This window comes from Sus scrofa, chromosome 3 (assembly GCF_054392235.1).
Source record: "Sus scrofa isolate SSC_HxYL_T2T_F1_AM1 chromosome 3, Sscrofa_HxYL_maternal_Yorkshire_Landrace_v2.0, whole genome shotgun sequence".
Lineage (NCBI taxonomy): Eukaryota > Metazoa > Chordata > Mammalia > Artiodactyla > Suidae > Sus > Sus scrofa.
In genome coordinates this window covers 27,594,669-27,716,564 of record NC_139385.1, presented here as the reverse complement: position 1 = coordinate 27,716,564, position 121,896 = coordinate 27,594,669, and the positions used below count along the sequence as shown (strand labels likewise).

Sequence of the window (121,896 nt, the reverse complement as noted above, 5' to 3'; positions counted from 1 at the left end):
GGGAACCAAATTGAGGCAGACTCTACACAGATGTGCCTGTGACAACACTTTTTGCCCGCCCAAGCGAGCCATAGAACCATCGCCCAGAGTCGCCGGCCCCTTTAAGAAGACTCGGTCTTCCCCAATGGGCTCCAGCTGCGCCCGCAGCAAAAGGCAAACTTGCCTGGCTCATTGGTGGGGGGGTGGGGGGGGGGAAATGCCGCGTTGGGTGGGAGCGGAGAGAGCGCCAGAGTGCGCTGCGGGCTCCTTTCCCCTACCCCTTTCCTTAACCCTTCCGAGAGCGGGAGCGGAGGAACAGGGTCGTGCTGCAGCACTAAGGAGCCGGGGCGCTGACTGCCCTGGGCTCCCGAAACTTTGCGCGGAGCGTGGGTTTGACTAGGCAGAGCCCAGACAGCTGCGTGGCCTGGGAAGGGACGGGGGAAGGGCGAGGGACAAGATCGACCCTTCAGCACCCCAGGTCTCTAGCCCCGGCGCCAGAAAGGCGGGGGTGCAGCAGCAGCGGAGGAGCTGTCCCTTCAGCACCACGGACCTACAGCTCGGGCATTGGGAAGGCGGAGGCGGGGCAACAGGCGGGGAGCTGTCCCTTCAGCACCGCGGACCTTTGCCCTCCGCTGAAACCTCCGGTCCCCGCCCCAGGACTGTCTTTTCTCCAGTTTGAGCGGGGGTGTCAGGAGCAGGCGGAGAGCTTTCCTGGGAGGCTGGGGAAGCAATGAACACTCTTCTCAGCGACTCGCCTCCCAGCAGTGCTATTTTTTGCCATCCGCCCTCACCCCCAGCACACGCGCTCGCACACACACGCACGCACGCACACACACACACATAGACCTCACTGGATTTCTTTGCCTTGAGTCTCCCGGGGCTGTGAGGAGCCAGGCGCATCTCCAACCGAGCTGGCAGCTCCAGGCTCCAGAGCCATGCCCTGCACGGACCCTCATCCTTACCAAGCTCCCGAGGAATGAAAGGGACCCAGGGACCTTCAGAAGGCAGCAGTGATGTGGACCAACCCCCTGGAGCCTGCACCCTTTGGAGGGCCATAGGAGACCCAGGGAACTGGCGAGAGCTCCAGACAGGAAACCTCAGCTTTCCCAAAGTCCCTGTGGATGCCGACAAAAGGAGACCTGAATTTTTGGAAGAACCTGTCCTAGGTTATCCAGCTGCAGAGTGATTTTTCCCCTCTGGCATTGCACCTCCCTCTCCAACCCCCAGCCGTCCAGAGTACCATGAAGAATTATGAGGATGTGTGACAGAGGAATCCAGATGTTGATCACCACTGTGGGAGCCTTCGCAGCTTTTAGTCTAATGACCATTGCAGTGGGCACGGACTACTGGTTATATTCCAGAGGTGTGTGCAGGACTAAATCTACAAGTGATAATGAAACCAGCAGGAAGAATGAAGAAGTAATGACCCATTCGGGGCTGTGGAGGACCTGCTGCCTAGAAGGTATTTACAAATTCCTCTCAACGGTCCCAAATAATACAGTTTCTGACATTCTGCTATTCCAGTGTGTGGTTGGGGTGAGGGAGACAGTGATGGGGAAAGAGGTATAGTTCAAATTATTGCTGAGAATGTGCAGATGTCCAGACTGTTCTAAGCAAGAATGAGCTGTATGGGATGAGGGGTCGAGTCTTGTTGGTTGTTTTTGGTTAGGCTTCATGAGATGAAATTTTGTGGCACTCTAGGCAGCTTCTGCAGTTGAGAAAAGTCTTCAAATCTAAAATCCCTAGGCATATTGTGAACTGCTTTGATCTCTGGCTTGAGATGGGGTCTTTGGCTCTGCTTAAATTGCATTTCAGTGGGGGAAGGATAAAGGAAGGGGGGAGGGAGGGAAGGAGGGGGAGGGAGAAAGAGAGAGAGAGAGAAAGAGAGAGAGGTTGATTCTGACCTAGCCTGGTGCACTCTGAGCTATTTCCTTATTTCTCAACATAGTCTTATCAGTTTCTTCTGAGTTTGGTCTAACTAGATATTTTAATGAATATTGCCAACCAGTTTAAGACTAATATACAGGAAACTCTACACACACACACACACACACACACACATATTTTAAAGAAAACTTAATCATGTTTCTCCACTTGGGTTCAAAGCAAAACTGAAGTCTTGGTATTTGATATCCACCTGTCTTCTTTCCTAAACATCTGAAAACCCAACAAATACATTTCTATGACATTTGCATAGGATTGGTTCTCCAAGAACTGCAGCATATCACTTCTAAATAAAAAAATATTAAGGATTCATTTTATTATAATGAAGAGATAGAGAAATTTTAGAATGCCAAGCCCTTGGGTAGCCTGCCTCACTATTCAACTTGCTTTCAGTATACCAGCAGTCACTCTCAACATCATTGGGCCATGCCTCGATGTCAGCAGGAGTGAACAGAAACATCAGATGAGGAAATTAAAGCTCTTCAGAGTCTATGTGCCTGAGGGAAGGCACGGGATTAGAGGGGAAGAAGGGAGTTTTCTCAGGCTTCTGAGGAATCCGTGAAGCTTGTCACATTGATGAGCAAGGAAATCTGGGTTTCCTATGTGCTATCTTGTCCTGCTTGCCATTGGTTCTTCATGCCTGCATTCCCACTGGCTGGCATTTGTCAGGGCTTCTTGAGAACTTGCATTTATGTAAATTGCTTAGGAAATCATGCTATGACATCACTTGCTAGTGTAATATTGCATCATTCCCTGGCCTTCCTCCCATGTCCTGACACTCTGAACAACTGCTCCTCTGACTGTAGCACTACTAGAGTGGATTCTGTTTCCAATGCAAATTTGCAACTAGTGGAAAGCCCGGATAGGAGAGGACTACTTTAAATGCAACAAGGATTACTTACTTGAAGGCTGAAGACCTGGGTAATGCTGCAAACTATTTGTGTGACCTTGGCAAAGACATTTACCCATCCCTCAGTATATTAATCTGGTAAATGATTAATTTGAAATAGGGGGGCCATGAATTAGCACTATACAATGCTCTTAGTGTATCCAATGAACTCATGGACATTCTCTCCTAAATACTGACAAAAATCTAATATCTAGGATTATTTGTGATCAAATGTGAAGTCATTAAGGAAATTCCAGAATTCCCTTTCCTGTGTTGACAAGAAGGAATTGAGTCATCTTTTATAAAGCTGTGATTTGGTGGCTATTTTGATGCCTACAATGGTTCTAGGGATGGCATTAAAAAATCTGAGGCTCCTCCCAAGCCAAAAAATGGTACACATGTAGACCATGTTTCAGTTATTTCCAATTCTTCTGCTTCTTTGATGTAAACCTGGGAATTCGCCATTAAACTCAATTTGGCTTCCCCCATTAGGGCCTGAAATTCCTGAATCCTTGCTCAGAATTTCTCAACTGATGGTTTCTCTTTTCTCCAACATCATGTCCTACACCCACAGTTTGTATAATGCATTGGAACCCCACCCAGGCATTCTGTGTGCTTAGTGGGAGAAGTGAGAATTTGAATCAAGAAGGAACTGGATGACTCTAAGATTTGTTCTTAGTCAGGTGAATTCTTCTGAGAAAATTTCCTGCAGTTTCCATGCAATTTGGCCATGCTATTTTTTTTAAACATTTTGAAGTATTAATACAGTAAGATGCATACATTTTAATGAGCTACAATCAATTTTAGCTATGTGTCCACTCATATAATGAACACCTAGACAGGTCTGGCTGAAATCTGAAACCAAGATTTTCTTTCATGTACTAAACCTATTAAATGCTCAAGGAATTTGCAGGAGCCTCTGATTTCTGCATGGGAAGACACATGCAATAGGCAGCATCTGTCCTTTGCTGGAATAAAAGTGTATAGCCATCTCCTGTTCAGTATCACCTGTCTTCCAAAGCCTCAGCATCCTCATTTTTCTGGTCCTTTAAGTGTCAAAAGATAATAAGGAGGGGGCATCCATACTTTTTAAGAGTCATGAGAGAACGTGGCTATTTCATCCAAAAGAAGAGACTGCTCCAGAGGGACATGACAGCTGTCTGCAAATATCTGATGGGCTGTCATATGGAAAAGAGATTCAAAATGTTCTATGTGGCCTCAAGGGATTAGAAGTAGGAGCTAGAAGAAAACAGGTTTTACCTCCATATAAGTAACTATCCAATATGGCATGGAAAACTTTCGGAGGTTATGAGTTGCTACCACCAAAGATATTCGAGTATAAGAAAACTACATCAGTGGTGTCCCAACTTAACTAGTCATCAGAATCACATGGGGAGCTTTAAAAAATAGATTATTAGGCCCCACAGGTAGGTTCTTTGCCTCCATAGGTCTGTGGTGGACCACTTGGAACCTTAATTTTCTCAAAGTCTTCCAAGTGATACAATATTAAAGCCAACACATATTGACTCTTTACTGGGAATGGCCACATGTGTTAAGGAAGGATCAGGTCTCTCAAGTGATGAGAAGAGATGTTTCCAGCTTTCATTTCTACAAGTCACCAGAATGTCATTTATAGGTAGCCCTCGAGGTGCTAGGATTGTGCTAAGAATTTTAAAAAATTAACTCTTTCATCTTCAAAGGCACTCAATGATGTTGGAAAAGCAGTATCCTCACTCATAGATGAGGAAACTGAGGCTGGGAGAAGTTACGTAACTTGCCCAAGGTCACAAACCTAAATTCAGCAGACACTACTTCACCTAAGCCATGTTGCTTCACCGAGCATTTGCTAGAGGACATTAATTCATGCTCTGCTGGATAGGTTGCTACTGGTACAAACATCAGCTGTGAGAATGCCCAGACACATGGGTTTTTCCATTCAGAAGCCCCAGATCCCAGAATACTCAGCATGCCTGTGCAGTGTCTGCAGGGGTGCAGGAACCACCAGACAGGCAAAAACTCAGAGGCAGAAAAGGACATCCTTTGAATGAAAAAACAATCGACCTATGTAGAGACACCCACACTGAGAAACCCGAACGAATGACTGACTCAATAGCTGGAAAGCAGGCAAGGCATTCACAGAGCAGCACCGCAACCTGCTGCGTGCTTTCAATGGCAGCATGTGAATTTGAATGAGAACATGTTCGATACGTGATTCTCCCATTAAGAAAACTCTTAAAGTCCTAAATATAATTCAAGTGATGTATTTAGATAGTGGAAAGACCACTGGGCTAGTAGTAAGGAACCCCGGGTGCTACTCACATTTCTGTCTCCAACAGCTCTGTGAACTGTGCATGTTAGTTCTTCCTTTGAACCTCAGGTTACCTGGTTCTAAAATGAGAGCTTCAGATAATATTAGGAAATATCAAATCCAAATGTCCATGTGAACTCGGCTGGTAACATGTGAAACATACATTTCACAGTCCTCTTAACTCAGTTGTATTGGTTGGGGGTGGGGGGTGATAGTGCGTTTGAGAAGATGCATGATAACCAAAACTTGGTCTCAATATGGGGGCAACAGGGAGTGGTGGGGACTGTGGCAAGTTGGAAACAATTACTATATGGCTTAATTTTTACTCTGGGGAAATGTGTACTAAGCCCGACCAAATATTCTGATTTTTAAAAAGCCAAATGAAGTGCCCCTGTGGTGCAGTGGGTTAAGGATCTGGCATTGCTGCAGCTGTGGTGCAGGTCCCAACTGCACCACAGGTTTGATCCCTGGGCATGGAACATTCACATGCTACAAGTGCTGCCAAAAATAAAAAAAATTAAAAAAAAAAATTTTTAAGCCAGATGAGTTTAAAAACATATGCAACTAATTTTACTTAAAAAAAAAAAAACCAAAAACACAGTTCCAGCCAAACTTAACTCACCTTATAACTGAATCTGACCCATGGACTTCCAGTTTTGAGCCCTGGAAATTATCTAAAGGGCCCTTCAGATCCAAATTTCTGATATTTTTCATTTTGTATTACTACATTACTCTTTATTAGTTAATAATCACTTTTTCAATTCATTAAAAAAAAATTCCTACTAAGAAAAGAAAGCCCACTTAAGATTTTAGGACCGGGAACTTAAAATTATGGAAAACAGGTTCAATAAACTGCTATTTCTGCTACAGATGGGCCTGGATGACATCAAACATCTGGCTAAAAAACCGAAAAAAAAAAAATTAGCCAGTCATTAGAAGTTCTCCCATATTTCCAAATCTCCAGATGGTTGACTTTTTCTGCCAGATGGGGTTCCAGCTTTATTTATGTGCTCAGAAGCCTTCAGGGAAGCTTCAATGATGTGGTTGAGGACAGGGGTGGGAGAAGGACATAAGTATTTCCTAGGGGCCAAGCCAGGGCTAGGTGCTTTTACACATATTAGCACATACTTTTCATATCTCCTATCTGCCCCCAGAAGAACAGAGACTCCATAAGGACAGGAATTTTTTTGTCTGTTGGGGGCACTACTGTATCCCTAGAGAAACAGTACCAAGTAGTCACCTTCTGGTCTTCCTGTTCTAGACTTAGTGCTCCCTCTTCTCTTAGATGCGGGTACAAAATACATTAGAACTCTCCAACTCTCTTCCTACTCCTAACCTTCTCTTTGTTCCTTTCCCACCATTCTTCTTCCTTGATCCTAAAGCCTAAGAGGCAGATAGAAGAGAGAAATGGGCTGGAGTTTTGAGGCAGGATGGGCAAGAGTGGCGATGACGGTGTTTGGGGTGGGGGAGGGTCAGGACTCGGAAGGTGCAGAGGTTGAGGTGTGAGCATGACTAACATTTAGCCAGAACACGCTTGTATAGACATACCCGTTGTTAAAATGAAATACTTCCCTACCTCTTGGTTAACAGCCTCCAGTCCACGTCTCTTGCCAAACCCCTGCATTAGCCCTAGCCCTTCATGGAACCTCCCAAACAGCCACAAGATCCACCAAGTAAAAGGTTGAATCCTGGCTCAGCAGAGCCATCACAATCCTGTTTTAGCCCAAGGGAGGCGTCCGTTCTAATGGGCTGGTCTTTGTCCTATTGGTGGTTAAATATATTTCAGCCGTACTCTTAAGTGTGTTATCCTTGATGGAAAGGACTTACTCGTCTTTTTTTTTTTTCTGCTTCACACGTAGCCTTCCATCCTCCAATTCTAGGATTCTACTCATTTCATCCTTTGAAATTTTATCTCTGGACTGCAATAAGGGCAGCCACGGTTGGCTGACCAATATGGGTTATTAGCATGGATGACTAGTGTGGGTTATCAGCATGCATCAAGAAAAACTAAAACTGGGTGTTCCCTTCATGGCTCAGCAGTTAACAAACCTGACTAGGATCCATGAGGATGTGGGTTCGATCACTGCCCTTGCTTAGTGGGTTAAGAATCCAGCGTTGCCGTGAGCTGTGGTGTAGGTTGCAGTTGTGGCTTGGATCTTGCATTGCTGTGGCTGTGGTGTAGACTGGCAGCATAGCTCTGATTCAACCCCTAACCTGGGAACTACCATATGCTGTGGGTGCTGCCCCTAAAAATCAAAAAGAAAAAAGAAAAAGAAAAACTAAAACAAGAAAAAAGGCAGAAAGATGAACGTGTCCTTTTAATATTTAACGTCATAGAGCAGTGTCTAACGAGCTTACCCAAGTGGTCATCTAATTAGCTGGGGGAACGTAACTTTGTTTGCCTTAGCTTTTATTATAAATCCAGGCCCAGTTGTACAGTTAGATGTTTACTTGTTAAGAAACTTGGGAAGATGCACATATATTTTTTTGTTTGGTAGAAGTACAAACAATTACTGTTCACTAGAGGATTTAAACCCAAATCTTGTGGACTATTGCCCACCCTCTAGAGCATTAATCAGTTTTACATATAACTTAACAATCTTAGTTCAGATTTTTTTTATTGAAAAAAACATACAGCATCTTCCTTGGAATTAGCTTTGTCATTCTGCCGGTTCCCTCACTGATGCATTGACTAAAGTTTAACATGAGCTCACTGTGTATGTTAGAGGAAATTATTATTTTAACAATTTGAACATTATATTCTGACATGTGGAAGTACCCCCAATGAAACCAATGTTTCTGAGACTAAAGAGAAGCCTAAAGGTTGTTTTTCTTTCCCTCCACCCCACAACTCTGCCAGAACCCCCCACACACACTTTTCTTTTTTGCTTTTATTTTTGTTACGGCCGCATATGGAAGTTCCGAGGCTAGGGTCGAATCTGAGCTACAGAGAGACAGCCACGCAGGATCCAAGCGGAGTCTGCAACCTAGACCACAGCTCACGGGCCATGCCGGATCCCTAGCCCCCTGAGCGAAGCCAGGGATTGGACCCCCATCCTCATGGATACTAGTTGGATTTGTTTCCACTGCGCCACAACGAGAACTCCCCAGAGCCCACTTTTTTTAATGGAAGAGCAAATGGGCCTTTCATAATTTATGGGAGACTACAGAGAATATCAGACAAGAGCAGGGGCTTTGAGGTCAGGTGCACCTTACCTTAATCCTGCAATTTACTGGCTATGAGGCTTTGGAAATGGCTAAATTCCAGCACGAGTTTTCTTAACAGTATAAGGAAGGAGCAAAAGTAGCAAGTGCTTTCATTTGTTTCTGTCTTACATCTTAGTTTTTCTTGTGATTCCTTCATACCTCTAAATGACCTATTGACCAGTAGCCCTTGATTCATGCATTTTAGACATTTCACACATGGCTAAGACAAGTAGGTGTGTTTTTTACTTTTTAGCTTTTTAGGGCCACTCCTGTGGCATATGGAAGTTCCCAGGCTAAGGGTTGAACTGGAGCTGCAGCTGCCAGCCTACGCCACAGCCACAGGAATGCCAGATCCAAGCCATGTCTGTGACCTACACCACAGCTCATGGCAACTCTGGATCCTTAACCCATTGAGCAAGGCCAGGGATCAAACCCACGTCCTTATGGATACTAGTCAGGTTCTTAACCCACTGAGCCACAATGGGAACTCCAAGTTTGCTTTTTTTGTCTTTTTGTCTTTTTAGGGCTGCACCTGCAGCATGTGGAGGTTCCCAGGATAGGGGTCTAATCGGAGCTGCAGCCACTGCGGGCCTGGGCCACAGCCACAGCAACGTGGGATCCAAGCAGCATCTGCGACCTACACCACAGCTCATGGCAATGCCAGATCCTTGACCCACTGAGCGAGGCTAGGGATTGAACTTGCAACCTCATGGTTCCTAGTCAGATTCGTTTCTGCTGTGTCACTACGAGAACTCCCCAAGTTTGCTTTTTTATACCACTGCTCTTCCTCCCAATACTTTTAGCTCCTCACTGAGTTACCTGTGATTCCAAGAAGAATCATTCATATAGGTTGAGGGTGGCTGGCATCTCACACCTGGATTGGATACCAGTTTAGGCCATCAGAGCTGCTCATCTGCTCTTGCGTCTATTTCAGCAATGAAGTGGGGAGGTAAGACCAGGACTGAGAGAGGGAATGGCAGCGGGGCAGCCTCTTTGGAAGGAAGGGGTCTATGAGTTGAGTGTATCTGGGGGTGGGTAGCTGAGCCCGAGCCATTTTGTCTGTATCCCACTCAAGAGAGCAGCTGTTAGGTAAGGACACCCTGCCCAGGGCTACATGCTACTCATGAAGATGCTGCCCCTGCGCAAGGCCGCCTGGCCTAGAGGTCAAGCAAGGGCAGGGTGTTTGTTGATCCAGAACTGAGTCCATCTAAAGGGAGGGTGGCCTTTTAAAAATGTGTACAGCATAGGAGTTCCTATTATGGCACAGTGGTTAACGAATTTGACTAGGAACCATGAGATGGCGGGTTCGATCCCTGGCCTTGCTCAGTGGGTTAAGGATCCAGTGTTGCCGTGAGCTGCGGTGTAGGTCACAGACTCTGCTCGGATCCCTCGTTGCTGTGGCTCTGGCGTAGGCCGGTGGCTACAGCTCTGATTAGACCCCTAGCCTGGGAACCTCCATATGCCACGGGAGCGGCCCTAGAAAAGGCAAACAGTCAAAAAAAAAAAAAAAATGTGTACAGGGTATTGTATGGACCAACTGCAGGCCCAGCCACTTGGAGTTGTAAGTTCTCAGTGATGGGAACCAAGGTGGGATGGGAAAAGCTGACCAGATTCAGGTATTTCATATCAGGGAAGGAAGCTGCAGTGGGAAGGCCCCACAGGGCCTTCCAATAACTGGTGCATGTGCCTCCTAGAAAAATCAACATCTCAGAGTTCCTGTTGTGGCTCAGTGGTTAACGCATCTGACTCGCATTCATGAGGATGAAGGTTCAATCCTTGGCCTTGCTCAGTGGGTTAAGGATCCGGCATTGCTGTGAGCTGTGGTGTTAAGTCGCAGACCTGCCTTGGATCTGGCATAGCTGTGGCTGTGGTGTAGGCCAGTAGCTGCAGCTCTGATTTGATCCCTAGTCTGGGAATTTCCATATGCTGCAAGTGCAGCCCTAAAAATCAAAAAAAAAAAAAAAAATCACCATCTCAACTTCTGCATTCAGAAAACCCTGATGACCTGTTAGCTGGAGGAACAGTATCAATGAACAATAAAGGTCTGCACCTTTATTGTAAAAGATGCAGCTGACTGCAGTTACCCAACGAAATGAATCGGATTTGGGCCTTTTTATTCTTCCTGGTCTTGGCCACAGCACACGGCACTTACTCCCCTCTGAAAGAAGGAGGGAGAGGGATACAGGTTTACAATCGGGTATGCATGTGGAAGTTTTATTCACCAAAAGTGACTGCAAAGATGTGAAACCTTCCCAACATATTAATAAGGAAATGAGGGATTGGACGTAACACAGTCGAAAGCCAAAATAAAACAGATGCCTGTTTATAGGCCCCTCAGAGGAGATATTTCAAGAAACAGGGTATTTCTCTAAAATTCTAAAAGTTGAAAAATTCAGTGAGGTGTATGTATGATGATATATAATTATATCTCAGGGGTTAGCCAAGTACTGCCCATGGGCCGAATCTGGTCCATGGCCTATTTTTGTGCAACCCACAAGTAGAGTTTGCACATTTTCAAATGGTAGAAAAAAATAAATACTATCCAAAGATATTTCATTACATGTAAAAATGGTAAGAAATTCAAATTCCAGCATCTGTAATTCTGACTCTTGTCAATTTTAAAATTATGCAAATTTGCTTTTCCCTACTATTGTATTAATACCTTCACGGTATCCTCAATTCTGCTGCTTGGCCTGCAAAGCCTAAAATATTTACTGTCTGGCTGTTTAAATTTTCTGTAGATTTTTCGGTAGATTTTTCTTGCCTATTCCTGCTATATCTCAAAGCAGAGAGGTAGGAATCTACAATTGCATTATTTCTACAAGTCCCTCTGTTTTCCCAAGAGTGTTGAATTGCTTTCTTTTTTTTCTTTTTCTTTTTTTTTTTTTTTTTTTTACCATTTGACTTTATCATAGACTCTTCACCTGATCAGGTACGCTGTTGGGTCTTCTTTTCTTTCCTGAAGCACTCTCACTTAGCTCTTTGCCAGGCCGTCCTTGTCTTCCTCCAGACTCATGAAGAGGTTAAAAGAAAGTCAATGACATATGGATGGCTAGTAGGCACATGCAAAAGAGCTCAACATCACTAATTATTAGATAAATGCAAACCAAAACTACAATGAGGGAGTTCCTGCCATGGCTCAGCAGAAACAATTCTGACTAGTACTCATGAGGACACAGCTTTGATCCCTGGCCTCGATCGGTGGGTTGAGGATCCAGCGTTGCCCTGAACTGTGGTGTAGGTTGCAGATGTGGCTTGGATCTGGCATTGCTATGGCTGTGGCTTAGGCTGGTGACTACAGCTCCAATTAGATGTCTAGCCTGGGAACCTCCACATGCTGTGGGTGTGGCCCTAAAAAGACAAAAAAAAAAAAGACAACAAAAAAAACAAAAAACCAAAAAAACCCAAAACTTCAATGAGGTACCACCTCACACTGGTTAGAATGCCATCATTAATAAGTCTACAAAGGGTATGGAGAAAAGGGAACCCTCCTACACTGTTGGTGGGAATGTAAAGTGGTACAGCCACTATGAACAGTATGGAGGTTCCTTAGAAAATTAAATATAGAACTGCCATATGACCCAGCAATCCCACTCCTGGACATACATCCAGACAAAACAATATTCAAAAAGGTACATGCACCCATTTGCTCATAGTAGCACTATTCACAATAGCCACGACATGGAGGCAACCTCAATGTCTATGAACAGATGAATGGAGCAAGAAGCTGTATATATATATATACAGTGGAGTACTACTCAGCCATAAAAAATAACAAAACAATGCCATTTGCAGCAACATGGATGCAACTAGAGATTATCATACTAAAATAAGTAAGTAGTAGAGATCCCATCATGGCTCAGTGGTTAGCGAATCCGACCAGGAGCCATGAGGTTGCAGGTTCGATCCCTGGCCTTGCTCAGTGGGTGAAGGATCCGGAGTTGCCATGAGCTATGGTGTAGGTTGCAGATGCGACTCAGATCCCACATTGCTGTGGCTCTGGTGTAGGCCGGTGGCTACAGCTCTGATTCAACCCCTATCCTGGGAACCTCCATAGGCCACAAAAGTGGCCCTAGAAATGGCAAAAATACCAATCAATCAATCAATCAATCAATAAAGTAAGTAAGAAAGAAAGAGAAAGACAAATACCATGATACCACTTATATGTGGAATCTAAAATATGGCCCAAATGAACCAATCTATAAAACAGAAACAGACTCTTGGACATAGGGAACAGCTCTGTGGTTCCCAAGGGGGAGGAGGGGAGGGAGAGGGATGGATTGGAAGGGAGTTTGGGGTTAGTAGATGCCCACTATTACACTTAGAATGGATAAGCCGTGAGGTCTTATTGTTTAGCACAGGGAATTATATCTAGTCTCTTGGAATAGACCGTGATGAAAGATAATAGAAGAAAAGGAACATATACATATGACTGGGTCACTTTACTGTGTCGTAGAAATTGGCACAACATTGTAAACCAACTATACTCTAATAAAAAAAGAAAGAAAGTTAATGAGATCTTCCTCTCTCTAAAGGTTTCTAGCCCCTGCCTGTATACATGGGGAACAATATATGTTGGAGCTAGCAAAAGAAGAAAGCTTTGGTAGCCAGTGTTCTGAGGACAATTAAAAAAAAAAAAAAGACCTATAGACAGATTGAAGACAGATTCGATCAGACATGCCTCCTTGTGGGGGTGAGGATGAAAAAATTGAGGTCCATAACAGGGAGTTGGTATTGGGTCTCTAGATAAAGGTACCCATCCATGTAGTTTTATGGATGAGGTTCATATGAAACTTCATGAAAAATACTCTGTGAATGGGCATTTTTTTTTGGGGGGGAAGGGTTATCTGTTAAGAATCACTGATACAGGGGTTAGGACACAGATGAAGCCTGGGTTGACCCTTAGGATCATCCAAGCATAGATGGTAACTAAAAACAGGAAAACACACAAGACGTGCCAGAGAAAACCCAATGACTAGAAAAAAGGAAATTGACAGAACCTTAAGCAATATTAACACTACGGGGCAAGGACCGGAGGAACCTATGAAAACTGAAAAACAACAACAAGAATCCAGAAACAAAAAACGGAAACAAGATGAAGGAGGAGAAAGAATTCAGGATTTAAGGATCATTTTGAGGGTCCCCTGAAGTTGGCTCCAAAGTAGTGCAGATGAACAGAAATGTCTGGCACTAGAATCTCTCTGGCTTAAGAGAGCTCCTGGAAAGGCAGAGACTCACCTGTGGCCTCCTTCCTGGGTCTGCATGAGGGCACTGCTTCTGGGGGAGGTCTGCCCTTCGGTCCTGGGATGGGTGAGCAGGTGAGATGCCCCTGGGGATCCTGGGGGTTTCTTCCGAGGAAGCTGCAGCCGGAGAGACTGGGTCATGAGAACCCCAGAAAGAGGTGCCAAGGAAATAGTAAAAATAATAATTAGCTAACACTTAATGAACACCTTCTGTGTGCCAAGCTATGATTACTGGGGCAGATTGAGCATTCATTTCTGGGCTAAATCCTGAGCATTTATTTATTTAACAGACACCTCCTCTATGCCAAGCGCTATGCTAAGTGAGCACTTGACAAACATTATTTAATCCTCAGGGCTTCTCCAGAAAGTGGACACTATTATTATCCCCATTTTATAAATGAAGGCATGGAGACCCAGAGGGCACATGGTTAGTCAGAGGCAGAGCTAGGATTCCAACCCTACCCTGTACTGCCTTTCATGTCTGTACGACACTTTCTGGGATAAGTACTTAGTATAAACAGATGCAATCAATTCTCATAGTAGCCCTGTGCATAGCTAGCAAGTCTGTTCTACCAATATGGAGACTGAGGCTTGGAGAATTGCAGTAGCTGTACTTCAGCTGAAATAGCATGAGATCCACCTGCTAGGTGGTGGCAGGACTGGACTTGAACCAGAAGCTTCATCCTAATCCCCACACAGCACTGCCTTAATTTAAGAGCCCAGACCTGGTGGGGGCCAGGTCTTCTCCACTTTGCTCACTCTTGTATCCAGGAGTTTGATGTCCGTCCCTGGCTCTGAACCATTCAGCCACAGGAACTGCAGTGAAAAATAATTCACCCAGCCTCTGCCAATTTTTATGCCAAATCCAGAAAGCAAGGTCAAAGAAAAGATAGGGTAAAACCAGCAAGATTTTGGAGCTCCCATTGTGGCGCAGTGGTTAACGAATCGACTAGGAACCATGAGGTTGCAGGTTCGATCCCTGGCTTTGCTCAGTGGGTTAAGGATCTGGCGTTGCTGTGGCTGTGGTGTAGGCTGGTGGCTACAGCTCTGATTCTACCCCTAGCCTGGGAGCCTCCATATGCCACGGGAAGCGGCCCTAGAAAAGGCAAAAAGATTAAAAAAAAAAAAAAAAAAAGCCAGCAAGATTTAGACAATGTAGCAGGAGGCAGCAAAGAAACATCACCTCTGGAGATCAAATGTAAATTAAAAAAAAAAAGACAACAGCAATCATTTGGAAGAGCAGAGTTTCTTTTCCAAAGAAACTGGATGCAGGTGAGCAAACTATTGGAGATCCTTGCATCTTCTACATTGGATTTGGGGTGTTTCCAGACTGGAGGGTGCCATTAGGTTCGTGGCTGTCCCACTTTTTTTTTTTTTTTTTTTTGCTTTTCCTCCGGCCAGATCCACGGCACATGGAAGTTCGCAGGCTAGGGATCAAATTGGAGCTACGGCGGCCAGCCTACACCACAGCCATAGCAACTCAGGATCCGAGCCACGTCTACGACCTGTACCCCAGGTCACAACAACATTGGATCCTTAACCCACTGAGCAAGGCCAGGGATCGAACCCGCATCCTCGTGAATGATAGCTGGGTTCATAACGCACTGAGCCACAACAGGAACTCCTGTCTCACTTCTTGAGGACTAGACTTGGGTTTATCATTTATGTGACTTCTTGGAGCTTCATATTCTGTGTCAGGCAAGAGTCAAGTTTTCTGGCTTGGATAACTCTAGTACTTAGGGATCTGCAGCCTGACTTTCATGCAGCACTTAAAACCAAATACATCTTCAAAGAGCACCCAACCCCCACCTCCTCACCCCCCACCCCCACCCACCAGACTTGCCATAGTCCAATGTACCACCAGGTCTGGTTCTTAGTGACCTTGGGCCTAAGGAGGCTAGTTGGGGAAGGCAAGGTTTAACATCACCTTTCCACCTTTTAACCTGTATGTTCTTTTTTTTTTTTTTTTCCTTTTGTCTTTTTGCCTTTTCTAGGGCTGCTCCCACGGCATATGGAAGTTCCCAGGCTAGGGGGGTAATCAGAGCTGTAGCCACCAGCCTACACCACAGCCACAGCAACATGGGATACGAGCTGCATCTGCAACCTACACCACAGTTCATGGCAACGCCGAATCCTTAACCCACTAAGCGAGGCCTGGGATTGAACCCACAACCTCATGGTTCCTAGTCGGATTCGTTAACCGCTAAGCCACGATGGGAACTCCATAACCTGTATGTTCTAAGAAATATTATCACATATCTTGTGCCACCCAAATACTCTATCCGCCACATTTCCCTGAACAACTAGTCTTGAACCAGAGCCTGGCACATAGTAGATGCTTAGTAAGTATACACTGAATGCTTGAGGGTGGGTAACTTAATTACCTTAAGCTTCTCTTAGCGAATCCACGCTAATCCCTAACAACCATTGTTCTGCTCTTAAGTGCTTACAAACTGCTTTTTAAATAATAGATCCTCTAATTCCTGCCACAATGGATGGTAATGCAGCAGCGCAGCAGCCTGCATTTTGACCGCGTCTGACTGGAAGATCTCAACATTGCTTGTCCATCCCTTATTTTCCATTTTTTTTCCCTCAAAGATTACCCAGAGGCAGTTTAACAGTCTCCTTTAAAAAATTCCCTCAATACCTTGGGTGCAAACTTGGGGAAAGAATAAAGAAAATACATGTTGTAGGGGACATATTGTGGACAGATCCAGCAGGCACTGTTTCTCTTCTCTGTGTTTCAGATGCTGAATGTATTCAGTTACCTGCACGTTTAGGAAATGGAATTTCCACTACTCTGTATTCTGCAGCAGATGCTATCAGCATCATGCATTGCTGCCTTGGAATATAATAATACCTACCTGTTAAATTAAAGTGATTCAAAAACCCAAGGGTAACTGTTGAGGTGTCTTCCATAACCTCGTCTATTACAAAACTCTACTGTCACCTGTGGAAATTGATTTTGGCATTGAGCAGTTAATACAGATGCATATATACCACAAATCATTGTGACCCTTTGCAAATCACAGGACAGCCGAACCAATTAGCTGCGTATCAGTGTACAGTACCTTAAAATATATCTTACCAAGGAAGTCCTGGTTTTACAAAATATTGCTTTTTACCAAAGACGAATCTGGCTTGCATTCAAAATGCCCTAAGTGTTTGGAGAAAAATAAAAAGATCAAATCAAGAGGCAGTGATGTTAATCTGAGTCAAAGGTCTGACGCACAGCATAATAATTGCTCTTTTCTGCAATTTCACTCTGTGGTGAGTGATGGCTTCGCTCTGAGCAGTGGGGACATGGCAGGGGTTGGGTTCTAAGAGATAATAAGGTCTGAACCAAGGCAAATTCAATCTGGGCCACCCCCAAAGATGATTTTGCAGGTGGAGTCCCTGGGGCTAAACCTAGGACATGAAGTGTCCTCACTCTGGACGTCGAACTTTTTCCAAACTCTCCTAAAGCAGGTGGGGAGGGAAGGGGGATGCAGTTGTAGGTAGTGAGGTCAAGGTTAGCTTCCCTGAGAAGGTGACGTGTAACCCCAAAGCTGAAAGACGTATGGAATCAAGCCAGGCGGGAAGAGCCTTCCTTCCAGGCAGAAGGAACAGCCGGGGCAAGGGCTCGGAGGTGGGGCTGTCCCTGGGGTGTTTAAGGAGCAAGGGAGCCAGTATGGCTGAGCAGGATAAGCAAAGGAAGAAAGGAGACCAGGTGAGGGTGTTGGAGGCCAGGCGGAAGCTGTAAGAACTTTGGACTTTGCCTGACCCAGAAGCCTTTGGAAGCGTTTAAGCCCGGGGAGTGACGTGTTCTTGACTTTGCCCTGTCTGAGTCTTCTCCACAACGGCATCATTTGCTGCTTGATAGAAGGGGCACTTTGTCCTGTGAGCTTCCTGCATCCTGCAGGCAAGACCTTCAGCCCTAGCCTCTAAAACTTTCATTTCACCTTGCCTTCCTGCTTCTTTAAGACTGAGCACAGTGGAATAGCGTCTCTTCAGCATGGTCTTCTTTGCTCCCTGAAAACAAGTCATTGGCCCTTACTGTTTTCAGGATTGCGTTTCTCATTGTGGGGAAGTGGGGTTTAAACAACATGACAAGGATGTGGAAGCTTCTAATGCTTTACGGTATCGTACCAAGCTCTTGGAGTCATCATTCCTGTTGGGCAGCCCTTTTTCAAGCTGGCGTCTTCTCCAGTGCTGGCCCCTCTTCTCAGCCTGGAGATGCAATAGGAGCTGGGCAGTAAGCAGTTTGCATTAGAGGGGACTGCCCCTCCACCTCCTGCTCTAGGAGGGCTTACTTAGCACCTATGTGCCAGACCTTGAATTGGGGGCTGAGAATTCAGCACAGAATAAAGTAGACAAGTTCCCATTTTTGGAAAGTTCCAGTTGTATAGGGAAGATGCTGAGTGGACCCTGGTGAACAGTGCAGGATGCTCCTTAGGCAGAGCGCAGGGGGACCTCAATAAGTCAAGGCGAGAGGCCATATGTCACGGAAACATCGTGGGGCTTGTGTGTCTCCAAGGTGCCCAACCTCTGGTAGGTGCCCAAAACACATTTGTCAAATGCACCAAAAGGCTGGTGAAGGGCACACGGAGGAGAAGTGACCTCTCCCAGGTGCTGGGGGCTGGAGTGGAAATGAATTCAGAGCCTCAGGCTTCTTATCCTTAAGCAGAGGGGAAAGACAACAGAAAAACAAACTTCCTCTAGAGGTCCTTGGAGACAAATGGAGTGATGACACATGTCTCTGTCTTTTTAAATTTTTTGAAATTTCCTTCTTTCTTTCTTTCTTCCTTCCTTCCTTCTTTCTTTCTTTCTTTCCAGATAATCCTGGATATTTGACTTCTGTCATGTTGTTTCACATGGCGTGTCTTTTCCTATTGTATTTTTTAATTAAAACACTTTTAATATAAAAGGAATACAAAAAATCCAGTCTCAATATCAATTTTTAAAATAAAATAGATGGGGCAAGGCATTCCCCTGAACTCTTCTTTTCTTTTTTCTTTTTTTTTTAATGGCCGCACACACAGCATATGGAATTTCTAGGACCAGGGCTCGAATCTGAGCCTCTGCAGAGACATGAGCCATTATAGTCAGGTTCTTAACCCACTGTGCCACAGAGGGAACTCCCTCCCCTAGACTCTTACAGCGATCTCATCCCCTCGCCCCCAAAACTACTACAATGCCCAGTTCGGTGAATCTCTAATAAATATCTTTTCCCTGGTTTTTTGCTCTACCGTGTCAAGAGATTAGAAAGGGTATATTTTTCTCTTCCCGTTCCAATTATTCATAATTTACTCAAAAGCTTTTAAAAATATGTTACAATTGATTAAGACATTTAATCATACACCCTATTAAAAAATCAAATCATATTGAAGGGCTTTTACATAAGCATCTGCCTCAAGGGGGTTCACCTCGTCCCATTCCAGCTCCATTTTTTTTTTTTTTACCACACCCAGAGCACGTGGAAGTTCCCGGGCCAGGAAATTGAACCTGTGCCACCGCAGTGACCCAAGTCATAGCAGTGACAATGCCAGATCCTTAACCCTGTGGGCCAGCAGGGAACACAAATGTTGTGGGTTTTTTTTTTTTTTTTTTTTTTCCGAACCATTTCTGACTTGGTTCCCCTGGTAGTTATATCCACATCTCTAAATGATATGTCTATCTTCTATTTCTTAATTTATAATCTATTGACTTCCTGCCTTAATAGGTGAGGATTTAGCCAACACACTCCACCCTCTGAATTGATTACCTTTCTAATTTCTAAAAATAATATTAATCTTGGTTTCTTTTTCCAACTACCTTGGGTAGAATGTCTTCGCTTCCCACTTTGTAGAATGAGGATGTTTGCATAGCCCCCACTCCTACCTACCCATGTCTGTTGGTGGTATTTTTACTTTTTCATGGTCCAAATTCATTCCATTTGCATTCTATTCTATAAATATGCTAATGTCTCCCATGCTGGGGCTATAGATTGATTCTGGAATTTGAAAACCAATGAATAGAGTTCCCATTGTAGCTCAGCAGGTTACAGATCTCACTAGGATCCATGAGGATGCAGGTTTGATCCCTGACCTTGCTCAGTGAGTTAAGGGTCCAGTGGTGCCATGAGCTGTGGTGTAAATTGCAGACACGGCTCAGATCCCGCATTGCTGTGGCTGTGGTGTATGCTGGCAGCTACAGCTCCAATGTGACCCCTAGCCTGGGAACTTCCATATGATGCAGGTGTGACCTTAAAAAAAAAAAAAAAAAAAAAAAAAAAAAAAAAGACTTAAAAAAAAAAGCAACAAAAAAAGAAAGAAAACCAATGAAAAATATAATAATTATGAAGGTAACGTTTGATGCAAAGCTAAGCTGTCTTCTAGGATTATGTGTTTTTCCTTATGATTTCAATGTCATTGCAATCTCCTGAGTCATTCAAAGACAAATGTCCACATGGAGTCTCCATTCTAACACTTACTGACTTGTTCAAAATTACGCCATGTATTTGCTTGGTCCAGTTTTCATTTTTCCTGGAGTTTCTGATTGATTGACAGGGTTTTTTAAACAGGTCACTTCAGAGCCAAATTAGGCTTTTTAGACAGAAGCCCTGTGGTGGGGAAAGGAAAATTTTGGAAAATTCCCCACCCCTTTCTTTTTCCTGCTTCCTCAGTATGGTGTAGTTGTTAAGAACTCAGCCTCGAAGGTCAGATTGCTTGGGCTTGAATCCCACGTCAACCACATACACTCGTAGGACTGTAGGCAGGTTACCTAATCTCTCTGTGTTTCAACTTCCCCATCTATAAAATGGGGATTACTGCATGTACTCATAAAGTTGCTATAGGGATTTAATGAGCTAGTCTTTGTATAGCACTTAGAACGGTGCCTAGCACACACACGTAAAGACTAATTTGGTATTGGTTGTTACCCATCTTCCAGACAGAACCTTCCCATTTGCATTATCCTGCCAACAGCAAGGACTTATCCAGTTCTGCTAGTCCCCAAGAAGTTTTTGCTTCCCTGAACCAATGATTTGATTGATGGAGACCTTACCAGGAAACGAGATTCATGCTCTTTGGTGATACATCTTCGGCCCAATTCCTTTCATACTGGTTGATGAAGGTGGTCAAAACCTTAGGGAATATGGGAGGTCCTGTTGTGGCTCAGCGGTAATAAACCCGACTAGCACCCATGAGGATGTGGGTTCAATCCCTGGCCTTGCTTGGTTGGTTAAGGATCCGGTGTTGCCATGATCTGCAGTGTAGGCTGAAGACATGGCTTGGATCTGGCATTGCTGTGACTGTGGTGTAGGCTGGCAGCTGTAGCTCCTATTCAACCCTCAGCCTGGGTACGTCCATAGTCTGCAGGTGTGGCCCTAAAAAAAAAAAAAAAAAAAAACCTTAAGGAATATGTATTCTAGAATATCCTCCAGCTGAGTTCCATTGAGCCATTAGCACTTGATAAATAACAGTAGCAAGGGCATACTGCTTATCTCACTTAGTCCTCTCAAGAGCCCTATGGGGTATTACACCCATTTTACTGGTGAGCAAATGGAACCTAGAGAGGTAACAGTCCCAAATTCTCACAACTTCATGAGTGATGGTAGAAATAGGGTTTAACCTCGGGGCTTTTAAATTAGAAAACGAATGCCTTTAATGCAGATGTTATAGCCTAAGTTTCTCAAAGTCTGTTCTTTTAAGGGGACCCTCCCAAGACCATTTCACAAGGGTCTGCAAAATCAAAACTATGGCATAGGGGTAATAAGACGTATTTGCCTTTTTCACTGCGCAGATGATGCAAAAGCAATGGTGGGTAACACTGCTGGGAGCCTGATCATGAATAATGTTGACGGCGCCAAATCGTCCAAGGGTCATCGTCTCCATCACCACCACTCACAGCGAAAGAAAGGGCTGATTTCACTCTGAAATAGCCTGTCCCAGTGAAGTAGTGAAAAGGCATTTGATTCTATTACATTGTATTGTCTTGAACTTTGTATGTAACAAAATGGGAAGGACAGGTAAAGCACTTCGGCTATAAACCAAAAGGCACTGCCAGCCTCCAGCAAAAGCATTTGTGCAACTGAGTTGTGAGCTGAACTTTTTTTTTTTTAACCCTGAAACACCATATTGACTTGAAAGAACGACTGACAGGCAAATTATGGTTATTCAGGCTTGGGTGTTTGGCAGATATTTTCTCAAAAATGAGCTAAGTGAGCCTGTCACTTCAAGGAAAGCAACTGACAATGTTTACTGCCAAGAAAAAAAAGTCAAGGTTTCAAGTAAAAATTACAATTTTGCTTCGATCTGCCCTCGTGAGTGAATGGACTTTTTGTTTTCTCTTGTGCAATGAAATGGGCCACATTTGGAAGGTCTGTGTGTAACTCCGTAAGTGGATATTTTCCAAATGACCAGTGCATTGATGTTAAAAATGCTTCTTGGGTAAAAGATTCATGCGAATGCAGGATTAGAAAGAGCAATGGATTTTAAGGTACTGCAACACAAAATTCACAGATATGTTTTCAGATTCCATGTTGCAGCTGGCCATGAGGAAATGATCACTGGTTGAGTTTTGGTGTATTATCAAAGCACAATATCCACCATTATCTTCAAAGTTTATTCAGATGCTTCTATCTTTGCCAACCACCTATTTGCATGAAACTAGGTTTTCTACATAAACTTCAACAAAACTACATTTGGCCGCAGATCAAAAGTAGAAATAGGTATGAGGATCTATCTGCCTTCTTATGAAGCTAGACACCAAAGAGATGTGCAAATATAGAGAACCAAACGCCACTTTTCTCACTCTTTTTGCCTGAGACAAATCGCTACTTTTCTCATAAATACATCACTTAGGTTAGCATGCAATTAGGTCTATCATTATTTTCAAATGAGTTTTTTAATATTTAAAAATTTTTGGTTTTATTTTTCCTTTTTTAATGTTCTTATTTTTAAAAGATTTTTATTTTTTCTGTTATAGTTGATTTACAATGTTCTGTCCATTTCTTCTGTACAGCAAAGTGACCAAGTCATATATATATTATATGTGTATATATATATATGTGTGTGTGTGTATATATATATTCTTTTTCTCACATAATCCTCCATCATGTTCTATCACAAATGGCTAGATATATTTCCCTTGCTATACAAGCAGGATCTCATTGCTTAGCCACTTCAAATGCAATAGTTTGCATCTACTAACCCCAAACTCCCTTCCAATCCATCCCACTCCCTCCCTCTCCACCTTGGCAACCACAAGTCTGTTCTCCAAGTCCATGAGTTTGTTTCTTTTCTATAGTTAGGTTCACTTGTGCCATATATTACATTCCAGATATAAGTGGTATCAGACGGTATTTGTCTTTCTCTTTCTGACTTACTTCACTTGGTATGAGCATCTCTAGGTCCATCCATGTTGCTACAACAACTTGATACTTTCCGCAAGTTTATACAAAGGAGTCCTGAGGCCCCCACATTGGAGAATCTCTCTACAGCTGAATTTTCACTCTGTTGACAAACCTCAAGTGGTTGAGGAGAGCAACTAAAAGAGCCCTTTTCATGCTTTTGTCAGAAGATTTCCTTCTAGTTCTGCCTTTTCTTCTTCCCTGGGAACTGAAACCCAGTCCCTTGGGGGTGATCTCTTTGGTAGCAGCTAAGCTCAGCCATTGTTCTGCCATCACTGGGATGTAAGAGGCTATGTGAGAATCCAGCCGGCATTGAAAGAGGTGTCTTTGATTAAAACGCAACCCTGCTGGTATCAAGTTTGACAGGGCCTGAAGGATTCATTGTGTCTTGTGCCTTTGTCACAGACACCGCTAAAGCGTAACTACGTCTCCTCAAAGGGGCGAAAGCTTGGCATTTGTGGTGAGATTCCTTACATGTCAGACAAAGAACAGGGTAGGAAAACTGAGCTGGGTTTTTGTGGATGGGGCTTTAAATTGATTGTCTACCTTCTACCTCACATTGACAAGAGAATGGGTGTGAAGGTGGAAAGTTTAGGGAATGGAAGGGATGGTTGGGTGATCACCAAACAAGTCTTGTGCCTAGTCCCAGAGCTCGGCACTGGGAAACAGAGAGAAATGGGGGATCCAAGAGAGGCTTGGGGATGCTGCCAGGAAGGTCTGATCCTGTTTGTGTGCTGTGTGGCCAGCCCCGCATCCATCCTCCTTCTTCTGGTAACAGGACTCTGATTTTCTTTTTTGGTGACCATGTCACCCTGCCACTCTATTTTCTCCACATGTGGTTTGGGTGGAAGTGACTCTAGTCTGGCCCATGGGATGAGCATGTGACCCAGGAACAACCTTGAGGATCATCATAAGGCATCAGGAGTGTAGACTAAACCATAGTCCTCCATAGGGGCTAATTTTGCCCCCCTGGGACATTGGGCCATGTCTGCCAACATTTTTGGTTTGTCACGACTTGGTAGGATGTGGAGGAGTGCTCCTGGCATCCAGTGGCATCAGGGATGTTGCTAAATATTCTGCAATGGACAGGACAGCCCCCACAATGGAATTTTCCAGGGCGGCATGTCAACAGTGCCAGGCTTGACAGCCCTGATGGAAAGGGATTGAGAAGCCATGGAAGGGTTTTAAGAAGAGTGATGTGATTTGAACTGATGCTTTTCAAATTAAAGTCAGGTGTCATGTAGAAACAGATTTTAAAGATTTGAATGGAAGGGAGAGATACGCCAAGGGGGCTATTTCCATAGGACTCTGGATGGTTGAAAGGAAGTTTGATCTGGAAATACACATTTGCAAATCATCAGTGGCATATAGGATAAAACTGTGGGTGAAAATAAGAGTATCGAATAAGGGTGTGAAAAGGAAGAGACTAGAACCAAAGAACCACGTATGGTGCTAAAATAATGGTAATATCTAGGAGTTCCCCGTCATGGCTCAGTGGTTAACGAATCCAACTAGGAACCATGAGGTTGCGGGTTCGATCCCTGGCCTTGCTCAGTGGGTGAAGGATCTGGTGTTGCTCTGAACTGTGATGTAGGTCACAGATGCGGCTCAGATCCCGCATTGCTGTGGCTCTGGTGTAGGCCGGTAGCTACAGCTCCGATTGGATCCCTAGCCTGGGAAACTCCATATGCTGCGGGAGCAGCCCAAGAAATGGCAAAGAGACCAAATAATAATAATAATAATAATAATAATAATAATAATAATGGTAATAACTATTATTTGACAGTTTATGTGCCAGCCACTATGCTGAGTGACTTACATGATCACATTTGATCCATTTCACAATGCTGGAGTTCCTGCTCCGTGGTAATGAACCCAACTAGTGTTCGTGAGAACTCGGGTTCCATCCCTGGCCTCGCTCAGTGGGTTAAGGAGTCAGCGTCGCCATGAGCTGTGGTGTAGGTCACAGACACGGCTTGGATCTCATAGCATTGTTGTGGTTGTGGTGTAGGCTGTCAGCTGTAGCTCTGATTGGACCCCTAGCCTGGGAATTTCCATATGCTGAGTGAGCGGCCCTAAAAAGCAAACAAACAAAAAACAAGAAACAATGCTTATCATCACCATTTTACAGATTAAAAAAAACTTTAGGCACAGAGAGGTTAAGTAACTCGCCCAAGGTCACACAGCTAGCTATTGTCAAGATAGAATTTGAACTCAAATTATATTGACTGCATAGCCTTTTCCCTTAACCACCAAACTGCCTCCATGGACTAAGAATTTTCCAAAATAAGAATTACAGTTCTCACATGAACTGAAGGATGAATGAGAGTGAGTGAGATGAAGGGGTGGGGTAGTGCTCCAGGGAAGAGGGAATAGCCCATATGGATGTCTGGAGGCTGGAGAGAGAATGGCATATGAGGGGAACTAAAACATTCAGCATTAGCTGGAGGAAGGTATTCATTCCAAGGTGGGGTGAGTGCAGAAAATGGCAGGGCCCATGTCATGCAGATCCATGATTAGACTTTATCTTGGGGCAGCATGAATCCTTTGGAAAGTTTAAAATGGGAGTTTAAAAATCTGACATGGAGTTCCCATCATTGCGCAGCAGAAACAAATCTGACTAGGAACCATGAGGTTTTGGGTTCGATCCCTGGCCTCGCTCAGAAAGTTAAGGATCCGGTGTTGTCATGAACTGTGGTGTAGGTTGCAGACACAGCTCGGATCTAGTGTTGCTGTGGCTGTGGCATAAGCTGGCGATTGGACCCCTAGCCTGGGAACCCCATATGCCACGGGTGCAGCCCTAAAAAGACAAAAGACAAAAAATAAAAATCTGATATGAGGAGTTCCCACTGTGGTGCAATGGGTTCGGTGGCATCTTGGGACACAGGTTTGATGCCCGACCAGGCACAGTGGGTTGACAGTCCAGAGTTGCTGCAGCTGCAGCTTAGGTGGCAACTATGGCTCTAATCTGATCCCTGGCCAGGCAGCTGCTGGGGGGTGGCCAAAAAAGAAAAAAAAAAAATCTGACCTGGTAAAGTTGTCATTTGTGAGGCTCATTGTAGATGGAGTGTGGACAATGGAGGCGGGGGGGTGGAGGAATATTTGAAGGCCAGTTGAGAAGTTGGTTTCTTTTTTTTTTTTGTCTTTTTGCCATTTCTTGGGCCGATCCCGCGGCATATGGAGGTTCCCAGGCTAGGGGTCGAATCGGAGCTGTAGCCGCTGGCGTATGCCAGAGCCACAGCAACACGGGATCCAAGCTGCATCTGCAATCTACACCATGGCTCATGGTAACGCCGGATCCTTAACCCACTGAGCGAGGCCAGGGATCAAACCCACAACTTCATGGTTCCTAGTCGGATTTGTTAACCACTGAGCCACGATGGGAACTCCGAGAAGTTTTAATGCAATAATCCAGGAGTAATAATGGATTCCCCTAACAGGGAGGTGACCATGATGTTTGGAGAGGTTGACCGTCACTTTGGGAGGCGGGTAAAAGCTGGAATCAACTGAAGTTCCTGTTTGTTGCTTGTCAAGGGTGAGGAAAAATAAAATCAGGGGACTCTGGTATTTCTGGCTTTCGCCTTTGGTTGGGCAGTCATGCCTCTTACTGATGGAACATTTGGAGAGGGAGATGGTGAGTTAGATTTTGAACATGTTGAATTTACGGCTTCCTGTTTAACATTCAAGGAGGGGGTGGTAGTGTTAAGAGGGTCACTGGATACTCTGATCCAGAACTCACATGACAGGAGTTCCCGTTGTGGTTAACGAATCCAACTAGGAACCATGAGGTGGTGGGTTCAATCCCTGGCCTTGCTCAGTGGGTTAAGGATCCAGCGTTGCCTTGAGCTCTGGTGTAGGTTGCAGACACGGTTCGGATCCTGCGTTGCTGTGACTGTGGCGTAGGCCGGCAGCTACGGCTCCAATGAGACCCCTAGCCTGGGAACCTCCATATACCGAGGGATCGGCCCTAGAAAAGGAGAAAAAAAAAAAAAAAAAAAAAAAAGACAGAACTCACACGATATTTCCTGTCGAATTCCTTCCCCACATACGTAGCCGTGCTTTTTGATCAGGAAACAAACATGTCCATTCCAACCTCTGCTGATTCTAGCAGAGGCAACCAGTGACAGGTCTTTAGATGAGGTTCGATGTGTTCAAAGTCTGAAGGCAACATCCGGAGGTCACTGCCAGTCTAACTGGGCACAGACGGAGTTTACTGGGTCACGGGAAGTGTGTGACCATCCTTTCAGCCCCCACTCTCTTTCCGTCTCAGACTTGTCATCGGGTTTGGGGTGAACATTTAAGAATCTTTCCATAAATGGTGACCTTTTGAAATGTGAAATGATGGTTTCTGGTTAATTTCCATTGCAGCCCTGCCTGAAGGTCATGAGCTCGAAGCTCTAAACTTGCCTCTAGCCCCGTGCTCGCAACCAGAATTGGAAAAGGGCAGTGTTGTTTTTATCCTTAAAATGCCCATCATTTGGATAGAGGATTGTCATTCATAATTGTGTGATCACACACTGAGGATGAAAAAGTGCTGAGTTTTTGTTACTAACAAGATCCAGTCTGCTCTTTTCTGGAGAATTGGGGAACGACGTGTTTGAGGTCACACCATAATACTATTGTAACAATCGTATTATAATAATACTGCAGCATCACCTAGAATTCATTCAATTGCAAGTGACAGGAAACCCAATTCTAATTGACTTAAGGAAAGAGAGAGAGAGAGAAGTATCTACTGGCTTATATACCTGGACAGTAAAGGTATGGCTTGACACATCAGATTGACAAATACACTGTTTCTCTTGCCATTCTTTCCCCTGCTTCCTCTCTGTTGATTGCAGAGTGATGGATGAGAGATTCAGAAATAAGAGATACATAACAGCAGCTCTCAGGGCTATATACGTCTATGCTTGGATCGACAGAAGAATATGAGTTTATTTCCCAGCAAGTATGTCTCATTGCATTTCATTGGCTCTGATTAGATCCATGTCTATTATTGAACCAATCACTGTAGACAAGGGATCCCCAGGGGCTCATTGGCTTAGCCCTGAGTCATGTGCTCCATCCTTGGAGTTGGAGAAGCATAGATCCCCAGAGATAATTATGATGATGAACAGCAAGCTCCAGTGACTACTTGTCAGCACTGTTCTAAGCAGTAAGCATGCTTTTTCATTTACTATTTGGAACAACCTTTGGGGTCGTACTACTGATATCACCTTTTTTCTTTTCTTTGTGTGTGTGTGTGTGTGTGTGTGTGTGTGTGTGTGTGTGTTTAGGACTGTACCCACGGCATACAGAGATTCCCAGACTAGGGGTCAAATCAGAGCTGCAGCTGACTGCCTATACCACAGACACAGTAACATGGGATCCAAGGCTCATCTGTGACCTACACCACAGCTCATGGCCACACCAGATCCTTAACCCACTGAGCAAGGCCAGGGATTGAACCTGCATCCTCATGGATACTAGGCAGGTTTGTTAGTCCTGAGCCATGACAGGAACTCCTGATATCATCCTTTAAATGATGAGGGAAGCCCACATACAGTGAAGTTAAGGAACTGGTCCAAGGACCTACAGTTTAAAGGACAAAATCCAGGTACAAAAAAGTGGAGGAACATTCTCCAAATTCCACCGATGGTGGATGATGAAGCCACAGTGCAACAAACTCAGGCAGCTTCTCACCACAGCCTGGCTCCTAAGTCCTGTGATAACACCCTAAATTAGGGTAGGATTGTGAGATGTTCCCTACCATTCAACACTTCACTGTTACAGAGAGCTTTCGTATGGAGTTCATTTTTCCTTACGTATGGAGTTCATTCACAGCGTAATGAATGAATCGGGACCTGCGTGCCTTATCCCCATTTTCTGATGCAGAAATTGAGGATCCCGTTACCTGAGTGATTTGCTCTAGGTCCAACATCAAGTAAATAGTGGAAGGGGGATCTGAATCCCATGCCTGCCCTTTCTGACCCCGCATTAATGTAGCCTGAAGGGTTTAGTAATGTTTAGGGAGCCACATATTGGGCCTGGAGACTCATCTTGGGCTCATTGCAGGCTGATTCTGAGGACTCACCCCTCAGCTGCCACCATGTGAATTTCCTTCTATCAGTTGTTGGCAGATGGAAGAATCCCAAGAACCTGGATGCGAAGTTGCCCTCCATAGTTAAACTGCAGATTAACCTATTGGTGAAATAATTCTTCCACATTGAATTGACTGGTGACCTTTTTCTTTGACTGCATTCACACACACATGTAAATGCATGGGCACGCATGCACGCATGATGGATCTGTTCTGTTTCTGGACTTTTATTATTTATTTATTTATTTGTCTTTTTGCCATTTCTTGGGCCACTCCCGCGGCATATGGAGGTTCCCAGGCCAGGGGTCTAATCCGAGCTGTTGCTGCTAGTCTACGCCACAGCCACAGCAACTCAGGATCCGAGCCGAGTCTGCGACCTATACCACGGCTCACGGCAACGCCGGATTCTTAACCCACTGAGCAAGGGCATGGATCAAACCCGCAACCTCATGGTTCCTAGTCGGATTCGTCAACCACTGTGCCACGACAGGAACTCCTGTTTCTGGGCTTTTAAATTTTATTTTATTTTTGTCTTTTTAGGGTGGCACTCACAGCCTATGGAGGTTCCCAGGCTAGGGATCGAATAGGAGCTATAGCTGCTGGCCTATGCCACAGCTATAGCCATAGCCATGCCACATTTGAGCACCATTTGCCACCTATACCACAGCTCAGGGCAATGGCAGATCCTTAACCCACTGAAAGAGGCCAGGGATCGAACCTGCGTCCTCATGGATCCTTGTCAGATTTGTTTCCGCTGAACCAAGATAGGAACTCCTCTGTTTCTGAACTTTTTATTCTTTACTTTTCATCCATACTTCTGTTTCTGAGGCTCTATCATACATTTGTTTAAATTAATACCATAGGTTTTTAAGACTCTTAATACCAGAGGGGCATGTGCTTCTTTACCAATATGATCTTAGTTCTTTTGCTTTTCCTAGTGAATTTCCTGACCCTTCTGTCAAGTTGCCAGATAAATGGAATATTAATAAAAATGTAATTAATAGACTTTCTTGGGCACAATCAACCTCTTTGGAATAGCGAATCCTCCTCCTTTAAAAAACATAAAAATCTCCTGTGTATTGACATTTCTTTTTATGTCTTTTAAAGAAGTTTTGCCATTTTCCTCATTCAAGACTGTATATTGATTGGGTATATTATTTTTATTATTTTTGTTTTTTATTTTTATTATTTTTGTTTTTTTAGCGGGGCACTTGCAGCATATGGGAGTTCCCAAGCTAGGGATCCATTCTGTGTCTCTGTCTCCCTCTGTCTCTCTTTCTCTATCACACACACACACACACACACACACACACACACACACACACACACACACACTCTAAGGCTTTGGAATCAGACTTACTGGGTTTAAATTTCTGTATTTCTGTTCCACCGCTTCCTAGCTGTGTACCCTTGGGCCAATTACTTTGCCTTTCTGTGCTTTCTTTCCCCATTTGAAAGTAATAGCGGTAATTGAGTCGTAGGGTGGTTGTGACATTAAGTTAATTAATATAAGTGAAGTGCCCAGGGTCTGGTGAATAGTAAGCACTCAGTAAGTGTTAGTCATTATTGTTAATTAATTAATAGGAACATAGAAATAAGAAAACAGAAAATACTATCAGAATCTCATTGCCCAGAGATAATCATTCTAGAAAAATATGTTTGGAGATTTTCCTTTCTTTTTTTAAATTTTTGCAGCTTTATTTATTTATTTATTTTTCACTTTTTAGGGTCACACCTGCGGCATATGGACATTTCCAGGCTAGGGGTCAAATCAGAGCTACAGTTGCCGGCCTACACCACAGCCAAAACAACGCAGGATCTGAGGTGCATCTGCGACCTACACCACAGCCCATGGTAATGCCGGATCCTTAACCCACTGAGTGAGGCCAGGGATCCAAACCCACATCCTCTTGGACACTAGTCAGGTCCGTTAACTGCTGAGCCAGGAAGGGAACTCCAGGATATACTATTTTTAGGTAGTTTTTATATTCCTGATTGTTAATGGGTAGTGTTTTCCAGGATATTTTCTCAATGGTTAGTAAGTATTACTGATATGTGAGGAAGTTATTGATCTGTAATTACCAATTTTTTTTTTTTTTGGTCTTTTTTGTCTTTTCTAGGGCCGCACCCGAAGCATATGGAGGTTCCCAGGCTAGGGGTCCAATCGGAGCTGTAGCCGCCGGCCTACACCAGAGCCACAGCAACATGGGATCTGAGTCACGTCTGCAATCTACACCACAGCTCATGGCAACGCTGGATCCTTCACCCACTGACCAAGGCCAGGGATCGAACCTGCAACCCCATGGTTCCTAGTCGGATTCATTAACCACTGCGCCACGACGGGAACTCTCCCGGTCACATTATTTTATTTGCTGTTTGGCTAGGGGTCCAATCGGAGCTGTAGCCACCGGCCTACGCCACAGCCACAGCAACGTGGGACTGAGCCAACAGAGCCACGAAGGGAACTCCCTTTGATTATCAGTTTGTCAGCAGCTTGAACTTCCTTATTGGTGCCAATTGCGTTGTCATTAATTTCACTTGGTTCCCAAGTAACAGTCATATCGTCTGCAGATAATATAGAACTTATTTTCTTCCTGCTGTCTTTCCTTTGAGCCTTAGAGAATCGTGGTCCAAAACGGTGGTGCTTAAAGATCACTTTGCCTTTCTCCTCACTGTAGTTGTGATAACTATGGACTGTGTTTCTCAAAGTGTGGTTACAGATCTAGGTTTCAACCCTAGAATTTAGGCAAACCTAGTCATCGGCATTTTAGCAACCCCCAGGGGGATTCCTGCTTCCCTGAAGTGAACAGCTGTTTCAGGGTTTCAGCAAGAAGCATGGTACTGGCTATTGGTTTAGAAAGGTTTGCATCCTCATGCTAAGGGAGGCATCTATTGGATGTCTAACTAAAATTTTTAATTGGGTATGGAAGCTTATATTTTTGGATCACGAGTTTTTTCTTTGGTTCGTTAATAAGATGTGTTCATCCCTTTCATAATGGTCACTTTTGTAACAAGTGCTTTTGAACTAGATTTTATTCTTGATAGTACAATGCTGAAAGAGATCCGCTACTATGTAACTTAGAACTTTTCTCTATATCTGTCAATAACATTTTTCTATAGTTTGCCTTTTGTATGCTATTTGTGTTAAGTTTTGATATCAGAGATGCAGGAGCTTGTTAAAATGATTTTGTGTGCTCTGAAATAGATTCAACAGCATGGCAACTTTCATGTAAAACCCTCTGGTCCTGGAGCCTTTTTAAAAGTCATTTCTTTGACAACTTCTTTTGTATCCTATTTGTCTGTATCAGGCTTTTTTCTGGAGTCATTTTTGTTTCCTAGAAAATCATTCCCTTCATAGAAAAGAGTAAATGTTTTAGTATAGAGTTGAAGAGTGTCATTGCTCATAGATTATGTTCTTCCAAGTCTATCTGTTTTCTTTATTTTCTCATTTTGTCTCCAACTGCATTTACAGTTGGTGTTGTGGCTTCCAAGATTGTGCCATTGAGTTGTCTTTCAGCCTTCAATTTTTAAGCTTGGAGTTTTCATCTCTTTCTGGGTTTTTATGTATTTTTTAAGAAGCTGGGAAAAGCTGTTTGAAGGCATCTAGCCAAATGCATTTTGAGCAACATGCTTTTGCCCTTGGGACTTTTTAACCCAGATTTAAAGTTTTATCTTGTTCGGGTTGGCAAGTTTTAATGCGAAGATGTCCTTTTGGGGATCCCAGCTCTCATCCAGCCAAGGCACTGGAGTTCCCAGCTAAGTGTCATCGGCCAGTGTGATTGACTGGAGGCCACTCCAATTCGCACAGAGGCATTGATAAAAGGATTGAAAAGAAAAAGTTCAAGAACATAGCTCTGCGGTAATAATAATAATAAAAAAACCATGCTAGTTTAAGCATGATCATCATCAGAAGACTCATCTGCATATAAACTCACTTCAAGTTCAATGAGCTCACTGAACAGCCAGAGCCCCGAATGCTAAGTAATAGCTGAGTAAATGTTATTCACTCATATTTCACACTCACTGAGTAATCTCTCTGGGCAAGGAAAGCACCTTGCTGGTCTTAGACATACAAAGTGGAAAAGATGTGACCCCTTTCCTTAGGCACTTAGGCTGTGAAGAAAATCCTTCCTCAGTTCTGGGATCTCCCAAGGTTACTTCGCACCACTATTTTTTGCCTTACATCTACAAACGCAAATTAAGGCCCCTCTTCAGAATGCCAAGATTAATGTGTTTACTGGCACCAGTGAAATTATCCAAAAATGGAAAGAGAAGAAGTAATAATATACCCTGTTCTGTTCCTACCCTGCCCCCACCCCACCCACTCCAAAGTAACCAATGTTCACAGCTCAATATGTTTCTTCTACATTTTCTGCACCCTCAAAACACACACATACAGGTACACGGAGTGGGCATGGTCTGATTTTTAAACTGGAATCACACTGGAGATATTATCTGTCTCTTGCTTTTCTCCTTCAAGACATCACGGATATCATGCCAGGTCAACAGACACAAATTTAACTCAATCTTTTTAATAACTACATAAAATTCCATAGAATGGAATCACTTCAATGTATTCAACCATTTCCCCATCAATGGACATTCACCTTATTCCTGGTTTTGCTTTGTTTTGGTTTGGTTTGGGGCATTCTTCTGCAGGAGTGCTTATATCTTTTATAATAAAAGCACGTGTTTTATTTTTATAGGCTAGATTACCAAAAGTGAGATGGCCGGATCAGTAGAGATATGGGCTTATAATCTTAGGTGATACTGACAGATTATTATCTTGAAAGAGGAGTTCCCACCATGCAGCAGAAGGTTAAGAATCTAACTTCAGGAGCTTGGGTTGCTGCAGAGGCACGGGTTTGACCCCAGGTCTGGTGCAGTTGGCATTGCTCCAGCTCTGGTGTAGGTCACAGCTGCAGTTCGGATTCAATCCCTGCCTGGGTATCTTCGATATGCCGCAGGTGTGGCCATAAAAACAAACAGCAAACTTGAAAGATTTTAGCAAGTGGGGTGGTTACCAAGCAAATATCTTTGCAGTTTATTTTTTGTTTTGTTTTTTGTTTTGCTTTTGCCACACCTGGTGGCATTCAGAAGTTCCGGGGTCAGGGAAGAAACCCAAGTCCCGCAACAACCAGAGCTACAGCAGGGACAACAGCGGGTCCTTAACCTACGGAGTCACCAAGGAACTCCCCAAAAGTCTTAATTATTAAAATAAAAAGCCAGCCCCCCACACAAATTCAAATACTTTTGCTTTGAAAGGAGACTCGCTAGAGTGGGTTGTGTGCAGAAACAGCCCCGAGGGTTCCCTAGCACCAGCTGTTGCCCCCTCCATGCAGCCCTCCAGGGTGTAATGCTCTGAGAATAATAAAACAATAGCAAAGCCATTTACTGAGCGCTTCCCAGGTAATCAGCCAGTGCCTTAAGTGTACATCTTTCACTTCACTCTCACGGCTATAGAAGAGATTGATGCTATTCACTGCCATCCTCACTTTACAGAGATGGAAACTGAGGCTTAGAAAGTTCAAGTCACTTACTCAAGCTCATACATCTAGGAGGTGGTGTAGCAGGTAAGACTCCCGTTCTGCACGACGCCAAGACCTGTGCTTGCAACCACTGCGTGGGATTTCTTCCAAGGATGTCATGGCCCAGACTATTTTATGAGAGCCCCCAGAGGCCATGAGCTTTGACATTCACCTTGAAGAGGTCAAGGCATGCCTCCTGCTAGGAAGGAGGAACACGGAAGGAAGTCGAACCTCTAGTAAGAGGCCCAATTCAAAAGGAGCTGAGTGAGCTCATGGCCTCCCAGGACAGGAGATGGACACATCTGTTTGCCCCTGAACACAACTCCAAAGCCAGCTTTCTCCTCTTCTCTCTCTTCTCTCCTTGCCTCCCCTTCCCCCCTTTTTCTTTCTCAAAACAGAGAATTGAGGAGTTCCCATTGTGGTTCAGTGGGTTAAGAATTCAACTAGTATCCGGGAGTTCCTGTCGTGGCTCAGTGGTTCACGAATCCAACTAGGAACGATGAGGTTGCGGGTTCGATCCCTGGCCTTGCTCAGTGGGTTAACGATCTGGCATTGCCATGAACTGTGGTGTAGTTCGCAGACGAGGCTTGGATCTGGCGTTGCTGTGGCTGTGGCGTAGGCCAGAGGCTACAGCTCGGATTCGACCCCTAGCCTGGGAACCTCCATGTGCTATGGGGTCGGCCCTCAAAAGACAAAAGACAAAAAAAAAAAAAAAAAAAAAAAAGAACTCAACTAGTATCCATGAGGATGCAGGTTCAATCTCTGGGCTTGTTCAGTGGGTTAAGGATCTGGCATTGCCATGGACTTTGGTATAGGTCACAGATGCGTCTCTGATCTGGCATTGCTGTGGTTGTGGCCGGCAGCTGCAGCTCCGATTTGACCCCTAGCCTGGGAACCTCCATGTGCCACAGGTTCGACCTTGATTAAAACTAACAAACAACAGAGAACTGAAGCAACTAAGAGAACCTGGGGAAACTTTTGGCCTCTCTCCATCTCTCACCATAGCCAACAGATAGTTCTGGTTAAAAGTGTTGACTTTGGAGTCAGGATGATCTGGGTTAGAAACCAACTGGCTACCCTTAAGCATATTTCATGAGACGCTCTAAGTCTCTTGGAATCCCTGGCAGCATCACCATCCCACTCAGTGTCTTGTCTTACCTATTAGAGCATTAGCTCCTTGGGGACCCGTCCATGTCAGTGCATCTCAGTTTACAAGTCCTGAGGGAACCTGCACGATGCTGGGCAAATATTGATTCTCAAGACCTGAATTCAATGATGTTTTAAAGTATGGCTGAGGAGGAGTTCCCCTTGTGGCTCAGCAGAAACGAACCCGACTAGAATCATGAGGATGAGGGTTTAATCTCTGGGCTCGCTCAGTGGATTAAGGATCCGGCATTGCTTTGAGCTGTGGTGTAGGTGTCAGAGGCAGCTCAGATCTGACATTGCTGTGGTTGTGATGTAGGCTGGCAGCTGTAGCTCCGATTCAACTCCCTAGCCTGGGAACCTCCATAGGCTGTGAATGCAGCACAGCCTTGGGATTTAGCAAACATGAACTCAACTCTGTGAAGTGGGCATCATGAGTCCCATGGTAGACAGGAGAAAAATGAAAGTTGGCAGAGCCAGGATAATTTTGCAAGGATTTCAGAGCTAGAAATGATGGTGGTGGTGGTGGTAGCTACTATTTCCTGAGCATCTGGTGTGTGTAGGAACGAGGCTCAGCCCTTTGTTTTTACTGTTATGTAATCAAAACAACCACCCAACAGGCAAATTCTAGTCTTACCCCCTTTTACACATGAGAAAACTGAGGCCCCCAAAGGTTACGTGACATTTCAAGGGCACTCAATTAGTATGTGTGGGAACTGGGATCTGAACTCAGGTCTTTTGGATTCCTTAGGTGTATATCTTGGAATTCCCTGGTGGTCTAGTGGTTAAGGATCCAGGGTCATCGCCGCAGTGTTGTGGGTTGGATCCCTGGCCAGGGAACTTCTGCATGCCTCGGAGGCAGCCAAAAAAGAAAAAAAAGAGAAAAAAGAAGGCATGTCTTGCTCTTGCTTTGTTAGTGAAGGCCTGGGTGGCAGTTATTCAAAGGGAAACATTCAGCTTCTTGGACCATTTCTGAAAGGAGGGTCATGCAGCTGTACCGAAGGCCAAGCCTTTTGGAAGACGCAACAGATTCCATCCCATCCATCATCATTCCTTCATCTTCGGTGGTGTGTGGGCATCCTTTTCATGGCAAGATTCTGCATCCTGTCACGCGGCCACGCGGACCGTCTGCGCTTGGCACAGCCTGCTGCCTCCCTGGAACATCTGTGGCTCCCTACTACTGTGAGTGATTCTATTTTGCACACATCTCCGGCTCGTTCGAAAGCAAGGCTCCTATTTGTTGGTGGATGTTTGCAATCTGAAGCCGAAACACTGCAAAATGATGATTGAGCTGATTCACACCAGGGGAGAGTCTGTGACACATAAACACACACACTCACACACACATACATACACGTGCGTGAGACACTTCATTAGTGAGGACTGAGCTAGCACCTGGTCCAGTGGGTGCAAAAACATTGTCCACTGAGGCCATCTGGCTCCGGGTGACAGTTGCTAAGCTGGAAGCTTCTCAGGTAGCCATGGTGGTTGGTTTTCCGTGGTCAGGGCTGCCGTCCCAATGTCCTCGGGGCCGCCAGACTAGCTGAAGGGTCTGTGTCCTAGAGAAATACCCTAGGACCTGTCACCTAAAGTAATGAAGGAAGCTGAAATAAACAACATCCACCCCCCGCAGACCCAGGGCTCAGCAGAGAAGAAAGAGCTTCCCCTCTGAACGCATCTTAGAACTTCCTCGGTGTTCCTCCCAGATTCTCCACTTCTGGTCTTTGGCCAAATGCAATCTTTTAAAAATACACATTTGGCAAGAATCTGCGAGAAAAAAAAAAAATCCCTTCAGATTGTTATATGATGGTGGTGAAAAGACACATTTTTTTTGAACTCTAAAAAAAGCACCTTAGCATTTGTAGGCTTTTATAATTCTGAAACAGCTGAAATGCTAAAACTTTCAAGTTGGCAGGATTGAAGCTGAAATCTGCAAAGCCGGTTCAATTTGACAAGAGTGGGAGCCTTGCGTTTCAGAGGGATTTGATGAAGGCTGTAGGCCTGAGCCATCAACACAACGGGTGGCCACCCACTCGCAGGGACCCCTTTGTGCCTGGGTCCTCGCCTCGCTTCCGGCTTCCGACAGGGCTCATTCTCAGGGGCTTAGTCCACCAGGGCTGCCTGGCTGCCCTCTCGGAGCGGCTGGGAGCCCAGCACCGCACTTAAAAATTTGGGCTGTGGGAGTTCCCGTTGTGGCTCAGTGACAATGGATCCAACTGGTATCCAAGAGGATGCGGCTTCCATCCCTGGCCTCACTCAGTGGGTTAAGGATTGGCATTGCTGTGAGCTGTGGTGTAGGTCACAGACGAGGTTTGGAGCCTTCATTGCTGTGACTGTGACATAGGCCAGCACCTTGTAGCTCCAATTCAACCCCTAGCCTGGGAACTTCCATATACCACACATGTAGCCCTAAAAAGAAAAAAAAAAAAAAAAGATTCAGGCTGTGAAGCCAGACTGCCTGGATTTGCCATGCTGATTCTGCCACCTACAAACTGTGGGACCTTACTAAGATTCCTTAATTCTTCTGTGCCTCAGTTTCCTCATCTGGAAAATGGGATTGCTGTGAGTTATGTTTTGAAAGTGTCTTAGCACAGAACCAAGTCCACAAGAAATGTTTAATAATGTTGGTTGTTATTTATTAGCAGAGAAAACTCAACCACACAGAAAGATTTGGGATCGTGGCTAAGAATGCTGGGAAGCCCGCTGCTGGGGGATTAGACAGGCTTGGGATCTAGCCAGTCAGGAGCAAAGTTAGGACAAAAGTCATCATAGATTATAATCAGGCCCTACTATGTGTCAGAAGCTCTCCAGGGATTCAAAATGATATTTAATATATTTGTTGACTTCTGGCCTTCTTCCATAAAGAACTTAAGGCAGTTTCTAGGTACACAAAATAAGAAAAGAGAGATCCAATTTTTCATTTGACCCAAGAAAGAAAAAATGGGGACAGGACGGAGCCAAGCCTGAGAGTAAAATGCATCTCATAATGAAATATGTTCTTGCCAAGGGTCGTTTGTAAGGCTGCCTGTCAACCAGGCTTCGTGGAAGACCCTGGACTGGGGGAAGCCAGGTAAAATGCATGGCCACAGAGCTCAGAATGCAGGTCAGCCCTAAGCAGACCTCCAGTCAGGCACCCCTGGGCTCCCAGACAGGCTCCATGGCTTGTCTCTAGGCATATGACTTAATCTCTCAGAGTCTGAGCTCTTTAACCTGTCCTGGGATAACATGTGTAGTCATGGGGTGATTCCGGGGGTCAAATGAAATAATAGATGGAAAGCATTTATCACAGAGCCCGCCACTTAGTGTTTGATACATCACTGTTAAAAGCAAGAAATTTCTGCTACATACCACTCTCTTTGGTGCCAAGAACCGATAGGAACATCTTCCTATCCGTCCCTCAATGCAGGCGGATGGCACATCCCCAAAGCCACGGAGCACAGCTGAGGCGCACAACCGAAGTACAAGTTCACGTTCAAGCTCTACGGCTTCCTGGCAGTGTGACCTCAAGCAGGTCGCTTCACTTTTCCTGGACTCAGGTTACGTGTCTGTAAATGGGCAGAACACGAGTACCTCCCTTTTATACAGTGGTTATGGAAATTAAATGAGATAATCCTTGAGAAGGTCCTGGGCACAGTTTGGGCTTGCAGGTAGCGTGCTATGGCCACGCTGTGGTTTGCTGCTGATGTTGACAGCGGGGGGATTCATCGGCGCTGGTCTGGCTTCATCCAGCGCGACACGTGGCATACCCGGGAGATGGAAGGTCTGTGTATCCTTCCGCCCTTGTTGGATATTCTCCTCTGCGTGAGGACGCCCTTCCTGCCACCACTTTCAGGCGAACGTTGAGCTAGATTATCTTGTCAACGGAGGACAAACTGGATAGGCTTAAATACTCAAGCGAGGGGTAGAAGAATCCTTCAGGAGATGACTCTCTGAGGCCCTGGCCTGAATGAAAGGCCATGTTTGTATCCTCCTTGGACAGAACGATTGGGTTGGTGAAAACTCGCTGCGCCGGGTTGAGGTATTACGGCTTCACGGTTAGGAAGGAGCATTGCAGAGGGGTCAGACTGCTCTGGGTTCAAAACCTGCTTCTGCCACTTACTGGCTGTGTGACCTTTGACATGTGACTTAACCCCTCTGTGCCTCAGGGGCCTCATCTGACCAGTAAAAGGGGAGAGACAATAATAGCACCAACCCCACATGGTCATGATAGGGTTAAGCGCTTGGTACACAGAAGAGGCATCGATCAGGCACACCAGTAAAACCAACCTCCGTGTTAGCTATTATTATCACAGAGGGAATGGCAGGTGAGAACCTGAAGAGGGTACGGCGGTGGAGGAAAGGGTTAAGGAGGTTGCCCTTCCGAAGGGAAGCAGAGTGGTGTTTCAGGGTGAGCCGATGGAGAGAGATTTGGGTAAACGAAGGGAGGTTATTGATGAGGTAAGGACTTGGGGGCGACAGACGAGACGGTCTCCTGGGCACAGGTGGAGCGGATAATCGGGCATGCGGAGGTGGAAGGCATTCAGGATGAGCAAGGTGGCAGCTAAGTTTAGCTCTGGAAGGGAGGGATTTGAATATGCATGAACTGTCCTCCCGCTGAGCCAAAGGAATGGCTGGGTTTCTCAATCATTCCTCAAGGGGACTCATGAATGGGGGAACAGAGTCAGCAGGAATCCCTCACTTGGAGGGTTCTCTGGGTCAGTTTCTTCTGGGGGCTGGCTTCCTGCTTCCCACCCCCCTTTAGGAGACCAGAGTGGGGATGCGCGAGGAGCAGGGCATCCTCTTGGACATTAACCAGCCCTGGTCTTGGGTGGTAGCTTGAGTGCGTCCAGAAATGGGGAAGGGTCCTGGCTCATTTCCCAGCATCTTCCGTGGCGCTCCCATCCCCCTCCTCCCTGTCCTGCCCCCACCTCCTCTTCTCTCCCCCACCCTCCCCCAGCCTCTCTCTTCTCCCCTTCTTCCTCTCTACCCCTCTTCTCTGGCTCCCTCTTTATCTCTCTCCCACAAATCTATATTCAGTTTCTGTCTTCCAAAAAGAAAAAGTGAGTAGGAGGACAAATTGTTTAAAAGCAACGCATCTATTTTAACAAAATGCTTTTTCCTTTGAGTCAGTCCTAAGAAATTTGGGTATAATCTAAGCCAGAAAGAACCAAACAATAATCCTGAAAAATGAAATGGGATAGGGGAAAGAGCCTCAATGCCCCCCAAAGGATGGGGAACAAGGAAGGACCAAGAAGATGTCCCTTTAGGGTGTTGGAGAGGAAACCAAGCCAAGGTGTTTGATTGGAAGACCTGAGTATCAGGGAGAGCGTAAAACATCTATCCAGTCTTTGGGTTGTCAGGTCCATCTGGTGCCAAACATCCAAGCTCTTGGAAACATTTGGATGATTTGCTCGTGTAGACCTGACCTTTCGGATCTTGGCCGCTCTGGACATGGGGCCCCATCCAGGTCAAGAAGTCCTTCTCCCCTGGATTTAGTTTCATTTGTTTCATTTTTTAAAAAAAGTTTTATTGAAGTGTAGTTCATCTACAGGGTTGTGATCATTTCTGCTGTACAGCAAAGCGACCCAGTCATACCTATACACATATCCATTCGCTCTCAGATGCTTTTCCCACATAGATTATCACAGAAGACTGGGGAGAGTTCACTGAGCTAGATACAGTAGGTCCCCGCTGGCCTGGCATTCCATATACCTCAGCGTGCATGTGCCAATCCCAAACCCTGATCTTGGTGCTGTCAGGAAAATATTAAAGTCTTCTCCAAGTTCCCATTGTGGTGCAGTGGAAACAAACCCAACTAGAATCCATGAGGATGAAGGTTCGATCCCTGCGTTAAGGATCTGGCGTTGCCATGAGCTGTGGTGTAGGCTGGCAGCTGTAGCTCTGATTCTACCCTAGCCTGGGGACTTCCATATGCTGTGGGTGTGGCCCTAAAAAGGAAAAAGAAAAGAAAATATTAAACTCTTCTCTATTGGAAAATCCAGAATCTTTGTTCTAGTCTCAGCTCTGCCCCTGCTTTGCTCTGTGCCATGGAATAAACCATGCCCCTTGGGAGCCCTGTTTCCATCTTTACACAATGAGATGCTTAGGCTGGATGACCTCAAGGGTCCTCCAACCATCCCCTTTAGTCTCTGGTTCTCTGTGACCTTGGCACTCCACTTAACAGCCGGTTCAGAGCATGGACTTTGGAGCCACGCCGCCAGCATTTGAATCTTGCCTCTATTCCTGGCAGCCGTGAATCTGTACAAGTTACTTTGAGCTCTCAGCATCCTCGGTTTCCTCATCTGCAAAATGGATAACCGGGGGTTGTTGACTTCACTTGTCTTTCCTGCTCCACTCCGAGAGCATATCAGAAAGCAACTGAGTAAGAACAGGACCTGCCTCAATTTATAAAAATAAAAAGTATATCCCTTGCATATTTGGGGGCTTACACCGCCATTGGTAACAAGATTCTTGGGGTATCCTCTACAGTCGGCAGTGAAATATTCTGCAGCTGAGGTTTGCTGGCTCCCCTGATTGGGTTCCCTTTCAGTTTCAGCTTGAGAAAGGTGGGGACCAGAGAGACAAAACTATTTGCCCAGCATTGGCCAGCAGATGTTTTTGAGTGCTGGCTGAGAGGGCCAAGGGAGAGCTAGAAAGTGGAAGTTCTCATTCCTAGACCCTGCATCTGGTTCTGGGATTCCTATTGGAAACATTACTGGAGGTGGGCAAAAAAAAAAAAAAAAAAAAAAGACCCTTGAATCAAGAGCTTTCCAGTCCTCCCGCCTCTTATCCCCATCCATCTGTTCTGCTGCTGCTGCAGGAATGTGGTCCCATAGAAAACTGCTCTTGCCTTATCTCCCTTCTGAAAAAAATTCATTGCTTCTGAGAAGATATATTCTTCCCACAAGCTCTGTTTTGTGCACCTTGATCAGAGATGTGGGAGCAGGAAGGCAGATCTAGGTAAGTAAAATTGCTTCCTTTTGCTCCTCTGCAAACTCTTAACTTAGAGAGGACATTGGAAGAAGACACCAGAACATCTTTCCTTCAGGCAGCTGGACCAGAATCCCCTTGGCTTGGGAATGAGAAATCCCCTGAATTAGCCAGCATGAAGAGACACAGCACTATCCCTGCTGACAGCAGAGCCACCTGTGCCAAAGCCCCAAGGTTCCCAACCGCTGTTCATTAAGACTGCCCACAGGCTTCAAGAGAAGTCCGTCTGCTCTGATGGGCAGAAGGTCCAGGTTCCAGGGCAATGGAGGAGATAATTGTCTTTATAGCCAGGGGATGCTTGGCAAGGAGGTCAAATGACTTTACACACTCCCAGAAAGTCTAGGCGAATGACAGTGATGAAACCATACTGTCCTTAACTCCTGGCAAAACAAACAAATGAAAGGTATTTTGGAGGCAGCGTGCGATAGCAGAAAGAACAGGGTGGGGTCTGAGACCTGGGATCTTGCCAGTTATGAGTCGGCGCCGGTTTATCTGGCTAAATGAGGTATATAACCCTTGTGCTGCCTATTTCCTAGGGCTGTTAGGAGAATTAAATGAGATACTAGGTATAAAGCATTGCGTGTGCTTCATTGTTCATTTAAGTGATGGATGCTGAGTGTCAACTAGATGCCATGCACTAGAGACAAGGTGGCACTTGGCGATACCTTCTCTCACGTGCAGGTGGGGGAGGCAGGTGTCTCTGCAGGTAGGAGACGAGGCATGGTTTCTCCAGAGCACCCTCCAGAGGCCAAGTTCTTGCCCTTTGCCTGCCAGGGTAGCTAGGAGTCCAATTTCTTTCCTTGGGTCTTTTTCTAAGTCTCCTGGTTTCTTCCTGGCATCCCAGGGGTCACTCAGGTTTCTCCAGACTTGCAGCCAGATATGCTTCCTGGAGGTGTTGCTGTATCCCAGCTGCCACTGGAGATAGCAACTTCAAAAGGGACCTCCATATAACCATGCCACCCAGCCTGCTACTGGATTCTCAACTTGCTACTCCTGGCACAGACGGCAGCCTGATCAGAGTCCCCAGAGACAGTGCAATTTCTACCCAGGCTGCTGTAATCCTTTAAGGTGTGAATAAGGAAAACAATTGACGTTTATTGAGTGATTCAGCAGTTTATGGACTGGGTATGATTCTAAGCGTATTTCATACAATAGCTCATGTAATCCTTAAAACAACTCTAAGGGGGAAATATTAAGATTATCCTCGTTTCACAGGTAAGGAAACTGAGGCTTAGAACTGTTAAATAACCCTCCTAGGGCACAGCTGTGACAGGGCCAGGATTTGAACCAACACCATCACCTCCAAGCTCTACTGGTGGAGCGAAAGAGAGGAAGAATTCTGCACAAGGTGCATCTCACCATACAGATCCATAGATTCAAGTTCAAGTCTGCCCTCAGGATGGCAAGGTCGGGATTGCTCCCAGTGTCCACCAATCCCTGACTGTCGTTCCCCGTCAATGACCTCCATCCTTCTGCCTGGGGTGACTTCCATCTAGGGGTCCACCCTGCCCTCCTGCAGCACCTGCAGGACCAGTTTGCACCGAAGAGGGTTCCCCAACTTCTCACTTTGGTCTCCCCCTGTGAATTGGTCCTCTGAATGTGCAGCTCCTCCAGAAGCATAGATCAACTATTTCTCTTGCAGAAAACAAAATCTAACCTCTTCTTTACCAGACACCCAGCTGTGCACACACACACAAGTTAATCAATTACTTTTGAGATAAGAGCTGCAGAGGAGAAGCTCAGGGGGCCATGGCAATACCGCTGCTATCTCTAAAGACACTCCTCAGCTATTCTCGGAAAAGGGAAGCTGTGTTTGCTGGGGAATGTATGCTCATTCTAGTGGATGTTTCTTTTTCTTTTTTTTTTTTTTTCCTGTTCTTTTCTTTTTTTTTTTCTTTTTGCTGCACCGGTGGCATGTGAAAGTTCCCGGGCCAGGGATTGAACCTATGCCACAGCAGCAACCCAAGCTGCTGCAGTGACAAAGCCAGATCCTTAACCCACTGAGTCACAGGAGAACTCCCTGGTGGATGTCTCGAGATCTACAGGCTCCCCCATAAAGTGTCTCTCTCTCCCTCTCTTTCTCTATCCCCCTTCACTGAAGATATTAAAACATTAACTCTCTTGTTCCCTGATGTATATGACAACTACTGCTGTGTTATAAAACCAGGATCCTCCGGAGTTCCCATTGTGGCTCAGCAGGTTAAGAATCCGACTAGCATCCATGAGGATGCGGATTCGATCCCTGGCCTCACTCAGAAGGTTAAGGATCCAACACTGCCGTGAGCTGCTGTGTAGATCACAGATGCGGCTCAGATCCCACATTGCTGTAGGGTCTACAAATGGCCCTCAAACAGGAGCTGAGAGCACAGCTCGCAGCAGTGTCCTCTGTCCTGGACACACAGATGATGAGACAGGAGGTGCTTAAAGGTACCGATGCCTGCTCCCCCCTCCTGCCGTCCCCAGACCTGATTAAGCTTGAATCTGAGGTACCTGCTTGTTCTGAAGCTGCTCAGGGGATGGAAGGGGGCAGCCGGGCTGGGATGAGGACCGCTGTGCTACGGGAGCAAGTCCTCCAAAAGCCAGAGGCAAGAGCTTCTCAATTAGAGAGAGGGATGCATGCTTCATCATCTACCCAATAAGAGTTTATGGAGATCCTACCAAGAGTTCCCCAGACTCACCTGCCTGAGCAAACCTCTCTGAGGCCCAGGACTCTGAAGGTCATCCCAGACAGGACCCCAGAGAGATGGACAAGGAGGGGCTGTGGGAAGATCTCTGTAAGGTCCTGGAGCTGCTCCACCCTGTATATGCCCTTTTGTCCAGTTTCCCAGATGTGTTCAGCCACAAAACTCTGGCACTGAAAAGACCTCCTTGTGTTTTTCCAGTTGCCTTGAGAAAGGGAAAGACTGGATCTGGCCCCATGGGTGCATGACACCGTGGGCTGAGTGAGAGTCCATACTCTGGGTCTGAAAGCCTGTGGTTTTTCACATATATAATTATACATACATTATAGTATATATTATATTATTGTTATATTAATATATCATGTATATTTTTTATTATACGTCTATATAACTGCTTTTCTTTGTTACTCTAGAAGCAATGTATCATTCACTATAGAAAACGTAGAAAGTAAAAATTTAGTTTGGGAGTTCCCGTCATGGCTCAGTGGTTAACGAACCTGACTAGCATCCATGAGGATTCAGGTTCGATCCCTGGCCTCATTCAGTGGGTTAAGGATCCGGCGTTGCTTTGAGCTGTGGTGTAGGATGCAGACGTGGCTCGGATTGTGCATTGCTGTGGCTGTGCTGTAGGCCGGCAGCTGCAGCTCCCCTTAGACCCCTAGCTGGGGAACCTCCATCTGCCATGGGTGTGGCCTTAAAGAGACAAAAAGACAAATAAATAAATAAATAAGTAAATGAAAATAAATATTTAGTTTGAGGAGTTCCCATTTTGGCTCAGCAGGTTAAGAACACAACTAGTCTCCATAAGGATGTGGGTTCAAGGATCCTTACTCAGTGGGTTAAGGATCTGGCGTTGCCATGAGCTGTGGTGTAGGTCACAGATGCGGCTTGGATCTGGCATGGCTGTGGCTGTGCTGTAGGCGGGCAGCTGCAGCTCCAATTCAATCCCTAGCCTGGGAGCTTCCATATGCTGCAGAAGCAGTCATTTAAAAAAAAAAAAAAAAAAGACAAAAGAAAAAAAAATTAGTTTGAAAGTAATTCGATCCCTGACCCGGGAAAACTTGGTATGCCATGGATGCCGCCAAAACCAAAACAAAACCGTAAGTAATAATAATTATCCTGATCTTCTAGCTCAGATCCAACCTCCACTGAGTATATATATTTACATATTCTACTCTATGTAGTTTGCCCTTATTTTTAACCCAAATGGCATTATCCTCTGCGTTTTTTGTAATGTACTCTCTCATTTGCTAAAGCATCGTAACCATCTTTTCTACATTGACAAATGTTTTCCTGCATCATCTAATGACTGGATAGTATTTCATTGTACGAAGTGCCATAACTTATTTAGTTAATCTCCTATTATTGGATATTTAGTTAGCTTCCAATTAAAAACAGTAATGCACACACCATCGCACACCGTTGTAAATAAATTCTTGCATGCATTCATTATAATTTCCTTATGATAGAATTTCTAGAACAGAAATTACTGAGTCCGAAGATGAGCACATTCATAAATAAATGTTTTACTTAGCATGGTTTTTGATTTACAGAAAAGCTGCAAAGACACACAGCAAGTTCCTGTGTACCCCGCATTCATTTTCCCCTGCGGCTAAGATTTTATATTACTAGGATATATATATTCCAACTAATGAACCAATATTGATACATTATTAACTAAATCCCATACTTTATTCTGATATCTGTAGTTTTTACCTCATGTCCTTTTTCTGTCCCTGGATCCCTTCCAGGATGTCATATTATGTTTAGTCATCACATCTCTCTAGGCTCCTCTAGATGGTGACAGTGTTTCCACATTTTTGATGACCTTGAGAGTTTTGTGAACTACTGACATGGTATTCTAGAGACTGTCCCTCAATGTGGCTTCGTCTGATGTTTTTCTCATGCTGACATCAGGGGTAAGGGGTTTGGAGAGGAAGACCACAAAGAGTGCCATTCTCATCACATGTCAAGGGTACGTGCTGTTCACACGACCTCAGTGTTGATGTTGACCTTGATCGCCAGCCTGAGGTCGTGTTCATCCGATTTCTCCATTGTGGAGCGATTCTTTCACCCCTCCCCATGTTATTTAGAAGGAAGTTACTCTGTATAGCCCACACTCGGGTTGGGGAGCTCTGCCTCCCGCTTCCTTGAGAAAGCAGTATCTACATAAATTATTTGGAACCCTGCTGTACAGGAGAACGGCCCTCCTCCCCCATTCATTCATTCACCCATCCATTCATTCCTTTTCATCAGATGGACTCATGTATGTTATCCTTTGAATTGCAATCCATCCCTCCGTTATTTATTTCCTTTCTTCCACTGGCCACTTGGGCTGTTGACCCATTCACTTGGCTCCTGTGTCCCCTTGATCTTCCTCCGTGGCTTTGGATATGAGCACATCCTTATCTTCTGGCCTACGGGATGCTCTGGGCTCATCCTGTCTACTCTCTGCCTGAAAGAAGTCATTTTCCTCCAGGATTCCTGATTCCTTTCACTGGAGGATGGGATTAGAAACCAAGACTGCGGGCTGGTTATGCTCATTGCTGTTTACTCCTGGGCCACTTGGCAGACGGAGCTTCGAGAGGAATGTGTGTGTGTGCAGTAAGCCATGTTATAGACATATCTGTAATTGTTTCTGTTTTTATCTATCTGTATCTATTTTAAATTCAAAAGAGTTCACATTCATGTCTCCGATTCTAATCCCATATGACATGATTTACTCTAAACTTCTTCCTCCTTGAAATTAGCTATATATATATATATGTATGTATATTGCTTTTTTTTTTTAGGGCCGTACCCATGGCATATAGACGTTCCCAGGTTACGGGTCAAATCGGAGCTGCAGATACGGGCCTATGCCAGAGCCACAGCCATGAGGGTTCCGAGCTGCGTCTGTGACCTATACACCACAGCTCACAGCAACGCTGGACACCCTACCCACTGAGAGGTCAGGGATGGAACCTGCATCCTCACGGATACTAGTCAGATTTGTTTCCACTGTGCCACAACAGGAATTGCCTGTATATGCATTTTTTAATTGAAATGTAATTGATATACAATCTTTTGTTAGCTTCAGGTGTACTACATAATAATTTGACATTTGCATACATTATGAAATAGTCACCATTGTAAGTCTAGTAACCATCTGTCCCTACAACAAAGTTATTACAATATTATTCACCATATTCCTTATGCTGTATATTACATCATTGTAAATTATTTTATTTATTTATTTAATAATTTTCTTTTAACCACTGCACCAGCAGCATAGGGAAGTTCCCAGGCTAGGGGTCGAATTGGAGCTGCAACTGAGCCCTACACCACAGCCACAGCAACCCTGGATCCTAGTCACAACTGCAATCTACATGGCAGCTTGTGACAACCTCAGATCCTTAACCCACTGAGTACAGCCAGGGATCAAACCTACATCCTCATGGACGCTAGGTTGGGTTCTTAACCTGCTAAGCCACTGTAGGAACTCCCCTGCGGCTTATTTTATAACTGGAGATTTGTATCCCCGACATGCATTTTGCCCCCACCCGCACCCCCTCCCTTCGGCAAATATCTTTTTTTTCTCTGTAGCTATGAGTCTATTTTTGTTTCATTTACCTGTTTGCTTGGTTTTTAGATGCTACATATAAGGGAGATCATTTTGTGTTTCTTTCTCTGACTCATTTCACTTAGCACCATACCCTTCAGATGGATCCATGTTGTGCAAATGACAAGATTTCTCTTTTTCACGTCTGAGTAGTATTCCATCGTCTACCAATACCACGTCTTTATCCTTCCATCTATCAAAGCACAGTTAGGTGGCTTTCATATCTGGGCTATGATAAAGAACATTGCTGTGAACCTCGGTGTGCCTATATCTTTTAGAATTTGTGTTTTTGCTTAGAGGATAGCTATATTTGAAAGGCCTTCCATTTTCATGGCCATACTGTTTTCCACAACCTTCTTTTTTGGAGCATGAGAGGAAGACAGGCGTTAAAGCCACCTATTTGCTGCCCATCGGGTTTTAACAAAGTTGATGGCACGCGCACGCGCGCGCAGGACAGCGTGACGCATCCTACGCGCGCGCAGGATAGCGTGACACATCCTAAGATAACCTTTCTCATGCTCTGTAAGGGATGTACCATCCTTCAAGCTTGACGAGATCAAAATCTGAAAGTACTTGTGTGCGCAGCTCTTCCACTTTGAGAACCAGAGACCACTAACATCAGAGAGGTGCTCCAAGTGGAAAGCTATGATTATTCCTACCCGCATTTCTCTCTTTGTAGTGCGCTTTTTTGAGTCATGACTGCGATCTTTGATCTGAGTGGCTTCTAAACTGCTTTTAAGTCCAGATAAAGAGGTGCCTTTTTTGTTCCCAACTTGCGGACCCAAGACCTCATGGGGCAAACAATGGATTCAAAATCTGTCGACAGAGTTGCAAAATGCAGGTGCCTGCAGAGCCAGGGGTTATACATGAGGGAAGTGGCAATGGCCAACTGGAAATCTCACGGCATCTTTCAGAAAGGTGGGCCCGTGTTTGCCAGGTCCTCGGAGTTTTTGGAAGAAGCCAGACATCTAGATTTTTGGGGTGAACCCTGCAGTGTTTAGACATCAGCTATGATTGGCAATCTTTCCAAAACTCTTTAAAAGCCAACCAAAAGGAGTTCCCATGGTGGCTCAGCAGGTTCAGAACCTGACACAGTGTTCAGAACTTGAACCTGTGAAGATGCAGGTTCGATCCCTGACCTTGCTCTTAGTGGGTTAAGGATCTAGCATTGCTGCAAACTGCAACACAGGTCGCAGATATGGCTCAGATCTGGTGTTGCTGTGGCTGTGAAGCCCACAGGCCAGCAGCTGCCACTCTGATTGGACCCCTTGCCTGGGAACCTCCATATGCTGCGGGTGTGGCCGTAAAAAGAAAAAAAAAGAAAAAAAAAGAAAAAGAGCCACCAAATATGTCCTCTGGCAGGAAATCACCTTCAGAACCCCTGTTTGGGACTCTGGAATTTGTGCTCGCATGTTCATAGAAAAACCGTAACAACTCAATTATGTGGGAATCCCTGACCCTCTTTTTGTATTATAAAACCAAGTTTGAGTTACTTTGGGTTACTTTGTCTTGCAAAAACATTCGTTCGCCTTTATTTCTTTCCTGGGTCAATGAGTTTCCAGACAAGTTAGCATCCAGATTCTCTGGAGGATGGGGGATTAATACCAGAACAGAGCACACCATCAGCAGCAGGACAAGCCAAGTCAACTTCTCCAGACTGTGTTGGGGCAAGCACGACGTCCCACTGCCCAGCCTTGTCACAGCGAGTGTGTGAGCAGGGAGGGACCTCTCCCCACCCTGTCAAGGCACCTCTCTTGTCCCCCATGGTCTTCGTTGTTTCTTTTGCTTTTCTGACTCATGACTCTCTCAGGGCTGGGGGACTGGTTTGAAAGCATCCCGAAAGGCAGGGAATGGGGCTAGGGGAACTATTTTCCATCTAGTAAGATTAAGCCTCCAAATGAAAACCATACCTTTTTCGTTCGTCTTGGCACGCAGACTCAGTTCTTTCACCCAAGAGAACGCTATTAGTTGGCAACGAAAGAGGTGAGATGTTCAGAATCATTTTCTTATCGTTTAAAACACTATATGTTCTTCCAGTTTTCTGTGCTTCCCCAGATCTGCGTCTCCTTTCTGTTCTCGGAGATCCCAGGGGTTGGGGCATAGATCTGGGTTTGAAAGTCATGGCTTAGATGAGTTAGTGCTCATGGAAGAGTTCTGAGTGTTGAATGAGATGACACAGGGATTCTAGACTACAGCCTCTATGTTCCTTTTCTTTTCTTTCCTTTCCTTTCCTTTCCTTTCCTTTCCTTTCCTTTCCTTTCCTTTCCTTTCCTTTCCTTTCCTTTCCTTTCCCTTCCCTTCCTTTCCCTTCCCTTCCTTTCCTTTCCTTTTTCTTTCTTTTCTTTCTTTTTTTCTTTTCTTTTCTTTTCTTTCTTTCTTTCTTTCTTTCTTTCTTTCTTTCTTTCTTTCTTTCTTTCTTTCTTTCTTTCTTTCTTTCTTGTCTTTTTATGGCTGCACCTGCAGAACATGGAATTTCCTTCTTTCTTTCCTTCTTTCTTTTCCTTCTTTCTTTTCCTTCTTTTCTTTCTTTCTTTCTTTCTTTCTTTCTTTCTTTCTTTCTTTCTTTCTTTCTTTCTTTCTTGTCTTTTTATGGCTGCACCTGCAGAACATGGAATTTCCTTCTTTCTTTCTTTCTTTCTTTCTTTCTTTCTTTTCTTTCTTTCTTTCTTTCTTTCTTTCTTCCTTTCTTCGTTCCTTTCCTTTCCTTTCCTTTCCTCTTTCTTTCTTTCTCTCTCTCTCTTTCTTTCTCTCTCTCTCTTTCTTTCTTTCTTTCTTTCTTTCTTTCTTTCTTTCTTTCTGTATTTCTTTCTGTCTGTCTTTCTTTCCTTCTTTCTTTCTTCCTTTCTCCCTCCCTTCTTTCCTTCCTTCCTTTCTTGTCTTTTTATGGCTGCACCTGCAGAATATGGAATTTCCCAGGCTAGGAGTTGAATCGTACCCACATCTGCAACCTACACCACAGCACACAGCAATGCCAGATCTATAACCCACTGAGCGAGGCCAGGGATGGAACCCGAATCCTCATGGATCCTAGTCGGGTTCCTTGCTGCTGAGCCACAACAGGAACTTCAAGCCTGTGTATTTCTAATCTCTCTCCTGCTGCTATCCCCACACCCGGAATCTCCAGAGCTTTAGGCAACATGGAAAGCAAGAAAAGTCACTCAGCTTTTTTCTTTTTGTCCTCATCTCATATTGTCTGGTATCCACTCTTTTCTCCCTCCAGTTCGTTTTCTTCATTGTCGCCTGAGTAATCTTTTGAAAGCACCCATACAGTTGAGCTCTCCTTTTGCTTAATACTCTCCAGTGGCTTCTCATGGCTCTTTAAACATAACCCACCTTGGAAGTTCCTTTGTGATGCAGTTGGTGAAGCATCTGGTGTTGCCTCGGCTGTGGTGCAGACCCCAACGTCTGTGAGAGTTTGATTCCTGTTCCGGGAACTTCTGGTGTGGTAAAAAGAAAAAAAAAGAAAAGAAAAAAAAAAAGTAAGCCTCCTTATCCCAGCCCAAATCCTTGATTCTCAAAGTGTGGTCCATGACCTGAAGCATTAGCATCATCTAGGAGTTTGTTAGAAATGCAGCAGCTAGGAGTTCCCGTCGTGGCTCAGTGGTTGGCGAATCCGACTAGGAACCATGAGGTTGCGGGTTTGATCCCTGGCCTTGCTCAGTGGGTTAAGGATCCGGCGTTGCCGTGAGCTGCGGGGTAGGTGGAAGATGTGGCTTGGATCCCGAGTTGCTGTGGCTGTGGCGTAGGCCGGTGACTACAGCTCCGATTTGGCCCCTAGCCTGGGAACCTCCATATGCCACGGGAAGCGGCCCTCAAAAAGGCAAAAAGACAAAAAAAAAAAAAAAAAAACTGAATTGTGCATGCAGAGCAGTGCACAATTGAACGTGCATGCAGAGCAGCTCAGATCCCGCATTTCTGTGGTTCTGGTGTAGGCCGGCGGCTACAGCTCCCATTGGACCCATAGCCTGGGAACCTCCGTATGCTGCAGGAGCGGCCCAAGAAACGGCAAAAAAGACAAAATAATAATAATAATAATAATAATAAATAAATATAAATAAATGTGATAGGCTCAGAGTCGACCTCAATCTCCTTTTGGATGCCAGGTAATGGATGGGGCTTCTTATATTTTGCACCATGAAAGCTCAGGCTTCCTGTTCTTCCTTCTGGGCTTTTCATTTTTTTTTCCCCTTCTGGCTGAGGAAGCAGCCGTGCTGAGAAATGAGAAAGGTAAAAAGGTTGAGTGACAGTTTCAGAAGCAGAGAGGTTCCCTGTGCAGCAGGTGTGTGGGACGGAGGAGGGCACTGGTCCTGACCTCAAAAGACCGGGACCACCGGGCAGTCCGAGGCCACCTTCTCACCACTGTGCTATTCACTATGCCTTCTAGCCATTTGCGCCTCGCCCACTCCGCACCTTTGTGGTACCGTGGCCAGGTACCACGGGGTCTGCAAAATTCAATTGTCCCCATATGGAAGAAGATTTCCTGGATGCAAACCTTTCCATGCCTGACTCCCGCCCCTCCCCCACCTCCCAAACACACACACACACACACACACACACACACACACACACACACACACGCCACGATTTGCATTCGGTATGATATTCTGCATATGAGGCATAACAACAATCTCCCATAACATTGCCATGCTCTGTGCTAAAAGCTTCATCTGCGGGCCCCTCCTTTAGCCTTCACCCCAGCCCTCTGATGCATCCCCTGGCCTTGGCTCCCTTGTTGGGGTAGATGGGGCTCCTGGAGCTGGACTTATCCAGTGTGTCTCTACTAGTCAGCGGCACAGCTGTGATGGACACCCCCAGTCGGTTTGACCTGAATGACAGATGCCCCGGGGTGCCCTCCTCCCCCAGCTGCTGGACACAGACCTTCACAGCTGGAGCCCCTCTCTGGAAATTGCCCTCAGCCTCAGGAGCCGCCTCGGCTAAGGTCACGCAGCCCTTCTCAGGGGTACCCCACCTCTGATGGCTGCTCAAGGTGGGAGTCCCAAGAAACCCCCCCCCTCCTGGCTTTCATTCAGGACATCTCTAAAAGCCATCTCAGCTCCCCAGTCCCCGTGGCCCAGACTGAGCCCACATGACGAGGGCATCACAGTTCCATTCACCCTCTGGCCAGCCCTGCCTCCCTCACTCCCCCACCGGGCCGGGATTATTCCCCACAGCCCATCTCAGGGAACCTCAGGCATGCAAATCTCTAGGATCTGTGTCATGGGAATACACACGAAGACAACGCCCAATCACATATGACCATCCAGGCTCTCCTATAAATGATACCCCATCCCAGTGCCCAGCAGACAGAGATGGGACAGTCAGCCCCAGCCCGCCTCTTCTCTGTGCACCTCTTGGAAGAACTGGAGGTCCCCATACAATGGCTGTAGGAAATGGTATGACCAGGGAAGGAATCCTGCCTGGGGTGTGACCGGCAGGGACTCTCACTGCATCATCTGCCTGACTCATGGCTCTACTTCTGGTGGTTGGCGGCATCTCCCAAACCTGGAGGTGGGGTGGAGAAGCCGCGATTCCCCCAGCAGCCCCAGGCCTGCAATAGAAGGAGCGCTCTGCGTCCGTCCAGGGGTGTGAGACTTTCTCTGATCTGCACCTTGCTGCTGCAGCCGCTCCCCAACTCCACGCTGAACTCTCCAATGGGCTGTAAGTGGCTCCCACTTATTTGCATTATAAACTCCAGGGCCGTTGATTTCGTGGACACTCAGACCACATGGCTTGAGTGAACAGATGAGCCAGGGACCCAGGAGGAAGGCCGATAAAGGTGGAATGTCCACACATGATGGGGGGGGGTCACCCCTGCCAAAGCCTCTGTTCCATTGATGATAATTGTCTCCGCCCCTATGGAGCAGGCTCAGATCCACGCCTCGTGGCTTTGCATCTGGATGTGGCTGTTCCTGAAGCCATCTGCTCCACCAGGGCTGGCAGCGGTCAGGGCCGAGGAAGAATGCCCACTTCCCTCCTCTGCCCTTGAAAATCTGCATGGTGGGAGTTCCCGTCATGGCTCATGGGTAAGGAACCTGACTAGGATCCATAAGGATGCAGGTTTGATCCCTGGCCTTGCTGGTTGGGGATTGACGTTGCTGTGAACTGTGGTGTAGGCTGGCAGCTGCAGCTCCCATTCGATCCCTAGACTGGGAACGTCCATATGCTGTGGGTACAGTCCTCAAAAGCAAAAAAACAAAAACAAAAACAAAAAAAAAGGAAAAGAAAGAGAAAAACTGCACAGCCTGTGCAACTTCACTGGCTGGGCCCTTGTGTCTTCCATTCCATCTGTCTTCTCTACACACTGTCCTTGCAGCTGTCCTTGCAGCTGTCCTGTGTCTTTCCTGCCTCTGTATTCCCACATCTTCCTGTCCAGCCCTAGCTCACAGTAAGCGCTTCATTGATTAATATTATCAGTGGTAGTTCCCGTTGTGGCTCAGTGGAAATGAATCTGACTAGCAGCCGTGAGGACACAGGTTCGATCCCTGGCCTTGCTCAGTGGGTTAAGGATCTGGCGTTGCCGTGAGCTGTGGTGTAGGTCACAGATGCGGCTTGGATCTGATGTTGCTGTGGCTGTGGTGTAAGTCAGCAGCTACAGCTCTGATTCAGCCCTTAGCCTGGGAACCTGCATACGCCACGAGTGCAGCCCTAAAAAGCAAAATAAAAAATATGTAGATATAGATATAAAATCAGTGGTAAAAGCCAATAGTTTTTAAGCATTTACTTTGTGCCACTGGCCTAAATACCTTTCCTGGATGGGCTTGTTTAACCTTCACAACAGCTCTGTGTTCTCATTCTGTAGTTGCAGAAACTAAAGCACAGAGATGTGAAGCAACCCGCCGGAGGCCACACAGCTAATCAAGCAGTGGAGTCAGGCTCTGGGTGCAAGCACTTCACCACCACTTTATATCTCTCCAACATGCACAAAGTTAGGGCATTTGGACAAAGAAAAAAGCACTGACGAGTAAGTAGGGTAAAAGAAGACAGTAAACAGGAGTTCCTATTGTGGCTCAGTGGTTAACAAATCCGACTAGGAACCATGAGGTTGCAGGTTCGATCCCTGGCCTTGCTCAGTGGGTTAAGGATCCGGCGTTGCTGTGAGCTGTGGTGTAGGTTGCAGATGCAGCTCGGATCCCGCATTGCTGTGGCTCTGGCATAGGCTGGCGGCTACAGCTCTGATTTGACCCCTAACCTGGGAACCTCCATATGCTGTGAGTGTTGCCCTAGAAAAGACCAAAAAAAAAAAAAAAAAAAGAAGAAGAAGAAGAAGAAGACAGTAAACAAATGCTATTCTGAGCCTAGCATGAGCTGGTACAGTCTTTTTTCTCCCAATGATAGCACAATGAGACAGGGAAGGCATAGAGAGATTTAGTAACTTCCCCAAGGTCCTCACAGCAAGTGCCATAGTCTGGATTCAAACCTGGACCTCCTGACAACTGCTGAAGCAACTTCACTCTTTATAGAAATGAAGTATTTTCAGCGTGTGAAAAGCAACAGAGAAGCTTCTAGCTCAGGCTGTGACCTCCTGAGGGACCCGCAGCTTACTGGTTTGTCTTGGTTTTGCACACGCTTCCTAGAACAAAGCCCACTGAGGGAGCAGGTGAATTACAGGTCACATACTTGCGTGCAGGGGGGGTCTGGTGCCTGATGGGATTTGATAGAACAGGGGAAGAGCATACAGCAGATATAAGGATTTCTCCACAAAGCAGCCAGAAAGATCTTCTGAAAATAAATCAGATCATTCTCACTGTGAGACAGCAGGAAGGGCCTTTCTGAGGAGGTGATATGGGAGCTGAGAACTGGGTGGGCAGAAGAAGCCGGCTGTGTGCCAATACAGGGGAGACATATTCCTGGCAGAGGGGGATGGCTTGTGCTAAGGCCCTGGGGCAGCGAAGAGCTTGGTGTGTTTGTAGCTGGCTTGACTGGGACACAGGGACCAAGGGACTAGCAAGGGTAGGAGATGAGGGCTGCCTAGGAGACGGGGACCAGACCATGGATGGCATCATGGGACGTGGGGGGGACTTCTGATTTGGTTCTGATAGAGTAGAGCAGTTCCCTGGTGGCCTAGCAGTTAAGGATCCGGCATTGCCACTGCTGTGGCTCAGGTCGGTCACTGCCCCAGAACTTCCACATGTCACGGGCCCAGCCTACATAAATAAATAAGGTGGGAAGCTCTTGGAAGGCTTTAAAGCACAGCGTTCATGCGAAATGGTTTTCTTCATAAAATATCACTCTGGGGCCACTAGGAGGAGACAGCCAGGGGAGAAGGGATGGAGGCTTGGACCAGGGCGAGGAAGATGCCTTTCAAACAGTAAGAAGCTTTGGAGATTGAGTTGACCCACACTGTTGACAAGCTGGATGTTTGAGAATGAGAGAAAGATATCAAAAAGTCTGAAATAGGAGTTCCTGTTGTGGCTCAGTGGTTAACAAATCCAACTAGGAACCACAGGTTTGCGGGTTCGATCCCTGGCCTTGCTCAGTGGGTTAAGGATCTGGTGTTGTGTGAGCTGTGGTGTAGGTTGCAGACACGGCTCGGATCTGGCATTGCTGTGGCTGTGGTGTAGGCCGGCAGCTATAACTCTGATTAGACTCCTAGCCTGGGAATTTCCATATGCTGCGGGTGCAGCCCTAGAAAAGACAAAAAGACACACACACAAAATAGGGAACTACCAATGATGAAAATAGCCATCACGTAGCGTTTACTGTGTGCCATTCCAATGACTTACCATATATTACCTGTTCATCCTCACAACCACCTGAGGAGGTAGGCAATGTGGTCATTCCCCATTTACTGATGGGGAAAGCTGAGGTACAGAGAGTCTAAGTGACTTGCCCAAGGTCACACAGCTAGTGGGTGGCGGTGCTGGGATTTGAACCTGAGCTCTGTGATTCCGGACTCCATGCACTGGTATTTCCCCTCGGATTCCTCCCTTCAAAGAAGAAAGTTCACAAAGCAGGGGGCTTCTGGGCTCCCTTCACCCTGCTGTGAGCTGTCAGTGTGCACAGAGCGGCTCAGTGGAGCTTCTGTCTTGGGGATGTTTGCACTCAAATGGAAGCAGACACTCCTCCTGGATTTACTCCAGGCGATGTCCCTTCAAGATGCAAAACCAGGGACTCCACAGGGCCCTGCTGCCTGACCCGCTCTCCAGCATGGGCATTTTCCAGGCCTTAGGGCATTTTCAAGCTGTTTCCTGGAGTTCCCTTTGTGGCTCAGTGGGTTAAGAACCTGACTAGTATCCATGAGAATGTGGGTTTGATCCCTGGCCTTACTCAGTGGGTTAAGGATCCAGTGTTGCTCCATTCAACCCCTAGCCTGGCAACTTCCATATGCTGCAGGTGTGGCCCTGAAAAGAAAAAAGGAAGCAGGGAAGCTATTTCTCTTTTCCATGTCAGGAAGCAGGAAGCCAGCCGCAGGATGCTTGGATGGCCTCTTTCCGCCACAATGTGAGGAAAAATTAAGAGCAAACACTCTACAGAGAGAGTACAAAGGCACATTACTTGACCGGTCTGGGTCTCGACTTTCCCATCTGTAGAATGGGGACAGTATTGTTTATCATTATACAGTTATAATGAGAATATATATGTGTATGTATAATGCTATTAAAAGGTGTTTGGGAGATTCTCGGAGTTTTTTAAGTGTGTGCGAAAGAAATAAAATGTGGTGGGGAAGGGCACAGAAGAGAAGTAAGGCTTCCCTAAGCCCACACCATCATCCGAGAAGATCACTCAGTGTCTGACACTGGACCTGACTTATTTGGGGGTTGATTTGGAAAAATGTTCAGGTCAGCCGTCAACACACCTGCTCTAAATATGAAATCAGAGCCAACAAAAAGGAATAGAGAGGAGTTCCCACCATGGCGCAACGGGAATGAACCCAACTAGTATCCATGAGGATGCAGGTTCGATCCCTGGCCTCACTCAGTGCGTTAAGGATCCGGTGTTGCCATGAGCTGTGGTGTAGGTCACAGATGCGGCTTGGATCTGGCATGGCTGTGGCTGTGGCGTAGGCTGGCAGTTGCAGCTCCGATTCGACCCCTAGCCTGGGAATGTCCATATGCTTTGGGTGCAGCCCTAAAAAGACAAAAAAAAAAAAAAAAAAAAAAAAAAAAAAGGAAAGAAAGAAAGAAAGAAGAAGAAGGAGGAAGTGTTAGTGGCTGGGCTGGACTGTACTAGGCAGTGGGAAAATATAGTTTATAAGACCTGAGAGGCTGCAGGTCTAAAATGGTGTGAACGCAGCTCAGCATCTCCTCCTGCCCCATCAAAACAATCTGTGTCCTGCCGCAGTGTGGGTGACTTTTGTAACAAAGAGGAGCCCAGCATGCAAGTCCAGAGACAGCCCACCTGGGTTCAAAGCCCAGCTCTGCCGTTTGCTTTCTGTGTTGCCTCGTGCAATTCACTTACATTCTTTGTGCCTCAGTTTTCCCTTCTGTAAAAAATTGGGCAATAATAATATAATAATATGTATCTTATGGAGCTGTAGAGAGGATAAAAATGAAAGTATGTTTCTAGCACGAGTTAACTACTGAATACATAACAATGGCAGTGTATACAACAATTTGCCTTTTTAAAAAAAATAATAGTAACTCAAATTCATTATTCTAAGAACTTAATATTAGCTCACTTCTCCTACCAATCCTCTGAGATAAAGTCAATTTTTTTTTTTTAGGGCCATACTCAATGGCATATGGGATTCCCAAGCTAGGAGTTAAATCACAGCTACAGCTGCTGTCCTACATCATAGCCACAGCAAGGCCAGATCCAAGACACATCTGTGACCTATACCACAGCTCATGGGAAGGCCGGATTTTTAACCCACTGAGCAAGGCCAGGGATCGAACCCACATCCTCATGGATACTAGTAAGATTCTTAACTTGATAAGCCACAATGGGAAATTCCAAGCCTATTATTATCTCCAGTTTACAGATGAGGAACATGAGACTCAGAGAGGTTAAGCAACTTGCCCAAAGTCACACAGCTAAAAGTGTCAGGGTCAGGATTTTTTTTTCCTAAAGATTTTTTCTTATTATAGTCGCTTTACAATGTTCTGCCAATTTCTGCCATATGGCCAAGTGACCCAGTCACACATATATATACAATCTTTTTCTCACCTTATCCTCCATCATGCTCCATCACAAGTGACTAGATATAGTTCCCTGTGCTACCCAGCAGGATCTCATTGCTTATCCATTCCAAAGGCAACAGTTTCCATCTACTAGCTCCAAACTCCCAGTCCATCCCACTCCTTCTCCCTCCCCCTGGCAACCACAAGTCTGTTCTCCAAGTCCATGAGCTTATTTCTTTTCTGTAGATAGGTTCATTTGTGCCATATATTATATTCCAGATATAAATAATATCATATGGTATTTGTCTTTCTCTTTCTGACTTACTTTACTTTGTATGAGAGTCTATTGTTCCATCCATGTTGCTGCAAATGTCATTATTTTGTTCTTTTTTATGGCAGAGTCATATTCCATTGTGTATATATACCACATCTTCTTAATCCATTCATCTGTAGATGGACATTTAGGTTGTTTCCATGTCTTGGCAATTGTGAATAGTGCTGCAGTGAACATACGGGTGCATGTATCTTTTTCAAGGAAAGTTTTGTTCAGATATATGTCCAAGAGTGGGATTTCTGGGTAACATGGTACTTCTATATTTAATTTTCTTAGGTGCCACCATACTGTTTTCCATAGTGGTTTTGCCAATTTACATTCTCACCAACAGTGTAGAAGGGTACCCTTTTCTCCACACCCTCTCCAGCATTTGTTATTTGTTGACTTGTTAATGATGGCCATTCTGACTGCTATGAAGTGGTACCTCATAGTAATTTTGATTTGCATTTCTCTAATAATTAGTGATGCTAAGCATTTTTTCATGTGCCTGTTGGCCATCCATATGTCTTCTTTGGAGACATGTCTATTCAGATCATTTGCCCATTTTTCAATTGGGTTGTTAGTTTTTTTGCTGTTGAGGTGTATAAGTTGTTTGTATGTTTTAGAGATTAAGCCTTGTCAGTTGCATCATTTGAAACTATTTTCTCCCATTCTGTAGGTTGCCTTGTATTTTTTTTTTTTTTTATGGTTTCCTTTGCTGTGCAAAAGATTGTAAGTTTGATTAGGTCCCAATGGTTTATTTTTGTTTTTATCTCTTGGGAGACTGATCTAATAAAACATTTGTACGGTTGATGTTTGAGAATGTTTTGCCTATGTTCTCTTCTAGGAGTTTTGCAGGGTCTTGCCTTAAGTTTAAATCTCAGGTTGGAGTTCCCGTTGTGGTTCAAAGTAGGGAGTTAAAAGCAGCATATATAGAAGTTCCTGTCGTGGCGCAATGGTTAACGAATCCAACTAGGAACCAGGAGGTTGCGGGGTTCGATCCCTGCCCTTGCTCAGTGGGTTAAGGATTCGGCATTGCCGTGAGCTGTGGTGTAGGTTGCAGACACGGCTCAGATCCCCCGTTGCTGTGGCTCTGGCGTAGGCTGGTGGCTACAGCTCCAATTAGATCCCTAGCCCAGGAACCTCCACTTATCACAGGAGCAGCCCTGGAAAAGGCAAATAGACAAAAAAAAAAAAAAAAAAAAAAATCTCAGGGTCAGGATTCGAACCCAGGGGTTCTGGCTCCAGAGTCAAGACTCAAATCCCACACTAAGAGTGTTTGTTGTTGTTTTGTTTTGTTCTTTAGCACATCTATATTTTTAAACATCTTTATTTTTCTACAGCTTTTAGGATCATCTTAAAAAAGATGAGAAATTCCTGTTGAGGCTCAGTGGGTGAAGGGCCGCACATAGTGTCCATGAGAATGCAGGTTTGATCCCTGGCCTCACTCACTCAGGATCTGGCATTGCCACAAGCTCTGGGGTCACAGATATGACTTGGATCCTATGTTGCCATGGCTGCAGCTCTGATTCAGCCCTTAGCCAGGGGAACTTCCATATGCCACAGGTACAGCCATTCATTAAAAATATATATATATAGATATATATATATATCTATATATATATAGCATGTCTTCAATGCCCCCAAAACAGAGTTCTTCTCCAGATGTAGGTTACTGGTGTATGAACAGGAATAGATCCACAATGTAGTGGATTCTGTGCAAAATGAAAATGTTTTTCATCGCTCCAAAAATATTTAAAATTTCAAGGCAGTAAGAGCAGAGCCTTCAACCAAGCCCAGGACTCTTCTGAGCCAGGGACGCTATGGGACTATTCTGTGCCTACATCCCCAAAGCTATGCTGTGGCCTGGATCCCCTCGGCCCCCAGGCCCGCCCAGGGGCCTTGGCTGAACCTCAGTTGCCTGAGGGCTCTGCGTGGCCTTGACCTTTAGCCTCAGGGTATCAGGATGCGGAGAAGATAGGAAGCCTTGCCCTCATGGAGGATTCTAGAAAACAGATTCTTCCTTAGGTCCTTACCCAGAATTTATTTATTTTTTTTCCTTTTTTGGCTGCTCCATAGCATATGGAATCTCCTGAGCCAGAGATCAGATCTGCCCATAGCTGCAACCTAACTTCAGCAACGCAGGATGCTTAACCCACTATGCCAGGCTGGGGATCGAACCTGCCTCCCAGCACTCCCAAGACGCTGCCGATCCCATTGCGCCACAGCAGGAAGTCTCCTTACCTAGGATTTATTAGCCATCAAAATGTTCTACCAGTGTGGACCGCCCCAATCCTCACAGTGTAGACATAGAAGAAATCCTTGTGTTCTCACCAATTCCTTAGCAACAGTGTAGCAGCTTCAATCTGAAACCTGGCAACATCTCCAAAGACTCTCCTACCCACTCCTTCCTCCTCCTCTCCCTCCTCCTCTTCTTCCCCCTCCTCCTCTCACCACCCCCACCCAATCTCCCTCATCTTCATGCTATCCAGAAGCTTCCCCCTTTGCAATCAGGAACTCCACATAGGATGGGAGTGGAAAATAGGAGCCGTGGGCTCTGAGCATTTTGTGATTGAGACATCAGAGAGTTTGCAAGGCTGTGTGAGGAAGCTGTGGGCTTGTGCTGGCTGCTTTTATTCTCTGCCAGGGTCCCCCATCAGTGCCCTGGCTCAGGCCCAGTCTCAGGCCTTCCTTCTCGGCCCTGCCCCAGTGTCCAGCCCCCTGGGAGCTCTTCGGATCCCCGAGCATGCCTTCCGGCTGGATTCCCTCTTTGTGAGTCTGTGCTTCTCTCACCAATGAGACAAAGCTCCTGCGGGAAGGTCCTGGCCTGCTTCCCCGTGTCCCCACAGAGCCAGCATGCCACCATGTTGCTCGCTGGGGCGACAACTGAATGACCCATCTGTGGCTTCGTTTTGCTCTGGCCAGCTTCCCAGACCACCTCCCAGCAGCCTGGCTGAGACATCCGAGACTCTACCCCCCCGCCACCCCAGCAGCCCTGGAGCCCCCCAACCCTATGCAGCCTCTGTCCTGTCTGCCCTTGGTTCCTGGGAGGGAGGGACAGTTTGATATCTCCAAGGTCCTGGTATGGTGGCCCCAAGAGCAGTGGAAACAAACCGACCTGGGTTCAAAGTCCAGTGTCGCTACCTGGCTGGGTCATCGAGCCTTCCTTCGCTTCCCAGATATGTAGTCTCCTCACCAGTGAAATGTGGATAAAAATGCACCAACAGGAGTTCCCTTCATGGCTCAGTGGTGAACGAACCTGACTAGGATCCATGAGGACGTGGGTTCAATCCCTGGCCTTTGCTCAGTGGGTTAAGGATCCGGTGTTGTCGTGAGCTGTGGTGTAGATCACAGTTGGGGGTGCAGCCCTAAAAAGCAAAAAAAAAAAAAGGCACAAATAATTTTTTAAATGCACAAGTGGTAACAGAGTAATCACATAACAGGGGAAGTGCCTGGTGGAGTTCCAAGGACACAGATATCGCGACAGTTAGGGCCAGCTTCTGAAACTAGGGAATGAATGAATGTGAATGAAGGGATCCCACAGGAACCCACCAGACTGCAGAGTAACCATTGTCCTGCCTACTGTCCAGAGAGCCTCTGCCCAGAGAGGCTATGTGCTTTATTTCTATAATTTAATTGGCTATTCTAACGTTCTAGATGAGGAACCTGCAGCTTGGAGATGCTAAGATGTTTGAACAAGCTTGTAGGGGAAGAAAGAGGCAGAGAAAGCTTCGACTTGGGGTTGGCTGTGCCTGAGATCTTGTGTGTGTGTGTGTGTGTGTGTGTGTGTGTTTGCATGCATGCGCACATGCACGCGTGTGTCTTTTTGGGGCCACACCTGCTGCATATGGAAGTTCCCAGGCTAGGAGTTGAATTGGAGCTGTAGCCACAGCCACAGCCACACCAGATCTGAGCTGCATCTGCAACCTACACCATGGGTCATGGCAACGCCAGATCCTCAACCCACTGAGTGAGGCCAGGGATCGAACCCATGTCCTCATGGATACTAGTCAGGTTCGTGACTGCTGAGTCACAATGGGAACTCCCCCTGAGTTCTTCACCAGAATTATCCTGCCAGGCCGGCTCTCTCTGAGGCCCTTAGGTTACACCAGGGCATCGTGGAGGAAGCAGATGTTGGGAACAAGGTGGAGAGAGCAGAGGGCTGGGTGTCTTCGGCAACCCGCTCCAGGGACCACAGACAGGACTCAAAGGATGCTTGAGACCTGAGGCCCAGGTCTTGTTACCTTGGATCCCAGAGTCACCACCTGCAGAGAGGGAGTCTCCTTGTTTCTGCTCAGGCCAAGGCTGGGCTCTGGCAAAGTGAGGGCTGGAGAGAGAGAGCACACAGCCTGGTTTGGCATCTGGAGCACCAGGACTCCAGATTTGGAAACTGGAAAAACTGCACAGCCCCATCACCCTGGGCAGGGAAATCTGTGTTTGTCAATGAAACACAATGGCTGTCAGAAAGTGAGGAGCTTCCCCCAAGGGGCATGTTAAAGGGAGTGGGGGGTGGTGGGGTGCAGGATGGAAAGACCCCAGACCAGCAGCCTTCAGCAACTCCTGGGAGCTGGTTAGATATGCAGAACCTGGAGTTCCCATTGTGATGCGGAGGAAACAAATCCGACTAGGAATCATGAGGTTGTGGGTTCGATCCCAGGGGGTTAAGGATCCAGCGTTGCCTTGAGCTGTGGTGTAGGTCGCAGACATGGCTCAGATCCTGCTTTGCTGTGGCTGTGGTGTAGCCCGGCAGCTACAGCTCTGATTGGACCCCTAGCCTGGGGTGCCACAGGTGCAGCCCTAAAAAAAGGAGACATAAAGGAAGGGAGGAAGCCCAAATGGGCAAAGAAACATCTCATGTTTAAATTTTTCATCTTGCCATAAAATATGAATTGTATTTCATCACAGGGTTAAACTATTTTGCTATGTTTGCTCCCTATTTGTGTGCACACCACGAATCTAAGTCCTTTGGTGATTTTTCATACTTGGGTACTATTATCTCCGTATCTGAAGTCTTCTTACTGATGGAGTTCCTGTCATGGTGCAGTGGAAACGAATCTGACTAGGAACCATGAGGTTGCGGGTTCGATCCCTGGCCTTGCTCAGTGGGTTAAGGATCCGGCATTGCCATGAGCTGTGGTGTAGGTCACAGAGGTGGCTTGGATCTGGCGTTGCTGTGGCTGTGGTGTAGGCCGGGGGCTACAGCTCCGATTGGACCCCTAGCCTGGGAACCTCCATGTGCCGCGGGTGTGGCCCTAAAAAGACAAAAAAAAAGAAAAAAGAAAAAGAAATGCAGACCCTCAGGCCCACCTCAGACTGACTGATCAGAATTTCTAGGGAATGCGCTAAAATGCACAAGCCCTCCAGGAGGTCCTGTATTCCTGATGGTTGGGAAGCCCTGCCCTGGAGGGTTCCAGCCTCTGGGCCTTTGCCTTTGTTGGTCACCCCTCCAGAATGCTCTCCCTCTTATTCTTGGCCCACCTGGTTCCTGTTCAGCCTCCAGCCTCAGGTCAGACACTCCTTCCAGAGCCTGTGACTGGCTGTCACGGCATCTGGCTGATTTCCTTCAGAGCATGGTCCCCAAGCGCTAATGAGCTTCTTCCTTCTTTTTCTCTCCCCTGCATCCACCAGGATGGAGATTTTGTTTATCCAGTGTTCCTCTGCCTCCCTAGAGCCGGGGGTGATGCTTAGCACACAGTAGGCTCTCTGTAGATCTTTTTACGGAAGACTGAACAAACACACCCCAGCTTCCTACCTGGCACCAGCTTCCAAGCTCGCTGCCCCCTGGTTATCATGTGATGGTTTCCTTAAGGCAAAATCTTGGCAACACAGCCCCAAGGGCCTTACCGATCAGAAGGAAATTGCCAGTTACAGATGGGATAGCGTGGCTTCGGGCAAACTCTGGCTGCTGTAACCATGTCAAGAGCCCCTATGAATGCTGTTTATGGAGCCGTCGAAAATCAGTGCCACCCAACCCAGACAGAGGGAGGGGTTACCTAACCCTTTCCTTCTACCAGGGGGTACCTTACAGCCCACCCACAGAGGCGCCCATATGCCCATGTTTCAGAGGGCACCCACCACCGCTGATGCCTGGAATCCGGGCACGGCATTAAATAACCTCTCATGGCACGGCGAGAAAGCTATTTGCTTTTCAATTTCACAGGGTGTCGCTGGAATTTAATAGCATCATTTTGTTTTCATTGTGTTTATTTTCACAGTGGCTTTCTATTTATGGTCAGAGATAGTAGTTTTCCATTTACAGTCAGGTTATAAAGGCTCTTTGTAAATAAATTTGAGTTTTAAAAAAAGTGAGTTGATTTAAAGAGACACATCAGGCAAATACTAAAAGGCGATAGAAATATAGGGAGATAAAATCAGGGGAAGCTGTGCTTTGCCATAGCTGTAGCTGCAGTCCTACACTCAGATGCATTTTAAACATCAGAAGGTTTAGGATTTGAGAAAGGGAATAGGCGTAATCTCTCCAGGGCAGCACCCTGTAATCCAATGCATTAATTGCAGCAAAACTTCAAAAGAGTTGCAACAAGTGAGATCCTTAAAGACCATGGACACTTTCTCAGCTCAGCTCAGGACAAGTTTTGCCATCAACGGAGTCAAAGTGATAATCTCACAGTGTTGTTTCTAAATAAATAGCAGGGACTTTTTCCTTTTTTTTTTGCAGAGATTTTTGACCTCAGAATTTGGGGGAAGGGATTGTGTGGACCTTAGAAAAAATACTCATATAAATCCTAGGCGGGAGAGAATGAGTATTTCACCACGTGGTGTGTTTCCCTTATTTGATCTCATTTAATCCTCATGGCAACCCTAAGAGTGGAGGACTGTGATTATACCCATTTCCTAGACGAGGAAACGGAGGCCTCGAGTGGTAAATTCACGTGCCAAAGTTACACAGCTGGTACGATGGTGGGACCAGAACCACAAGGCAGACCGGCCAGGGGAGGGGGGCAGAATGGCCTGGAACTCAGATGTATCCATCCCATGGCCACCTCACGCCCTGCTGTTGACTCCTGCCCTCCTGCTAAGACTGAAACGCTCACAGTGGCATCAATGCTTAGCTAGGTGAGAAAAAGGAGCCACCCTCTCCAGGGGCCCCAGAGAAGCAAGCTCAGCCAGCACCTGTGAACAGCTCTAGGATCTCATTAACACCTTGAAGGAGCGCTGGTTACCCTTGGGTACCCACCAAAAACTTCTGAGACAAGCTGTGAGCTTCACGGCCGTGGTAGCCTTTAGCCTTCTGACCTGTCCTCCCCATCAAACTTACTCGCAATCGCTTCTTTTCCCCCTTGGGTTGCTATTTTTATTGACCACACAAGCCCCATGCCAGACAGTGATCAGTTTATCACTTTCTTATACGTTACCGATGTTTATAGAAGATTTTTTTAAATTTGAAAAATACCCACTGCGGTGCAGTGGGTTAAGAATCCAACTGCAGGAGTTCCCATTGTGGCTCAGTGGGTTAAAAACCTAACATAGTGACTCTGAGGATGCGGGTTCGATCCCTAGCCTCACTCAGTGGATTAAGGATCCAGCGTTGCCACAAGCTGCAGCATAGTTTGCAGATGTGTCTTGGATTTTGTGTTGCTATGGCATGAGCCAACAACTCTGATTTGACCCCTAGCCTGGGAACTTCCATATGTTGCAGGTGCTGCCCTAAAAAGAAAAAGAAGAAGGAAAAGAAAAAGGAAAAGGAAAAGAAAAAAAAAAGAATCCAGATGCAATGGCTCAGGTTAATAAAGAGGTGTGGTTTCGGAGTTCCCATCGTGGCTCAGTGGTTAATGAATCTGACTAGGAACCATGAGGCTGAGGGTTCGATCCCTGGCCTTGCTCAGTGGGTTAAGGATCCCGCATTACTGTGAGCTGTAGTGTAGGTTGCAGACGCAGCTCGGATCCCACGTTGCTGTGGCTGTGATGTAGGCTTGCGGCTATAGCTCTGATTCGACCCCTAGCCTGGGAACCTCCATATGCTGAGGGAGCAGTCCAAGAAATGACAAAAAAAAAAAAAAAAAAAAAAAAGTGTGGTTTTGATCCCTGGACCACAGCAGTGGGTTAAAAATGATCCAATGTTGCTGCAGCTGTGGATCAGATTCAATCCCTGGCCCAGGAACTTCCATATGCCGTGGCTGTGTCTATAAAAACATTTTTTAAATAAAATAAAATATAGGAAAATGGAGCAAAAAAAAAAAAAAAAACCCTCACTCCTCACTCATAATCTACTTTAACAAATTAGCATAAGAGACAAAGTGATCTCCTCCATTCTGTCACTCAAATTCCCCACCCCATCCTATAGAAGTAACCACTGTTGAAAGTAACCTCAGTCTTTCCCTATTCTTATTGAAACATATCTATGCCCGGATCTATATCCATGACTGTTTTTTGTCCAAATTGATAGTTATCAATCCAGGTGTTCCCGTCGGGGCTCAGCAGAAACGAATCTGACTATCACCCACGAGGATACAGATTCGATCCCTGGTCTTGCTCAGTGGGTTAAGGATCTGGTGTTGCTGTGGCGGTGGTGTAGGCTGGCAGCTGCAGCTCCCATTGGACCCCTAACCTGGGAATTTCCATTTGCCGTGGATGTGGCTCTAAAAAGACACACACACAAAAAGCTCTCATTGCACAAAACATCGTATATATGGTTGCTCAGGTGGTGCACTGCTCAACTCATTCACATACACTGCCTCAAATTCCACTCACACTTATGTTTTTATTTTTATTTTTAAAATCAATGAATTTTATTATATTTATAGTTGTACAACCATCATCACAACCTGATTTTACGACATTTCCATCCCAAGCCCACAGCCCCTCCCTCCCCTCCCCCAACATGTCTCCTTTGGTAATCATGTTTTTCAAAGTCTGTGAGTCAGCTTATGTTCTGCAAATAAGTTCACTGTATTCTTTTTTTAGATTCCACATATAAGTGATAACATGTGATGTTCATATCTCACTGTCTGACTAACTTCACTTAGCATGATAATTTCTATGTCCACCCGTGTTGCTATAAATGCCATTATTTCTTTCCTTTTAATAACCGAGGAATATTCCATTGTGTATATGTCCCACATCTTCTTTATCCACTCCTCTGTCGATGAACACTGAAGTTGCTTCCACGTCTTGGCTATTGTGTATAGTGCTGCAATGAACATTGGAGTACATGTATTTTTTTCCGAGTCATGGTTTTCTCTGGATAGATGCCCAAGAGTAGGATTGCTGGATCATATGGTAATTCCATTTTTAGTTTTTGGAGAAATCGCCATACTGTTTTTCACAGTGGTTGCACCAATTTACATTCCCAACAGAGTAAGGGGATTCCCTTTTCTCCACACCCTCTCCAGCATTTATTGTTTGTGGATTTTTTGATGATGGCCATTCTGGCTGGTGTAAGGTGGTACCTCATAATGGTTTTGATTTGCATTTCTCTAATAATGACTGATGTTGAACATCTTTTCATGTGTTTTTTGGCCATCTGTGTGTCTTCGTCTTTGGAGAATTGTCTATTTAGTTCTTCTGCGCATTTTTTAATGGGGTTGTTTGTTTTTTGGTATGGAGCTGCAGAAGGTGTTTATATATTTTGGAGATGAATCCCTTGTCAGTCATTTCATCTGCAAATATTTCCTCCCATTCTGTGGGTTGTCTTTTCATTTTGTTGAGGGTTTCCTTTGCTGTGCACAAACATTTGAGTTTAATTAGGTCCCACTTACTTATTTTTGTTTTTATTGTCATTACTCTAAGAGGTGGATCTAAGAAGATACTGCTGTGGTTTATGTCAGAGAGTGGCCTGTGTTTTCCTCCAAGAGTTTTATAGTAGCCAGTCTTATATTTAGGTCTTTAATCCATTTTGATTTATTGTTGTGTATGATGTTAGAGAGTGTTCTAATTTCATTCTTTTCCATGTAGCTGTCCAGTTTTCCCAGCACGACTTATGGAAGGGACTGTCTTTTCTCCATTGCATTCTTTTGCCTCCTTTGTAACAGATAGTCAACTATAGGTGCATAGGTTTAATGCTGGGCTTTCTATCCTGTTCCACTGATCTATATTACTGTTTGGGGGCCAGTACACTCACACTTATTTTTTGCCTTTCAAAAATGAGATGAAGCCTTTCATAGTAAACTGCACCTTCAAATATACATATATCCCTATGGAACTTCTTTCTTGGTCAACCCACATAGTCAGGGTAATGGCTGCCTGATAATCCATAGTATGGTTTCCTATCTCAAGGAATATCTATTATTTCTCAAGGAATATCTTCATTCCTATCTCAAGGAATCTCATCCTTCCCATCATTAGGGTCACGTCAGATGTTTCCTGGCTTTTGAGCTCTTACATTGTCCCTTTAATATTCGTAGCAGCCCTCTGAGAATGGCATCATTGTACCCATGTTAAGCTATGGAAACTGAAGCTCAGAGAGGTGGGATAATTTGCTCAAGGATGGACGGTTGGTAAGTGGCAGAATTAGGAAGCCTTCCCAGGTCAGTCTGACTCCATGTTTATCCAAAGCCCTTGATGCAGAGCATGGGTCAAGATCAATCCATGATGGAGACTTGACTGCCAAAGACAGGAAAGAAAGCTCAAACTAAGTCAAAGGGAAGAAAGCTCAACCTAACTTTTACTTAGCACCAGTATGTGTCCAGCGCCTTGTTGGAGGCTTTATGGACATCACTTTATTGAATTCCCTCCAAGATAAACAACAACAACAAAGCCTTTTAGAAAAATACTCCTGTCCTCCATTATAGGAAACCGAAGTTTAAGCAAGGTCACCCACCCAAGGTCACACCGGAAGTCGTGGAGCTGGGATTCCCACCTACTTCATCTTTGCTTCAATTTCTAAAGAATCCAGGTCTCAGCTCACAAACCCAAGCCTACATGAGCACAACTGTATTTTTTTTCTGTGAGCGAGTTTGCTTTCTTCATTTCCTTCCAAAACCTGCTCCTTGTCCAGTTTTCCCATCTCATTTCCTGGTACCACTATTTACCCCCTTAGACACCCTCGATGCCTCATTCCTCACATGACATCCAGCTCACCAGATCGGCTCTGCCTTCAAAGTCAGCATTAGCCAAATGTTAACCCACTTAGTCCAAGCCACCATCACCCATCGCTCTCACCCAAGGATGGCATGGTCCATCTTTCTTCTTCTCGCTCTCAAGACCGTCCTCCACCTGGCAGCCCGAGGGATCATTTTTCAAACGACCATCCAGTCATAACCTCCCTCCCAAGTCTGCCATACTTGGAGTCAGTGCTGTTCCGTGGTCCACAGCTCTCCCTCCCGTGGCCTTCGCCTCCATCTCTTTCTCCGTCTACTCTCCTTGTTCCCTGCTGGGGTCTCCTTGCCCCTGGAGCTCCCAGCTCCTTCCCACCTCGGGGCCCAGCGCTTCCTCTTCCCACTGACTGAGGGTTCCCATCCTCCATTCTAAGTGGAGCCCCCATTCAGCCCTCAGGCCACACCCCCTCAGAGACACCCCCAAAAGTCACCCTCCATCACTCCCGGAGGCGACGCCTCTTCCTGCTTGAAATTCTTCACAGCTCTGATCACTGTCTGAAATCATCTGTTCCATGGTCTTCCTCTCCCCCTAGAAGGGTCCCAGAGGTGCTCTCTCTGTCACGGAACAGTAATGGTACCTGGCATCTAGCAGGTGACTCCTAGCTATTTCTTGAGAGATGGGAATGGATTTCCTTTATGAGCCCTGTTCTCCTGGGGGCAAGAGGCAGGAATTTCATCTCAGCCAATCCCCTTCCCTGAAGGGTGCTTGAACTCCGAGGGGCAGGAAGAGGCGGGTGGTGGTGGGGTGGGGGGGACATATGGTCTGGGTCATCATGTGTGCATTCTGGCATCTGCTGAGGTTTTCTCATTCCCTGGGGCAAAAGAAAGGATTCTGGGTGAAAGGCTTGGGAGACATCAGTTAATTTATCACAAGAATCACCAGTTGCATGGCTTTATCCCAATTTATTCCTCCACACGATAAGGACCAGTGCGCTCAAGACCCAGCACACTCTGCAGCCCGGGCTTTCCCTGTCTTGAGTCCCAGCTGCCAGATCCCAGAGATACACAAGCTTCGCCCACACCAGCAAGCCCTGCTCCTGGGGAAGGATGCTCGGCACCATTCCTGTGCCCATCACCTCGCTCGTTCTCACCGCAAGCCTGAGAAGCAGGCAAGGCAGGGCTGTTAATCCTCATTTACAAACGTGGACACCAAGACCAGAAATGGTTATGTGAGTTGCTGCAGATCTGCACTGCGGGCTTGGGGCAAAGCTGAGGCGGGGAGACCCATGTGTTTTGCTCTGGCTCCACCAGTTCTCGTCAATGGGTAGTTCTCCAGATAGTTGCTGGAAGTGGAAACCACAGAGGAGTGATGAGAGATCAGATCTTACTTGAGATCCTGGATCTAGCCATGCCTGAATCAGCTTCACCTCCTGAAAGTCAGTAACTTCCAAATGTCAATCCAGTCCTTTCAGCAGGAGGCACACTCGCCCATCTATGCAAGAAATATTTACTGAGTGGAAAGGAACAGCATCTGGATTCCTCAGATCCCCTTTCATCCTTAGGAACCCAGATTCTGTTCTGGGTACTGAATCCTTGGTTGGTTAGTCACAAGGGAGCACACTGAGATTTTGGAGTCAGAAGGACCTGCATTTAAGTTCCGAATATGCCCCTCACAGGCTGTGTTAATTGAGTACGATACCTATCCTCTCCGAGCTTCAATTTCCACACTGTAATAAGGTCATAACAAGAGCTGATCTCTTTTAAGTAGTATGGTGTGAGGATGAAATAATCTGTAGCAAACATTTCGTATAGAAAAGAGAGAGGCAAGGCAGGATGGTGATACATGTGTGGACTTCCTGAGTCTGCCACAGGTCTGATGTGTCTTCTTGGGCAAGTGACATATTTCTCTATGACTCAGTTTCCTCATCAACAAAAAGACTTCCTATCTCATAGAGTTAGACCGAAAGTACTTAGAACTGGGCTTGGCAAATAATAGGATTTTTACCTGTGAAATCAGATTGTTATGATCATTATACAACTACAGATGTGATCAATTCATCTGAGTAATACAAAAAATAAAAAATAATAATAGGATTTTAAATCTGTCAATATATAACAGTTACTACCATTCCGAGAAGGTGATCCTATATTTGTGCAGTCTCTCAATTGCAAATGACAGAAACCCATCTCAAATAATCATCATCAGCCTGAGGCGCTTAAGTAACGGAAATACCCAAGGGTTACTTGATTCAGGTATGGCTGGATCCATGGGTTCAAATGACGTCACCAAGATTCAGACCTCCAACTTCTCTCAGTTCTACCTTTCTCTCGTGGTTTCACCCTCAAGCTGGTCCCCTCCAAGAGGGGCCCCTGCCAAGCTCCAGGTCCAATCTGCCACCTTAGCCACCCAAGAGGAAAGAACATTTTTCTTTCTTAATAGTTTCAGCCTAGGCTCTAGGACAATCCTTCCCAGAGCTACTTGGTCACTTGCCCATCCTGGAACCAATCACTCTGGTCAGAGGTGGAATGTGTTGATTGGTCAAGTCCAGGTCATGTGCTCTCCCCTTCAGCCAACCACAAGAGCCAGGCCAATTTGGAATTGTGATTGGTCATCACGTGCCCACCTCTAAGCTAATAATGGGTGACCTTTCTCCTCTCTGCCAACACACAAACTGAAGTGGGAGAGAAATGATTTCCTCCAGTGGAATTGGGGTGCTGTTACCAGATGGGAGAATGGACACTCTCTGCCCCCTAATCCTGAACGGGCTGCTGACTGACTGCAGTCTCCAGGCCTGAGGCTGGCTGGCCACGCTCAGGAAACAGCACTGCTAGCTGAAGGGGCCACAGTGAATGTGCCATGGTCCTTGGCATCCACCTCCAAGGAGCAGGCTTGGCTTGAGGACTCCCAGAGAAAAACCACAGTCCTGGGGGAGGGATGAGGAAAAAGGGGAAATTCAAGTGCCCAAGCTCCAAAAGGCTCTGGAATAAGAGGATCTCAGGCAGCAAAGAGATGCTAATACAAAAAAAAACTGGGAGGAGGAGTTCCCTTGTGGAGAAGGATGCAACATTGTCACTGCTGCAGCTCAGGTTGCTGCTCTGGTGCAGGTTCAAGCCCTGGCCTGGGAACTTCCACATGCTGTGGGTGTGGCCAAAAAAAAAAAAAAAAAAGAAGACGAAGCTTCAAGAAGAAGTCAGACTTGGAGGAGATACAATACACATCCTTTCATTTACTTACTTGTTTATTTCATGACCTACTGTGTGCCAGACACTGGGAAGACAGCAGTAAACAGGGAGGCGATGCAGTCCTGGAATTTATGGTAGCAGAGACTAAACAGACATGTAATTCAACCCATAATTAATTATTAATAATATGTCCCCTAAAAGAAAATCATGGGGTGCTGTGAGAGCAAACAATTAGATGGCATCAGCCTAAAGATGAGTGGATGGTAAGCTCTTAAGGATAAGCAGGCACAACAGAACAAAGGGAGAAAAAAAAATGTACACATGTAAATGTAACTTGGTCTCCATGCTGTACAGTGGAAAAAAATAAATAAAATTAAATTAAAAAAAAAAGGATAAGTAGGAATTAGTCAAACGGGCAACGGACCGAGGAGGATATATGAGGCAGAGAGACTGTAGGTGCAAAGGTCCTGAGGCCAGTAAGGAAAACAAAGCTGGTGCAGGAGGAGTGTGAGAAGAAGAATCTGGAGATTGGACAAGGGCCAGATCACCCAGGACTTGGTAGGGCTTTTGTCCTTGTCCAATAGGAAGTCCCCTTGTCTAAAATTCCCTCGGATGCAACACACAGCAGACAATATTTGATAAGTACGTATGAATCACCTACTACGTACCAGACTTGGCACAAGATGTTTGAGATAGAGTAGGGCTTATATTCTAGTGAAGAAGTCAGAAATTAAGGCAATAAATATAAACAAGATAATGAGCACACTGACACATAATCATAAGAGTGAGAAGGAAGTGACTAAACGTGTTCCAGGCAGGTAGAGCTCTAAATGCTAAGAAGGAGGAGTTCCTGTTGTGGCTCAGTGGTTAATGAATCCGACTAGGAACCAGGAGGTTGCAGGTTCGATCCCCAGCCTTGCTCAGTGGGTTAAGGATCTGGCAGCGTTGCCATGAGCTGTGGTGTCTGTTGCAGACGTGGCTCGGATCCCGCCTTGCTGTGGCTCTGGCATAGGCTGGCAGCTATAGCTCTGATTAGACCCCTAGCCTGGGAACCTCCATATGCTGTGGGAGTGGCCCAAGAAATGGCAAAAAAAAAAAAAAAAAGACAAAAAATAAATAAAATCATGAGAATGAGACAGCTCCGTGAAGGGCCAGAAAAAAGGGGTCCAGGCAGAGAGCCGGGATTCTCAACCTCCTGCCCGTGAAAATTACCTGAGGGAGCATCTAAGAAAGACTGGGCCCCATATCCGGAAATTCCCATTCCACTGGCCTGCAGCAGGGTCTGGGCAGCAATAGTCTGTTAGAGCTTCTAAGGTGATTCTGGGGTCAGCCAGGACTGAGAACCCCTGGGCCAGGCCAGCAGCATTCATACCATCTGGGAGCCGGTTAGAAACCCCACAAGGGGCAGCAGACAGAAAAGACAATTATCATATGATATCACTTATATGTGAAATCTAAAAAAAAAAAAAAAAAAAAAGATACAAATGAACTTATTTGCAGAACAGAAATAGACCCATGGACATAGAAAACAAAATTCTGGTTATTAAAAGAGAAAGGAAGACAGGGGCAGGATAAATTAGGAGTTTGAGATTAACGTATATATACTTTCTGTACGTAAAACAGATAACCAACAAGGACCTAGTATAGCATAGGGAACTACCTTCAATATCTTGTAATAGGAGTTCCCGTCGTGGCGCAGTGGTTCACGAATCTGACTAGGAACCATGAGGTTGCGGGTTCGATCCCTGGCCTTGCTCAGTGGGTGAAGGATCTGGCGTTGCCCTGAGCTGTGGTGTAGGTCGCAGAATTGGCTCAGATCCCGCGTTGTTGTGGCTGTGGCATAGGCCAGAGGCAACAGCTCCAATTGGACCCCTGGCCTGGGAACCTCCATATGCTGAGGGAGTGGCCCTAGAAAACGCAAAAAAAAAAAAAATCTTGTAATAACCTACATGGGAAAAAAATCGGAAGAATATATACATGAATATTCTTTTATACGTATATATTACACACACACATACATACATGTATATTGGAATCACTTTGCTGTACACCTGACACGAACCCATTGTAAATCAGCTATGCTTCAATTAAAAAAAAAAAAAAAAAAGAAATCCCAGAAGAGGCAGAATCTCAGTCCCCTTCCCAGACCTATGGGTTTGCAACCTGCATTTTTACAAGGTGCCTAGGCTACTTATGTCCATGTTTGAGCCTGAGAATGGCTGGTCCTGAAAATAGTGAGCAGGAGGGATGTGAGTAGGACAAGGTGGGACCGGAGACGATGAGATGGGTGCTCCTCTCAAGGGGCCTGGTTTCATTCCAGGTCCAGCACAGGTACGAATATACCGCACCCCAAAACACACACCCTCAGCAGCACACAGACAGCCTATCAACACATGGGCCCCAGACCCGTTCATAGTCTCTGCTTGTCTAAAATATATTTGCATCCACCTCTGACAAGCTCTGCGCCCCTCTCAGGGTAGATAGGGGTGTCCCTTCCCCATCTCTCTCTCTCACACCCACCCACTTGCTCTTAGGCTCATCCCACCTGCCTGCCTCGCCCCCATCATATCGCAACTCAGAAAGACAATGGTAGGTAGTGCACAGGGAGAAGGGGGAATCTAGAGGAGGCGGTGCCCCCAGCCCCTCACTTCTTTCTCCTGCCCAGACAAGGCAAGAGGTCTGGAGGGTAGCTCAGATTCAGGGGAGAAACCACGACGTCCACCCCACAGGTTACGGGGAGGCAGCCAGGCTCTTTACCTTGCAGAACTAAATCCCAGGGTGGTGTTTGCTCGAAACGCCAGAACTATTCCTGGATGTCAGGTGCAGTTAATGGTTGCCATGGCAACTGCCCATGCTTAATGAATAGAAGAGAGTTAAAGATGCTGGATAAATGTCAGGGCCTGGGATGGATTTGCTTGGGAGCAAATCTGTTAGCACTGGGCAGAGCTGCCCAGTGAAGGTTGAAATGAGCCGTCCAGGGTCATTGGAAACAGATCCAGGAGACTCGCTCTCCTCCGTCTCAGACTTAAAGAGTCAGAATGGCACAAAATGTCCAAAAGTGGTGTGGCTTTGTATATGAACAGATTAAACACCGACTCCAGGTTTGTGGATTTGATCCTGAAACATGTTCACAGAGATTGCATGGGGAAGAAGTCTGTGCCCATATCTCTCAAGTGTTAAAAGTTGCCAGTTCCCAGGCCAGGAGTCAAATTGGAGCTGCAGCTGCCAGCCTACACCACAGCCGCAGCAATGTGGGATCCAAGCCACATCTGTGACCTACACCACAGCTCACAGCAACACCATTGGATCCTTAATCCACTGAGTGAGGCCAGGGATCGAACCCACGTCCTTGAGATACTAGGTGGGTTTGTACAACGAGAGATAGATTATATTTTTAATGAAGAATATGCGGAGTTCCCATTGTGGCTCAGGGGTTAACGAATCCGACTAGGAAAAATGAGGTTTCGGGTTTGATCCCTGGCCTCGCTCAGTGGGTTAAGGATCCGATGTTGCCGTGAGCTGTGGTGTAGGTCGCAGACATGGCTCAGGTATGGCGTTGCTGTGGCTGTGGTGTAGGCCGGGGGCTACAGCTCTGATTGGACCCCTAGCCTGGGAACCTCCATATGTTGCGGGTGAGGCCCTAGAAAAAGAAAGAAAGAAAGAAAGAAAGAAAGAAAGAAAGAAAGAAAGAAAGAAAGAAAGGAAGGAAGGAAGGAAGGAAGGAAGGAAGGAAGGAAGGAAGGAAGGAAGGAAGAAAGGAAGGAAGAAAGAAAGAAAGAAAGAAAGAAAATGCCAAACTATAGTTGAAAAAATAAACTTTTAGAAAGACAATGTCGGGGGAAAAAACTGTAACTGCAATGTATACATCTAAGGATGACCTGACCCCCTTGCTGTACAGTGGGAAAATAATAAAAAAAAAAAAAAAAAAAGAAAGACAATGTCAAGAAGATGAGAAGGCAAGCAAAGACACATCTGATAAAGGACTGTTCCTCCAAATACACAACTCTTAAAAACCAACAATAAGACTATAAAGAACCTGATTTTAAAATGAACCAAAGGGGGAGTTCCCCTCATGGCTCAGTGGTTAATGAACCTGACTAGCAACCATGAGGATGCGGGTTCGATCCCTGGCCTTTCTCAGTGGGTTAAGGATCCAGTGTTGCCGTGAGCTGTGCTGTGGTTTGCAGACACAGTCAGAGCCCGTGTTGCTGTGGCTGTGATGTAGGCCAGAGGCTACAGCTCCGACCCCTAGCCTGGGAACCTCCATATGCCACAGGTGCGGCCCTAAAAAGCAAAAGAAAAAAAAATTAAAATGTAAAAAATTACAATAAGCATTCCTGTAGTGCAATGCAATCAGTGGCATCTCTGCAGCACCAGGATGTAAGTTCGATCTCTGGCTGGCACAGTGGGTATAGGATCTGACATATGTCACAACTGCAGTTCAGATCTGATCCCTGGCCTGGGAAACTCCATATGCTGCCGGGTGGCCAAAAAAGGAAAAATAATAACATTTCGAATCCCACATAGTCACTTATTATATTGCACGCATGCCATTTACACGTTGCTTACAGGAGTTAAAGAACAAGTGAGCAGCTCCAGTAATGAGGTGTGCATTCCCCAATCAGTGCGCCTCAGGTCTGTCGGTGTATTTCTGTGACCACATGTGGAGCCGCGTTTGGGAACAATGCCGGAGTCCGCTGGCACCTGGGAAGTTGAAGGCCAAGTCCAGGGGACAAACTGCTCTGAGCTCACGACCGGGGACAGGGACGCAGGGCTCTGCGATATTCACTTGTTGGGAAAAAAGCCTTGTACAGCTTCAACCTCAATCATGTAAGAAGGAATCCCTTGCCACAAACCCGCCAAAGCCCCAACTAGATCTGTTCCCTCAGCCAGGTGTTTGTGCGTGTGGCATTGACCGTGTGTTCATCTGGCTGGTGAATGCAGACTCCAGTGTGCAACGGAATCCTGGTAGAGCCTTCTGAAAAGCCGTTTCTGGAGTTCCCATCATGGCGCAGTGGTTAACGAATCCGACTAGGAACCATGAGGTGGCAGGTTCGATCCCTGGCCTTGCTCAGTGGGTTAAGGATCCGGCATTGCCATGAGCTGTGGTCTAGGTCACAGACGTGGCTCGGATCCCGAGTTGCTGTGGCTCTGGCGTAGGCTGGCAGCTACAGCTCCGATTCGACCCCTAACCTGGGAACCTCCATATGCCGAGGGAGCGGACCAAGAAATCGCAAAAAGACAACAAAAAACAAAAAAGCAAAACAAAAAAAGCTTGAAAAGCCATTTCTCACACTCTACCTAATTCACTGCATCCGATAGGGAGCCCAGGAATGCACATTTTTTTTCCTAACGAGGGGCTCAGGTGATCCTTAGGTGGGTCCAACTTTTCCAGGCACCCCTGGAGGGGAAATGTCACCACTTACAAGCAGGAGAAATGAAGGGGTCATAGGCTTCCCCCAACAGCCACTGCCAAGGTCAACGCCACCTGTGTGGTCTGGAAAGAGATGTGGTCTCGACTCCCACCAATGCTTGCCAAGGCAGGATTAAGGTGATTTTTATTTTTTTTTAATTTGTGTATACATATACTTTTTTTTTTTTTTTTTTTTTGGCTTTTTAGGGCCACACCTGCGGCATATGGAAGTTCCAGGCTAGGGGTCTAATGGGAGCTGCAGCTGCCAGCCTGCACTACAGCCACAGCAACGTGGGATCCAAGCTATATCTGTGACCTACGCCACGGCTCATGGCGATGCCAGATCCCCGACCCGCTGAGCGAGGCCAGGGATTGAACCCTCATCCTCAAGGATACTAATAGGATTTGTTTCTGCTAAGCCACAGCAGGAACCCCAAGGTGATTTTTAGAAGCACTAAAATGATGACAGGACTATCCCACCCTCACAGATAATCCAACATTAAAATAACAATGCTGAGCTATTACATAAGGAAGATCAGCACATTCTGGATTTTTTTCTGTGTTGTTCTAATGCTCTTTGGTAACAGTCAAATATCAGATAATTTCCAATTCTCATTCTCTCTCTCTCTCTGCACCCCTGCTTTCCTGTTACTCCAAACACTTGGCTTTTTCTGCCTCGTTGGTTAATCCTACACCAGTGCCGGTGAAGTTCTAGTTCCAGGTTGGGTGCCAGGCTGCAAAGGGGATCTGGAACATAGAACTGGGTGGAACTGCCTTCTTGGCTAGGATGGGTGGGGCTCTTGACACTGTGCTCCAGGACCAGCTGACATGGACTTTGGGCTAGGCTCCAGGGCCACACTTTCGGCATATGGAAGTTGGGCCTGCCATTAACCACATAATTCAGGACCAGGGAAAGCATTTTACCCCAAAGCCACCCACTGAGCTGATCACGCAAAATGCCCAACACCAATCTTTTCAGAAATACATCAGGTGTTGGAGTTCCCGGCGTGGCTCAGCAGTTAACCAACCTGACTAGTTTCCATGAGGACGCAGGTTCAATCCCTGGCCTTGCTCCGTGGGTTAAGGATCTGGCGTTGCCGTGAGCTGTGGTGTAGGTTGCAGATGCAGCTTGGATCCCACGTTGCTGTGGCTGTGGTGTAGGCCGGTGGCTATAGCTCTGATTCAACCCCTATCCTGGGAACCTCCATGTGCCAAGGGTGCAACCCTAAAAAGACAAAAAGACAAAATATATATATACATATATATATATATACACATATATATATATCAGGTATAGAAATAGATGCAGAGAAGAGCAGGTATCACCCACAGTGCCCTCCTCTGAGCTCAACTTCCCACAGTTGGTTCCAAGGCAGGACCCTCTCTCGATGGAGCATTTCTCTCTGGGTGAATGTGGCTAGACTCTGGCTGGATTTCCATTCCTCTCCTACCACCAGTTTTGTCTGCAGAAGATTCAGGATGGCTTGAATGATTCCTCTGAAGATGCTCTTCCCTGCCTACTGCCCTGCAAAGCCCCTGCATCTTCTGTGTGATCTTCTAAAACTAAAAATCAGACCGCGTTGCTCACATGCGTAAAGCCCTCCAGGAGCACAGACCACACGCCTTTCCAGCTTCCGGCCCGGGGCCGGAAGTCACTCTGTCCTCTGGCTCCTTCCTGGACCTGGTCTTATTCCGCCTCCCCTTCATGCTGCTTCCTACGCCTCCCTTTATTCCAGAAACGCGCTAAGTGTTAATCTTCCCTGGGATCTTTGCACTTGGGATGCCCCCCTCATAGAAAGCTCTTCTCCCAAATCTTCCCTTGAGGGACTTCATCCTGTCACTCGGTCCCCTTCTCAAAGAGACCATCCATCCAAACTCATGATCTGCCCCCGCCCCCAGACACCGTCTCTCCAGGGCTTATTATTTTCATGGCATTTATCCCTCTTTGAAATTACTTTTTTCCTTTTTACAGAAACCTTTGTTTCATGTATCACTCTTTGACATACACTTTTCCTTTTTTTTACAGAAATCTTTGTTTCCTTTATTTACTCGGTCCATGTTATCTCTCCTCACTAGACTCTCACGGTCTGGAGATCCGGAACCTAGTCTGTTTCATTCACTGATGACTCCTCTGTGCCCAGGACTCTGCTGAATGCAAAGCAGGCACCTCAGTAGACGTCTGTTGAGCAAAAGACCGAATCAGGATGTGTGCGGACAGCAGTTCAGGAACATCAGAAGAGGCTGTTTATTTCCCCTTAACTCATACACTCCTGTGGGTCTCTCATTAGGAGCTGGGAGCTGTAATTGCTGTGCCCCCAAGTGCTCCGTCTTGCTCAGAGAGACCAAGTTTGGTTCAGGGTCCTCATTATCGATGAATTTATTATCCGAATCGCTGTACATGCAAGGTTGCTAGGATAAGCTGGCAAATGCCATCTTCATAAGAATATGTGCATTCATGGTCTGACCATTTATAAAACCAGTGGGTACTCAAACACCACCCCAACCCCGTTCAACACCCCCACTGCGTTTAATACCCTGTGATTCACAGTCTTTGGCAGGCAGCCCTTCTGATGGCGAGCTTTTGTCAACACGGGACCACAAGATGCACATAGGAGGCCAAAACAATCACAAAGTAAGATTGTGTAGCTCACAGAATGCACAGGGCTTCATGAGCTGGATGTGGGGAGGGTTGGGGAGTCGGCTGGCATGACGTGACATGACATGCCAGCCGTGGGTGGCCAGAGCCAACAGAGAGGCACCGATTAAGAATGGGGGGAGAGAAAACCAACAAGAGTGATGATGGCATAGACACATCCAGTGATTTGAATATCAAAGGATTAAGAGACGCCCTTGAGAAAATGATGACATTGCTCAAATTATTTTTGCAAAATGACCCACTTTGTGATCTTGCTCTGAAACGCAGACTTTATAATCCAGCCAGGAAAGTTAAGGATTTCATATTGGACCATCATGCAATTTTATCAAAGGATGCTCCCTCCACCAAAAATCCACACAGCTTACTTTTCTCTTCACACTACTAGTGCATCGTTAGAAAAGACAAACATATTCTCATAAACAATCATTTCATTGTCAAGATAAGGTTGGAAACAGAGCTTTGCACTCTATTATTTGCTATGAAATAATGGTCCCTACTTTTAAGGGGACTCCCTTGAAGACTGTGGCTCCCAGTCTTAGCTGAATAGTTAGACTTATCTGGGAAGTTTGGAAAACTCCAGAGGACCAGAATAATTAAGTAAAAATCTCCAGGTATAGAACCAAGCATCAGCTTTTTCTAGCCACACCACCAGCCCCCATAATCCCCACTTGCAGCCCATGTTGAAAGCCACTGGTTTTTTTTTTTTTTTTTTGGTTTTGGGTTTTTGGGTTTGTTTTTTGGTTTGGGGTTTTTTGTTTGGTTGTTTGTTTTTGTTTTTTTGCTTTTTGTCTTTTTAGGGCCACATCTCTGGCATATGGAGGTTCCCACACCAGGGATCAAATCGGAGCTGTAGCCACTGGCCTACACCACAGCCACAGCAGTTCCAGATCCAAGCCACGTCTGCGACCTACACCACAGCTCACGGCAATGTCAGAACCTTAACCCACTGAGCGAGGCCAGGGATCGAACTTGCTTCCTCATGGATGCTAGTCAGATTCATTTCCACTGAGCCACGACGGGAACTCTTTATTACAGAGGCATGATAGAGGCAGGAACCCAAACATCCTTACTTTTTGCTTTCTTAACACAAGTATTCCCAGGGCACACACACACACACACAAAACTTGATGTGTGTTCTTTCCTGATTTCTCAAGGCAGATTCACCGCAGTGGGGACTTAACTAAAGACCCATATCATTGGACCCAGAGTCCTGGTCTCCAGTGTGCCTCGGTTTTAAGCTCCAAGCTGGACATTGGGGGCCTATCTAGCATTTGGTTGCCACATCTGGACTTGTGGCTGAGATGTGCTGCCCTACCATCCACCCTCTCTCAAGGTCAAATCCCTGCTAAAGAAGGGGCAGCCTCTGTTTCTCCAGACTGCAAGACCCTGACTCGTTTGTAAAATTTCCCTGCAAAGCAGCCTAATCCCCCACTTTGTGACTGTTGATGGTCTTTTCCCGGCATCAAGCTGGGCCTGCACATTGCTTGGATCTGATGGAGACGGAGGCAACAAACTCGGAAGCACGGCTTTCCCTCCAGAGAGGGGACAAGGGCTTTAAGAGTTAAAAACACGATGTCTCGTTTTCCAGGCTCCCTCTCCACTCCACTGGCTGCCTTCTTTGGATATCTGGCAGCTACTCAGGACTGTGTAGGTCCTTTAGGTGGCCCTAAAGGAAAAGATGGAGTTGACATGGGTCCTTGGGCAGCCCAACCTCCTAGATATTCCAGAGACCTCCATGCTAAAGGGACAGGTAGGAAGGCAGTTGATGGGCTGGGTGACACCACCACAATAAGCCCCTTTTCACCCACTCACCTCCCTTCTGTCCCCCAAACTAAATTCATTCCCAACTCCAGAGCCTGTGCCCTAGCAGTGCCCACAGCCTGGAAAGCTTTGCCCTGGCTTCACACAACAAGCTCCTTCTCTTTATTCAGATCTGAACTCCAAGGTCCCCCTGGACCCCCTCCACCCCAGTACCAAGTCGCCATCCCTCCTTTGCAGGTTTCCTCCAAAGCACAGCTGTCTTGATCTTTTATTGACTGGTTGATAGACGCTCTTTCCTGGTGAGAATATAAGTTCCAAAGACCAGAATCTTGTCTGTCTTGGGCACTCGTCAATTCCTAGGACTTAAAATAGCCCTGGCACAGTGTGGGTGTGTTTGATAAATGGGAGGGAGGAAGGAAGGAAGGAGGGAAAAAAGGAAGGAAGGAAACAGGTTGAGCCAATCCAACTGCACAGCCCAGTTCTCATATCTGCCCTACCCCCAGGTTCCCATGACATTTTCACCTGTCCCCAGTGACCCCCAGATCTGTCCCCCAGACCAACCACCATTCATCCTCTGAACGCCTGAACTACTCCAAGACCCCCGATGAGTTTTTCTCTCATTCCCACCCTCTCATCATCTCACATGCTCTTCCACTCTAGTGCCTTGGAGCAAAATACCTCCCTCACTCTGATGAACTTTTCATTAACCTTCAGCTCTCAGCTTAGATGTGATTTCACTCAACATTCAGTTAACAAAAATCACTCTGTGAAGTTATCAAGTGGGAGAATTTTCAGTGATGAGGGAAGCACTTTTCCCTTCATCTCATGCCTTTCTCCATAAACTGTTTGAATTTTCTAATGACGTATGTATATTCTTTTAACTTAACAGGGATTATCTGAATGTGGCATAATGGACTGCTTCTGAGTTTCTTTGTAACATTTCCGGGCTTTGAAAAAATAGCCTAAGAAAGGTTCTTTTCAAATGTCGATACCACAATGACTTAATTATTACAGCTTTATCGTGTGGTTTCATATCTTACAAAAAGCCACCTTCCTGACTTCTTTCATTCATTTTCATTTTTTTTTTTTTTTCCTAGCAAATTGCCTCCAGCTTTGCAAATAAACTATTCTATTACCTGGGGAAAAATGATAATTTTACCCTATATTTTTCTATTGCCCATAACTCAATTCTGTCTTATTTCCTCCCGCACTGGATCTTGTAGAACCATCATAAGTAACAGCGGCGATCGTGGGCATTCATGTCTCATTCTTGATTGTAATGTGATTATTTCTAGGGTTTGACCTTTGAGAAGGATTGTTGGTTTACAGGAAGTGCCTTCCTCATTGAAAGGAACTATTCTTCCATTGTTTGAGCCAGAGATGAACCAGTAGCACAATCTTCTCTGCCCAGGCTGAGGCTCACTGTCACCCCGAAGCCAGTCTCTGTAATTACACTTCAACCCTTCGGGAAATCTCTCCTGGCTCTACATGCCATTTCAAACCTCTTCCTGAGGATCCTGGGGTCTGTGGCTTCTCACTAGCTCTCTCACCTGCCCTACCTTGGCTTTGCATCACCTGTCACCTGGAGCCACGGCATCTATCTCCCAGACCAACCACCACCTTCCTTCTCTTGGTTCACCACGTTCCTGGTTTCTGCTTCCCTCTGCCCCGGTGCCTTAAACTGTGCTAGGATGGTGCTTATCTCTGTATCCTGACTTCATCCTTGCAGGCTCCATGTTTTCAGCATCTCTCTTGGCTTCATCCTCTGCAGTTCGTGGGCAAATCCAATCCCATCCTCTTTTTCTGAAATTTACTGATGTGGGGACACACTCATGAGAAAAAGTAAGGGAGAAAAGGAACAGCATGATCTCTATTTTATAAAACCATGTGTGTGTGCAAGCCTGGGGGGAAGGGGGCATCTGGAAGGAAGGACACAGACGTGATAAAGAGTGGTTATTTCTGGGAGCTAGCAATATGCTACTTAGGTGAATGGCCGAGTTCACTTTTTTTTTTTTTTTTTTTTTTTTTTTTGTCTTTTTGCTATTTCTTTGGGCTGCTCCCGTGGCATATGGAGGTTCCCAGGCTAGGGGTCAAATCGGAGCTGTAGCCGCCGGCCTATGCTAGAGCCACAGCAACGCGGGATCCGAGCCGCGTCTGCAACCTACACCACAGTTCACGGCAACGCCAGATCGTTAACCCACTGAGCAAGGGCAGGGACCGAACCCGCAACCTCATGGTTCCTAGTCGGATTCCTTAACCACTGCGCCACGACGGGAACTTCCGAGTTCACTTTTTGATGAGTGTAAGTCTTACGATGCCAACAGCTTCTATCTTCCTCGGGGAAATTCTTGATTCCCTTTCCTTTTATATTGCTTTTTAACATCTCACCCTGGCACCCATGTGTCTTTTCTGGTCCTAAAATACCTACCCAAACCAACAGTAGTAATTGCTATAATTTATTGTGTTCTTACTACGTGCCAGGAGCTGTGCTAAGTGCCTTGTGTCATTGCCTGATTACAAGAGTCCTGCAGAAAGTGCTGAGCACAACGCCGGTGACTGCAACGTCTCTTACAACTTCAATGAATTCTCCTGACAACCTCATGAAATTATTATTGGAGAGGTGATTCTCCGTAGGTACCGCAAGTGGTGTAGGGTCTGCTGGGGACTTTGGCCAACTAGAGAGCTTGTACCCACACTAAAGGGGACTGCTGATGCCCAGCTGCTAGGGGTAGGTTTCACAAGGAAATGTGGGACAGAGGTCCCCATTTTTAAAGAGAAGCTGCAAATCAGGTTTCATGTAACTATATTCTGAATTTTAAATTGTAGCAACAGGAGTTCCCATCATGGCACAGTGGAAACGAATCCAACTAGGAACCGTGAGGTTGCACGTTCGATCCCTGGCCTCGTTCAGTGGGTAAAGGATCCGGCGTTGCTATAAGTGGTGGCATAGGCTGACAGCTACAGCTCTGATTCGACCCCTAGCCTGGGAACCTCATATGCCACAGGTGCATTCTTTTTATTTTTATTTTTGTCTTTTGCCTTTATAGGGCCACACCTGTGGCATATGGAGGTTCCCAGACGAGGGGTCTAATCAGAGCTGTAGCCACCAGACTACACCACAGCCATAGCAATGCAGGATCCAAGCCGAGTCTGCAACCTACACCACAGCTCACGGCAAGGCTGGATCCTTAACCCACTGAGCGAAGCCAGGGATCAAACCTGCAAGCTCATGGTTCCTAGTCGTATTCGTTTCTGCTGCGCCATGACGGGAACTCCCACAGGTGCATTCTTAAAAAGACAAAAAGACAAAAAAAATTTTTTTAATTGTAGCAACATATTTAATTTTTTTTTAATCCAGGAGTTTCCCAGTGGCTCAAAGGATTAAGGACCTGGCATTGTCACTGCTGTAGCTCAGGTCATTACTGAGGTATGGTTTCAACTCCTGGTCTTGGAACTTCCTCATGCTGTGGATACAGGAGAAAAAAACAACAATGAACAAACAAAAAAACAGTAAGGGAGTTCCCATTGTGGCTCCCTTGTAATGAATCCAACTAGTATCCCTAAGGACGCTGGTTCCATGCCTGGACCCTGTTGGTTCAGGATCTATCCAGCATTGCTATGAGCTGTGGTATAGGTCACAGACATGGCTTGGATCTACTGTTGCTGTGGCTGTGGCATAGGCCAGCAGCTACAGCTTGGATCCAACCTCTAGCCTGGGAACCTCCGTATGCCACAGATGCGGCCCTAAAAAGACAAAAAATAAAAATTAAAAAGTAAAATACTGTAAGTAAAAAACAAACAAAATGAACAAACAAAAACACCAAAAAAAAAAAAAAAAACCCATTCCACGACTCAGATTTTCCCTTGATGAGCCTTATCTACATTAGAAGCACCAGCCTGAATTACATCCTCCAAACGCAAGAAGGCTCAAATTCCTCTTCACTCCCCACTTTTGCCCTCCCAGAGTTTGTGCTACTGCCCAGGACAGAAATCTTTAGATCAGCAATCAGCAAAATTTTCTTTAGCCAGGAAGTCCATATTTTGGGCTTTACTGTCTCTGCCACAACTACCCAGCTCTGCCATGTGGGCACAAAACCTGTCAACAAATGGGCATGGTTGTGTTTCAATACAATTTTATTTACAGACACTGAAATTTGAATTTCCTGTGTTTTTTTTTCATGTCACAAAACAATATTCTTCTTTTGATTTTTTTCCAACCATCTACATATGCAAAAACCAGCCTTGGCTCGTGGGATGTACAGAAACAGGTGGCGGGCTGCTTTAGACCATTTAAAATTAGTGACTCTTTCTCCAGAAGCTACTGATGTTTGCTGGCTCCACGTCCTAGTTTCAAAGCTGCCTTAAGCCACCTTAGGTAAGGCCCATTTCACAAGCAGATGCAGGCACATGTGTTGTTCCTTCTGCTCACATGGTTCTGACTGGTCGGTTTCAGTAGCATTCATGTTAAATCTTCAGCTGAACTTTTCCTTCCTATGATAGCTTTCATGGAGAATGTTAAACAGCTAATGATGGTTGGTCCCATAACCTCGGTCCTTGCTCAGCTCGGTGGCCCCTGATGTATATAATGGGAAAAAGCATGGTGGATGGAGAAACCAACTGGTCCAGTTCACTGCCGTGATTGATCACAAAGCCACCTGGCAAAGGACTTTGCTTGCAACTCTACAGCGTGTTGATGAGAATGCAATTCTTAGTCATGGTTACGAACTTGGCTTTGGAGCCCAGAAGACTTAACAATTGAGTGTGCCATTTCAGCTGTGTCCTTAGGGAAATCACTTACTTCAGATTTCCTCATCTGTAACATAGGGCTCATAATACCAGCTCCCTCACCAGGCTATCTGGAGAGCTAAAGAGGATAAAACATATGACGTGTTTAGAATGACACGTGGTATGTGGTAAGTGCTTCCTGCGTGTGATTTATTCTGATGTGATATCCAGCCAGCTGGAAGGGGATGGGGCTTAAACACAAATGAAAACTTGTGTATGAAGCTCTAAAATGGAAACAAGAAAAAGGAAGACCTTTTGAAAGGGAGGAGTTCTGAATCTGCCTTTCTTCCAAAAATGTCCTTGAATCTTCAAGCCTTCTCCAAGACACTGCGTTCTTGGTTCTGAGTCCCTTCTGTGCCTGGTAAGCAGAATATCAGAACCAAGAGGATGGGTTCATATCCCATTGAATTTATTATGAAATGCCTCTGGTTTAGAGTCTACTTATAGTATGGGTTAAATACATGGCACTCTTCAAGACATGGAAGCAACCTAAATGTCCATCGATAGATGACTGGATAAAGGAGATGTGGTTTAGGAGGAGTCCCGGGTGGCTCAGTGGGTTAAGGATCTGGTGTTGACACTGCTGTGGTGCAGGCTTGATCCCTGGTCTGGTTACTTCTGCATGCTGCAGGCATGGCCAAAAATAAAAATTAAAAAAAAAAAAGATGTGGTGTAAATATATACAATGGAATGGGAGAAAATAATTTCAAATGATGCAACTGATAAGGGCTTAATCTCTAAAATAGATAAACAACTTATACACCTCAACAGCAAAAAAACCAGCAACCCAATTGAAAAATGGGCAACAGACCTGAATAGACATGTCTCCAAAGAAGATATATGGATGGACAACAGGCACATGAAAAAATGCTCAGCATCACTAATTACTAGAGGAATACAAATCAAAACTACGATGAGGTGCCACTTCATACCTGGCCATCATTAACAAGTCAACAAATAACAAATGCTGGAGAGGGTGTGGAGAAAAGGGTACCCTTCTACACTGTTGGTGGGAATGTAAATTGGCACAACCACTATGGAAAATAGTATGGCAGTGCCTGAGAAAACTAAATATAGAAGCACCGTGTGACCCAGCAATCTCACTCCTGGGCATATATCCGGACAAAACTTTCCTTGAAAAAGATACATGCACCCGTATGTTCATTGCAGCACTATTCACAATTGCCAAGACGTGGAAACAACCTAAATGTCCATCTACAGATGAATGGATTAAGAAGATGTGGTATATATACACAACGGAGTACTACTGAACCATAAAAAAAAATAATGCCATTTGCAGCAACATGGATGGAACTAGAGACTCTCACACTAAGTGAGGTAAGTCAGAAAGAGAATGACAAATACCATATGATATCACTTATATCTGGAATCTAATATACGGCACAAATGAACCTTTCCACAGAAAAGAAACTCATGGACCTGGAGAACAGATTGTCGTTGCCAAGGTGGAGAGGGAGGGAGTGGGATGGGCTGGGAGTCTGGGGCTAGTAGATGCAAACTATTGTATTTGGAGTGGATAAGCAATGAGATCCTGCTGTATAGCACAGGGAACCATATCTAGTCACTTATGATGGAGCATGATGGAGGATAATGTGAGAAGAATGTATATATGTGTGTAACTGAGTCCCTTTGCTGTGTAGCAGAAATTGACAGAACACTGTCAACCAGCTGTAATGGAAAAAATAAAAATCATTTAAAAATAAAAATAAGAAAGAAGATGTGGTATATATATATATATACACAAACACTCACACACAATGGAATACTACTCAGCCATAAAAAACAATGAAATAAAGCATTTGCAGCAAAATGGATGAACCTAGACATTATCATACCAAGTGAAGTAAAAGTCAGACAGAGAAAGATAAACACCATATGATATCACTTATAGGTGGAATCTAAAATATGACATAAACAAAATTCCATGAAACAGAAACAGACTCACAGGCAGAGAACAGACTTGTGGTCGCCTGTCTGTGAGGGGAGGTGAGGAGGGTAGGGGAGGGATGGATTGAGAGTTTGGAACTAGCAGATGCAGACTGGTCTATATAGAATGGATAAACAACAAGGTCCCATTGTATAGTCCAGGGGACTATATTCGATACTCTGTAATAGACCATAATGGGAAAGAAACAAAAACAAACATATATATATAAAATGTTTTTTGTTACCATCGTTACAATGTGCCTATTGCCTTGCACACATCATTTCCTCTTCACACATGGCTGTGTTTAATTCTTACAGTTACTGCTCTGTGTGTGTGTATGTGTGTACCTGGATCACTTCTCTGTACAGCAGAAACTAACACGGCATTGTAAATCCACTCTCTTTGAATAAAATAAATTTTAAAAATACATGCATTCATTATTATGAAACCATAATAGACAGCATCATAATGGCTGCGATTCATAGTATAATGTAAAGCCCAGATTCACATATTGATTCGTCACCTCACCAGCTGTGACAGCTCTTACTCCTCTGTGATCCTTCGATGCTTCATCATCAAATGTCAGTATGAATAATCCCTACCTCCCAGAGCGGTGGACAAGCACACATGAGAGAAGAACGTAGGTTGCAGCTCTGTGCTTAGACCACTGGAAGCACTTAAAAAGTGCTGGCCGTTCTGATGATGTGCTTATCGCTTGGCAAACATTATCTCCTCTTCAAATATGGACTTATTTAATTCTTACGGTTATGGCTCTGAAATATACACCCAGCTATATGCGAATCTAAACCTTGTACGTGTCCACGACACCCCCCCTGCCGCTCACCTCCACGCCTTCTCTACAGGCAGGGAGAAGAACAATAATGCATGATTTCATGCTGTGTTGTGAGAGGTTCTGAAATTGTGTGTCATTTACAAGACCTGGCAGGGCCGTGAGCTGCCCCCGAGATTGGTTAATTGGCTAGTTAACCAACACGCACCACCATCATCAAACACCCACAACGTGTTAAGTGGGATGTTGAGGAAAGAAAAGGAAAGAAGATGCCGACTGTCATTTTCCCCAGGATGGACCCGTGCGATTCTATGCGTCCTGAAGGTGTGAGACACACAGCAGAACCCGGCAAGCTGTGACCCCGGGAGAGGGGAGCACCCTGTGTCAGATATGAGCATTTATCGGGGAGAGCAGGTTACTCCGGAATCCATGCCTGGAATCCACACTGAGAAGTTCACAGACCCTGATTGGAATTCTGGCTCTACCACTTAGGCCTATAAGCCCAAGCAAATCCTTTTTTCTTTCTTTTTTGGTCTTTTGCCTTTTTAGGGCTGCACCTGCCGCATATGGACATTCCCAGGCTAGGGGTCGAATCAGAGCTACAGCTGCCAGCCTACACCACAGCCACAGCAATGCCAGATCTGAGCCTTGTCTGCGACCTACACCACAGCTCAAGCAGCATCGGATCCTTAACCTGCTGAGCGAGGACAGGAATCGAACCTGCATCCTTGTGGATCCTAGTGGGGTTCATTAACCATTGAGCCATGACAGGAACTCCCTCAAGCAAAATTCTTAAGCCCAGTTGCCTCATTTTAAAAATGGGAATATAAATTAATATATATAATATAACATATTAATATATTATAGCATAAAATTATAAATGTATAATATATAATTAGTGTAAATTACAATACATAATATTTTATTAATGTATAATATATAAAATGTTATTAATGTATAATTCATAATCTTTTTTTTTGTCTTTTGTCTTTTTTTAGGGCTGCGCCCATGGCATATGGAAATTCCCAGGCTAGGGGTCAAATTGGGGCTACAGCTGCCGACCTACACCACAGCCACAGCAACACAGGATCCAAACCACATCTGTGACCTACACCACAGCTCATGGCAACGCCGGATCCTTAACCCACTGAGCAAGGCCAGGGATCGAACCCACATCCTCAGGGTTCCCAGTCGGATTCGTTTCCACTGCGCCACAACGGGAATTCCCATAATATATTCTTAATGTGTAATATAATATATCGTTAGTGTATAATACATATAATGTGTGTTTATATGTGTATGTGTGTATATATACTCCACTTTCTTTTTCCCTCACTAATTGTTTTCCCAATTGCATTTATTGTGCAATTTCCCAAAGGAAAAAGGTAAGACAAGGCAATTCTTATAAAGAATGCTTATGCGTTCTAGCTCTTTGCCTGTCTAAATAGCTCTCAACATCATGCAAAATCTAGGAAGCAGAAAGGTTCTGCCATGGTCTTTATTTTGTTATTATTTTTCCCTCTACTCATCTCCTTTTTGTGCCTTAAGAAAGATGCTGATGGGCAGGTGGAGGCAGAGGGAGAAACCACAGCAACCCTGAAGGCTCTTCACCCTGGGGCTGAGGACCCAGGCTGGGCCCCAGAGGCTCTCTGTGTCCTCCCAGCTCAGGGGCCACCTTTGTTTCCACAGGGGCGTTCCGAGGTGTGTGCAAGAAAATCGATCACTTCCCTGAAGATGCTGACTACGAACAGGACACGGCTGAATATCTCCTGCGTAAGTTCCCGTCGCAGGTCTCCTCTGGGCAGGGGGTGGTGGTGAGGAGGGGTGCCCCGCAGGTGCCCAGCTGCCTCTGAGTGTGAGGCTCCCCAACACCCAGCCCCAGAAATGGATCTGTGTACAAACAGCTTTGGGAAAAGCTTTTGCTACTAGACAGAGACATTCCGGAGGCTCTGATGCCGGAGTCCCTTGAATTTCAATGCACAAGACATAGGGGTGGCGGGGGGGAGGAAGTGAGTCAAAACCGAAAAGTTCTTGAATGCTTAGGAGAAAATCTAAGGAATTTTCGGAGTTCCTGTCGTGGTTCAGCCGTAATGAACCCGACTAGAATCCATGAGGAGGTGGGTTCCATCCCTGGCCTTGCTCAGTGGGTTAAGGATCTGGCCTTGCTGTGAGCTGTGGTGTAGGTTACAGATGCGTCTCAGATCCTGCATTGCTGTGACTGTGGTGTAGGCTGGCAGGTGTAGCTCCTATTTGACCCCTAGCCTGGGAACTTCCATATGCCAGTGAGTGCAGCCCTAAAAAGCAAAAAAAAAAAAAAAAAAACTATGGAATTTTCTTCAACTTGGATACACGTTGTCACCTTTCCCAGAGGGCGGATTTGAGGTGCTAATGGGCAGAGTGCTAATGGGTGAGGTGCTAACAGGAATGAGGTGCTAGTGGGCGAGGTCCTAAGGGGCAAAGCTTGAAAGAATTGAAAGCAAACCAAAGTTCGCCCCTCTTCAGTTCCAGTCCGACTGGGGAAGAGCCAGTGTCTCCCCCGAGATGGTCCCAAGGTCAGTAACCCGGATGTGACATGGAACTGTCACAAATGCAGCATGTGAGAGGCAGCAGTGTGCTGGCTTAGAGCAAAGGGGTCTGGATTCTGGTCAACCCAGGCTTTTATTCCTGTCTGATGCCCTGCTAGCTGGGTTGGGCCTGAGTCAAGGTGCTTTACCTCTCGTCTCTCACCTTTCTCTATAGTCAGAAGTGAAGTTTACCATGTCATCCACCTGACAGGGTCATGAAAATTAAATCAGCTAACACACACTCACACAGCCCCAGGCCAGCAGGTACTCATGAAGCCACAGGTGCGGGTTCTTTTTTCTTTTTTTCTTGTTTTTCTTTCTTTCTTTCTTTTTTTTTTTTTTTTTTTTTTTTTTTTTTTTTGTCTTTTCCTTTTCTAGGGTCGCTCCCGTGGCATATGGAGGTTCCCAGCCTAGGGGTCTCATCGGAGCTGTAGCCGCAGGCTACACCAGAGCCACAGCAATGTGGCTGCAACCTACACCACAGCTCCCGGCAACACCAGATCTTTAACCCACTGAGCAAGGCCAGGGATCGAACCCGCAACCTCGTGGTTCCTAGTCAGATTCATTAACCACTGCGCCATGACAGGAACTCCCTGGTTCTTTTTTCATGGCGTGGGATGAGCAATGGTGAAGGCCAGTTGCAGCCACTGGCCTGACATTGATCCAGGCACAGAGAGAATTTGGGATTGAATGAAATTGAAATAGAATTCCTTCAACAAGGGTGTGTATCGAGTTCACTCAAAAGAAAAATTCTATGACATTGATTAATTTACTGTTAGGCAAGGTTAAATGTAAGAGCATTTTTTAAAATGCTATTATAAATAAAAACTTCAAAAAATTGTGCTATTCAGATGATGCTTGTAACTCAGAGCTCAAGAAGAGTGTTTTTGGGAGTTCCCGTCGTGGCGCAGTAGTTAACGAATCCAACTAGGAACCATGAGGTTGTGGGTTCCATCCCTGGCCTTGCTCAGTGGGTTAACGATCCGGCGTTGCCGTGAGCTGTGGTGTAGGTTGCAGACGAGGCTTGGATCCCGAGTTGCTGTGGCTCTGGTGTAGGCCTGTGGCTACAGCTCTGATTAGACCCCTAGCTTGGGAACCTCCATATGCCGCGGGAGCGGCCCAAAGAAATAGCAAAAAGACAAAAAAAAAAAAAAAAAAAAAAAAAAGAAGAGTGTTTTTGGAGTTCTCATGATCGTGCAACGGACACGAATCTGACTGGGAACCATGAGGCTGCAGGTTCAAGTCCTGGCCTCGATCAGAGGGTTAAGGATCTGGCATTGCCATGAGCTGTGGTGTAGGTGGCAGACTCGGCTCGGATCCCACGTTGCTGTGGCTCTGGCGTAGGCCGGCAGCTGTAGCTCCAATTGGACCCCTAGCCTGGGAACCTCCATGTGCTGCGGATTTGGCCCTAAAACAAACAAACAAACAAACAAAAGAGTGTTTTTATGCTCAGCGGGTTAAGGATCTGGTGTTGTCACTGCAGTGGCTCTGGTTACCGCTATGCTGCCATTCAGTCCCTGGCCTGGGAATTCCACATGCCACGGGAGTGGCAAAAAAAAAAAAAAAAAAAAGGAAGAAGAGTGTTTTAAATAAAATCATGTTCAGGGAGTTCCTATTGTGGCTCAGCAATAACAAACCTGACTAGTCCATGAGGACATAGGTTCCTTGGTCAGTGGGATCCAGCATTGCTGTGTGTTGCCATGAGCTGTGGTGTAGGTCACAGATGTGGCTCAGATCCCAAGTTGCTGTGGCTGTGTTGTAGGCTGGCAGCTGTAGTTCCAATTGGACCCCTAGCCTGGAAACTTCTATATGCCCCGAGTGTGGCCCTAAAAAAAAAAAAAAAAATCATGTTTAGCTCTACTGATGCTTCCTAGTCTTCAGACAGGGTCTGCAGATGGGCTGTGGGTTCTATATCTGAGCCTTTAATCACATAACAGTGTCCCGTGGTGCAGGGGGCCAGTTTGAAAGAAACAGTCATTTCTAAGCTAAGGGCAATACCCAATCGGAGCCACATCTGCAACCTACACCACAGCTCACAGCCACATCAGATCCTTCACCCGCTGAGCAAGGCCAGGAATCAAACCCGCAACCTCGTGGTTCCTAGTTGGATTTGTTAACCACTGCGCCATGACAGGAACTCTTCATGATGTCTTTTATATGCTATGTAATGTCGCATCTGCTCCAGCATGCGGATGCTCAAGGGGAGAGTGCATAAGTTTGCAGGTGCCTAGCGCTTGCCCCCAACTGGACTCTCCCCATGTCCAAGCCCAGGCCCTCGCCAGGAGCCAAGGGTGGCAGTGGTCAGCCTGAGCTGGGCGAATGGACAGCTTGAGGACCCATCCCAAGGAGAGGGGGAGGGGGGAGGTGGTGGGTGGTGCGATGCCACAGGCGTCAAGGCTCTAAGCCTGCAGCGCATGCTCCTCGGACCCATCAGACTTACTTCCAAAACACAAATTCAAAGATAAAATCATTGGCGTTCCCACTGGGGCGCAATGGGATCAGCAGCATCTCTGGATGCAGGCTCCATCCGCAGCCCCAGCACAATGGGTTAAGGATCCAGTGTTGCTGCAGCTGTGGCGTAAGTTGCAACTGTGGATCTGATCCCTGGCCCAGGAACTCCATATAGCGGCCAAAAAAGAAAAGAAAGCAAAAACAAAAGCCAACAAACCAAAAAAATAAAATAAAATAAAATTATTAAGAACATCAGGATGGTGACTACAGAGCATTAACCCCAACAACAGGGCCCTGAGCCACAGCCCTGGTCTCGCACCTGGTTTTTTTTGTTTGTTTGTTTTGTTTTTTGTCTTTTTGCCTTTTCTTGGGTTGCTCCCATGGCATATGGAGGTTCCCAGGCTAAGGGTCGAATCAGAGCTGTAGCAACTGGCCTATACCAGAGCCACAGCAACTCAGGATCCGAGCTGCGTCTGCAACCTACACCAGAGCTCACAGCAATGGATCCTTAACCCACTGAGCAAGGCCAGGGATCGAACCCGCAACCTCGTGGTTCCTAGTCGGATTCGTTAACCACTGTGCCACGACAGGAACTCCTTGCACCTGTTGTTAAATGCAGTGTTTGTCCTTCTGCTCACATGCTGTGCCCCAGCCAGGCACCCCCAGGCCAGGGAGGGTGGGTCCTGGGGCTGGCTGGGTGCAGGCGGGAGCCTCTCTGCTTGTCTCCACAGGGGCTGTGAGGGCCTCCAGCGTCTTCCCCATCCTCAGTGTCACGCTGCTCTTCTTCGGCGGGCTCTGCGTGGCAGCCAGCGAGTTTCACCGCAGCAGACACAACGTCATCCTCAGCGCAGGCATCTTTTTTGTCTCTGCAGGTGAGCATCTGGCCCCAGCCCTGAGAGCTTCACAGGTACCAAACCTGAGCCGGGACCACGGGGACAAAGCAATATGATTCAGGGTCCCCTCCAGGGAAGGAGCAAGGACATGTTCAAATTGTGTGTTAAGAATGAGAACCAAAGACTTTCATTAGAACCAAAGATTCTGACACATGAGTGTACCTAGGGGTACCTAGCTCAGCTCAGAGAGTGGGAGAGAGAATGATTAATAAGAGTGGCATGTAGGAGTTCCCGTCGTGGCTCAGTGGTTAACGAATCCGGCTAGAAACCATGAGGGTGCAGGTTCGATCCCTGGCCTCACTCAGTGGGTTAAGGATCTGGCGTTGCCGTGAGCTGTGGTGTAGGTCACAGTTCACCTCGGATCTGGTGTGGCTGTGGCTGTGGTGTAGGCCAGCAGATGCAGTTCTGATTCAACCCCTTACCTGGAAACTTCCATATGCCATGGGTGTGGCCCTAGAAAGACCCAAAAATAAAATAAAAATAAAAATAAATAAAGGGGTCCTACTTTCTGTTCACTTGGACACAGTCACGCACGCTCTCTGGCCCTTGAAGACCTGAGTTTGCTGGTTAACTCTTGTTCACAGCTCTTCAAGGGCTCAAATCCTCCTACTGCTCCCAGCATCTCTGGGAACAAGGTAAGAGCCAGCAGCCCCAGATGTTCTCAGGAACGACCTTATCATCAGTAACAGCCTTGTCGCTTGAAGGTGACCGAGGGCGGCAAGGAGGATGAGTGATGGGCTCTGGATGGGGTCCTAGTTCTGCCTTCTCTCTTCTCCCTTCATCGCCATCCTTCCTCCTCCTTCCACGGCTTCCCCTCTTTCCTCTGAGTTTCCACTCCTGCCTCTTTAGCCCCTCTTTGCACCCCACCACTCCATCAATGCTACCTGGACAAAGTGCTTTAGAGATGCAAAGAATGAGGTGAGAGTGAGAGAGAGGGGAGCTTGGCTCTTTGGTATGACTTCCCACCTTTGACTAATAACAGTATTTCCTGGGGTGGAAACAGTGGGAAAGCATATTAAATGGTGGGTAAGGAGTTCCCGTCATGGCTCAGTGGTTAACGAATCTGATTAGGAACCTTGAGATTGCGGGTTCAATCCCTGGCCTTGCTCAGTGGGTTAAGGATCCGGCGTTGCCCTGAGCTGTGGTGTAGGTTGCAGACGAGGCTCGGATCCCAAGTTGCTGTGGCTGTGGTGTAGGCCAGCGGCTACAGCTCCAATTAGACCCCTAGCCTGGGAACCTTCGTATGCCACAAGAGCGGCCCTAGAAAATGGCAAAAAGACAAAAAAATTAAAAAAAAAAAAAAAGGTTGGTAAGAGAGGCTTACCCTCCTAGATTTGAATTCTGCCTCTACCCTGGGGCTGTGGGAATGTTCCCAACTCCCTACAACTTGGTTTCCTTGACTGTAAAATGGGAAATAACAGTATTACTTCTGTCATAGGGTCTCTAGAAGGAGGTTGAACATAAAATGCACAGTATTATTTTCTAGCATTGGAAAAGCAACACCGTATACCTCCAAAGCTGGAAGCCCAGCACCCCGGCCCCTCTAAGACCTTGCTCGGGTTTCTTCCCTACGGCTTTCCCTTCTTTGTTTTTTGTTTGGTTTCGTTGGTTGGATTTTTTTTTTTTTTTTTTTTTCTCTTTAGGGCTGCACCTGCAGCACATGGAAGTTCCCAGGCTAGGAGCCAAATCGGAGCTGCAGCTGCTGGCCTACACCACAGCCACAGCAAGACAGAATCCCAGCTGCATCTGTGACCTACACCACAGCTCAGGGCAATGCCGGATCTTTAAGCCACAGAGCGAGGCCAGGAATCAAACCCGCATCCTCATGGATACTAGTGGGATTCATTTCTGCTGCACCATGATGGAAACTCCTTGCTTTCCCTTATTTGAAATGGAGAAGGTGGATGGCATCCCAGCTCTGAGTCTCTAGGAACTGAGTCAGGCACCTTGTCAAGAGAATAAGATCAGCTGAAAGGTGACACGGTGGACAGAGGGTAACAGCTGGCAACTCTGGAGATTTGTGTAGCTTTGAGCCACTTTTTAGGGGCCGGTGGGCTATCCAGACCTCCTGGGCTCTGACAGACCCAGGGGATGCTGTGTTGTGCTGACGTGAGAGTTTCCTAAACAGAAGATCATTTATTTGTCTGCCAAGGGGATTGTTAGGGGAGAGCGTGTTACCAGCTACTTTCCTCTCGAAAGGGGTTTTGTGAGAGACGGCAGGTGGATTAGACACAAGGGAACAGAAAAAAACACAAGGGACAGTAGCAAAGCCCTGAGGGGAAGCCAGAAGCTGGGAGGGGATCTAATCCTACATATCACCCCACCACGGATCTTCCAAGGACCCCAAAAAGCCTGTTTTTCTACCTACAAAATGAAGGTTTGGGAGGAGTCTGCATTGTCTAAGGCTCTTTGCTTGCTCAGCTATTCTAAGGTTCTGGGGTGTCAGGCAGGCAATCAACAACCCTTTATTTTTTTTGTCTTTTTGTCTTTTGTCTTTTTGTCTGTTGTTGTTGTTGCTGTTGTTGCTATTTCTTGGAGGTTCCCAGGCTAGGGGTTGAATCGGAGCTGTAGCCACCGGCCTACGCCAGAGCCACAGCAACGCGGGATCTGAGCTGCGTCTGCGACCTACACCACAGCTCACGGCAACTCCGGATCGTTAACCCACTGAGCAAGGGCAGGGACCGAACCCGCAACCTCATGGTTCCTAGTCGGATTTGTTAACCACTGCGCCACAACGGGAACTCCAACAACCCTTTATTAAGCACCTACTATGCACGAGGCACTGGGCATGAGGCTCCAGACCATGGGCTCTGAAGCCAGGCTGCCCTGGTGCAAAGCGTGGCTCTGTAACTTCCCAGCTGGGTAACCTCAGCAAGTCTCTTAACTACTCTGCCCTTCACTTTCTCATCAGAAAACTGAAGACAATAATGGTTCTACCTCTTAAGGCTGTTCAGAGGAGGAAAGGAGCAGGTATATGGAAGTGTCTAGAACTGCATCCAGCATGCCAATCACTGCTGGATACATAGTAGCTGCTCCTATATACATTGTACCCCTTAATTCTTGTGCCCACTTAACTCAAAAATATACATTGTGCTCTGGCTTTGGGTCGGGCTCTGGGCAAGGAGCTGAAGCCATATCTGTGAACAAAACTAGCCTCTGTCTGCCCTCAGGGAGCTCACAGTCTTGGGGTTGGGAGAAAGCACCCACTTACATCCTGTTCTTCCTAAATTTAGTGACTGGAACTCAAATCCACCTGTGGCTAAGAGGCAGTCCCAGGTTCAAATTCTACCCTCACCTTTTCCCAGCTGTGTTGACTCAGGAAGTTACTTCTCTTCTCTGTGGCCCAGTTTCTGCACCTGTAAAAGAGAGGAATTTTTTTTTTTTTTTTTGGTCTTTTGCCTTTTCTAGCTGCAGCCACCAGCCTACACCACAGCCACAGCAACTCGGGATCCGAGCTGCGTCTGCAACCTACACCACAGCTCACGGCAACACCAGATCCTTAACCCACTCTGCAAGGCCAGGGATTGAACCCGCAACCTCATGGTTCCTAGTCGGATTCCTTAACCACTGAGCCACGATGGGAACTCCGAATTTATTTATTTTTTTAAAGTGGGCCTGTTGCAATGATTAATTGAGACTCATGCTTATAAAGTCTTTGCCCAGTGCCTGGTAGATAAGCCACGCCCTAGAAATACACAGCAACTCGCTTAACTTTTTGCCTCCTTTAACCTGGTCTGACATCTGAGCTTCTTTCTTTGAGCTTCTTTTGTTTTTTTTCCAGCAAGACTTCCTTTGGGGGCTTCTCAAACTTTGCCTCCAAAATTTCCCTGAGGGCAGAGGAGAGTGAAAACATGGCCCTGGGGAGTCAGGGGGCATCACCAGAAGCCACCTTCTTCGAGCCGAAATGTCTTTGAAGTCTCTCTCCCATTTATACTTAAAAATTCATGTGAATTCTGCTCTCTCCTCCTTATTATATCCCTGTTCATTTTAATATAAAAGAATGTGTCTTCTCTACTCATCTTCAAGCCAAATTGACGCTCCAGAAAGAGGAGCCATTTTTCATCCTGTGGTTTCCTGCCACCTGACACAGGGCTGGCTGTGTCAACTCCCATAGTAAGAAAGAGTTCAGGGATTAGAACTCACTGCCTATCTGCTGAATGCCTGGGCTGGGTGATGCCCAGAGGAGACAGGGAAGAAGCAGACCCTGGCCCTGCCCTCTAGGGGCAAATCCGTGATGGACTATGGCCAGAGAGTATATTCAAAATACAAATTCCCCTTAATACCTGTGCACCAGCCAATCTGGGTAACACTGGGGAGCTCCCACTGTGGTGCAGTGGGTTAAAAGATCCAGCACTGCTGCAGCTGTGGCCCAGGTCACAGCCATGGCTCAGATTTTCCATCCCTGGACTGGGAACTTCCATATGCCAGGGGCGCAGCCATAAAATTAAAGTAGAGTGGGGTGGCCCTTGCTAGAGATGAAGCTTTAACCCTTTGGTTGCTGGGCTAGGGGAAGGCCTTGGGGTCCACAAGAAGAGTACAGGGCATTGAAGGAATGAAGAGAATACTTAGGAGGCCATTGGAAGTTATTTACCAACTGGTGCTATGACCTGTAATGAGGGGCAGCCTCCATTTAGAACCACCCTACAGGAGTTCCCGTCGTGGCACAGTGGTTAATGAATCCGACTAGGAACCATGAGGTTGCGGGTTCGATCCCTGGCCTTGCTCAGTGGGTTAAGGATCCGGCGTTGCCCTGAGCTGTGGTGTAGGTTGCAGACGCGGCTCGGATCTGGTGTTGTTGTGGCTGTGGTGTAGGCCGGTGGCTACAGCTCCGATTCGACCCCTAGCCTGGGACCCTCCATATGCCGCAGAAGCGGCCCAAGAAATGGCAAACACACACACACACACACACACACTCACACACACACACAAAAGAACCACCCTACAGGTGGCCTGAATTTGAAGACAAGGAGACGCCAGCAGATGTACCAACCTCCACAAGTCATTATTGATATCAAGGGCCAGCTGAGGCCTTTAAAGAAAAAGAAAACAGAGACATTCCATCGTTAGAGCAAAAATGTGAGAGAACCCAGGCCCTCGGGTTCTATTGTGTCTTCTTACTACTCACTAAAGAATCAATTTCTCTCCAAGATTTCCAGGGCTATTCCATGGACACTTGGGGACACCAAGTCAGCAGTCCTTGATTTTGGGGACAACAGCTTCATGTTCCCCAATTCCCGATGCTCCAACATCTTTGTGTGTGTGTATGTGTGCTGCTTTTCATTTTTTTAACTCAATTTATTTTATTACATTTACCGTTGTACCACGATCATCACAACCCAATTTTACAGCATTTTCATCCCCAACCCTATCAAACAACATCTAATCGAAAACGTTGGAGTCCCCTAGTGGCTCGGCAGATTCAGGATCCAGCGTTGTCACTGCTGTGGCTTGGGTTCGATCCCTGGCCCTGGAACTTCCGACTGCCATGGGCGCGGGCAAAAATTAATAATCATCAAAAGCATTATCGTATTCTGTGCAGATAAAAGGACAGGGTTAGCTATTGTACCTTCCCCATGGGCTCATTAGTTCCCCAAGTATAGCCCCAGACCCACATATGCCACTGGGACGCTACATTTAGACAATAAGCATTTCCAATTCAATGTATCCACAAACATCCTCTTCTCTAAGCCTGTTCTCTTTGCTGCCTCTTTTTGATGTACTTATTTACTTTAATTTTGCAGCTGCATCTGCGGCATATGGAAGTTTCCAGACCACAACATGGGACTCTTTAACCCACTGCACAGGGGACTGAACCCCTGCCTCTACAGAGATCTGAGCGGCTGCAGTCAGATTCTTAACCCCCTGCACCACGGCAGGAACTTCCCCTGCTGCCTCTTATTTTAGCTCAAGATGCCATCAACTTCCCCATCATCACCGTACTAGTCACTCATTCTCAATTCCCTAGTCAACCTCCTTTCATCTCCTCTATTCAATGTTCAGACCCAGCTCAAGTGTCACCTTGTCTTCGGAACGAGGTGGCTCAGTCATTCTCTCTCTCTCTTTGCTCCTGAACCATTTTACATGTGTCTCTGGCACAGGCTTTTTTGCACTTTGCTGTAATTGCATTTACATGTCAGTTTCTCCTCCTAATGCTAAGAAACTCAAAGGCTTGTTCGTTTTACCTCCCTCATGACTTAGTGCTGAAGAGGAAGTGTCGATGGGTTGAATTGCTTCTAAAGGAACACACACGCATTCTGAGTTCTACTGCACTTGCTGTAGGAGTGAGTTGTGTTCTTTAGCTGAACGCCTTCCTCCCCTAGGATGTAGCGGCAGAATTCTTCATTTCCCAAGAGACAGACCCTGCAGGCAGAGCTCCGCAGCTGGATGTGCTAGCCATAAATCCATCCTCCTCTCTCCCTGTCACCTCCACATTTTTAAAAAATAAATATTCCAAGCCCTAAAAGTGACTGTTACCTCTGAGATTTATACAAGATGTATTTTTCCTTTTTTTTCCCCCTTCTCCATAGGGTTAAGCAACATCATCGGCATCATAGTTTATATCTCAGCCAATGCTGGAGACCCCGGGCAGCGTGACTCCAAAAAGAGCTACTCCTATGGCTGGTCCTTTTATTTCGGAGCCTTCTCTTTTATCATTGCGGAAATTGTGGGCGTGGTTGCCGTGCACATCTATATAGAAAAACATCAGCAGTTACGTGCCAAATCCCACTCGGAGCTCCTGAAGAAATCCACCTTCGCGCGCCTTCCACCCTACAGGTATCGATTCCGGAGGCGGTCAAGTTCCCGCTCCACGGAGCCCAGATCCCGAGACCTGTCCCCCATCAGCAAAGGCTTCCACACCATCCCTTCCACCGACATCTCAATGTTCACCCTCTCCCGGGACCCCTCCAAGATCACCATGGGGACCCTCCTCAACTCTGACCGGGACCATGCTTTTCTACAGTTCCACAATTCCACACCCAAAGAGTTCAAAGAGTCATTGCATAATAATCCGGCCAACAGGCGCACCACGCCCGTCTGAACTGACCTCTGCCCTCTGCCCTCCACCCCGGCTCAGCCCCAGGGGACGTGGACAGAGGCAGCTCTGAGGTTGCATGGCATGGTCCTCGTGATGGTATTACTTTTTACAAAGAATGAAACCAAATGGACTCGGCCCCTTCTCCCCCACTTTGCCTCGCACCCAACCCCCAGGTCCCACCCCTCCGCCCCTGCCCACCTTTTCAAGCCAATCCCCCCCACCCCCATGTCGTTTCTCTCTCTGTGGATCTGTGCCAGATGTTCTCCTTTCTTCCTTCTTTACTGGAAGGACCTCCACATTCTTCCCTCCGTCGAAGAGGACTTGACGCAAAGTCGCGGGTGGTGGCTGGGGTTGGGTCTCCGAATCCCCAGGCGTGTGCGTTGTGGCCCCCCCATTGTCCATCCATCCAAATCCTCAGGACACCCACTGCCCGGGTGGCCCTGGGGGGAGGCATTCACCTTTCTGTGTTAGAAAACCATGACCAGAAATCAAAGATGTCAGAGCCCCAAAGCAGCTAATGTAATAAGCACTCATGTATTAAAGGTTTTGCCTTGTCGTAACCAACCGAGCCGGGGTGCTTTGTTTCTTCCTGGTACTTCCTGCACAACTTCACTGCCCTGCCCTCAAAATGACTCACGTCTGTGTCGGAAGCCGAGCTTTGCTCATCATCCACACCCTGGCCCCTGGAAGGATCCTCTTTTACCTCTTAAAGCCAGCAAGGTGCTCCCACCAACACCAGAGTCTTTGGGCCCCTCACCTGAATCCTTGGAAATGACCAGGGATAAACCTGTATTCCAGAATCTGGCTCTGGCACCCGGGAGCTCCAGGACCTTGGGCAAGTTCCCTTGACCTTCAAGCCTCAGTCTCCTCATCTGTAAAATGAAACATGGTCCAGAACTCTTCATCGCGGAGTTGTGAGGCTTAAATAAAATGATTAGCGGAGTTGCCATCATGGCTCAGTGCTAGGAACCGTGAGGTTGCGGGTTCGATCCATGGCCTTGCTCCGTGGGTGAAGGATCCGGTGTTGCCCTGAGTTGTGGTGTAGGTTGCAGACGTGGCTCGGATCTGGCATTGCTGTGGCTCTGGTGTAGGCCGGTTGCTACAGCTTGGATTCAACCCCTAGCCTGGGAACCTCCATATGCTGTGGGAGCAGCCCAAGAAAAGGCAAAAAAGAAAAAAATAAATAAAGTAAAATAAAATAAAATAAAATGATTAGCACATTGCAAATAATCAATAGGTTGTTTTTTTTTTTTTTTTTTTTTTTTAACTTGGGAATGAATGCTAAGTTGAATGAGCATCATCTGAATTGGAGCTGCCATCACAGAGGTGATAGATCGACGTGACTAAAACAACAGACATTTGTTTTTCACAGCTGTAGAGGCTGGGAAGTCCAAGATCAGGGTGCTAACATATTTGGGTCTTGATGAGGGCTCTCTTTCTGCCCGGCAGACTGCCACCATCTCACTGTGTCCTCGCAGGGCAGAGCCACTTACTCCATCACAAGGGCCCTCTCCTCATGATCTCATCGTCTAACCTTGATTATCTTCCAAACCCTAATTACCAGGGCTCAGTTATGGTCACATCAAGGGTTAGGGCTTCAAGACCTGAATTTTGATGTGTTGGGCCCATTCAATCCACAGCAAGGATGATTGCAGGAAGATAGAGACCAAATGCAAATTTTTTTTTTTTTTTTTTTTTTTTGGTGGGGGAGCCCTCGAGGCATGTGGAGGTTCCCAAGCCAGGGGTGGAATCAGAGCTTTAGCTACCGGCCTACACCACAGCCATAGCAACCTGGAATCCAAGTTGCATCTGTGAATTTGCACCACAGCTCATGGCCATACAGTATCCCTGACCCATGCATCCTTAGGGATACTAGTCAGATTCATTTCCATTGTGCCACCACAGCAACTCCACAAACTATTCTTTATTGGGAGGAGGGGTGTACTTTGCACCAGCTCTGAGGGGCGTGGAGTGGGGGTGGGTGGGAAGGAGGTGGCAGGGCATTTGGATATTTTCAGAAAGCATGAGCAATCAATGTCACCTCTGCCCTGCAGTGCTGTGGCACACACCAGCCCCTCACACTTCCAGAGAGCATCCCACGTGGGGCTCCAGACACTCAAGGGGGCAGAGTTAGGGTCATAGGAGCTCACGCTGACCTGGCACCAGGTTGTGTTTTAGGACACTACACGTGGTATCATTTAATGGTCCCAGTAATATACCCATTTTTCCAAGGAGCAAATTGAGGCAAGAGAGGGTATGTGAGGAGTTCCCGTCGTGGTGCAGTGGAAACGAATCCAAGTAGTATCCATGAGGATGCAGGTTCGATCCCTGGCTTTTGCTCTGTGGGTTAAGGATCCGGTGTTGCCATGAGCTGTGATGTAGGTCGAAAATGTGACTCAGATCCCGAGGTGCTGTGGCTGTGGCATAAGCCAGCAGCTGCAGCTCTGATTGGACCCCTTGCCTGGGAACTTCCATATGCCATGGGTTCAGCCCTAAAAAGCAAAAAAAAAAATGGGGGGGGATGCAATTGTCTGGACTTCATCCTCACTACGGCTCTAAGTCCTGGCAAGCCAGTCACTTGCCCACACTCACACCCACACTGAATTTTATTGTAAAGCACAGACTTGTAACAATTTATGTTGTTTGACACTTGAGCATCAAGGCATGCAAGTTACACATGCACATTCAATCATCTCATGGAATCCTTAAAACAATCCCATGTGCAGCAGGAATTACCATCCACATTTTGGCAGGCGATGACATAGAGGCTCGAGAGTCTTAGGTGCCGAAGGACAGACCCAGCATTTAGAGCCAAGCGTCTGCTTCCTAATGTGACGGATCTCCTCCCTCTGCCAGCATTTCCCAAACCTCAGTCATTTGAGTTCAGCTCTTCTGAAGTGTCTCACATCCACGTACCACCTCGACTATTATTCATTTAATGTTTCTCTTTATTTATTTTATCTTATTTTATTTTATTTTATTTTTGTCTCTTGTCTTTTTAGAGCTGTACCCGTGGCACATGGAGGTTCCCAGGCTAGGGTCCGAATTGGAGCTGTAGGCGCCAACCTATGCCACCGCCTCAGCAACACGGGATCTGATCCACGTCTGCAACCTACACCACAGCTCAAGGCAATACCGGATCCTTAACCCACTGAACGAGGCCAGGGATCGAACCCGAAAAATCTCATGGTTCCTCGTTGGATTCGTTTCCGTTGCACCACGACGGGAACTCCTTACGTTTCTCTTTAAACTGATTTGCTTTTTCCAAAAATAAAGATACCTTGAAAGTGAATTTTATACCACCACTGTAAAAAGAACACTGGGATTTCTTGCCATAAGCAACCGATAGCTGGGAAAATAAATACAGTAAAAAAAAAAAACCAAAACAAAACATGATCATACTCTATTCTAGCTACTGCCTATTCTAAGCTGAAGGCTGGCTGCCTGCTCCTTGCAAAAAAAGGGAAAGCTTGGGAGTTTCCGTCGTGGCTCAGTGGTTAACGAATCTGGCTGGGAACCATGAGGTTGCGGGTTCGATCCCTGCCCTTGCTCATTGGGTTAAGGATCTGGTGTTGCTGTGAGCTATGGTGTAGGTTGCAGACATGGCTCGGATCCAGCGTTGCTGCGCCTGTGGCGTAGGTAGGCCGGCGGCTACAGCTCCGATTGGACCCCTAGCCTGGGAACCTCCATGTGCTGTGGGAGCAGCCTAAGAAATGGCAAAAAGACAAAAATAAAATAAAAATAAAAATAAGTTCAGGTTTGATTCCTGGCCCAGGAACTTCCATATGCCATGGGTGCAGCCACTAAAAAAGGCGGGGGGGGGGGGGGGGACTTGGAAGTTCCCTGATGGTGCAGTGGTTTAAGGATCTGGCGTTGTCATTGCAGTGGCTGGGGTTGCAGCTGTGGCACCGATTGGATCTCTGGCCTGGAACTTCCGTATGCCATGGGCCTGGCCAAAAAAATTAAAAATTGGGGGAGTTCCGGCTGGGGCACGGTAGAACGGGTAGCAAGCATCTCTGGAGCACTGGACGCAGGTTTGATCCCCAGCCCAGCACAGTGAGTTAAGGATCCAGCATTGTGGTAACTGCGGCTCAAATCTGATCCTTGGGAGTTCCTGTCGTGGCTCAGTGGTAAACGAACCCAGCTAGCATCCATGAGGACACAGATTTGATCCCCGGCTCAGTGGGCTAAGGATCCGGCATTGCCATGAGCTGTGGTGTAGGTTGCAGATGAGGCTCAGGATCCTTCATGGCTATGGCTGTGGCTGTGGTGTAGGCCGGCAGCTACAGCTCGGATTGGACCCCTAGCCTGGGGACCTCCACATGCCGTGGGGGCGGCTCTAAAAAGACGGGAAAAAAAAAAAAATCTGATCCCTGGCCCAGGGAGCTCCATGTGCCAAAAGGCAGCCAATTTTTTTTTTTTTTTTTGTCTTTTGTCTTTTTTGTCTTTTGTTGTTGTTGTTGTTGTTGTTGTTGCTATTTCTTGGACCGCTCCCGTGGCATATGGAGGTTCCCAGGCTAGGGGTCGAATCGGAGCTGTAGCCACCGGCCTACACCAGAGTCACAGCAACATGGGATCTGAGCCACGTCTGCAACCTACACCACAGCTCATGGCAACGCCGGATCGTTAACCCACTGAGCAAGGGCAGGGACCGAACCCGCAACCTCATGGTTCCTAGTCGGATTCGTTAACCACTGCACCACGACGGGAACTCCCAATTTTTTTTTTAATGAAAAAATTTTTAAAATAGGAGTTCCCATCGTGGTTCAGAGGAAACAAATCCGACTGGGAACCATGAAGTTGCAAGGTAGGTAGATCCCTGGCCTCACTCAGTAGTTAAGGATGCCGTGTCGCTGTGAGCTGTAGTGTAGGTTGCAGATGCGGCTCGGACCTGGTGTTGCTGAGGCTATAGCTCCAATTAGACCCCTAGCCTGGGAACCTCCATATGCTGCCCATGAGTCCCTAAATAGCAAAATAAATAAATAAATAAATAAAAATTTGGGATTTAAAGTGATAAAGCAAATGGGGCAAGATGATAGCAACTGGTGAATCTGGATAAAAGAAGCCATAGCCAAAGCCACACCAGATCCGAGCCAAGTATGCAACGTACGCCACAGCTCAGGGCAATACTGGATCCTTAACCCACTGAGCAAGGCCAGGGATCAAACTTGCAACTTCATGGATAGTAGTCAGATTCATTTCCACTGAGTCCTGATGGGAACTCCTCTTTTTTTCATTCTTGTAATTTTTTCTATACACTTGACATCTATCAAAATTTAAAGTTACCAAATAACAATAAAGGGAAAATGGGAACTTCTACATAAAAGCCAGATTTTTGGTTTCCCCCGAAAATCAGAAATCTGGGGAAACTGGGTCTATATTTCTGCAGAAAATAAAAAGTAGATCCAATAGTAGCGCCCAGACCTCTGATCAAATACTTTCAAGGCATCAGCATCGTTGTCTGGAGCTCAGGTGAGTCTTAGAATCAGCCTTGGGAATCACTCTCTGGAATCCTCTCCACTTTGATTCAGTTTCTCCCATCCTGTTGCATCCTCTTCCAGCCTCTAAGTATAGCTTGGATTATTTTCTGCCAAACCCAGCACCTTGCACTTGCCCACACTGAAATGCGTCCTTGGCAGCTCCCCTGCCCACTCACACAGCCTGGTGAGATCTCCCTGTGACGTAGCACCAGCGGCTTGGCATTTCACTACCTGGCACAGCGAAGTGTCATGGGCGCATGTGGCGCTCTCAGCACTCACTCCTCCAGATCAGTCAGGCAAATGTCAACTAGGACCAGACCAGCGTTGACACCCTGCTGTGCTCAATTAATTAATTAACTAACTCCTAACAACCCAACTAGGTCTCCACTTGCAAGCAAAAGAAGCCAACTGCGGTTAACAGAAGCAACAGGAATTCCGTGTTAAGTCAGAGCTTCTCAACGGTGGTGTGATTGATATCCGGGGGCCGATGACTCTGTTGCCTGGCCTGTCCCGCGCTTAGTAGGATGTTTAGCGGCACCCCTGGCTTCTACCCACTAGATACCAGCAGCACAATTGCCCTCCCCCACCCCAGGTTGTAACAACCAAAAATGTCTCCAGATATTGCCAAATGTTTGGATTGGGGTGGGGGTGGAGGTGAAAGTCGATCCCAATGGAAAGCTGAAGAACTAAGCCTTAGAAAAGACGGCAGTTTGAGATGCGGTAGGGTTCCAGACAGCAAGGACTAATAGATGATTGAGTTTGAATCCAGGCTCCACCATTTTCTAGTGGTGTGACTTTGGACAAGTTACTTCAGCTCTCTGTGCCTCAGTTTCCTCATCTATAAAGAGAGATAATCAGGGTAAATTGAGTTATATGGTGGAAATAAATAACCCCAAATATCAGCAGTTTAAAATGCACATTATAGGAGTTCCCATCATGGCTCAGTGGAAACTAATCTGACTAGCATCCATGAGGACGCAGGTTCGATCCCTGGCCTCGCTCAGTGGGTTAAGGATCCGTTGTTGCCATGAACTGTGGTGTAGATAACAGACTTGCTGACATGGCTCAGATCTCACGTTGCTGTGGCTGTGGCATAGGCCAGGGACTATAGATCTGATTCGACCCCTAGCCTGGGAACCTCCATATACAGCAGGTGAGCCCCTAAAAACAACAGCAACAACAACAAAAACCACAGGGTCACCTAGGGTTTTGCTTATGTTGCCAATTCCAGAACACACAAGCTGGTAGAAGGTTCCACCATCTAGACATCACTGGTCAAAATGACAAGGAGAAAAGAAGGAGGTGATAAAGTGGCTCTTAAACATTTCTCCCTGGAAATGATACATATCATTCTGTTCATAATTCATTGATCAGAACAAGTCATGTGGCTATACTGAATTTAAAGGGGATAGCACAGTAAAAACCTACCGCATGCCCAGAGAAAAGAGAAGAGGAAATATTGGTTGATAAGCAACACTCATGTTGGGAGTTCCTGTTGTGGTGCAGTGGTTGACGAATCCAACTAGGAACCATGAGGTTGTGGGTTCAATCCCTGGCCTTGCTCAGTGGGTTAAGGATCCAGCCTTGCCGTGAGCTGTGGTGTAGGTTGCAGATGCAGCTCGGATCCCGTGTTACTGTGGCTCTGGTGTAGGCCAGAGGCTACAGCTTGGATTCGACCCCTAGCCTGGGAATCTCCACATGGGAGCGGCCCTAGAAGATGCAAAAAAAAAAAAAGAAGAAGAAGAAATTCTGCCTGTGGATAGCAGCATCAGCTCCTGCCCAAGAGTTTCCAGGCTGCCCTTCCTAACAGCCTGCACTATGTTGCCCAGCCTGGGAACTCTCGCTGTGGCTTAGCAGTAACGAACCTGACTAGTCTCCATGAGGGCATAGGTTCGATCCCTGGCCTCGCTCAGTGGGTTAAGGATTTGGTGTTGCTGTGAGCTGTGGCGTGTTCACAGACATAGCTTGGATCCTACATGGCTGTGGCTGTGGTGTAGGCCAGCAGCTGTAGCTCTGATTAGACCCCTAGCCTGGGAACCTCCATATGCTGCAGGCGTGGCCCTAAAAAAAGAAAAAAGAAACAGCTGGTGTTAAGAGAGACACTTTGACCCTTCTCTGTGTCTCTCTGGAAGCAGGAAATAAACCTAAAAGTGTCTGGAGGTAGAAGGGCACCCTTATCATCAGAAATGGGACATTGGGGGTAAGAAAACTGTATTAAAATAGCTTGTTAACTCTTTACCTTACTACCCTAAGCCCAGGCTCTGTTTAGATCTTTTTTTTTTTTTTTTTTTTTTGTCTTTTTGCCATTTCTTGGGCTGCCCCCATCGCATATGGAAGTTTCCCAGGCTAGGGGTCTAATTGGAGCTGTAGCCACTGGCCTACGCCAGAGCCACAGCCACGCGGGATCTGAGCCACGTCTGCGACCTACACCACAGCTCACGGCAATGCCGGATCCTTAACCCACTGAGCAAGGCTAGGGATCGAACCGCAACCTCAGGGTTCCCAGTCAGATTCATTAACCACTGAGCCACAAAGGGAACTCCCCCTTTTTTTTTTTTTTTGCTTTGCTTTTTAGGGCTGCACCCAAGGCATATGGAAGTTCCCAGGCTAAGAGCTGAATCAGAGCCACAGCTGCTGGCCTACGCCACAGCCACAGCAATGCCAGATCTGAGCCGAGTCTGCAACACACGCCACAGCTCACAGCAATGTCAGATTCTTAACCCACTGAGTGTGGCCAGGGATCAAACCCGAGTCCACCTGGATCCTAGTCAGATTCGTTAACTGCTGAGCCATGAAGGGAACTCCTAGACAAATACCAAGGCCTAATTTTCTTTGTCCTGTCAATTCCTTGGACATTGATGGCGTTTCTTTGTTTAAAATGTACGAAAGCTGCCTGCTTTTGAAACTGACAATATTAATGGCCTGAACGTAGCCAAAACCCAGATGGGGACTCGAACCCTCGTTTTCACTCACCCACTGTCTGCACTTAGTGAGGTTCTGGTTCTTTATGGCTCTGCTCAGAAGGAATTCAGTGAGAGACAAAGTGATAGGCAAGAAACAGATTTATTAGGATGGAACGATGGTAAGGGATGGAAGCAGACAAGCAAGAGGGCTCTGCCTCCAGGATCCGGTGGGCTACGATTTTATCATCCGAGGGGAGTGGGGATGGGAAAAGCCTGCCTCTTCCTCTCTGGGAGTACTAGCTCCTCCTTGTTATAAGGTAAGATACGTATTCAAATCCACAGAAGGGAGGTCCTCAAACTCTCGCCCTTTGTCTGATATGAATGCAGGTGTAATCCCATCCCCCACCCAACGACCTGAGGCAATTCTCTCGGCTCCACTCAGGAAGTGAGCCTGCCTTGTGCTGATGGTTTTCTTGAGCAATTTATTAATTTACAGGAATCTCCCAATGTCCCCTAAGTTTCCCTCTTTAAATATGGTCCTCTATCGGGACATCTACAACTATCTGTGGCTGCTCTGTCCCCATCACTTTGACTGCGTCTGAGGTCCCATTTCTATGAGACGTCTATGCACACGCTTTAAAATATATTTCTTTTTTTCCTGCTATTCTGTCTTGTGTTCATTTCCTTAGGAGTCCAGCCACAAGAACTCACGAGAGGTAGAGGGGGAGATCTCCCCCTCCCTGGCAATGACCCTGACCACATTGCCTTGCACTTGAAGCTCTGTCTGCTGCCCCACCTTCCCGATCAAGTTTGTGCTCTGTGACTTTAGGCAAGTTGCTTTCCACACTTCGGTTTACTCAGCTGCAGGAGGGGATCAGGATATACCATCGCGAAAGATGCCACTTCGGCAGAAGGATTATTTTGAGCTGAAGGCAATCAAGAAACAGCAGATGCAGAGAAAGCTTTTCATCCTCCCCCTTTCTGCCTAATAGTCAGGCATAAATTTCCCTTTGTGAAGGTGTTTGCCCCACCCCCAATCCTGGCAGTAGCGTCGACTTGAATTTGCATGAAGAAACCGAACTGAAATAACCCTGATCTTCTCTCACGTCCCCCAGTATACTGCCTCTAGAAACCCAACCTCGTTTCCTTTGTCCTGACACCTCTCTACACTTTGTAAAATGATATATAAGTTCTCAGGCTTAACCACTTCTTCGAGGGTTTACTTCCTTTTCTGTGAGATCCCCTTGTACAGGTAAAACAATACCATATTAACAGGAAGGAGTTCCCGATGTGGCTCAGTGGGTTAAGGACCTGACTAATACCCATGAGAATGCGGGTTCGATCCCTGGCCTTGCTCAGTGGGTTAAGGATCTGGTGTTGCCATGAACTGTGGTATAGGTTGCAGATAAAGCTGGGACCTGGTGTTGCTATGGCTGTGGCGTAGTCTGGCAGCTGGAGCTCCAATTCAGCCCCTAGCCTGGGAACTTCTATATGCCACAGGTGGGGAAAAAAAATGGTATGTCTTGTAGGAGAGCAAAATTTGCTACCCCAAAATATGTCTCTTTGGTGTGAGGATAAATGATTATTAGCTTCACAATTTTTAAGAAATGGAACACTCAGGAAGAAACTTTGACCTCACTCTTAGCTGCCTAAAAAAACATAGATAAAAGGAATTCCTGTCATGGCTCAGCAGGTTAAGAACACTACTAGTAAGAGTTCCCATCGTGGCTCAGTGGTTAACAAATCTGACTAGGAACCATGAGGTTGCGGGTTTGATCCCTGGCCTTGCTCAGTGGGTTAAGGATCCGGCATTGCCGTGAGCTGTGGTGTAGGTTGCAGACGCGGCTCGGATCCCACGTTGCTATGGCTCTGGCATAGGCCGGTGGCTACAGCTCCGATTTGACCCCTAGCCTGGGAACCTCCATATGCTGTGGGAGCAGCCCAAGAAAAGTCAAAAAAAAAAAAAAAAAAAAAAAAGAACACTACTAGTTTATGAGAGGACTCAGGTTTGATCCCTGCCTCACTCAGTGGGTTAAGGATCTGGCATTGCCTGGAGCTGTGACGTAGGTTGCAGATGCAGCTCTGATCCTGTGTTGCTGCGGCTCTGATGCAGGTTGGTGGCTGCAGCTCCGATCTGAACCCTAGCCCAGGAACTTCCATAGGATACAGATATGGCACTAAAAAGACAAAAAAAAAAAAAAAAAAAAAAAAAGGAGAGAGAATGTAGATAAAAGATCTGTAGATAAAGTACTCTAGCTATCACCATAGGTCACTAGAGTAAGACCTCTTAGGTTTGTGGATAAGGAGGAATGTATCAAGGTCTGTTGTTAAAATTCCCACTCTCCGCAGGGACCAGTAAACATTTTCTAGACATTGGCTTTTCCAGCTCCATGTGAACTCTCTTCCTCGCCTTTGAAGTCCCAAACCACCACAACAGCGCAGGATCCGAGGTGCATCTGGGACTCATAGCCTTGAGGATGTGTGTTCAATCCCTGGCTTTGGTCCATGGGTTGGGGATCTGGCAGTGTGGTGAGCTGTGGTTGTAGGTCGCGGATGAAGCTCGGATCCTGTGTTGCTGTGGCAGGCAGCTGCAGCTGCGATTCGACCCCTAGCCTGGGAAATCCCATCAAACTCAGGGGTGGCCATAAAAACCAAAAAAAAAAACAAACAAAAAAATTGAAACACTTTATTCAAGCCAAACGGAGAATTCAAGCACAGTCATATAAGTTTTTGAGACAGAGGGCTGTATATTAAAGGATGTATTATTGACTATTTACACAATCTAGACCTAACTGTACAAAGGGGGCAATGTGTTAGGGGTCACTGTGGGTCCTTATAGGATTAAGAAGTGATAGGGATAGAATAGGATAGTCAAGGAGTTCCGGTCGTGGCTCAGTTTTGACAAATCTGACTAGGAACCATGAGGTTTCGGGTTTGATCCCTGCCCTTGCTCAGTGGGTTAAGGATCCAACATTGCCGTGAGCCGTGGTGGAGGTTGCAGACATGGCTTGGATCCCGTGTTGCTGTGGCTGTGGTGTAGGCTGGTGGCTACAGCTCCGATTCAGCTCTAGCCTGGGAAGTTCCATATGCTGTGGCAGCAGCCCCAGAAATGGCAAAAAGACAAAAAAAAAAAAAAAAAAAAAATAGGATAGTCACACAGGTTATGAAGGAGCAGTTAGTGTTGTAAGCTTGATGTCTACTGGAAGAACAGGGAAAAGGGCAGTCTTTTCCCCCTCTCCTACTTTCTTTGGATTGTAAAATGCAGCCTACCTAAAGCTGGTTTGCATCTCTTGCAGGAGTCCTATCTTTTTTTCTTTTTTTTTCTTTTTAGGGCCACACATGAGGCATATGGAGGTTCCCAGGCTAGGGGTTGAATTGGAGCTACAGCTGCCAGACTACGCCACAGCCACAGCAACTTGGGATCTGAAAGAATCTGCAGCCTACACCATAGTTCATAGCAATGCCAGATCCTTAACCCACTGAGCGAGGCCAGGGATCAAACCTGCAACCTCCTAGTGACTAGTCAGGTTCACTACTTCTGCACCACAATGAGAACTCCCAAGAATCATATCTTAATAAACCTGTTTCTTGCCTATCACTCTGTCTTTCACTGAATTCCTTCTGCACTGAGATGCAAAGAATTTGAACCTCATTAAGTGCAGACACCAGGCAAGTGATTCTGTAGCCAAATAGAAACAAGAAACAGTTTTTGAGTGAAGGAAAAAAGATAGCTTTATGGCTCTGCCAGGCAAAGGGGGCCAGAGCAGGCTAATGCCTTAAAGACTGCCATCTTAGGAAGGGTTTAGGAGGTGGCTTTATAGTGGGGGGAGTGGAAGACAGTGACTCAGATAAGGATCAGGGTAAAGGCAAGCTTGTATTGCCTTTTTTTTTTTTTTTTTTTTTTTTTTTCTTGTCTTTTTGCTTTTTCTAGGGCTGCTCCCTCGGCATATGGAGGTTCCCAGGCTAGGGATCGAATCGGAGCTGTAGCCACCGGCCTACACCACAGCCACAACACCAGATCCGAGCCGCGTCTGCGACCTACGCCACAGCTCACGGCAACGCCGGATCCTTAACCCACTGAGCAAGGGCAGGGATCGAACCCGCAACCTCATGGTTCCTAGTTGGATTTGTTAACCACTGCGCCACAACGGGAACTCCTGTATTGCCTTTCAAAGGTGGTATTTTAGTGGCCCCCAGGACTGGTTCTGGTAGGGATGGAGTAAGCACAGGCAGTTGTAGAAGTCCCAATAAAGGACCGTAGATAGAGACGGAAACCTAGGCAGCTTTGGGAGATCACTGTTAAGTTAATAACTGCTGAAGAAAGCCATCAGAACAGGGCAGGCTTGCTTGACTAGTGGACGCATAAGATTTGCCAGGTCCTTTGGGGTTGGGTGGAGGATGGGATGAGGCCTGCATTCAGGTTCAGACTGAGGACAGGAGTTTAAGGACCACCTTTCTGCTGATTTGAATACCTGATGCCAAGGAGGAGCTACTATTCCCAGAAAGGAAGAGGCGGTCTCTTCCCATCCGGACTGTCCTTAGATGATAAAACTGTAGCCCACCGAATCCTGGGGGCAGAGCTTCCTTGCCTGTCCTATCTTAATAAATCTATTTCTTGCTTAGCACTTTGTCTCTCACTGAATTCCTTCTGCGCTGAGGCACAATGAACCTGAGCCTCCGTAAGTCTAGGTACTGGGTGAGTGATTCGAATTTAAAACAGTGGATTCAAGGGAGTTCCCCTAGTGGCGCAGTGGAAATGAATCTGACTAGGAACCATGAGGTTGTGAGTTTGATCCCTGGCCTTGCTCAGTAGGTTAAGCATCCAGTGTTGTCATCAGCTACAGCTAGGTTGCAGACGCGGCTTGGATCCCGCGTTGCTGTGGCTGTGGTGTAGGCTGGTGGTTATAGCTCTGATTCGACCCCTAGCCTGGGAATCTCTGTGTGCTGTGGGTGTGGCCCTAAAAAGACAAAAAAATAAAAAATAAAACAGTGGGTTCAAATCCCAATCTGGGGAGTTCCCGTCGTGGTGCAGTGGTTAACGAATCCGACTAGGAACCATGAGGTTGCGGGTTCGGTCCCTGCCCTTGCTCAGTGGGTTGAGGATCCGGCGTTGCCGTGAGCTGTGGTGTAGGTTGCAGACGCGGCTCGGATCCTGCGTTGCTGTGGCTCTGGCGTAGGCCGGTGGCTACAGCACCGCTTGGACCCCTAGCCTGGGAACCTCCATATGCCGCGGGAGCGGCCCAAGAAATAGCAACAACAACAACAACAAAAGACAAAAAGACAAAAAAAAAAAAAAAAAAGAAAAAAGAAAAAAAATCCCAATCTGGGTTCCAGCCAGGTTCAGCCATTAGTGCTGTCGGTTTCAGTTCTGGTGGTCCTCCCTTCCAGGAATGAAGAATGCTCCATCAAGCAGTCATTCATGGAGGGTTTTCGTTCTGCAGAAAGGCTCAAAGATAATTGTTCTGTATATTCCTTGAGGAGGAGCCAGGACCCTACCCCCAGGCTGCACGATTGTCTCCGGACCGCTTCTCCCTGGTCTCTGCATCCCCTCCCTTCCCTGATGAGCAACTAGGCTTTGGAACTCATGGAAAGTCCTGGATGCTGAGGCTGATTCTCTTTTAACAACAGCAGTGGAAGACACAGAAAGGCTTGTGTGCCTAGGAGCCCCACAGGACACTAGCTTGGTTACAATTCTAATTAAAAACAAACAACGACAAAAAAACATGGATGCAAGTCCCAATCTGGGTTAGGCTGGGTTCCAGTCTTGGTGATAAGGATGGAGTAGGCACAGGTAGTGGTACAAAGTCCCAATAAACAATCATAGATAGTGAGGGAAATCTAGGGGACTTTGGGACATCACTATAAGATAATAAATTGCTCAAAAAAGCCATCAAAACAGGGCTGGCTTGCTGGACTAGTGGAGCTGCCAGACATTGGATTGGGGATGGGATGAGCCCTGCATTTGAGTTCAGAACTAGGGTGGGAGTTTGAGGACCGCCCTTTTGCTAATCTGAATACACACCTTACCAGATACTAAGGAGGTGCTGCTGCTCCAAGAAAGAGGAAGAGGTGGTCTTTTCCGACCCCCACTCCCCTTGGAAGCTAAGCCTGTAGCCCACCGGATTCTCGGAGCAGAGCTTCCTTGCCTGTCTGCTTGGATCTCTCACAAGCATCCTCTCTGAATAAATCTATTTCTTGCCTCTCACTTTGTCTCACTGAATTCCTTCTGCGCGGAGACAGAAAGAATCTGAACCTCAGTGAGTCCAGATGTCAGGTGAGTGCTAATTTAAAACGTGGGTTCAAGTCCCAATCCGGATTTTGGCTAGGTTCCGGCTGTTAGTGCTGTCAATTTCATTGGCACACGGGTTCAAGGCCCGATCTGGGTTTAGGCTGCGTTTGGGTTGGAAGTATTTGGGTTTCGGCAGGAAGGTTATCTCTTATGCTGTCTCTGTGGAGGCACAATACACGCTAAAGGCGAGGGAGGAGATCCAAAAAGGCAAAGAAACATTTAATGTTAAATTTTTCGCATCTTGGACTTCCCATTGTGGCACAGTGGAAATGAATCCGAGTAGGAACCTTGAGGTTGCGGGTTCGATCCCTGGCCTCGCTCATTGGATTACGGATCTGGCGTTGCCGTGAGATGTGGTGTAGGTTGCAGATGTGTCTCAGATCCTGTGTTGCTGTGTATGTGGCAAAGCCAGAAGCTGTAGCTCCAATTCGACCCCTAGCCTGGGAGCCTCCATATGCCGCGGCTGCGGCCCTAACAAAAGCAAATAAATAAATAAATAAATAAATAAATAAATAAATAAATAAATAAATATTTCTCATCTGGCCATTAAAATATGAATATTTTATCACTAGCTCCCCACCTCCACCCCCAGCCCTGGTGTTTTTGCCCCTCAAGGTTCCAGGACAATTTTAAGAAGGGAGAACAGCTGAGCCACAGAAAGGCAACCAATTTTATTAACCCCAAGGAAACTGGTGTCGACAAAATTAATCAGGTGATCGAAGAAAGAAATGGAAAATTTTATTTGGGCTGAACTGAGGGGTAAAACCCAGGAAGAGCAGATCAGAAAACTCCAAGAACTCTTCCACTTAGAAGTCAAGGCACAGGTATACAAGTTTTATTGAGACAGAGGCTGTACATTAAATAATGTATTATTGGCAGTTTATACCATCCAGATGCAAGCATCATGGCCGTCCCTGACAAGATCCAGAAGAAAAGTTACTTTTTAAAGACTTTGGTGCTAGGAGACTGTCATGCTTTGTAATCAAACAGGTATTTCTGCTGGGGGTGGGGTGGGGGGCGAGATTTGGTGGATGCAAGATGCAGATACACAATACACAGCATGGGGGAGAGAGAAGGCCTAAGGGCAGAGAAAACTTTTTATGATTAGATTGTACTTGTCTTGCCATAAAATGTGCATTTTATTTCACACCGGCAATCCCCACTCCCACTCTCCCAAGAAGGGGCACTTCTACAATCCAAATTTTTTTTTTTTTTTTTTTTTTTTTGCTTTTTAGGGCGGATCCCATGACTTATGGAAGTTCCCAGGCTAGGGTTCAAATCAGAGCTGCAACTGCAGGTCTACACCACAGCCATAGCAATGCAGGATCTGAGCTACGTCTGCAACCTGTACCACAGCTCATGGCAATGCCTGATCCCCAACCCACTGAGCAAGGCCAGGGATCAAACCCACATCCTCAAGGACTCTAGTCAAATTCATTTCTGCTGCGCCATGAAGGGAACTCCTACAATCCAAATCTTATCCTCTTTTCTTTCTTTCTTTTTTTAATGGCCACGCAGGCGGCCAATGGAAGTTTCCAGGCTAGGTAGGGGTCGAATGGGAGCTGTACCTGTCGGTCTATACCACGGCCACAGCCACGTGGCATCGAACCACATCTGTGACCTACACCCCAGCTCACAGCCATGCCAGATCCTGAGCCCACTGAGTGAAGCTAGGGATGGAACCTGGATGCTAGTCAGGTTCTCAACCTGCTGAGCCACAGTGGGAACTCCTTACCATTTTTTTTTTTCTTCAAACCTCCTCTTTCTCATCTTGCAAAGAGACACTTCTTTTAGCAGGAAGCCCGAGGGAGCTGGCTTCAGTCTCCCTACCCCATCTACTCTCAGGCATCCTGCGGTCAATGTGTCAATATCGCCTTCCCAGCTGTGGGGAATGCGCAGTAGTCTTAGGCTTTGAAGTGTCCCAGCTTACCTGCATTTTACATATCAAGAGGGAAGAGGACTGCAAATCATTATTGGCAAGGAAGATAGGGGAAATAGCAGAGGTCGGGTATTCTAAAGCAATTAGTTGGGACAACAGAAGCAACAAAAGGAAAGACATTATGCAAATGGAGGCCATTCCACCCTTCAGAAGATAACGGCCTCTTTGAACACAAAGGAAGCCTTTTAAAGCAGCCCTGTTCCTTCCAATTCTATTCGAATATTGAGCTGCCTCGTGATTAATATTAGGCTCCGGTAGCATCAGGGCTCCGAAATATTAACACTTTCATATTCCGCAATAATGATGTTAGTATTAAGTGTATTAGGGTTTTTTTTTGTTTTGTTTTTTTGTTTTTTGGCTTTTGTCCTTTTAGGGACACACCTGAGGCATATGGAGGTTCCCAGGCAAGGGGTCGAATCGGAGCTGTAGCCAACGGCCTACACCAGAGCCACAGCAACGCCATACCTGAGCCATGTCTGCGACCTACACCACAGCTC

At 46.3% G+C, this 121,896-nt stretch overlaps 1 protein-coding gene across 2 annotated transcripts; it reads left to right on the top strand.

Moving 5' to 3' along the window:
- The first annotated feature begins 846 nt into the window (after window positions 1–846).
- Window positions 847–105,348, top strand: CACNG3 (calcium voltage-gated channel auxiliary subunit gamma 3). Of its 2 annotated transcripts, XM_003124542.6 has the most exons (4): window positions 847–1,441; window positions 93,534–93,617; window positions 97,591–97,731; window positions 104,280–105,348. In XM_003124542.6, the coding sequence occupies exons 1-4, from the start codon at window positions 1,231–1,233 to the stop codon at window positions 104,789–104,791; spliced, it is 948 nt and encodes a 315-aa protein (XP_003124590.1). In that variant the 5' UTR covers window positions 847–1,230; the 3' UTR covers window positions 104,792–105,348. The 2 variants fall into 2 exon arrangements, with proteins under 2 accessions (XP_003124590.1, XP_084873440.1); XM_085017314.1 differs by lacking the exon at window positions 97,591–97,731.
- The last annotated feature ends 16,548 nt before the right edge of the window (window positions 105,349–121,896 follow it).

Excerpts from the sequence above, each read along its gene's own strand:
- CACNG3 (XM_003124542.6), top strand. The coding sequence starts at position 1,231 with ATGAGGATGTGTGACAGAGGAATCCAGATGTTGATCACCACTGTGGGA. Across the intron at positions 1,442-93,533 it reads GAGGACCTGCTGCCTAGAAG|GGGCGTTCCGAGGTGTGTGC; the intron begins GTATTTACAAAT and ends TTGTTTCCACAG. Across the intron at positions 97,732-104,279 it reads CATCTTTTTTGTCTCTGCAG|GGTTAAGCAACATCATCGGC; the intron begins GTGAGCATCTGG and ends CCTTCTCCATAG.